The following is a 127,478-nucleotide window of genomic DNA, read 5'->3' as shown; positions in this document are numbered from 1 at the left end:
CATAATATATAATTTGTTCAAGAAATATGGTCAAAACAAGTTAAATGCAATACAGGACATCCTATTAACAGATTAGAATTGTTAAATGGGTTTAAACTTAGCCTTGTAACAAAAAATAAGCTTTTTGAAATTAGCTACTTTTTCACATTTCTGTTTCCAGTCACACACACATGGAGAAGTCACTTCTTGTCACAGTCACATGACCACCACACCAGGGTGTGAGTATGTGTCGCTTAGGGATTTAATGAGTTAATGTGAAGCATAAAGCTGAATATGGGAGATTCTAGAAGATTTAAAGTGTTTGTTACATGGGTTCTTATGGGCCAAACACACCGAAATAGCGCAGCATGCTGGAAAACAACAACTTTTACGGAGATAATTTGTTAGATCAATCTAATCTTTGTGTTTCTTGTACTTAAATTTACTTTTTTTATTGCATGATGTGAAATAAGTTGTAAGCTGTAATATATCTTTGTTGTTTGGTTGGATTGATGCTGTTAGTGTTTGAGTTTTACAGATTTCTTTCTTTTTTTTCATTTTGGAAATGTTTCTTTTTTGTAATGTCTGCTGATGTGCACACAACTTGGTTGTTTGGAAAAGGCAGGTTGATGACCAAAAAGCATATTTTAAAAAATTACAACCGAGAAACGCCTTTCAGAATTTGCATCATTGCTTTTTTGGGGCAGGGACGAGATTGTTTCCCAACATAAGTTATTAACATGACTAATCCAGTAGGATATTCCAGGTGAAACAGAAACAATATTACAATGAAAAAGAGCACAGATCTTACGGTTATTCTTACAGCTAGATGGGTTGAGCAGATTTTACCAACAGGTTTACAGTATTTCTCCCCTTTAATACTCTCCTGTGTCACAAACGTAATACCCCAAAGTGGCCAATAGGAGGCGCTGCATGACTGATGTAAAATACACTGTAAGACTTTGCTGTAAATTTACAGTCAAATTCTAACAGTAACTTGCTGTATTATGATTGTACAGTATATTGCTGTGAAAATAAATTAATTAAATTAATTAATTCAAATTTCTGCAAATATAAGCTTCTAATTAATATATATTGTTTTTTATTTATTATTTATATTTATTTTATATTTATTATATAATACAAATAAATAGTCTGATTTTAGTCAGCTGCCTTCTTTTATGATTTCACCTGATTAAAAATAGTAACATGTTATATAATCGTTACAATGTCTCTTCTGCTCAGGGGTCAAGATGTGCAGCAGAATGAAAAAAAAAAAGAAGAAGAAGAAAAGTTTCACATAAAAATACAAACAAGGAAAAAAACACCACAGGAAAAACCCCAAAACACATTAAAGTGGATTTACATTCACATTCCTAACTGGAGGCATTCCTCACGATCTGTGGAGCGACTAACTGAGTCGCTGTTACAGGTTTCATGTTAATCTGTGACAGAGACACAGACAGGTCCTGCTGCTGTCTGCCTCTTTAGGTTTTTTTTAGGTTTTAGGTTTTTATTTTATTTGCACAGTTAGAATGACATAAAATGACAAAGATATAACATATAGTGTAAAGTGCAGGGAGAGGCAGAAAACCCAGATGGGCTTATTTAAAGCCTCCACCTAAAAATGTCATAGTTATTAGAAAGTAATAAATTGATAATAGAAAAAACAAATGTATAACATCAACAAGTTATAATGACGATAACAAAAACAATTAAAAACAAAAATGAACATGTTAAAAAAGTGTACTTGTGTGTGAATTAGAATTTTAAAACAGTAGCTAAATGAGCTTTTAGACATCTTTTGAAGCATTTTACAGAGATGGAGTCCTTTGCCAGATGGGAAAAGGTATTTCATAATTTGGTCCCTAAATTGAACAATAAATTGACCTCTGCATGCTAGAAATCTTGGAGGATGAAGATCTAAAGATTGACGCGTTGAATAAGAGTGAATCTGAGAATTAAATTTAAAATAAGTCTTAATTTGAGTGAGAATGAACTAGAGTTGTATCATCTGCATCTCTTTAGGTGCACATTGCTCATAATGTATCATGTAACTCAGATTGTGTTGTGTAGTGGCTGATGTCAGTGCTACAGTGTGTAACACTGATTCCTTTAACTTGCAGTGGTATAATATATCTGAAGTACAAATTTTAAATGTATTTTTCTGTGAGAACTAAATCATTTTTTTAGCATTTTTTTTAGCATTTCAATGGGAAACTAACATGTATTCCTTTAAATATAATTTAATATAGTTTCTTAATATTTCAAATGTTAGACTTGTCAGGTGCAGCTAGTCAGGATAAATGTATTAACCCTGACAGAGCTTGGAAGAATCTTTGCTTGTTGCAAAACTAATTTTTCAGCCCACAAGTCCAGATGGAACTGCATGCTGCTGGAGGATGGAGAGTAGATTTGAACCAAATAGTTCGAATTTAATAATTGATCATTCACACACCTATAAACTCATTGTGGCTCTGTCAGTGTTGTTCACATGATCCTATTGTCAGCCTGATATGTCTTTACACATTAATGGGGGTGGCCCAATGCAATAATACAAATAATACCAATGAATAAATGATGTCCAGGTTGTCAAATAATATGGTTTTTAATCTCAAAATGTAGCACATTCAACGAGAACAGCGAGCTAGGGTTGATTTTCACATCGTTCCAAATGGTAAAATATATTTTTTTAAAAACCTATATTATATATATTTTAGTAAAAGTTTAATCTGGTTAATTTTTGGCTTCAAAAAACTGCAACTGCAATGTGCAGCAAACTATATATATAGTAGCCGGATGCAAAAACAACTAGCTAATTTGCTATTAACAGCTACACAAATCTCTTTGATAAACAATCCATTACCAAGACAGCATACCTTTATATTGGCATTTTTAAATAAAATAAAAAATATTGTTTTGTGGCCACGGGGGCCCTAAGCAGTCGCTTAGTTTGCTTATGCCTTGGGCCGGCTCTGCATCTTAGAGTCCAATATTTATATGCTTTTGCCCACTCATATCTCTTTTTTTGTTCTTTGGACGAAGTAGTGTGTTTTTTTTTTGTAGATACAACATTTATGAGTGATCAGGACAGAAAGAAGTGCCTTCATGGCCTGCTTATAGTTTCCTGTCTATCCAGGAGGAATTCTGTGTTTTTCCTCCCTGCGGTCATTAATCCACCACTTGTGTTGTCATATATGTTTATGTCCTGCTTCTGCTTCATCCATCTCCATTTCCTCTGTCGGCCTTCTGGCCTCATGCTTGGTTTGATTCCAGGGTTTATTGATGCTTATCTGTCACAGAATCTCCAGAATGTTTTTTCAAAAGCTGTTGCTCCAGACTCCGGGTTTACTGATGTCAGGTTGAGGCATGAGTGTTATCACCAGCTAGTAAACAGATGTTTCAACACATTTGGTCTGATTTTGGAGATGATGTCACAGTGTGTCAGAAAGAGGTCATGGAGGTCAGAATGATACCAACAAATCAAGATCAGTCAGAAGTAATGTGTTCACCAATTATCTTGTTAGATGTGGTGGAGGAACTTAGTTTATTATTGTTGTTATTTATCGATTATTAATGTGTTGATTATTCATCATTCATTATGGTAACCCTTTGGAGTTTTGGGGCTATTTTTTGTCGTTTTTTGACTCCTTTTCATTCTGCCTGTATATAAACCACTTAAAAATCTTTACCATGATGTGTTGATATCATTGTTTTCAGCACAACTTCACCTATATGACCTGATTATTATATTTTTAATTTTGACTTACTGGATCAACATTTTGAACACACACAAAAACACACAAAAATACAAAAAACACACAAACACATTAAAAACACACACACAATAAAACACATAGTAACACAAACACACACAAAAACACATCAAAAACATATATATATATATTTTTTTACAAAAACACACACAAAAACACACATAAAAACACACACAAAAACAGTAAACACAAAAGATTGCATTAAAAATGCTGAATGAACACTGAAAAAAAAGTAAAATCATGTTACTACACTTGGTGGTTTTATTATTTATTATTTATTTTATTCTTATTATTAATATTTTATTATATATTTTGACACCAAGATTGACCTTTTAAGTGGCTTGGAAGATATACTGGTTCTCATAGACTTTATATGGCTGCCATCTCCGATCTGCAATCTTGATGAAGTTGAAACCTGTAGTGATTGAGAGCATGTGGAAAAAATGTGGTGCTTTTGTCCGACGTGTCCCCTTTATTTAGCTCCGCCTCTTGACTATCTAGGCCTACTACTACTTCTACTTCATTAATACTCCCAATGAAGGACTTTTACTTGCAACAGAGTATCTTTACAGTGTGGTAGTTGTGCTTTTACTTTAAGTAAAGGATCTGAATACTACTGTAATGCAAGTCCAGTAATCACTGAGGCCTGCTTGCCTTTTAGCTCTGCTTTGGTCTCCACCATCCCTGAAGACATTTCTTTCATTGCTAGCTATATTTCTCTTTCCCCCAGCCAGTCATTAACTCTGGCTCTGAACCAGGTTAATGGGTTCATCAGAGCTTGTTTGCTAAAAACAGCGGCGAGACTGAACGTACAGTAAATGAGCCATAACTTCAAAACAAAGAGCAGAAAGACGCCAAGAATAGAGTCAATGACATTACACACAGTCATCTGAGCTGCTATTAAAATATTGAATTTTCATCGAAGATAATTTTGTAATAGGGCTGAAGTCATGCTTTATCATGTCTTATTTTATTTGTTTTTAATGCATTCACGGTTTATCTCATATCATCATATTAAATTATTATTATTATTATCATGATATTGTTTATACCCACATTATCCACATTAGCTTCGTAGACTAGATGTAAATGTTTTCATTGTTCACAGTTCATTTAATGTTCACTAGTTTCAAAGCACGTTCAAATATTGTCTTCAGTTCAGAGACGACGTGTTTTTTCACTCGACTTGGAATTCCTGGAAGCTCTTTGAAAGTCTAGACTTTAGACTGTCTAGACCAGGGGTCTCAAACTGGCGGCCCGCAGGCCAATTGTGGCCCTCGTGATGATATTTTGTGGCCCCCACCTTGATATGAAAGTTTAATGTGAGTTTTATATGAATGGCACTTTACCATGTTGTGTGTGGAAGGTCCCTTTAATTAATTTTTTTTTGTTAATTTTGTGTATTTTTTAAATAATTTAGTGTCTTTTTTAATAATTTAGTGTCTTTTTTTTTTTAGTAATTTTGTCTTTTTTTGGTAAATTTGTGTCTTTTAAAAATAATTTTGTTCCTTTTTTAGTAATTTTGTGTATTTTTTTGGTCATTTTGTGTCTTTTTAAAATAATTTTGTGTCTTTTTTTGGGTCATTTTGTGTCTTTTTAAAATAATTTTGGGTCTTTTGCTAATTCTGTGCATTTTTTGGTCATTTTGTGTCTTTTTAAAGTAATTTTGTGTTTTTTTTCAGTCATTTTGTGTCTTTTTTGGCCATTTTGTGTCTTTTATGATCATTTTGTGTCTTTTTTTGTAATTTTGTGTCCTCTTTTGGCCATTTTGTGTCTTTTTTAAGTAATTTAGTTTTTTTCTGTCATTTTGTGTCTTTTTTTTGTAATTTTGTGTCTTTTTTTGGTCATTTTGATACTGCCTCCAGTGATTTGAGTTTGAGACCCCTAGTGTAGACTGTGTAGCCTTCATTTCTGTGCCCATGTTTAAGAGTAACATTTAACTTTTCAAAAACAAGACACAAAAATTAGAACAAAACAAAGAGAGCGGTGCAGAAAATGGAGTTTAAACATTACTATTACCAACTTATGTTTGGTGTTTCAGATGTCATGTAGAGTCAGACATGTTCAGATACCTGATACTTTTTGGAAAGTTAGGGCTTATTGCCAAAACATCACCAGCAGAGGGACGTCTGTTGTCACATTAATCTGTTGCTGAGAGACATAATCTATCTGCACCGTCCAACCAGAGACTGATTTAATACGGCTTTATTCTGTAAATAAGTTTTAAAAGTCCTGTATGGTAAAAGTATTTTTAATATAATGCTTTGAAACTCATCTGTACACAGTATGTCTGATGGGAAGATTAATTTAATTCTCTTATTTTCCATATTTACTATTGAGTTAAAGGCTTTATATTCTACTTATAATATATAAGTATATCAGCAATATATCTGTATTTATTACATCATCTGCACTCTACACACTTTACTCCTCTGACACTTTTTTCTTTATTTTTATATTGTTATATTTATATTTATATTCATATTCATATTTATATAATATGTTGTTATTGTTATCTGTTTTGTTAATTGTTCTTCTTATATTATCCTATATTTTAGTTATTTTTGTAATTTTTTTTTGTAACTTGGAGCATTCTGGAACAAGAATTTCCTTCGGGACAAAAAAAAATCTATCTTATCTTATCTTTATTATTATATTTCATATTTATGTTTTAAAAACATCACAAATACATTGTAAATCTTCTGGCATGGGGTTTCATGGGATATTTGAGATATTTGGACAAATTGTTTCATATTCATAAAGATGTTTATATATACAAAAAAAACAACATGTAAACTTTGGGCTGTCATTATTAATTATGTTAAGCAGAATTTAAGCATAAATCAAATATGAGTTTTTTGCACTGATAATAAAAAAAATAATTATTTTACCTATTATTATTATTATGATTGTTATGCTTATGCTTATGCTTATGCTTATGATTATGATTATGATTATTATTATTATGTCTGGGTTCACTGCTGCATCTATGTTTTAGTGTCTTAAAAGTATGTTTGACAAAAATTCAAAAGAAATAAGTCACACACACACACACAAACACACACACACACACACACACACACACACACATACACATACACACACACACGCACGCACGCACGCACACACACACACACACACACACACACACCAAAAGAAAAAACCTATTATCTGAACATGTACAAACTTAGAGATTGCTGTCTTGTGGTTTTTTACCTTCAGTATAATTGAATTTTCCACTAGTTGAAATTTGTTCTCAAAACAATGTTTTATGTTTTTATCCATAACACAAAATATTGTTAAGGCTAACATCAGTGCGACATATCTAAGACGAGTTAGTGTGAGAGGGGATTGTCCCTCATACATGAGTGTATAATGCAAAACACTTGTTGTTTTACATATTTACAACCCAAAGCATGTCAGCATTTCCATGTTTTCCACTATGTGTGACAGCTTCTATTCCTGGAAATAAAAAACAGCAAAGACGAATAACAGTTCTACAGCTTTATCTCAAATTCAGTTTCAAAACATAACATATTTGACTTGATTTTCCCCTTAAAGGAGGATTTGAGAGGTATTTGATGGGCTTCTTGGCTCTTTGTAGTTTGAAATGCGTTCTGGTTCTGCTGTTTTGATCCCTGTCGTCTTTCCACTGGTTTTATTTTGTGCCAGCTCACGTCTTTGATGTAAAATTGTTCCAGGAAAAGTTGTTCCACATTCACCTTTTCCCTGAAATACCTCAAGCCACAACGTGACATTTAAATGTATGATATTTTATTATAAAACAATTCAGTATATCCTCTTTTGCCAATTAATTTACTTTTTTTTTTTTTTACAGCAGCAATAGTTATCAGATATTGTCTCTTTAATCAAGTAATTGTAGATTTATTGTCATTTTTGATAATGCTTTTTAAAATGAGTAACGTTTTTTTGTTTGTTTTTATCATCACTTCTAAGATTTATCAGCATTGTAGTCATGTTTTCCCATTTAGTCCCATTAAGTCTTTGAGTTTTTTCCTGACTTCGCTGTAATTGTAACTGCTTTTCAACAGTAAGGATAAAAAAAAAAGTGAAATAAAGATATACTGACGCCAGATATGGCTCTTCTTTATTGCTACTTTATAAAGTTTTGAGACTGTTTTGTCTCTTTATAGTTGCAAATCGGGATTTTGTGACATATCAGTATTGACAATAACTGTGATATATATGTATATATATATATATATATATATATATATACACAATTTCCTATAGATATCACAATAATATTGTTATTGTTATATTGCATCTTTGTATTGACACCTCTAGTTACAAAGAAGCTGTTGAGCCAGGTGCATCTCAATAAATTAGAATATCATAGAAATTATTATTTATGTCAGTAATTCAATTCAAAAAGTGGAAATAACACATTATATAGATCCATTAGACAAAGAATGAAACATTTCATGTCTTAATTTATTTAATTTATTCTAATTATAATGATTATGGCTTACATCTAATGAAGCCCTAAAACTCAGCGTCTCAAAAAATGTGAATATTACAAAACACCAATTTTAAAAAGTATGTTTAATATGTAAATAAAAAATAAATAATAATAATACATTATATAACAGCCCACTAATAAGTGTATAATTTATGGTGAGAAATTAATGATAGCTAATCCTGCCACGTTACCTCCAACAGATGGCGCTGTAGATCCAAAATACATAGACCTAAATCATAGATTAAATAAATAAACAATCTCATCAATAAAAAAAGGCACTGCAGTAATCCTGCAATACATAATAGATGAATTTTGGACAAATATCCCTGAGGAATTATGCAACTCTAGGGAAGTTTTATTTACATAATTTGGAATTCAAAAACAATTAATTAAACATAATTTTATTAGTGCCACATATAACTTGTATGTTTAATATGGTTTGAATGTTGGCCTCTGAAAAGTATGTCATCTATATGACTCAATACTTGGTTGGGGTTATTTGTTTTAAACTACTGGAAATGGACTTTTCCATGATATTCTAATGTATTGAGATGCACCTGTATATCTAAATATAGAACCAGTAATATCTAAAATAAAGATACAATAATGTTCCCCATCTTCTTACAGAACACTCACCTTGTTAACCCTTTGATGCACAACATGGGTCTAAAGTGACCCGACTAAGTCTTTATATTCTATATCTTTGCAATAAATCATTCAGTATTCCCGTTTTTCTCAATTAACTTGTTTTTTCATCATACGTCCTATTTTTTTATTTCATTTCTTACTTTTTTGAATAAAACCCCTTTTTGATCACTACGCTTCTAATGCACAATGTCATTTTTGACCCGTGTGTAAACTTGATGTAATAATACAATAACTATTTTTCTTCAAAAATGCTTTTGAATGCACTTATTGTAAGTTGCTTTGGACAAAAGCGTCTGCTAAATGACATGTAATGTAATGTAATGTAATGTATGAAAGGAAAAGTTGATATAATGATATGTTGTAATAAAAAAAGATATTCAATGAAATTATGAAAAAACTTCATAAATTATGTGGTTCACCCACTTCATTTTTGACCCATGTTGTGCATTAGAAGGTGTTTATATGTTGTGCATCAAAGGGTTACGATGTTATAAAACTACCGGAAGTACAAAAACTCGGAATGTAAACTGTAAGGTAGCATTTTTCGCCAGAACACCGGTGGAAGATAACGTAACTAACACGTATTATTGAAGTGCGCATGCGTCAACAGTTCAACTGCCACTAACTTGCGGTTTTCTAGAAACAAACTGCAAAAGCATTTAAAAAAAGTACCAAATGTAACTATTATTATTATTATTTTACTGTAAAACTGTCCGTAACGGCTCACGTTTTTATTTATTTTATTAATAATCTCTCTAAAAGGCGCTAAACTTGTGTTTTATCCGGCGAACGGATGAAAGTCCTGGTAGACGTTATTTAACCGTTTACTATAACGGTAGCTAGCTTACGTTGAAACATTATACGTCATCATACGTCATCATACGTAACAAAAATGTTACGTTTATAGCAATACGGTTTGACATTTTGCTCTTCAGTTAACGTTAGTAAATGAAGTTAAACTTAGCAACCTTCCTGAAGTTAAACTAACTAAGGTAGGTTACACATGGCACCACTAACAACACGTTAACAGTACTAACTAACTTATTTTCTTAAACAATGCTAACCTAAGTTAGCTACTATATTGCCGGAAGTGCCACTAATCTTGTGGAGAACAACACGTGGTTATACTGCCCTACAAAGTCTAACTGCAGTAACTACATTTTTGGTTGAAATGAGTTATAACTAAAAATGAACTCATTGATGTCTGTTTTATCTTGTGATAAAGTTTTAGATTTCAATTTTGCTTTATTTCAGAGAAATAATTATATAAAAATTGCAGTAACTTCAAAATACAACTCAAAACCAAAGCAGATATCTGATACAGTGTAGTCTTGTATTTCTTCATTGTGTTCAATAGTGAAGATAAGAATAATAGAAATTATTGTAAGTTTATTTGATAGGAAAATTATTATCTAGATCAGGGGTCTCAAACTTTAATTACCCGGGGGCTGCTGGAGGCAGTGTCAAAACGACCAAAAAGACACAAAATGACCAAAAAAAGGACACAAAATGACCAAAAAAGACACAAAATTATTTTAAAAAGACACAAAATGACCAAAAAAATACACAAAATGACTAAAAAAGACACAAAATTATTTTTAAAAGACACAAAATTACCAAATAAGACAAAATTACTAAAAAAGACACAAAATTATTTTTAAAAGACACAAAATTACCAAATAAGACAAAATTACTAAAAAAGACACAAAATTATTAAAAAAGACACAAAATTACCAAAAAAAGATGCAAAATTACCCAAAAAAGAGTAATTAAAGGAACCTTCCACACACAACACGGTAAAGTGCCATTCATATAAAACAGAAAAAAAAAATACTTTAAAAAAAAGACACAAAATGACCAAGAAAATACACAAAATTACAAAAAAAGGACACAAAATGACTGAAAAAACACTAAATTACTTTAAAAAATACACAAAATGACCCAAAAATACACATAATGACAAAAAAAAGACACAAAATTATTTTAAAAAGACACAAAATTACCACAAAAAAGACACAGAATTACCAAAAAAAAATTAAGAACATGGCTGGTTGTCTTATCACCTCACATTTGGGAGGGATAGAAACTTAATAACACAAAGCTAAGATCCAAGGTTGGATTCAATTTATTTAAAAGTTTGAACCTGAGAAACCCCATGCTATAATAGACAACACATTTCTTTCTTTATTTTTTTTTTTTTACATCTAAGAATAAACAGAACCACAAAAGCTTTATATAACTCTACAAATCCCATTATTAGAAAGTCTGAAAGCCTGGGGATAATTTGAGGCTTGGACTTGAAGAAATCCCCAAACCATGTGTAATCCTGTAAAGAAAACAAAAGGGGAGAGAAGGGACAAAAGTCTAAGGCTTTGCTTATGAGCAAAGTTTCAATATATCTAAATATATCATTGAGTTGTTTCTTTTAAAGATAAATAATCCTTGAAGCATTTATGATCTGATGGTGGGTTTAATAGTGAAAGTAAGATCATGATACAATCATTTTAGCCTTCAAATCATCACACAGCGTTGCTTTAAATACAAGTTGAGCAATCATCAAATTAAATTATTTTTATTTGATTGCTTTTGCATTTGTTAAATTTTAAATGATATAACTGCCCACTAATAGGTGTGTAATTTATGTTGAGAAGGTAATGATAGCTAATCCTGCCACGTTACCTCCAACAGATGGCGCTGTAGATCCAAAATACATAGACCTAAATCATAGATTAAATAAATAAATAATCCCATCAACAAAAAAAAGGCTCTGCAGTAATCCTGCAATACATTGTAGATAAATTCTGGACAAATATCCATGAGGAATAATGCAACTCTAGGGAAGTTTTAATTACATAATTTGGAATCCAAAAACAATATATCATTAATTAAACATAATTTTATTAGTGCCACAGATAACTTTATAAGCATTATATATGAAACATGTTTTCTTATTTTCACTGGTGCAACAGGAATATAAACACAACAATTTACACTATATTTATTTAATAAAACACAAATATTTAAAGAAACAGTATCAGTTTAAGTGTGAAGCATACATAGGGTAAAAAAAAAAGTCCAAACAATTTTTTACCCTATGTATGTTTCACACTGTAAATTTTTTTTGTAGAAATGACAGTAAAACACTGTCAAATTGCATCAGAAAAAGGGTGTAAAATTAAAAAATAGAATATCACCGTTGGAGATGCTTTTAATTACCATAAATCAAGGAATAGAACAAAAATTTTAAACTGTAGAAACTGTTTTTTTCATGTAAAATTAAAGGAGAAATACCATAATATCACAAGGACACAATTACCCTAAAACTCAGTCTAAATTGGAGTTTTTGCTGATTTTTACCATTGATTTTTACATTTAAATTTACAGTAGAAAACCCACTCATTGTACTTTTTACAGTGACGTTCTGGCAACCACAGCTGACGGTATTTTACCTTAAATTAAACTGATTTTTTTTTTTTTAACAGTGCAGTGTTATTTTATCTACCTGCATTTTTTTTAATTACTGATTTTAACTACAAAACTACAAATAGTTTCTCATGTTATTATTATTATTATTATTATTTTTTAAACGTATTATTATTATTATTTATTTTAATTTTAATTTTTTATTTTTCAAACGTATTATTATTATTATTATTATTATTATTAATATTATTATTATTAATATTTTTTAAAACGTATTATTCTTTTTTTATTCATTTATTTATTTTTTAAACGTATTATTATTATTATTTATTTTATTTATTTATTTATTTTATTTATTTATTTAATTTCTAAAACGTATTATTATTATTATTACTACCATCATATTATTATTATTATTATTATTATTATTATTATTATTATTATTATTAATAAACGTATTATTGTTATTTATTAATTTATTTTATTTTATATTTTAAACATTATTATTATTATTATTATTATTATTTTAAACGTATTGTTATTATTATTATTATTATTATTATTATTATTATTATTATTATTATTATTTTTTTTTTTTTTTCAATAACATCCACAGGTTCTCAACTCCATGCTAAAAAGTGTGTGTTAAAGCTTGGACCCTGGCTGTAATAGCAGCACAATGCCTTGGCTGAGTGTGTGTGGGGGCTGCCAGTGATGGTGGTGCAGCAGTGGAGCAGTCTGACCTCCCACCGGAGGAGTGGCGTTGACAGAAGGATGGTCCAGCAGATAGAGGCGGCAGCATGCTGAGCGCAGTCGCCGCACAATGCCACATACAAACTTCCCCGAGCTGTGGAAGTAGACTTCTTTACCTACATGCCAACGCAGAGGTGACAACAATAGCCAAACACACAGAGCCAAAGACAACTACAGCGGTAAGTCCTCCACTCTTCTTCTCCCTTGGATCAGCTGGTTCCTCTGGCCTTGTGTGCATGTGTGAAGAGGCGTCTCGACCGTAAATCTCCAAAAATATTCCTGTTAATCCCCCCACAGCGTGACACTGGTGCCTTCACAACTTAAGCGACTTTATCGAGCATTTATGTGACTTTTTAATGTAATGTTTCGTGTCGCCTTATCTGCGTCTTCTAAAGTTTTATTGAAGGGATTAATCACACGATTAACGCGTGGCTTGTGCGTAAATGCGCAGCGGGCGTGTGTTTTGTTTTGGTTAAGCGCTTCGTTGGTCCAGTTACCGTGATTAATGATAGTTTGAAACTTCTGCGCCGTTTACAATTATGAGCCAGAGCAACTGCATCGTATTCTAATGTTGAGTTCTAATAATTATTAATTAATAATTCTAATTCTAATACTGAAATTGATCAGGGGATTACTACACTTGTTCCAATGGTGCACAAAAAGACTGTGTTATTTTGTTGTATTCCCCATTTCTAAGTGTGCCTGTAACAATGCTGTGATCATATGTTTCTGTATTGAGTTTTTAAGTCAAATCAATCATTAATTTTTGCACCAACAGCAGATCCATAATAAGTCTTACTGTACAACGTGCTGTATAACACCCTCCAGATTTCTTCATGGTGCCATTGTAACTTAAACTTCTGAAGTCCAGAAGATTTTGGTTCAAATTTGACAACTTCCTCTGCATTAATTTCTGTCTCTGTTTAGCATCTTCCAGTCTGTCCTTACATCACATGCATGGCTCCTTTGTCTCCACACTAACTTGGCTATCAGTCAGATTTTTCATTTTATTTTAATTAACAAAGTATAAAGCTGCCAGGAACCCAAAATACAAACAAAAGATACAGGTGTCTATGGAAATGTACCATTTTTTTTTAACCATTTATACACACAAAAACAGCAGAAAAAACAATGAATAATAAAACTACAAAACAGTCTATTTGCATGTTAATTAAAAATAGTAATCGTTTTCATTGTAGAAAGAAAATTCACATTTTACAAATGGTCTGGAAACATAAATGTCACACTGTGAAAGCTCCTATGATTGAACTTTCAACTGGCTTTCTCAGCTTGTCTACATATCATATATAAATAAAGTTATTACTGTAAATAAAACGTGTATTTTCAATAAATAGATGGACTCCAGAGGGTTAAGACACTTTGCTTTCAGGCTCGCACTGCACTGTGGATGTAAAAGACTCTGTGAGTGTGCATTGAATCCACTGAAAGCAGAGAAATGACCTCCCTTATGTGTTACTTTGTCAGGTCAAGCATCAGCAGCCGCTCGGGTGATCCGCTCTGCTCAGCACATTCAATAAGGAGATTTATCACACGCAACCTGAAGAGATGAGCAGCGGCAAGAAGTAAGTGGCTTCATTAAGCTTTACAGGAGCGCTTTTCACTCTTTGCAGGGCTACTTGATCTCAAATAGATCGAATAAGGCACACCTGTGTGTAAAGGAGCCTATAAACAGCTACTGGTACTTAATATAAGGAGGAATAAATGCTTTGAGGTCAGGTGCACTTCAGGACAAGTGGACTGGTAATGAGGCTGACCAGCTACAATAAGAAGGTGAAATTTATGTTTTCAAATAGTGCTTTTGGAGAGGATGATCTGTAGCTGACGTTGCTTTATTTAAAGTTCATACAAATTAAATCATATTAGTTTTAAATGTAGTATCTGCCCAAGGAACCCCCCCTACACAAACCTGGTCTCACAGGAATCCGTGAAATAGCCACGGAATGACTCAAATTTCCGTGAAACTGACACGGATTCCGCTACAATGCAAGTTAAAGACAGTCATATCCCGTGGCCATCCCATTGATATTTTTTCCTATTGGTTTGTTCCAAGTCACGTGACTTTCAAGGTTCTGGCGGTCAGAACAAAAAACATGGCGGACAGTTCTCTCATTTTTAGTGAAAAAAATCATTATTTTGACTTAGTTTCTGCATAAAAATGGATTTTGATCACATTTCTAGCGAGAAATATATGTTTTATTTTCTAAATATTCACTCAGTGAATGTACATAATCACTTTGTGGTGAAGATCTCGCCAGAAAAATATGACTGTCATTAACTTGCATTGTAGCGAAATCCGTGTCAGTTTCACGGAAATTTGAGCGATTCCGTGGCTATTCCACGGATTTTGAGTTAAGCGAAATCCGTGGCTATTTCACGGATTTCTGTGAGACCATGTTGCCTACACAGGGCTGGACGCTAACAAACGCCTGAAAGGTCATTCAGAGTTTGAACATGTTAAAGTTTAAGCGTAAAGGCACGAAAAGCCTTGTAATTGCTTTGCAAGGATCCTAGCCCTGGAGGAAACATACCTCAGATATGACTGTGTGTAAAACCAGAGTGACCCAAAACAAACCAACTTTGTTTCCCTCTAATGCTGCACGATCAAGGCCGTTATTTAATATTTATAAATATTTGGTCTTTGAATAAAAAAGGCTTTATTGATTTTTTCCATGCATCTTTAAAAAAGGATTACTAAACCAAACTAGTCTGTAGATAACTTGAGGGCAGATTGTGGCCCAGGTGACTTGTGGCATCAGTGTGACTTTGTGTTTTTCTACAATCACCAAAAGTGCCCCTTTAATTTAAAAGACACACACCAGCAAGAGTTTGAATTGATTCTGTACAGTCTCTGCTTAGATTTCTGATTTTGTGTTACACAACCCGGCTCTTGTTGAAAATTCTATAAATCTTTTGTTACTCTAATAATGTTGATATCCTCAAGTAAAGTGCTGCAAAAAGAGGTCCAAACCACAGAAAAAGGGGGAAAAGGTAGGACGTTTTTTCCATAATAGCATTAACTGAGTGATTTACAGTATAGGCCAAAAGTTTGGACACACCTTCTCATTCAATGCGTTCCCTTTATTTTCATGACTATTTACATTGTAGATTCATCAAAACTATTAATGAACACATGTGGAATTATGTGCTTAACAAAAAAGTGTGAAATAACTGAAAACATGCCTTATATTCTAGTAAGCAAAGGGTGGTTACTTTGAGGAATCTAAAATACAAGACATGTTTTCAGTTATTTCACACTTTTTTTGTTAAGTACATAATTCCATATGTGTTCATTCATAGTTTTGATGCCTTCAGTGAGAATCTACAATGTCAATAGTCATGAAAATAAAGAAAAACGCATTGAATGAGAAGGTGTGTCCAAACTTTTGGCCTGTACTGTATATAAAAAAGGGGATTTATTTGACATGTGTTGTGATTTTGAAGATATTAAATCTGAGCTTTTTGTTTCCCACGTGACCCCCCCCCCATATATTTAGACAGGGCAGTGGGAACTTTTGGTGTGTGTTAGACAGTTACCAAGAAACAAAGCTTTAAATGTCTGTGTCATACACTGTTAAAAAAAAAAAACTGCTGTCAGACAAAAGCCTGATGTGGCTATCGTTTAACCCATTGAGGCCTAGAATGGCTGTAAAACCTCTGGGCGATTTTAAAATAAGCCCCTAAAACCTGAAGTTTTTCTGGAAATTCAACAGAAGTGTCAACGCTTCTACTAAATAATAGATTTTTCAGCCTCTGCAGATAGAAATGAAATTCAAAAAGTATTTGAGAGCTTATATAAATACTACAAAACGACGTATCCGCTTTCCAGGCTTCAATGGGTTAACAAAAACTCTCTGTATCTGTTTATTGTGTGGAAAAAGCCCCATTGAGGTCCAGGGAAATCTGATACCTGATGACATTTTGCCTTCATTGCATGAAGGATTGCCAACTTGATTGGAATACAATAGTAGATACATGACCCGGACACATTTATTCATATCTCATGCAGTGACTACAGCAGATAGTGTATACCATAACACAGTCCGGATGCCTGCAGGCTGTTTGATGTTTCCATGCTTTGGACACACAGTCAACAGTTGCATCAGCTCGGGTACAGAGAACACACTCACCTCTCCTTCCAGATAGTAAATGTAGGCTGAAGGCAGATTACTGTTAGGCCCAACAAGGACAGGGAGGCTGATACCTTATCTGTGTAGTGGAAGACAGATAACAGCTAATTTACTATCAAGAGTGCAAAGTAACAGCTTGTCAAGTTTTGATTGCTTGTAATAAGGTTGTTTAAAGGTTTAGCTATTGATAATCAATAAGTACATAGCATTGATTAAAGGAAATGTCTGCTTTGAAGTACTTTGACACCATTAGAAGCAGAGGTGTTGCTAGTGTCATTTGCATTCCTCGGTCCCTTTTAGTTTTTTTTCCTGGTAAATGAATAAGTGTCCTCTGAGTCTGCACACAGGGATTGTGAGCAGTGAGCTGAAACATAGAACTATACTGCTCTTACTGCACTATATCATGATTGATTGCTTTTTTTCTTCCTGTAAGTCGCTTTGGATAAAAGCGTCTGCTAAATGACTAAATGTAAATGTAAATGTAAGGCAGATGGGAGACAAAAAAAGTATTTTCTGCAGCAGAATAATCCACAATTAAACATCCAAACTTAAATTCAGTCAAGGTCGCTCACCAGACCAGAACCTGGCCATCGAATCCTGAAAAAGTAACATTGTAGAGTTGATTTTGTAGTCAATGTCAAATGAAACAAAATGCTTTTTAAATAAAAGAACATAAGAACATATATATATATTTTTTATAATTCAAAGTTTTTATTATATTTTTATTATTACAACAGACAAACAAACAAAGAAAAAAACAGACAGAATGGAGGTCATAAAAAATAATAATAGTAAATAAATAAATAAATAAATAAGAAATAAAATATATAAATAAGTGTGTCAGACATGAAAGAAGAGGATTGTGGTGGGTTTTTGGGTGGGGGGAGAAAATGTTATATATGTCTACATGTTTATATTTATATATATATATATCTATCTATATCTATATATATATATATATATATATATATATATATATATATATATATATATATATAATGTGTGCTTTTGTAACACATCTGTTTTTTCTGAAAATGAAAAAAATGAAATTTAAAATAAATAAATAAAATAAAACTAAAAATCTGAAAATAATTAACTAAAAATAATACAGACAGGTGAGTAGGCCAGGCAGGCAAATTAACACATCTGTCTACCAAAACTATCCCATTTTTCTTTTATCATATCATTTTCACAATTTAATCTCCCCAACATCTTCTCACATGCCACAGTCCTCATCATCTGTGTTCTCCACAGACTCAGTGTGGGATCTCGGGGTTAAGAACATCAAATTTAAAGTTACCTTGCACTGTGTCCTTTTGATTCAAGACAAATCAAAGATTTTAACAATCCTCTTTGTTTTTGCCTTTCCGGCTTGTGACAAAATATGTTTCTGAGTGGACAAACATTTAAAGATTCTGCACCATCACTGTTTGTAGTCCTGTTTGTTTACATACTTAAAGCCATTGCTTGCACACATGATGAACAACTTATTTGGTTCTTATGCATGCACACATTATAAAAACATTTGATAGAATAATCACAAAATTCTGTGAAAAGTTTGCTACATCCCTGTATCTGATATTCTCTTTAGTGATTACAATATAATCTTTAAAGCCAAAGTTTCATTGTGTTGGTAGAATCCCACAAAAAAAACCTCCGCCAAGTCATTTATTGAGTTTATTACTGTATTTAGGGTTTTTTAATTGTATTTGTATGCCTCAAACTAAAATTAATTGTTGGAATAAAAGAAGACTTCAGGAAGAGGAACACATAATCATTATGCAGGGAAACGTAACAATCTGCTAGTTGAAGCTACACTGTAAAAAAAAAAAAAAAACCCTGTTGTTTTTATGGTAAAAAAAACGGCAGCACGGTGCAACTTTTTCTAATATTTCGGTAAAATGATATTAGCACTGTTGATTTTACATTTAAGATTGCCATTTTATTCCATATTTTACCGTAAAAATAAAAAGTTTTTCTATCAAAAGAAACACTTTTCTGCCATATAATTGACAAGAAAATACTATTATATATATATATATATATATATATATATATATATATATACATACATACATACACAGAACAGAGAACAGAAGGAGAGGGGAAATCTCTCCTTCTGTACATACACAAACATACACACTTATAGAATGCCGCATAAATTAAAGATTTTACCATTAAATATTACAGTATAATTTTGTTAGAGATATGGTGCATTTAACAGTGAGAGAAAAAGTATTTTTACAAAAAATAAATGCAAAAATTACAGTGATGGCTTTTATATATATTACAGTATATTTTTGTTACACAGTGTATTTTACAGTGGAGTAATGTATTTATCAAAAAGAAAATGTAAAAAAATACTGTTTTGGCTGATTTATACATTTACGGTGTTTAATTGTTACTGAAACTGAATTAACTCATTTATCATTTTATGTATTTTACTGTCATGGTTTAACAGTTTTTCACCGTAAAATCTACAGACATTTTTTGCAGTGTAGTTGGTAATATGTGTTCTTGATTATCTGAAGCTATTATTTTGGGAAGGAAAGCATTATAGAAAATGTAGGAAATCAAATTCTCATGTAGAGACAGACAAAACAGTTCACTGTAAATTTAACAACAACAAACGAGCAACAGTGACTCATGTAATATCCTAATAATGTATTACTTCTGCTTAATGATAATTCCACTTAAACATTTCCCCTCTCCTTCTGTTCTCTGTAAGTTAATTGTAGAAGCAGAACTTGAGTGCAGCCTGTGGGCGGTGTGCTCAGGCTGAGTGGAGTTTGGCCTGTTATGTCCATGATTGTTCTATAGGTGGCAATGGAGCAAGTAGGAAAGCCACTATTAGTAGGAAAGCTGGTGAAGTCCAGAGATAAACATCTCAGCCTCACTGTGGCTCAAACATGGTGCTGCTTAAAAAACAAACAAACAAAAAAACTCTTTACAAGTTGACCCCAGCTGACAGAATTACCCTTCAAAGTTAAAGCTTGATTAGTTAGTTTCAATCAGCCTACACTGTAAAAAATAATCTGTTTAATTTACGGTAAAATACCAGCAGCTCCGGTTGCCAGAACTTCACCGTAATAAATAAAGTGAATGGTTTTCTGCTGTAAATTTAAATGTAAATATCAGCAAAACCTGTAATCTAGACTGAATATTCCTGCTATTTTTATGACAATTGTGTCATTCATAAACACATTATGGTATTTCTCTATTAACTTTACATGAAAATGTTATATTTTAACAGCAAAACGGTGTTTCTTCCAGTTTATGACAGAAAAAAGGAAAAAGTTTGGTGCTATTCTTTGATTAATAGTAATTAAAAGTGTCTAATACGGTGATATACAATTTTTCATTTTACACCCCATTTCTGATGTATTTGACAGTGTTTTACTGTTATTTCTACAAACATTTTTACAGTGTACTGTGTCTGAATTAAAGGTAATAACATTTAAAATCACCCAGATTCATGTTTCCGTCAGAATCAAAACTTTCTCCAAAATCTAAAGGTGGCATTTTTTCCCCCCAACAATATATTTATTGAGTTTTGTTTTACAAAATTGACACATAGGTCACAAGAAAAATACAAAACAAGCAAACATACAAGAACATGGCAGCCAAAGGTAGAATAGTTTAAGAACAAGAGTCCTTGAGGATCCATTCAAAAAAGAGTACATGAGTATAGAGCAAATGAACATAAGTATAAATATGCAGAGGGTAAAATGATTCTGCTCCAGGTTCGTTTATTAAATGAGCCAGATTATTGTTCTTAATATAATGTATAAAACGTCCCCATACTCTTTGAAACACCTCTTGTTTATTCTTAACCGTGTATGTAAACATAAAGATAATTCCTTAAACCACTGTGGTATGCTGGTTTACCAATGTTTTTACATGCTAAAGCAATCACTTGTTTTGCCTGTAACAAACACAAATTAAGAAAAACTTGTTCATGTTAATTTATGTTATGCCCCTCTGGGTATAGACCATGGGTCTCAAACTCGCGGCCCGCGGGCCAATTGTGGCCCTTGTGATGATATTTTGTGGCCCCCACCTTGATATGAAAGTTTAATGAGAGTTTTATATGAATGGCACTTTACCGTGTTGTGTGTGTCCCTTTAATTACCTTTTTTGGTAATTGTATGTCTTTTTAAAAATAATTTTGTGTCTTTTTTGGTTAATTTTGTGTCTTTTTTTAAATAATTTTGTGTCTAAGTAATGTTGTGTCTTTTTTGTCATTTTATGTCTTTGTTTTTAAAGTAATTTAGATTTTTTTCAGTCATTTTGGTGCCTTTTTTGTAATTTTGTGTCTTTTTTTGGTCATTTTGTGTCTTCTTTTTATTATTTTTGTGTCTTTTTGTAAGTAATTTAGCTTTTTCTGTCATTTTGTGTTTTTATTTTAGTAATTTTGTGTCTTTTTGATACTGCCTCCAGCGGCCCCCAGGTAATTTGAGTTTGAGACCCCTGGTATAGACCAAGTAAAAAAAGTCTGGGTTCCCGAACTAGTCTAATCGCTAGAATCTCTAATTTTACTAGTGTAATATAAACTCTCATTAAGCAATTAAACTGTAAAAGTTTTAGGCGTGTATTACCTGACTGGGTTTGGTAAAGGTGGCATTTTAATATAATTTTGTCTTTGTTACTTTTAATGAAACACTAAAAAGCAAGCACAGAAGGTCAGTTTAGGAAAAAAAAAAAATCTTTCAATCATAATAATAATAATATTAATAATGATAATAATAATAATAATAATAATAATAATAAAAAAACAACACTTCTACATACTGGGACTGTAAGTGTGACTGAAAAGGACAAATCACTTGAGCCGCTTTATAATAATAGCTTTAATAATTTTGGTGGTGAGTTCAGCGTTCCAGTGTTATTTTCTACTGCTCAAGTGTTGATTGCAAAGTTGTTTGTCCACACATCATCAGCAAGTGTTAAAACAACTCTGATTGCATAGGAATTATATTTATCTATTTATTTTTATTCATCGCTATAACGACAGGAATGATTTTGCAGTGGTAGGATTGTTGCAAACACACTTTTCTTCCTCTTCTGTTGTTAGAACTTTTCAAAACAAGGCACTGATGAGCTGAATCTGTTAGTATGTGAGATTATGCAGCCAGCAGAGAATGTCTCCACGACCACCTGGAAGAACACTGTACTGCAGCTGACCTTTGACCTCTGAGCTCTGTGTCCAGGGTATCCCCCTGGTATTTTACTTAACCCCTGCTGTCCAGTCCACTTTGACCTAGAATGGGCTAAGTTGAGTTGGAGAACATTACTTAGGTAGTTATAACTCAAAATGAACTCCTTGATGTCTGTTTATCTTGTGACAAAGTTTTAGATTTCAATTTTGCTTTATTTCAGAGAAATAATTATATAAAAACCACAAAATCCAAATAAAAACCAAGCAGTAATTGCATTTACCACCATCTGCTTTGGATATATATACTAATTTAAACATAAAAATAATAGAAGTTATAAGTTTATTTGAAAGGGAAATTATTATCTAGATAGTGATGAAGTAAAAAAGTGAGATAAAATGATATTAAGACTAAAATATAACATTTCTTTATAATATTAAGTCTAAAATACACAAATCTTTGAATAGAGTTGTTAAACACTTTTAAATACATTCATAACAAAGTCAATTTGAAAATGTTTATTCACTAAAAACAAAATATAAAAGCTGAAAGAAGACGACAACATTGTAGTTACTGCACTCTGTTTGCGCATCACTATTAGATCCTTTGACAGCAAAACCAGAGGGCAGTAACTACATTTTTGGGGTCAAAGGTCAAATAAATCGTCATGATTTTTTTAAAAATTACATCATCAATACATGTAGAAATAAGTGTCATATCACTTATCTACATATAACTAATTTGGCTGGCCAGTTAAAACACATTAAAAAACTTTAAAGCAGTTTTTCTCAGTTTTACCCTTTGTGTAGTTACTGCAGTTAGACTCTATAGGGCAGAATATATCTCTCTAATTTAAAGGACATGAATGGCAATAACTTCCTTATAAAACAAACATGATTATGTATATGAGTCGACAAACAACTCTCAAACCAACGCTTAACAATTCTTCTCTCCTACTACTATTAATAATAATAATTAGAGCTGCAACAATTATTCGATTAATCAAACAATAATCAATTATTAAATTAACCGTCAACTATTCTGATAATTGAATAATTGGTTTGAGCAGTTTTCTGAAGACAATAAGTCCAAATTCTCTGATTTCAGCTTCTTCAATGTGAATGTTTCTGGTTTCTTTGTTCCTTTATGACAATAAACTGAATATCTCTTTGGTTTGTGGACAAAACAAGAGATTTGAGGACGTCATCTTGTGGTTTTTGGGAAAGACTGATTAATATTTTTCAACATTTTATTGACCAAACAACTAATCGATTAATCATTTAAATAATTGACAGATTAATCGATAATGAAAATAATCGTTAATTGCAGCCCTAATAATAATTTATAATATTATTATCAAACAAGTTTTTTTTTTTTGGCCAAACCTGACTTAAAATCACTTATTATTATTATTATTATTACTATTATTATTATTTATTTATTTTTAATTTCAGGATAACAATGAAATAATTTAATTAAACTGTAACAAAACACTTAAAAGTGTTAATAATTTATAATATTATTATCAAACAAGCTTTGATTTTTTTCTGGCCAAACCTGACTTAAAAATCACTGTTGATTTTATTATGATTATTATTATTATTATTATTATTTATTTTTAATTTCAGGATAACAATGAAATCATTTTATGAAACTGTAACAAAACACTAAAAAGTGTTAATAATTTATAATATTATTATCAAACAAGTATTTTTTTTTGGCCAAACCTGACTTAAAATCACTGTTGATTTTATTATTATTATTATTATCATTATTATTATTACTGTTATTATTATTATTATTATTATTATTATTATTATTATTATTATTAATAATAATAATAATAATAATAATAATAATAATAATAATAATAATATTTATTTATTTTTAATTTCAGGATAACAATGAAATTCTTTAATTAAACTGTAACAAAACACTAAAAAGTGTTGTGATTGTTTTCCAATACAAACCAATGTGTAGTATTTGCTTGTGTTTGTGTGTGAATGAGACATTTTTAGACTTTGATTGACTAATTGGAAGTTTAATATGTAAATTTGCTGTGCTTAATTTTTGTTTACGTTTGTGTTTATGTTTATGTCAGCCACTCTCAGCATGCAAACAGCTGACATACTGAGACTTACTGTGTCACTCCACCACAAAAACAAACAACTTCTTTCCAGCTACAGCGAGTCTGAATGAAACATTTTGTTTTCATGTCAGTGTTTATTGGGCAACAGTTGCGTTTGTTTTGTGGTGAGAACGAGCGTGTGTAGAGTATGTTGGAGAGCAGCGGAGGCTCCGACACGCCGGCCTGTTGCAGCCTTCTGAGTGTGTTGTCACTTAAGTAAAGCCGGCGTAATCCTGTAAGGGCGGATGAGTAGACAGACATGTGATGCCCCACTTGTTTCTTAGGTGGAGGGTGGGGAAGAGGGGGGGCTGGCCGGCATTACCGAGCAGATGGAGAGGCTTTGTAGTGTGTGTGGGCGTGCGCCTGATTAGACACAACACTGACTGACACTTTTTCACAAATATTTCCACCTCTAGTAATAAAACACACCTTGATTCAGTGTCAAACAGGTGAAATGTGGAAAACGACAGAACCGAATCCCGACAGCTTCTAGTCTCAGTCAGTCGGGCGTTTTTTTTGCACCAGTCACTCAATTAGCAGAGACTTCCTGTCCTCTCCCTCACCCCCCTCCGCCAGATTAAATCCATTACTTCGTACCTATCGACTGCGCACTTTGCCCTCCTCAAGGACGACACACATCCACACTTGGGTGGTTGACTAACTAACAGAAAAGCAGATCTTTTAAGGTGCTATCTCAGCTCGCTTGTCAATGAGGCTTTAAATTAATTTAATGGGTGGAGATGAGCGCCACCAGCAGCACCAGACTGACACCCAGTCCCAACTTACTGCAGGTGAATGAGCCGAGGAGATATGGCTCCACTTTGTCTCTGGAGGAGAAGTGTGAGCAGTCTTTCTTCCTTTTTTACTACTACAGGATGGAGGATGAGGCGGTGCTGGACCGGGGGGCGTCCTTACTAAAGAAAATCTGTGACGAGGAGGAGGTAGAGGGTGAGTTCGCCTCTTTCTTTTCTCTTTACTTTCTCTCGATGCGATCAAAGAAGACTTATTTTACTTTCCATGTGATGTCGGCATAGGGGTGTGCCATATTGTATCGTTCACGATAATATCAGTATTTTTTTTTACGGTTAAAAAAGATGCATATCATGATATTGGCAACGTTCCTACTTCTTGATGTAGTGGCGTAAGGCTAACAATTAAAGTTGTTTTAATCACAAAAAGCTACTTACTCCCTGTCGCTAAACACATGCAGCTTTCAAAATAAGAGCATGGTGTGTTATCAGAATCCACCACAGAACTTACAAGAAGACTGTCAAAATAAAATGCCTTAAATAAAACATACAAGAACCTTTATTCTCCTTTACAAAATGTCATTAAAATATGCCCCCAGAACCCCTAAATGGTTGTTTTTATTATTTGCTCATACTCAAGAGTCAAGACTAAACGTCTTTGTATTTGGCAACTGTTGAGATTTATACTTCACACTACATGTTAGATTTTTTAATTATTTATACAGACTAAATGTAATTTTCTATATCTTTTTAAGTATTTCCTAATATCGTCAAGAATATCGCAAAAATAGCCTGAAATATCGTGATATTCTTTCAGGGCCATATCGCCCAGCCCTATGTCGGCACCCAAAAAATACACAAAAATGTCAGGAAATTTCAAACATGACGTGCAAAATGAATCATTAATATGAAAAACAATTCAGTGTTAATGTTAAAACTGTTTCCTATGACTAAACTATTTTTTTAGACATTTTCAAAATCCTACATTTCTATCTTGTCTTTCTTAAACAACTTAGTTCCTCTGACTTTACTTTTTCCAAAGCAAGATGACTCATTGAGAGAGAGATACAGGAAGGATCTCATTAAGTCTGTTAGAGACGAGAATTTCACGCACTTCCTGCACGTACACTGTGGTGCTAACCTGTTTAGTGTGCTGGCATGAGAGAGATGTAGAACACAAAGCATGTCGCCCTGTGTTTACCTCGCTAATCCCCTCAAAGACCTACAGCACAACAAGAGAAAGGCTGCTAGAAAAAGGTCCAATATACTGAAGTGCCTGCTGATAATTTGTTAGGAATGAAACTGATAAGATAATATTATAGCTGTATTCTATTGTACGGAAGCCCTGAACCGCAAGTGAAGAAAATTTTTTTTGAGATGTTATCTCGTTATTTCGAGATAACACACCTATGTAAAAAAAAAAATATATATATATTTTTTTTTACATAGGTGTGTTATCTCGAAATAACGAGATATTATCTCGAAATAACGAGATAACATCTCAAAAAAAATTTTCTTCACTTGCGGTTCAGGGAATGCGTTTCGAGATAATATCTCGAAATAACGAGATATTATCTCGTAATAATAATAATAATAATAATAATAATAATAATAATAATAATAATAATAAAATCAACGGTGATTTTAACTCAGGTTTGGCCAGAAAAAAATCAAAGCTTGTTTGATAATAATATTATAAATTATTAACACTTTTTAGTGTTTTGTTACAGTTTAATTAAATGACTTCATTGTTATCCTGAAATTAAAAATAAATAAATAATAATAATAACAGTAATAATAATAATAATCATCATCATAATAATCATAATTATGACATTAACACTGGGATATTATCTCGAAATAATGAGATAATATCTGAAGAAAAAAAAAATTTTGGAAGATTTTTTTTTTTTTAATTCTTTTTTTTTTTTTTACATATGTGTATTATCTCGAAATAATGAGATATTATCTTGAAATAACGAGATATGATCTCGAAATAACAAGATAACATCTCAAAAAAAAAATTCTTCACTTGCGGTTCAGGGCTTCCGTACTATTGGCATGAGGTTTATTTTATTTAATTTTTTTAATTTAAACTTTATTTAACCAGGAAGTCCCATTGAGATTCAGATTTTTTTTTAAGAGAGACCTGGCCAAAATAGCAGCCAAAACTCAACAAAAGTGTCAAAAAATTAACATTTACAATAAAACAAGTGCAATATAACACAATATTAAAACATAATGAGCCTTATTAAGAAAAACAAGCACATGTCTCTATCACCACAGTATTGATGGTAGCTTTAAATTCATTGATTGATATCAGACTTTCTAGTTTAAGCTGCTACTCAATAAAATTGAGGCAACAGATTGCACGCAATATTATTTAGTATCACCATAATCAATTACAGATAAAAAAAAGTGGCTTCAAGAAGTTTCTTCTTAGCGCTGTAAGTGAAGCAGGATTTGTTTCAGAAATAAAACCCAAACTTTAGTTTAAGCTTCTTGACTAAAGTGACTAACTCAGTGATGTGGATATTAACCCTCTGGAGTCCATCTATTTATTGAAAATACACGTTTTATTCACAGTAATAACTTTATTAATATATGATATGTAGACAAGCTGAGAAAGCCAGTTAAAGTTCAATCATAGGAGCTTTCACAGTGTGACATTTATGTTTCTAGACCATTTTTAAAATGTGAATTTTCTCTCTAAAATGAAAACTTCCATTATTTTTAATTTACATGCAAGTAGATTGTTTTGTAGTTTTATTATTTATTATTTTTTCTGCTGTTTTTGTGTGTATAAATGGTAAAAAAAAAAAAAAAAGGTAGATTTCCATAAACACCTGTGTCTTTTTTGGTATTTTCGGCAGCTTTATACTTTAATTAAAATAAAATGAAAAATCTGACTGATAGCCAAGTTTGTGTGGAGAAAAAGGAGCCATGCATGTGATGTAAGGACAGACTGAAAGATGCTAAACAGAGACAGAAACGAATGCAGAGGAAGTTGACAAATTTGCACCAAAATCTCCTGGACTTCAGAGGGTTAAAGGAGAGCTTGTCATCTGTCCACATCCACACATTTTTAACCTGATTAATGCCACCGGGGATATACAGTAGTTGCTCTCCAACTCTCCTCACCTGATCATGACGCCTCTTGTTGCCTAGAGGCCAGGTCAGGTTTACATGGCGAGGACATTATCGCGCAGCCAACATCACGGTTTTCTTGGTTCTAGTCCAGCAGATTAAATGGTCTGGCATAGATCCAGGTTAACCTGCAGGAACCTCATGGTTTGTTTGGGTTCTTTGGCGGAAGTAAGAATGGTTCCAGCCATTTTTTGACAAGGACAAAACCAAGACTCATTCTTACTTAATTACTCAGAACTATACTATAAATGTATTTCAAACTGAGTTTAAACTGATCGACACAAAAGTTGCATCCACCACACTGCTAAAAAGGTGTGTCTAAAAACCAGATAAAAACACTAAATCTGAGGGAAATGATCTTGCTGCATGGACAGATAATTTCACTTGATAAGATTTCTTAAATTAAGATTATTAAATCTAGAAATAAGCATGTTGAACGCTTAAAATAAGAAATTAACTCTTAAAACAAGATATATGATCTAACACTTATAAATCTAAAGTTTTTTATCTTGGTAAGAAATAATAAGTTGCAGTGCACTCTGCTCGGGCCAGTTCATCGCTGCTGGCAGCTTTAATTTATCTTGTCAGGCCAGTTTCAGTTTGATGATGATATACCAAGTAAAACTGGAGACAAGCTCAAATAGATTTAGTATAAAATGATAGAACTGGATGGAACCCTTTATATGTTAGATTTGACACCTTTGTTCACATTTGCAACATTTAAAATTCTTTATTGAGCATGATAGTGTTTTGAAAGTAAAAAAAGATTCAAAATCTCATTTTATGTTGAACTAAAGAACAAAAAATGACACAAAATGTCCCAAAAAAGACACAAAATGACAAAAAAAAGACTCAAAATGACCAAAAAAAACACAGAAGACACAAAATGACAAAAAAGACACAAAATGACCAAAAAAAAGACACAAAATAACTCAAAATGACACAACAACAGACACAAAATGACCAAAAAAAGACACAAAGAAGACACAAAAAGACACGAAAAGACATGAAAAGGATTCAAAAATGGAGTTTGGACAAAATGTCCAAAAAAAGACACAAAATGAGAAGACAGAATGACCAAAAAAAAAACCCCACAGAAGACACAAAATGACAAAAAAGACACAAAATGACCAAAAAAAGACACAAAATAACAAAAAATGACACAACAACAGACACAAAATGACCAAAAAAGACACAAAGAAGACACAACGAAGACACAAAAAGGCATTAAAAGGATTCAAAAATGGACAAAATAGCCCCAGACTCCATAGAGTTAAGTAATGATAGTAAACTATTGTAGTTTCATTACAATACATATAACAGAGACAACAGTGAAACTAGCACAGCAGGGTCCCTGATGGCCGTCAACATTTAGTCAGGTGTCACCTCAGCTTGAACTCTGCTTCAGCCTCTCTAACTTCCTGTGCGTAACCAGCGTCTCAGCTGTGTCTGCATGTGTCCTCGTCTGCTGGCTAAATCTCTTTTTTGGAGTCTGGTCTGAGCTCAGTCTGCTCCCCGCTGCTCGCTCCGAGCTGACAGCCAGACTCAAAGACTGATAAAAAGAACAAAAAGAGATGAGGTAGCGTGACATTTCTCAAACTGTGCAAGATAAAAGTCTGGAAGAGGAGCTTCGGGCCTTAACTTTCTTTATCTGAAGCTGATTAGTCTGTTGTTTTACTCAAGCAAAACATTTGGTATCGGAAGTCTGCGTCACAGAGTGTTAAAGCTCAAGATAGAAGAATCACTGACGCATGCACGTAAACATTCACATCTGGCGTGACCTTAACGCTCGAGGCCTCTTTAAAGGAACACTCCACCGTTTTTTCATATTAAAACATGTTATTCGGGTAAGTAAGACGAGTTGATACAGACCTCTTGCGTCTCAATGCGTGCACTCAATCGCCCTGGCGCGCGGAGCTACTTGGCTAGCACTTAGCTTAGCCCAGTTCATTCATTAGGATCCAAACAGATGGACAGTTAGAAGCGACCAAACTCCTCCACGTTTTCCCTATTTAAATACAGCTACACGAGTAGTTAAACGACCAAGTATGGCGACACAAAATAAAACTTGTAGTTCACTTCCGCTCCCTCTCACTTCCGTCAGGAGTGATGATATTACTGCGCCGAGTCGAAGTGCTCCCAAGTGCTATTCCGCCATACATTATAGTTATCCTTTTTATCCGCTTCGAAAAGCGCCACGTTTTATTTTGTGTCGCCATACTTGGTCGTTTAACTACTCGTGTAGCTGTATTTAAATAGGGAAAACGTGGAGGAGTTTGGTCTCTTCTAACTGTCCATCTGTTTGGATCCTAATGAATGAACTGGGCTAAGCTAAGTGCTAGCCAAGTGGCGCCGCGCGCCAGGGCGATTGAGTGCACGCATTAAGACGCAAGAGGTCTGTATCAACTCGTCTTACTTGACCGAATAACATGTTTTAATATGAAAAAACGGTGGAGTGTTCCTTTAACCCAGGGGTGTCAAACTCAAATACACAATGGGCCAAAATGTAAAACTTGAATAAAATCGCGGGCCAACATTGAACAAATAAACCTTTTAATATATACCAAACATGTTTTGTTTTGCTTTAACATTAAATATGGAACCAGCAACGCTTATAAACATACAATATATAACTAAATAGTGCAGACATGCAAAATCAAATTTCAAATAAAAAACACATCAATGTCATTAATTTATTAAATAAAAGTTAAATAAAAATCGTATGCCTCTTTCCTATTTGCATCCTTCTGATTTAAATATCAAAATAAAGTTTTTCAACAGGTTAATACATTTAAAAATAAAATAACAATAATAAATCTAGTATTAGCGGTACATGCGCCGTATAATACCGGCAGGTCAGCTTTTATTTGATATTGGCTCGCGGGCCAAATAAAATTACACTGCGGGCCAAATTTGGCCCGCGGGCCAGAGTTTGACACCCCTGCCTTAACCCTTAATAGGGCACTCATTGAAATACTTGCAAATTCGTAATTTCAACCCTAGAGAATATTGGAGGATATTACATACAGCCAGAATTTGGACTGCTGAATGTGTAAAAAAAAACATACAGACCCGGGGGAGGGGGGTAATGTTTTGAGAAAAAAAATTACGAGATTAAAGTGGCAAATCCACGAGAAAATTTTTTGCAGATTTATGAGATTTAAAGTGGTGAATCTGCAAGAAAAAAAGTTGCTTTTTCCCCATTTTTTTCGTAAATCTGCGACTTTTTCCGCACAAATTTGCCACTTTAAACCTTTTCTTGTAGATTTGCCACTTTAATCTAGTAAATTTGCAACTTTTTTCTTGAAATATCATTATATATTGGCCCTAGTCTTGGCCTGGTCTAAATGTTTCATTTTTACATTGGAGGTCCAGGTCAATAAAGTGAATATTATTATTATATTATTACCATACTGATTGGTCAGATGTCATGGTGTCACTGTCTGTGACGTAGCCTGATCTTTGCTGATTAGCTGGAAGAAATCCATGTGGTTCTAGGACCAAACAGAGAGACATGACATGTTTTATATCCACTGAAGTTACCAAATATAGTTCTTTGCCCAATAAAAGATCAAATGTTTCTATTCCTGTGGTATGAGTCAGAGATATTGCGTGTTTCGGCTGAGTCAGAAGTAAAGACAATGAGGAATAATTTATTCTGACGACAAAAAGTTGTCAACATCTCTTCCCCCTTCCTCCAGCAGTATATTTTTAAAGCTGTTGTATTAGCATGCTGTCAGTGGTGTGTGGCGTGTTGCCATCCTCCCCACTGGTGTGGGCAGGTCCTAGCGCCACCGCCGTTACTGGGGAAACTGGCGGTGGCGTTGCCTCTCCTCAGAAATCTAGCGAGCTAAACAAACCTCCCAGCAAACACAAGGATTTAATTTCATTCAGTGTGCTTACAGGCAGCTCCAAAAGAAGTTCTTCTTCCACAGAGGAAGTCGTTTCACAAAGCTGCTCTGGCACTGTGCAAATCTTCCTTTCCAGCGCCTTGACTCAACTATTTTATTTTTTTCATTCCTTCTCCTCCATCAATCTCTTCTCATTCTCTCACCTCCTTTCTTGTCGTCGTTCAGCCTGTGCGACTGTCTTCACGCTCTGCTTTATTGCTCATCTATCAGTCCTAATAGCAGCACGCTCTTTGCTTCTTTCACTGTCAATCTCTTTATTCTCTTTAATTGTTGCCATCTGCTTCTGGCTCTGCTTGTCAGGCCCATTTGCTGTATAGAAAGTCAGATTGCTTCTTTGTTTGACTTTAATGTAACTTAATAAACCAGCGTGAAGGCAAAAGGTACCACAGCTATCTTTACATCATAAGGTCCAACTTTCCATAAGTTCATAAGGTTAAGGAGTCATAGATCACACCGGCGTTATCAAATTTCATGAGTTTTTCATGTTGTCACAATATAAAAATGAAGCCCTGCCATCAATTTCCCTATAAAGTTCTGCCTTTAAACTCCATGCCAGTTTTTGTTTGATGATGATAGGCCGAGTAAAATCAGAGATAAAGTCGAATATATTTAGTATAAAATTATAGAACTAGATGTTATCCTCATTTTAAGTCTTATATGTTGTATTTACCACCATTTAAAATTTGTGTTTCCAGTAAGTTGAAGTGAAAAAAAGAATTATGGGGTCATATTGGTGACACAAAATAACAGAAAATGACACAACAGACACAAAAAGACACGAAAAGACATGAAAAGGATTCAAAAAAGGAGTTTGGACAAAATGTGCAAAAAAAGACACAAAATGAGAAGACAGAATGACCAAAAAAGAACCCCACAGAAGACACAAAATGACAAAAAAGACACAAAATGACCAAAAAAAAGACACAAAATAACTAAAAAAGACACAACAACAGACACAAAATGACCAAAAAAGACACAAAAAGAAACTAAAAGACATGGAAAGGATTAAAAAATAGACAAAATAGCCCAAGTCCATAGAGTTAAGTAATGTTCTATAATTTTATACTAAATATATGTTGTATTTACCACCATTTAAAATTTGTGTTTGCAGTTCAAAATGTTGACCCAGTAAGTTGAAGTGAAAAAAAGAATTATGGGGTCATATTGGTGAGATTGTGCTGAAAACAATTATACCAACACGGCATTGTAAACATTTTTAAGTTGTATATACAGGCAGGATGAAAAGGATTCAAAAGCAGACAAAATAGCCCAAAACTCCAAAGGGTTAAAATAATTGCTAAATAATTTTCAATGTACCAATGTGTTTTTTTAGTGTCACGCGATGGCGTAAAAAGTTTTAGAAGCTCTTTCTGTACCGTGAACACTGGCAAAATTACACATGATAAGATAAGATAAGATAAGATAAGATAAGATATTCCTTTATTGATCCCTATGGGGGAAATTCAGGTGTTGCAGAGTAAACAGATTAAGATTTAGCACGATATCATCAGTTATACAAGTACAATATTGTCAGTGTTAGGCCATATGTTCAGCGTGTTTACTAGAAAAGATGAATGCTGGTTATTTTTGTCTCGGCCTGTAATGCCGTCAAGGTTTTTTCTGCACGATTGATCTAGTGTTGTGATGTTATCCCATAAACAGAGGAATGGTACCATCTTTGTTGAACCAAAAGCCTGGTGGGCAGCAGCTTCTGTGGGTGATGTGGGTCTGTCTCCAACTGTTGTCTGTTTTCTACTGGAGAGTTCCTCCGTCTCTCCCTGACTGTCACTCATTCTGCGTCATGTGAGGGGAAAGTTACCAAAACAAACTGATGGAAAAATAATTCTATTGTTGTATATCTACAGTTATGGAAACAATTCTAAGACCACCATTTTTCTTCAGTTTGTTGTTCATTTTAATGCCTGGTACAACTAAAGGTAGATTTGTTTGGAAAAATATAATGATAACAACAAAAATAGCTCAATAGAGTTTAATTTAGGAGCTGATATCTGGACATTTTCCATTTATTTATTTCCTTTTTATTGATGATAACCAAAATCATTATCAAGAAAACCATTTAACATGGTTTTATTCATAATGATTTTGGTTATTATCAAGAATGTTTCTGTGACTGTAGATGTAAAAATGACTTAAAAAGACACAAATTGATCAAAAATAGATGCAAAAATGAACAAAAAAGACACAAAATGATAAATAAAGATGCCAAAATGAAGAAAAATGACACAGAAGTATCGAAATAGACACAAATTGTCCAAAAATATATGCAAAAATGAACAAAAAAGACACAAACTGATTAAAAAATGATATGCAAAAATGAACAAAATAGATGCAAAAATGACCAAAAACGACACAAAATTATCAAAATAGACACAAATTGTCCAAAAATATATGCAAAAATGAACAAAAAAGACACAAAATGATTAAAAAAATAGATGCAAAAATGACCAAAATATATGCAAAAATGACCAAAAACGACACAAAATTATCGAAATAAACACAAATTGTCCAAAAATAGATGTAAAAATGACAAAAAAAGACACAAAATGACAAGAAAAAAAAAAAATACAGTAATTGAAAAAATGATTAGGCCACCTTGTTTTCTTCCGTTTCTTGTTCCTTTTAATACCCGGTACAACTAAAGGTACATTTGTTTGGACAAATATATCAATGATAACAACAAAAATAGCTCAAAAGAGTTTAATTTAAGAGCTGATATTTAGACATTTCCCATGGTTTTCTATGGTTTTCACTTTGTGACTTTTTTGGGTAATTTTGTGTCTTTTTTTGGTCATTTTGATACTGCCTCCAGCGGCCCCCAGGTAATTTGAGTTTGAGACCCCTGTCTTAGATGTTAGATTTGGAACCAACATTAAAGTCTTCATACTCATTCATTCATTCTTCATGATTGTGTTCTGACAGTAACAAAAACTTGATATTCAAAATTTTACAATGTTTTTTTTGTGTGTGTTTCTTTTGGGTTCATAATGTTGATCCAGTAAGTCAAAGTGAACCAATAATGATCAGGTAATATAGGTGAAGTTATATCAGGTCATATAGGTGAAGTTATGCTGCAAAAACAAAAACACTAGCATAGCATGGTAAACATTTCTTTAGTGGTTTATACAGGCAGAATAAAAAGGAATCAGACAGGGATCAAATAGACCAAAACTCCAAAGGGTTATCAACAGGTCCATAGCCAGAGGAGCAGAAAGCTTCTGATTTATCTCTGATTTATCTCTGATGATCTCTTCATGTTTAAAATGAGACAGTTTTACCATCTCTCGCTTCTGATGCTGCGTGTTAGCTTGGTATGCTGAACTGTCGTGTCAGTGAATTTAGATGAACCCCTAAAAAAGAAAAAACAAGGCATTGTGGTACGAGTGAATAATGAACGCTGTTGTGCTCCAAGAGGGATCATTGTTTGTTGTGTTGCGGGTTTCGGCCACTTCCTGGTTGGGTCATGTGCAGTGCTTGGCTCAGCGTGACCCAACATGCTCCAAAAGGCGACTTTTGACACCGATCGCATAGAGCCCTTTGTTTCTGGACGACTTTTGATGTTTGCCCTGAAAGGTTGCTTTTTATAGCCTTCCTCTACTCAGGAGGCAGAAAACTGTGGTGTCAAAAATGCCGACGTTGTTGAAGGTTTCAATAAGGTTTAAAATTTTGAGGCAACTGGGAACACATATTCAACATTAATTAGTTGCTTATTAGCATGCAAATAAGTGACATATTGTCTCTTAATGAGTCATTATTAAGTAGTTATTAATGCCTTATTCTGCATGGCCTTATTATACAACCAGTAAGACATTAACTAAGAGTTTTCCCTCAATAACCTCAGAATTATTGCTTATTAGTAGTAAGTAAGGAAGTTGTTGTATATGAGTTACGATCTTAATATGCTTTACTTTGTATGGACTTTATAATCTCTACATAGCGGTGAACGTAACCATGGAAACGCCAAATAGCCACCTCCTCCAGACCTTTGATGTGACTGGTGGCTCCTTTTGGATGATTGGATGAGGATTGGTAGATTGTAATGTCAATCATTACTCTACAAAGCGGGTCACTGGTAGACTAACATTGGTGCAAAGTGACCCACTTTGTAGAGTAATGATTGACATACAAAATAAAGCATATTAAGATCTATGTTAAGAATATGTGTTCCCTAATCTAAAGTGTTACCGACAAAAGTATTCAGGTATTAGAAAGAAGGTGAAGAATTATTGAATATTATTTAGTTGAAATACGGTGTGACATTAATAAATCTAAAACCTATTATATAGTATAAAGTATTATAAAGTATTGACCACAGTGGCCAATTTAAACATTGACATATACAGTACAATATACAGTTCTATCAAGTGTTGCTCCCCCAAAAAACTGAATGTGTGTGAATGGGTGAATGAGCGTAATGTGTAGTGTAAAGCGCTTTGGATAAAAGTGCACCCCATTTACCATTTACCATTTAACACACCCGGACTGTACTTCTGTCCTTCACAATAAAATACATCCATTCATTCATTATCCTCCACTTATCCGCACTCGGGTCGCGAGTGTCGGCTGGAGCCAATCCCAGTTGACATTGAGAGAAAGTTGCCAATCCCAGTTGACCCTGGACTATCAGGCTGACACATAGAGACAGACACTCACGCTCTCATTCACACCTACGAACAATTTAGAGTCAAAGTTTTTGGCTGTGGGAGGAAGCCGGAGTACCCGGATAGAACTCCACACAGAAGAGCTGCAGGCTGGAGTCGAACTCTTGCTGTGAGGCAAGAGTGCTAACCACTAGACCACCATGTAGCCACAACAAAATACAGAACAGTAAAAATACAGATGGACTTTTAAGATCGTCGCCTGAGTGTCGCCCAGGGATTCTTACTGCTTTCTCTCATCAGAGTTACTTTCGTATTGTAATGAGACATGTAAATCTCCATGTACATACATTAAATTTCACACATAGATTGTTAAATATGTATAAATCAATTATACCTACACTGCTGGTGGCGATCTTTTTCTAAATGACCGTGAAAACACCTGAAAGTGCGGCATTGCAGATGTGTCTGATTTGGGATCCAGTCTCTATAGATCAGTCAATCAGGGAGTTTCAGTGGCGTTTAATATCTTCTATATTGCTTGAACAGAAAGCCTGTTTGCAATATGGTTCAATGCTTTGTGTAAACACACCAACACAATGTATCACCTCGGTATGTGGATTAAATTCCACCTGGAATTCCAGCAGTAGATAAAAGTAAAGATAGTGAGTTCAGAATAAATGCCTTGTAGGTGATACCTCACCTCCGCCAAATGACCAACACTTCCTAAAATAGATGTATAGCATGTTGGCATGAAATCCACGTCCACTGGAATGGCATGCTATTAGCAAACAGTCTGGTCTGCTTGTCATTATTTACCCTAAACCACTCAACTACATGTAAAACTGCACGTCTTCTTGGTGTTGTGCCAACATGAATAACAGGGATGTAGTCATGCGAGCAGTTATGGCGTCTTCACTGCTACTTTTTTTCAGTTCAAATGTTTGTTTTGACAGTGTAGTGCAACCTTTATAACCTACGCTGGCCGGAGAACGTGAGAATGTTCCCTCTTTAACTGTATGGAGAAGCAGCCAAGATCGGTTTAGGATCATGTTGTATTTTACTTGTTTTTCACAGCTAACATCCTGATTTTGTTAAATGTTGATGCATCTTGCATTTTGAATCTTTTTCTTGATAGGGATTTTTTTTCAACATATATTTATTGGTTTTTGTGTTAATATAACAACATCCAACAACCAAAACTTCACTGGCAGCAATGAAAACAATCATTAAAATATCAATAATACTGAAAAGGACCAAAACAAATGAATAATTAAATAAATAAATAAATATAGAAAACAAAAAATAAATAACAAAAACACATAAATAAAATGAAAAAATTAAACTGTGGTGAGTATTCTTACTGTAGGTTACATTCCCAACAACAAATTAGATATTTTTCATTATCTTATTGTCCTTATCTGCATTCCTCAACAGTTCCAGAAATATCTTCCAAATGTTATAAAATTCAGAAGCCCTCTTTCCAACAATTTAGGTCAGTTTTTCAAGAGCCAAACTCGATGTTAAGTTATTTAACCAGTGGTTAAAAGAGGAGCAACCAACATTCTTCCAACGTAATGCAATACAGCGTTTGGCCTGTAGTAAACAAAGGTCAACCATTTTTCTTTCATTACAAGATAAAGTACATATAGATCTGGATAAATACCTAAAATACATAACGTAGGGCAAAAAGGTACAGGGGAAGTTGTGATCTGAGAAATATACTTTAACACTGAGCTCCATATGTTCCAGTTGCCATAAGGTGGTTGGAAGCCAAATATACAAAGAATTTGATTGGAAGGTCAATATTCGGTTCTTCAGAACGCCACTAACAACTATTGATTCCAAGATCAATCCCAGCAACAAATGTTGGAGGAACTGTGGCGTGGTCGGCCACCATACTCATATATTTTGGGACCGCCCGAAAGTACAAACATTTTGGAAAAATGTCAAAGAAGAACTGGAAAAAAATTTGGCAGTGGAACTTCCAATGGAGTCTTTGTTATTTTTATTAGATGTGTTTCCTGACCACCTGTTTACCACAGAACAATGTTATATATTACACATTTTGTTAATAATTGCAAGAAAAATTATTACTATAAATTGGATGAAGACCCCCATGATCACTCAGTGGTTACAGAAAGTAAAACATGATGGAATATATGACTGCCCAATTACAGCTAAAAGTACCTGTTTTTATGAGAAGGTGCACCCCAGTTACCGACTATATCGTTTAAGACTCTTATACACTATTATTATCTAAAATATCCCTTTTTATTTTATTTTTTGGAATACAGAACCAGATGAAATATGTGCAATACCCTTTACAGTGCCATTTGTGTGACAGATGAGACCCAATCTCAAGATGTTTTGATTTGTTTTCCTTTGTGATGTTAATTGCCTGTTAATGTGCATAAAGGCAATAAAGGCAAAAAACAATGAGTTCCAATCTTGATAGGGATTTTAATTACAACTCGTCATTTTGCAGGAAGTCAGCTGTGAAGTTAACGAGTCTCTTTAGCATCATATCAAGCTGTATTTGTCAGGATGTTTGGTGCCAGAGAGTTCATCTGTTTTTTGTTTTTTTTTGCTTATTGCAGGTCATCACACCATTTACATCGGCGTGCATGTGCCCAAGAGCTACCGGCGTCGGAGGCGTCACCGCCGGAGAGCCGGACACAAGGACAGAAAGGAGAAGTTGACGGAGAACACCTCTGACAAGTCGGACACAGAAAACAACGATGAGGCCAGCAACAGCATCCTCAAACCTCTCAGTAAGTTCTGACGGACTCCATGTCCAGGCGGATTAGGCGTCCTGTCTGTCTTTGCTGAAGAGTGCTCTGTTTTCCAGAAAAAAAAAACCCTGTAACTCTCTGTGACCCCGAAGAAGTTGCTGAGTCCACTTAGTGGCCAGAAATAGCCGTGCATGTCCTGCTGACTGACGAGTGTGTTTGGACAGAGCAGAGTGAGTTTTCATTGAAGTAATGGCTCCTCAGACATGATTGTTCTGGTGCTGATATGAGTCTCCTGAGTACAGTGTGTAAGTGCATGCCTTCCTGGGCTTTTGTCCTTGGTTGTAGACATAAGTGTGTCGGTCTTTGTGTGCGTGGCGATGTGTCGGCATCTATATGTGTTAATGCTCGCGTTCTTGGTTGACTGGAGCTTCCTCTGTCCCATAAAGAGTGTAAAGGACGATATGCCCTCAGGCACAGCTGCTTTGATCTGTGGGTGCACGGACAAAGAGCTCCGGCCAGTTCGAAGGGAACTAGAGAAGGAAAGGGAGGAGGGAAAGGTTACATTGGGTGGCACTCAGTTAAAGTGTAAGCCCAACTCTTTCTTACTCAGCATTTTTTCTCCGCAATGCTCAAGTTAAAGTTTGAATCAGTATAAGACTGAAGTCCAAAATGCATTAATACAATCTGTAGTCAGCGCCCAGGGATTTATAATGTCACAGAGGTCATGAAAAAATGAAACTACTGTACAATTTATGACAATAGTTCTGAGGTCTGGAGGTCTGGATCTAAAGGGTGTCAAGGTGATGAACAACTGAGAAAAGCTAAAAAAAAAAAAAAAAGAAGAAGCATATTGCTTATTGAGACAATTGTGTTTCTCTCTGACGTTTTCATATCTTTTTTGGTGGAAGAGTTTTACTTAATTGAGGCTTCCAAAAAAGCTATCCACAGTATGAGAAGGGCTCATAGACATAGAAGGTCACTGGCCAAAAAGGTTGGGAACAACAGATTTGTCTGTGTTGTAATACAGACAGTAGTGGAGGGTAATTCTCTGTTTAAATGAAGTCCATAGGGCTGCACGATTATGGCCAAAATGATAATCACGATTATTAGCCTGCTGCCCCCGCGACCCGGCCCCGGATAAGTGGACGAGAATGGATGGATGAATGGATGTAATCACGATTATTAATCATGATTATTCATCATGTTAGGGAAAACATCTGTATTTTTATTGCACCACTTTTAAACAAACAATAGGAACAGTTTTTAGTGTCTGGTGCTTGTTGTAAACAAACAGAGATCGCTAAGTGAACACCTCCTGCAGCAGCAGCACATACACACTGTACTGCCACAGAGCTAACTGTTAGCCTGTAAGCAATTTGCAGACTGGATGCTAAGGGGTTAACATCCCCTCCGGCTCTGCAGCTGGGAGAGACTGCTGCAGGAGGACTGTGCTGTTACAAGTCTCCAATAACACCAGAAAAACTCGCTGGATTTGTTGCCAGTCACTTTTTTTGAAAAATATTCGCTAAGGGGGTCTGAAAAGTTGCTAAATATAGCAACAAAGTCGCTAAGTTGGCAACACCGATTCACCGGCTTTTACAAATGGCGTGTGTTGTTGTGGCATCACATCCTGCTTAGCGCTTGCTCGTTATTTATTTAGGCAGCGACATGAAACCTTAACTTTGCGACTACTGGTGTAGAAAGTGCTTGATTAGATATGCAGGAGAGCCGCATTTTAAAATGGAAATATCGCCGACGATCAGGTTAATTTAATCGTGGCGGCCAAAATCGTGATCACGATTAAAATTTGATTAATTGTGCAGCCCTAGGTCCATGCATACTGTAACAGTAGTCCTCTGTGAATGAGGCTTAAAATGCCCTTGCTTTCTGTCAAATCCATTAATGAGGAAGGCCACTGTCATGTCAACACAATGTCATTTTACACATGCCTGTGTGCACATGAAGTGACAGGAGGACCTAAATACACCAGAAGTGGATTTTACAATGTGTACACATCACTTGATGTTGGGGGATTTTCTTCAGGACATAAATCCAATCAGACAGTAGATTACAGCCCATCTGCTTGTTGCTACTGACTGTGGTGATGCATATTTTGTATAAATTGTGAGTTTTATAGATTTTTCAGTATATTCCTTGACCACAGTCTGAGGTATCAAGCTACTTTGTGGACACACAGGTCTGTAATAAAGTGACTGAAGAAGTGATTATTGAGGTTATGTTGGAGGTTCAGATATCTTGCTGCTAGCTGTTCTGAATTGGAAGGAGAAGAGCAGTGTAGCTTGAGCTTTTCTGTCTAAGATTCTAATGAACCTGTTTAAGGTTTAGTCTAAAATTCAGTGCTTGTGAACCTTTAAAGCCAAGCAACCCCATCATTGACCCACTGTGATCATGTCCATGTGCTTCAGGCAGTTCAACCTCAGTTATGTTCACTTCTCATAAAGCTGTTATAGTAGTTTTTAGAGGCTCAAAGGTGAAACTGATTTTTTTAAACAGAAATCATTCTTAATTACCATTGGTCTCACAACCCCAGAGATTCATCCTGCTTTAATGCAGGCTCTTGACTTCAAGATTGGGAACCCGTGAAGATAAATTACTGCAGTAACCTGCAACCTCTTCATCAACAACCTCTTTGTTCATAGAAATAATTGTAGTTTTCGTCTGAGTGACCCTGAAGACAATTCTTTGCAGCTTGTAGTTGGACGAGTGGTTGCCTGTCTCCATTTTTATATTTATTTTTATAAATGTGTTTATTGAAACACATCACATCATGTTACATGACCTTTACAAATAGATGCGTGATTTTTTCCCCCCCTCAAACAAACAAACAAGTAGAAAACATACAAAACATTATCCCACCCCCACTTTTCAAATAGAATATCTCATCAACCACCTTACATTTGTACATTCATATTGATGTCAGAGCACAGCTGGACAAAAAAAAAAACAGACAGTGTTGTTAACTCCTACACCATAGGAGTTGTAGCTACATTATTGAAATATGAGATAAGAGGCTGCCGTGTAGTATAGAATATCTCAGTTGACCCTCGGAGTGAAAATTTGATTATTTCTAATTAAAGGAATGACATTAGGTCAGTCTGCAGATTGTTCTGCTGGGGGTTTAGGCAACTTCCAGTGTAGAAGGATACGCCCAGGGCCGGTTCTAGGCAGCGTATATGAGGGGGCAGACAGAGATGTGAAGGGGGCATCATGTGGACACATCATGCTGCAGCACTTTTGTTTCTGTGCTTTTAGTAATGATGCTTTCTTCATTGAAAGGGCTCTATGTGTCCAACCCCAACCTGGAGAAGTGGATTCCACTTTGTCAGGCCTCTACCTTCAGACCTGAAGACTAAGCTCCTGCTGGTTTAGCTCTTAAGGTCACTGAGGCACGCAAACCCCCTGACCACAATAAGGTGGCAATCCCTCGGGGGGGGGAAACTGAAAAATAAAAATAAAATAAATGAATAAAATAAAACATCCTTCATCCAGATTTCAACCAACAATCGTGTATCGTTTGTCCCTTTTTCGGCTGATTTTTCTGCTACTGCTGATAATTTTGTCAAATTGTAATGTATATTAATGTTGTGAGTATATTAAAATGTGCTTTCTCAACTTCTAAAATTTTGATTTTAGGGGGCAAGGCATTTATTTTATTTACATCTATCTTGCCCAAGCATAGAGCCGGCCTCGGATACGCCTGCAGACAATCAGAGAGGCAAAAGCTAAAACATTTAATATCTGCTTACTGAATTCTGAATAATTTGAGGGAACTCCAAAAATAGCAATGAGCAGACAGGGAGTGATAGCTCCACCTAAAACCTCTGACATGATCTTGAAAAAGCTCTTCCAGAACCCTGTTGGCTTCAAACATGAAAACAGAAAGTTGTGGCTAAGTCAGCTGGGACAAAGGCCCATCTGTCTGTCTCCATTGACTGTAAATACAGACAGATGACACATCTCCACTTTTTATTACAGATTTTAGAACACCATGTTGTTTCTTTCCCTGTTGGAAGCCTAACCCTAAACCCAAGTGGTTACTGAACATTTAGATGACCTGGCAGTATTCTACTTGCTAACAATGGTGGATTGTGTCTGAAGTCTGCTTTAGGTTGGGGTAAATATTCCAACTTGTTGTGTGTAAACAGTGTTGCCGTTACTCTTCGGCCTTGCTGGTTCATTTGCTCACACATGGTTTAACAAAGTTAGTCTTTTTTGAAACCGCTGCCTGTATTTGCAGATAAGATGGATCACAGCCTGGACGACGTTGTGGAGAAGTGTTAGGGAGTTGTGTTTGTGGTCACCTGATGCAGAGTCCTCCCTCTCATTTATCAAATGCCTTTAGTAAGACTCACAGGTGATGCATTAAGGTGCGAGATTATCTAGTAAAAAACAGCGTGATTGTTTCTTCTCATAACTGAACATTCCATTAATTTTTACAGATGTGACAAACCAAAAAGGTTGAGGTAGAAAAAATATTTCCAAATCAGCCAAATATCTGTGATTAAGTATCCTGAAGAAAGTGACAAATAGATAGTCAAGTGATGAATAAGAAGACATTAAAAACACTGACTGTGTAGATGTGTATAGTGTCCTACAAAGTCTAATTGCAGTAACTATATTTTTGGTCAAAATTGAGGTATAACTAAAAACGAACTCCTTTATGTCTGTTTTATCTTGAGACAAAGTTTTAGATTTCAATTTTGCTTTTTTTCAGAGAAATAATGATATAAAAACCACAAAATCCAACTCAAAACAAAGCAGTAATTGCACTATATATACTAATTTAAACATAAAAATAATAGAAATTATAAGTTTATTTGATAGGGAGATTATTATCTAGATAGTGATGAAATAAAAAGGTGAGATAAAATGATATTAAGACTAAAATATAAAATTTCTTTATAATATTAAGTCTAAAATTTGCACATCTTTGAATAGAGTTGTTTAACACTTTTAAATACATTCATAACAAAATCAATTTGAAAATGTTTATTCACTGAAAACAAAATATAAAAGCTGAAAGAAGACAACAGCATTGTTGTTACTCCACTCTATCATTAATATTAGAACCTTTTACAGCAGTGCAGTAACTACGTTTTCGGGGTCAAAGGTCAAATAAATCGTCATGATTTTTGAGCATAAAAATTACATCATCAATACATGTAGAAATAAGTGTCATATCACTTATCTACATATAACCAATTTATCTGGCCAGTTAAAACACGTTAAAATACTTTAAAGCAGTTTTTGTCAGTTTTACCTTTTATGTAGTTACTGTAGTTAGTACTTTGTAGGGCGGTATAGTGGTGAAGGTATATATATTTTCAGGTACTCACCTTTTTATTTTATTTAATGGATGATTACCCTTCAAGACTATTCTATCCCAACTGCATTTAGTCCTTCAAAATACCCATTTATCTTCTTTTTTACCTGCTAAAACATTGCAAAAATACAAAAAAACATTTGTGTCAAAGGTGAAAAACCTGATTCTTGATTCCTAAAAGTCAGGCTGAGATGAGAAAACGTGAAACCCTACACATAGGGATTTGTTTACAGCAACACTGATGATTCTCCATTGATGGAAAATGCGACTATGTTGGTGTGATGTTGAGAACGTGAGCTTTGTTTGTTAACAGTCAACACTGTGATGCTCTGCTGGGCCATATGGGCGAGATGGGTGAATGCTGTTGTTGTTATGTAAAAATCTGTCATGGAATTAAAGTGTTAATGAAGCGCGCAGTGAGACATCATAACACAGACAGAGCGGTACAGTTGGTATTATTTTTATAGCCAGTGGTTCATTTACTTTATTGTATGTAAACAGACTTTTGTACCATTTATACTCCATTTAATGTGAAGTACGCTGTCGCCACGAGTGCCTTTTTAAAATGAATTACTGATTATTTAGTTTAACAGAATATAAGTGTTTTGTTCCTAATGGGTGATTGTCATGAAGCCAGTCTAAGTTCTGTCTGTGAAGATTATAAGGACATACTTTATTAAACTAAATATATTTCACTTTTATATGAATGAACAATATAACCATAATGAGGCACGATTTATTGTTTTGTGTTAAAATAATATTTTCTAGATTTTTAAACATATTTTTGATTCACAAATTCATTACTGTAATGCCTCCAGATAAAAATGTCATGGTTTTACCACACTTATGTACAATAAATATTTAATAAACTTTATAAAAATAAATATACATTTGTTTAAAAAAAGTATAATTTGACTGAATATAATCAAATATAATGTTTTTTGTTTTTTTTTGTCATTAACTTTTTTTTTTTTTTTTTAAATGAACAAACAAACAATCAACATGAAGGCCTATAGACAAATACAGAAAATATCAAGGGAAAAGTAAAAGCGTACAAAAGGGGATTGGAAAACACCCAAAAATAAAAAAAAAAATAAATAAAAAAAAAGGGGAAAGGTACAAAGAAATGAAAGTATTCTGATCTAATCTGAGATTACCTGAAATCTGGTTTTATGGTAGAGACATATGTAATCCATTTTTGCCAATTTTCAATAAATACCTCTTTTTGTGTTCTTAAAATATAATGGTTTTTAACAATGTATAAAGAACAAAATCTGAATGAAAATTGATGAGAAAAAATGGTTAAATGTCACGGTAATGACAGAATCATTTGCATTAAAATGTGTGTATATTTTAATAAAATACATTTTGGTAATACCAGCTACCCTTGAGCATATTTAAGTGTTTGCCAAAGATAAAAAAGAAGAAAAACTTTCGTTTTACGGTAATGAATGTTGCTCACAGTGTCTCGAAAAATGTCAGAAAATACCTTAAAATGTTTTAAATAGATTATAAATTCTTATCAAATCAAAAAAATAAAGAGATGCCACTGTGACACACGCAAACATCATATTAAAACACACCATCTGTGACTGTAAGATGAAAATCCTCATCAACGGGGATATATTCTGTCTTGCAAGTTGAATCCTTTTGATTATTTATTTTACAAAATTGGAAAAAATTGAATCTGTATGTACAGGATTTTTCCAAGTGCCCACAATATTGGAAGAAAATGTGGACTCCATATGCTAAACATACTGAATTATTTACATGTGAACAACCTCTCTTGTCCTCTTCCCTCTGCTCTGTGCAAACAGACTGCAGTTTAGTCGAAGATTCATTGAATTTTTGTCATGTGACTGTTAGTCTCAGCTGACTCACTTATGACTTCCAAGAATTGAATGTTTTTTTGCAGGATCTGGTTAGTGCAAACAGTTTTTACACGAGAGGTGTAGAATTAAGGTATTTTGATGATATATCACTATTTTAGGCTTAGATTTGGTTATTTTGTCCTGACAGTGCTTGATTTTCTAAAGCCTGATATCTAGTAATGGGGAAATCCAAAGCATGCTGTAGGACTTGTGGTTTGCAAAAGTATTCATACACCCTTCTGTTGATTTTACACAAATTGATATATCATTTTTTTAATTGGTCAATTTTAGTCAAACATATACAAACTTAGGCCTGATGTCAAGAGAGAGAAAAAAGTAATCAAACCTGAATATTTTTTTCAATAGTTATAGTGAAATAATAATTGCTTGATTGGAATGCACAGAGTAGGTTATGTCAACTTTTAGTGAAACTTGTGTTTTGAAAGCACTGTTCATTTTTGGATGTCAGCAAAAATAAAAAAAGAATAACACCCATGGTCCTCAGGGTTCAAAAAGGACCCCATGACATTAGACAGGTTTTAGGACATGTAGAAAAAATATTACCAACTTTTTTTTCACCTTTTAAATATATATATTTTTTTTTTCAAATTATTTTTAAAAGGCCAAATTACATTGAGCATGATTTCATGTGTAAAAGCAACAAAACGGTGAAACATCCAAGGGGGATGAATACTTTTGCAAACCACTGTAGCTACCTGGGGAAGCTAGTTAGCCACCTTACTGGCCTTCCAACATCCTGAATGTCATGAACAGTTGAAATAAAAGCCATTTATTATTGATTTATTTTCCAGTCAGTTCTCCAATTAACCAACTTTTGCTGGTAAAGTAACTCTAGAGCAGCTCTGCCTTTGAGAAATATTTGAACAACTAAAACTTGAATCTGCAGGCATGCAGAATCTGACAGGCATGCAGTATACCTAATGTCCTCCTGTTATCCATTGTGTTGTTCTCTCTGGGAAACATGGCCGCCCCCAGGGGGAAGGCCCTTGTCTGTTGTCTGGACTGAAATCCTCTTGTTTGGTCAGATGGACGCTGCAGGGACTGAGAGTACATCCTCCTGCTTACATGTGTGTCCACTGCAGGGCTGTTTGACCCCTGCTCATTCTGACCAACATGTATTTTCATAGCATTTCCCTCTTCCTCTTTGTAGGATCAAATGTAGATTACAAAGATTACTTGGTTCTTATGCAAATGGGTTTAATTTCCCAAAGTCGAACAAGCGAACACTGCAAAAAAAGGTGTGTCTAAAAACAAGATAAAAACTCTAAATCTGAGGGAAATGATCTTGCTGCATGGACAGATAATTTCACTTGACAAGATTTCTTAAATTAAGATTGTTAAATCTAGAAATAAGCATGTTGAACACTAATAATAAATTAAAATAATAGGAAATTAACTCTTAAAACAAGATAAATTAAAGCTTCAAGCAGCGATGAACTGGCCCGAGCAGAGCGACCTGACGATTATTTGTTTCTTACCAAGATAAAAAAACTTTAGATTTAAAAGTGTTAGATCATTGACCTTGTTTTAAGAGTTCATTTCTTATTTTAAGCGTTCAACATGCTTATTTCTAGATTTAACAATCTTAATTTAAGAAATCTTGTCAAGTGAAATTATCTGTCCATGCAGCAAGATCATTTCCCTCAGATTTAGTGTTTTTATCTTGTTTTAGAAACACCTTTTGAAGACTGCTGTGATGTATTCATGTTTTTGTGAATACATCTACAAGTGAATGTTTTTGCTGCATTGGAAGGAAACCTGCTTCTCTCAGGAATGGAAGTACAGTCGTGAGATTTATCAACATTGATTAAATAAATGCAAAGGTCGAGTTAAAAACCTGGCTATTTTTCATCTGGTTCCTGAAAATTTGACATTTTGGAGCAACCCAGCTTTCATATCGTAACAGTAATATGTGTTACAACATTTGCAGCTATTATTTTGAAGGTAAACTATAATATTTGAAAGCTCTTTCACAATGCTAGATATAATCTCCATATGGTGCCAAATATTTTCCCTGAGAGTAAGGAATCTTACTGAAGTTGCATCCCATAGTTTTTCATGAGAAATTAAAGTTAATATATTATAAAAGACTAATAGCCCTCTCCAGATGAATCTGCTGGTGTTTAAATGATTAACAACTACTTTTTCACATATCTCAAATAAGTGGGAGGTTCTGTAAAACCTTCTTCTGTGCTCACACATTGTAAACTGTGGAAATAGGTCTTGAGCTGTGAGACCAGATTGTCTACAGCAGGGGTGTCAAACTCAAATTACCTGGGGGCCGCTGGAGGCATTATTAAAATGACCAAAAAAAGACACAAAATGACTAAAAAAAGACACAAAATTACAAAAAAAAAGACACAAAATGACTGAAAAAACATTAAATTCTTTAAAAAAGACACAAAATGACCAAAAAAGACACAAAATGACAGAAAAAGACACAAAATAAATTTTTTTAAAAGACACAGAATTACCAAAAAAGACACAAAATGACTGAAAAAACATTAAATTCTTTAAAAACAGACACAAAATGACCGAAAAAGACACAAAATGACAGAAAAAGACACAAAATTATTATTTTTAAAGACACACAATTAGCAAAAAAGACACAAAATGACTGAAAAAACATTAAATTCTTTAAAAAAGACACAAAATGACCAAAAAAGACACAAAATGACAGAAAAAGACACAATTTTTTTTTTTAAAAAGACACAGAATTACCAAAAAAGACACAGAATTACCAAAAAAGACACAAAATTATTAAAAAAGACACAAAATTATAAAAAAAGACACAAAATTATAGTAATAAAGTGCCATTCATAAAAAACTCACATTAAACTTTCATATCAAGGTGGGGGCCACAAAATATCATCACGAGGGCCACAAAATATCATCACGAGGGCCACAATTGGCCCGCGGGCCGCGAGTTTGGGACCCATGTTCTACAGAGATATTCCTCAGTGTCGGAGGAAAAAATAAATGATATCAGTAGGAAAGGTCTGTGGATATTGATTGGATAAACGACATAAACCTTCGCAAGGCCATTACTTTGTTTGACTTTGTGTCTTTCTGGACGTGAGTTGTTGTTATGATGAGTTGATTTTTATTGATCGACTCTTAGATCAACAACGTCCCCCAACCACAAACATCCACAGCCTTTCTTTATCCCTTTATCCCTTTGTTCTTGTGTTCTGCACTTTATTTACTGCAGGAAACAACCAAGATGGAACATTTTAGGACTATAAGACAAAGCTGATATTATTTCTCAGTCTAGACAATCAAGTGTTCTTGCATTAAGATTTTAAGGCTACAGATCATCACATAATAGATTGTAGTAGATGTACAACTAGCTATACACTTCACTGTTTCTTTATATCTGCTTTCTGTTCACCTGTATCTCATTTACTTAATATTACATTTTCAGAATGGCCTAATTGGCTTAATTAGTCATTAGTAGGGCAGAATGATTTCAAAAATATCCAATAATGGTAACACTTTATATTAGGGAACACATATTCAACATTAATTAGTTGCTTATTACCATGCAAATAAGTAACATATTGATTCTTAATGAGTCATTATTAAGTAGTTATTAATGCCTTATTCTGCATGGCCTTATTATACAACCAGTAAGACATTAACTAAGAGTTTTGCCTCAATAACCTCAGAATTATTGCTAATTAGTAGTAAGTAAGGAGGTTGTTGTATATGAGTTATGATCTTAATATGCTTTACTTTGTATGGACTTTATAATCTCTACATAGCGGTGAATGAAACCATGGAAACGGCCACCTTGTCCAGACCTTTGAAGTGACTGGTGGCTCCTTTTGGATGATTGGATGAGGATTGGTAGATTGTAATGTCAATTATTACTCTACAAAGTGGCTCACTGGTAGACTAACAATGGTGCAATATTCAAAATATGTCGATTTTATTTGTAGTTTTTTTGTGAAGCTCTGTACCAAACAAAGATTTTTTTCATATTTCATCTTCATCAGATGTTGCACCTCCTTTGATTTGGACATTGCATTTGTCCTTATTGTGATTTGGATAAAATTATGATTAATTAATGAATTAAACATACGTTGAAGGTGGTTTAATGGTTTACATTGCACAACATGTGATTGTTGTCATTGGTAATTATAAGTATTGAAAGAAGGTCTTGCTGTTTGATGTTAACAACTGAAGCATTGTCTTCTGATAAAAGCTGAACCCCTTGGTCCTTGAACACTCTTTGAGCACCTCTTCTGTTAAATCTTCTCACCCCAGTGTCACAGTAAACAATCATTCATTTAACAGACTCACTCTATTTAGTTAGTGAATGCTTTCATTTTGTATCACTAAACACTTTCTCTGATTAGACCCAACACTTGCCCTGAAGATCTCTATTGATTCTGCCTCACAACAAGACATGCACTCAGATAAACAGTCCTTTAATCTAGTCTACATATCACAACGAAAGGCAATACAACTTTACTGCTAACATGAATGAAAATCAATCCTCTGTAAGAGAAAGCATCTCTTAGGACAAATGACCTGTGACATAGTTAATCTCATTCACTCCTCTGTCTTAAAAAGCTGCAACTCCCCAGTTGGTTGATTTTCTGATATCTTATTGTAGAATTTGAATGCTTAATTTTTGTACTCTTTAGCACAGCTGTTTATCTCTAGTAACTAGGGGTGTGACGAGATCTCGTGCCACGAGAGATTTATGAGCTATCCAAATTTCTAATTGTGACCTGTGGGGGCAGTAAAAGGAAAAGAAGAAGAGGACGTTTTTGGAAGTTTTTTGGGTTTGTTGCCCGTAGGCAAAATTGTGAAAAACAAAGTTTTTAAAATAACTTTTAACATAATTTATTTAATAAACACGTGTAAAAGATTCAGTAGCTTAAACAGGGAACAATACATAACATTTTAAATTTAAAAACATTATAAAAGGAACTTTTTAAACCGGTTTCCTGTCTGAATGTTGCCTGTAGGAAACATTGAACCATTGAACCAACGACCCATTGAAATTAATGTCTTCAACAGTCTAAGTGTATGAAACTATCATAAATGAAGGATTACTCACCTATCAGTAGGAATATATTTGTTCCAGATTAAAAAGGGCCAGAAAATGACATTTTGAGTGATTTTTTGTGGCGCAGAATGGCAAAGCTGTTTCCTTTGGGAAAAGTCTGCAAAATAGTGTTTCAATATGGCCTCCTGGAGGTCATGTGACAAATTAAAGCATTGCTATTGGTTCCCTATACTCTTCCCTCTTTTTTAAAGTATCGCATCACTCAAAAACATGCATTGTAGAAATCTGACAGGCCAAAAAAGGGGCAACACCGAACCATAGAGGGTTAAATGATTCACAAAAAATGCTGGTGATGCTGAGTGTTCCTGGACAGAGCCCTGCTTTAGGCCCTTTAGTAAACAAACTTAAACTTGCCCCTGCTGTGAGTCACATAGGGCTGTTTACAGTGAAAACACAAAGAAAACATTGCTGTACATTCACTATACCTGCAGACAGCCTAAAGGCCATTTAATTTCAGTGTGCGTCCCCCCAGCTGGTATTTGTTATGTTCTCATCAGAACTTGCCCACCTCAGCTATCACAACAAAATACCAGAGCTCGATGTTCTGAGTATAAATACTGTGCTTTCAATGAATCCCCCTCTGGGTGTTACTCTGCATTCAGCCCAATCCCTGTCCGCTCGCTGCCTGTGTGCTAGCTGCCCTGCATACTGAGCGTCAGACTTTGTGGCATGGAAAACATTTCCTGTACTCTCACTGATCCTTTGAATGAATGACGCGGAGTTGCATTATCACTGCATGTACAGTCACAAACAATGAATGTGCTATTAGATCCCATGTAGCCTCATACAGTGCAGAGTTTTTCAAAAAGGTCAGAGGAGATGGAAGGTATTTGTGTAGGATGCATGTCAAGAGTGGGACTGAACAGGCCTTTAGTGGCAGTCACACTAAGCTCTCTGCCGGGCAGCGGGCATTCTTCCTCCATCCCCTATCCCATGAGCCTCTGCTTCTGGGACAAAGTCCTCTTTGTATGCCCATGGCTCTTGGCTAGAGCACACAGAGCTTTGAAATTGCGTTTGAACGATGGGATTTTCATTTCCATCCCTCCTTTTCGTGCTTGCTCTCACCCCTCTTTGCTTTCACTCTGCAGCGAGCCTCACCCCCTAACCCTTCTCACCCTTCTCACCCTTCTCACCCTTCTCACCCACCCTCCCACCTCTCTCCCTCCTACCACCAGCACTCTGCTTGCTACCAGCTTGCGTTTTTGCTGGAAAGCATAAATGGAGAGGGTCAAGTTCTCAGAGGATGCATTTTTGACTTCTGATTTTATTCTTTGGAGGTTGGAATATGTAAATATTATTATTGTTATTGTTGCTTAAAACATTCTAAAAGTGGATTAACATTATTTAACAATAGTTTAATTAGTTTTCAAGATTTACAATAAAAGGCAAACAAACAAAAGTAAATGATAACATGCTTAAAGAATGCAGAGCAGAACCCAAATCTTCATACGCACACACACACACACACACACACATTCACACTAGGTAGATTTGCACGAAATTATATATGTATACATACACGCACACATACATAAACATGCATGCACACGCATGCATACCTAAACAACATGTACATACGTATATTCTTATAAACACACACACATAGACATACTTATATACACATAATAATAATAAAGATAATTTGAATTTCATGACCCTATTTTCCAGATGCTATAATTTTCACATATGGTTCCCATAATTGTACAAATTCCTTCAGCTTTCCTTTGGTAATGTAAGTCAGTCTTTCCAATCTGATGCACTCTCATAGTTCTTTTTTCCATTTTTGTTTTATAGAAGGAGCCTCCATGCTCTTCCAATTCAAGGCAATAGCTCTCCTGGCATGCAAAAGTCTGAAGTCCAACACTTTAGTCTGTTTCTTTGTATGTTTAAAATCTTTGGGATAAATTCCTAGTATACAAAGTTTTGCACAGAAGGGAATCCTGACTCTAAACACCTCAGACATACAATTGATAACCTCATTCCAGAATCTTAGTATCTTTGAACATTCCCACAGACAGTGAATAAGAGTACCTTATTATATTGGCATTTAGCACATGTATCAGGAATATGACTTGACATACGATTAAGTTCCTCAGAGGTTATATAAACCCTTGTTAACCATTTAAATTGTAGGAATTAACATTATTAACCCTCTGGGGTCTATGTGATGTTTAACAAAAAAAAAGAGGTCACATGGAGCGCTGCTGTCAAATTCACTCCAAAGTACAGACTTCAAACTTTCTCCCAATTTTTGTTTGACATTCCTAGCTCATGTAAAACCAAAGATATGATAGTTTTAATTTGATAGTACAGAAATATTTTTGCACATAGTTTGTTTTGAAGAGTTGCAGCTAACAAGGAAAAAAAGCCTGTAAATATACATGTTTTACAGGGACTTTTTTGTATATAGCTTTATTATATTTAAATTTGACCTTTTTATATGTTCATATTTGTATCTTATATTTACATTTTCAAGTTCCAAAACAGTTCATTGAGCATGTTTGTGTTTTTTATTGTAGTAAATAGTATAATTTTTCAACTCAGATTTCATGATTTTTGGACTCAATATGTTGATCAAGTAGGTTAAAGTGAGAAAATAACTGTCAGATCATATGTGAAGAAAAACGGGATACCATATATGGGCATAGTAAACATTTTTTATGTGGTTCATGAAAATCAAAAGTATTCAAAAACGCCCAAAATAGACTCAGACCCCAGAGGGTTAACAGAATGTGAAGAAGTTACAGTTTTGGCTTAATGTCACAGACTTTCACGTTGCAGATATATTTCCTAAAATGCTCAGAGCAGCCCTGCATAAACCTCCAGTGTCTCCCTCACCTGCCCGCTCTGTCATCACGGGCTACATGAGACTGAGGTTTACCAACCGCTGCCTTCTGCTGATAATAGAGACCTGGCCACAAGGAAACATCCCAGACTTACTGTTAGCTTAGCATTGTCATTGTGCAGACTCCACATTGCATTGGCCTGAGCTTCCTCTCTGCCAGGCTGCTGGTCTCCCTGCATTCTGAGTAGTCTCTGCTGGGATGGAGCCAGTCTCTCCAGGGACCTGCACTGCAAATGATTTGTTTTTACCAAGATAAAAAAACCCTTTAGATTTAGAAGTGTTACATCATTTATCTTGTTTTAAGAGTTAATGTCTTATTTTAAGCGTTCAACATGCTTATTTCAGGTTTAATAATCTTAATTTAAAAAATCTTGCCAAGTGAAATTATCTGTCCATGCAGCAAGATCATTTCCCTCAGATTTAGTGTTTTTATCTTGTTGTTAGACACACCTTTTTTTGCAGTGTGTCCATTGCAACAGACTCTGAAACACATGATATAAGTTTGGGTGTAAGATCTTAATTTCAGTTTTGAAAGCTCGCTAATCTTTTTTGAGGACATTGCAAGGTTTACTCAGTGTCTACCTGTAATGTTACACAATCTTAAAAAGTATAATTGCTGGAATTACAAAATCATGTAATTCTGGCACAAAGTGAAATTCTCCTCCTGAGCATGTTGCCAGTAATTACACGCTACCTCTTTGAGGGTTCAAAACTATTTCAAAGTTACACTTATTTTTGACAGCCTAGAATAGGAATTTTGCCATGAAAACGGTTTCCTATTTTCCTCCTTCCCTCCTTCCCTTTCTGCTCATTCCTTTATCATGAAAGTGTGTGTGAATGCTAAATTTCAATCTGTGATTATTAATAACTGGTAAAATAAAAATATAGAGGCTGTAGTTTGAGCATGCAGAAAGGTAATGAAAGTAGCAGATTGCATCTCTAACCACTGGATGTCTGGTAGCTTTTCCTGATTTTGTGCCAAAATAAGTTTCTTCTAAGACGTGATTTCTTCACCAGGATGTCTTTACCTTGATTTCATAGAGAAGACCGCACAAACTAGCATCTGTTTAGCTTGTTTTATAACAAATGATAATGGTTTATTTTAAATAAAATATTTCATGCTGCTCTCCAGAAAGAACACATGCTGCTGATGCTTCATCTGTCTACCTTTTCTTTTTATTTGACTCTATATTTAAGGAATACAACAGTGTGTGAACCTACATCCCTGTGTAGACTATGGGCCTCTCTTTGCACTGCTTGCTATTGTTTGCATGCAATTTGGCCCATATAGGTATTTAAAGCTTGTTTTAACTGTTTACTGTAATCAGCATAAATTGCTGTGGATACGAGTGTCAGCTAAATGTGTGAAACGCACATGTAAATTATTCCACACAGGGTGTTATTAAACAGGTTGCAGTGACTTAAGCTAGTTGCAGCTTGTGGATGTGTGTGTGTGTATGTGTGAGTATGTTTGTGTGAGTGTGCCAGCAGACAGTTTATCCCCCACCTAGTAATCTTACAGCTACTTGTCTGGCTCGTACCTGCTGTTGGTGTTATTGTGCTGAAGGAAACACAATAGGGGAACTCTGCAGGACTGCACCTCATTTACTGTTGAACCACTTAATGCTGACTGACTGACTGAATGAATGAATGAATGAATGGATGAATGTGGTGGTTGGTGTAATGTTTAGTGTAGTGTCTAAACTTCACCTGCAAGGGAAAGTCCAGTTGAAGACTACACTGGATTATTGTCCTTCCTCTGTGACATTTTAATACATTCTTCATTTAAGAGCAGGGTGGCACAGATCATTTCATTCATTTACTTTCTCCTGGTTTCTATGGTAACACTGCAAAAAAGGTACTAAATCTGAGGGAAATGATCTTGCTGCATGGACAGATAATTTCACTTGACAAGATTTCTTAAATCAAGATTATTAAATCTAGAAATAAGCATGTTGAACACTTTAAATAAGAAATTAACTCTTAAAACATAATAATAATAAGTTGTTTTATCTTGGTAAGAAACAAATAATTTCCAGGTCACTCTGCTCGGGCCAGTTCATCGCTGCTTGCAGCTTTAATTTATCTTGTTTTAAGAGTTAATTTCTTATTTTAAGTGTTCAACATGCTTATTTCTAGATTTAATAATGATCTTAATAATCTTAATTTAAGAAATCTTGTCAATTAAAATTATCTGTCCATGCGGCAAGATCATTTCCCTCAGATTTACTGTTTTTATCTGGTTTTTGGACACACTTTTTTGCAGTGAAGGTATATTTAAGTGTCAAAGGGAAAAGCTTAATAACTGCATTATGGCCAATAAAATGGTTACATTTAAATATGAACAATATTGATAGTCAACTATCTGGTGCCAAAGTATCAACACAGGGTTATGTAATCAGATCAGGCAGCTTTGTTATGATCACTCCCATACAGACACACATTGTGTTTGTGAGGGCCCTAAACTCTGACCTCATCTATCACAACTATATCCCAATGCCATTTAACTAAGCAGAGGCCTAATTATCAAGAAAACACTTTTTGTAGCAAATTGAAAGCCAAAAAAAAGCCATGCTGTACCGTGCTATGGCAACTCTGCACAAGTTAGGGCTGGGCGATATGGACCAAAAGTCATATCCTGATATATTAAGGCTGAATATTGATATACGATATATATCCCAAAGTGAGAGCAAATGTTCAGTCAAAGTGAAAGCCAAATATGACATGTTTAGCGTGAAGAGTATAAGATTATATGGAATACCTACACATATCTGCCCTGAAACTACAGCCTGATTTAGAAATTTGCTTGAAATTAGCTAGTTTAGATACTACATACTTATGAACTTATGAAGGACTTTACATTCAAACTTAGAAATGGATTCATGAATAACTGGTGGAGATGACCCTTCAGTCATTTATTTAGTAGCACCTGTTCTTCTTTGCTTGCTTGTTTGTTTGTTTGTTTTTCCACAGCTGATAACTCAAAATAATTTGCTGTAAAATGGCTTTTGGCCGAGGTTTGGCTCTGCAGTTTGGCTTCATTTTTCCCCCCTTGCTTGTCAGAGGAACATTAACTCAATTCAAAATGAAATTGGACAATATTGGTGGCAAAATACATGATTTTACACCAATCTCCTCATGCAGCATGTGCACAAGAGATGAACCATTTTCTTTTTTCTTTTTTTTCTTTTCTTTTTTTCTTTTCCTGATGTCTGTTTATCCTTGTTTTTGTCTTTTGTATGTAGGAATATTTGCAACAAAAGATACAGATATTTCAAGGGTGGAAACTTTATTTGGATCACAATTTAAAAGAAAAAGTGGGAATTTGAATGGACTTTGCTACTGAATCTTCCGATTTTTTGAAAAATGTCTTCATCCGTAGGCCAAGTGTTAGTAGGGCAAAACACAATGACGTTGGATGGGAACAAAGGTTATCATGTCTCTTGTTTTAAATCTTTGCTGGTTAAGTTAGTAAAAACCAAGTACAAACGTTGTGGATTTTGAAATCAGTCCAAGATGCTTAAAATCTGACCTGAACACTTTAACTTTTCTTTACCTCAATTCCTTTATTTTTATAATTTATTTAATTCTTTTTTTTTTAACCATTTTCTTTAACACAAGGAATCAGATTCCCTGAGCAGAGATGCCGTAGTTTAATGTATGTGACAACAAGCTGTGGCTCTAATGATCCTCATGCACTGATCTTGTGTGGTCGGTTGCTGATGACAATCATCTTAGTGTACAGTTTTCTATATGCACGGGCCTGCTTCCATGAAAGGGGGCAGTGCTTGTTTGTGGACTCTCCATTCAGAGTTCAAATATTGTTTCCACTCGTTGCAACAAGCTGTGATGGTGTCGACCATTGGCTACATGTTTGAATAGCACCGAAATGTACAATTCATATATCAATCCTGTTGAAATTCTGTTTGTGTTGCTCTCTAAATATTCAAATGAGGAGACAAGGGCAAGGAAAGCCAAGCCTCCGCCAGAGAATAGGCCAGTTTGTGAACCATTTCCTAATTGTTAATGAGGGGCTCCAGGGCAGCTTGCCAAGGCTGGAGGGCCAATGGTGGAGGCCTGTTTGAACAGTGAAGGGGGGGCAGAGAGGGAGAAGGGGCTAGCTGTGGGGACACTGTCACTGAGGGGACCCCTAAACCCCATCGGCCCCCTCCTACCTGCTCCACAAAGTGTTGGAGCAAGCAGCTGAGCGGCTGTCACTTCCACCCGAGACTTTAATGAGGGTCTAGCTGCAGCGTTGGGACTCTGGTGAGCTTGTGCTTGCCGCCTGCTATCTGAGGAGCAAACGCTGGATCAGCTGATTTGAAGAAGGGGGGGGTCGCTGAGTTTTAGAAGATGTCCAACAACAACAATAATCAGGAGGAGAATAAGGAAAAGGAAGAGGACACAGAGGAGAAAGGAGAGGAGGTGATGGTTAGAATCCCTCCACCTCCACCTCCCCCTGAGGTCCCTGGGAAGGGTCCGGCCGAGGAGGGGACGCCGCTCCCCAAGCCCTTGCCCAACGGCCACCATTGTCAGCCTATGAACCGCAGTATTTTCCCTCTCTCTGCAGTCTCGCCGGCAGCCGAGAGGATCCGCTTCATCCTGGGTGAGGAGGATGACGGCCCAGCGCCCCCGCAGCTCTTCACAGAGCTGGACGAGCTGCTGTCAGTGGACGGGCAGGAGATGGAGTGGAAGGAGACGGCCAGGTAAGACCTCAGTCTGAGACATGCACACTGCAAAAAAGTCTGTCTGAGACATGCACACTGCAAAAAAGTCTGTCTGAGACGTGCACACTGCAAAAAAGGTGTCTACAAACAAGATAAACACACTAAATCTGAGGGAAATGATCTTACTGCATGGCCAGATAATTTCACTTGACAAGACACTGAGTAAACCTTGCAATGTCCTCAAAACTAAAATTAAGATCTTACACCCAAACTTATATCCTGCGTTTCAGAGTCTGTTGCAATGGACACACTGCAAAAAGGTGTGTCTAAAAACAAGATAAACGCACTAAATCTGAGGGAAATTATCTTGCTGCATGGTCAGATAATTTCACTTGACAAGATTTCTTAAATTAAGATTATTAAATCTGGAAATAAACTTGTTGACCCCTTAAAATTAGAAATTAACACTTAAAACAAGATAAATGATCTAACACTTTGTTATGATCACATTGTGTTTGTGAGGGCCCTGAACTCTGACCTCATCCATCACAACTATATCCCAATGCCATTTAACTAAGCAGAGGCCTAATTATCAAGAAAACACTTTTTGTAGCAAATTGAAATCCGAAAAAAAAGAGCTAGTCCACCTTATTGGAGCCATGCTGTACCGTGCTATGGCAGCTCAAGTTACAAGTTAGGGCTGGGCGATATGGACCCAAAGTCATATCCCGATATATTTGGGCTGAATATCGACATAAGATATATATCCCGATATTTTTATCGCAAAGTGAGAGCAAATGTTAAGTAAGATATTGAAAACAGAAAAAAAAGAGCTAGTCTAGCTTATTAGAGCCATGCTGTACTGTGCTATGGCAACTCTACACAAGTGGAGTTTTACACCCCTTAAAAGAACCCTTAAAATTAGAAATTAACTCTTAAAACAAGATAAATGATCTAACACTTCTTAATCTAAGTTTTTTTTTATCTTGGTGAGAAACAAATAATTTGCAGTGCAGCTTCCTCTTAAAGTTCCTGAATGTGCACCTTTTTATTTTACAGTTATAATGAAGAACCTTCTTCATTGACGTCCACTAAATAATTCAAAACAAATAACACAGTTGATAGTGAAAATGTAAACAGCAACATCCTTGCTGTTACTTTTATTTTGAAGATGCAAAAATATGTTCACCTCAAAAACTTTAGTGTTTTAGCAACCCCAGAGCCAAATAACTGAACACGTTTGTAAACCTCAGCTACTTCTCAGTCTAAAATAAGTTCTTCTAACATGAGGGAGTTTGCTGTGTGCATTGAATTGAAAAGTGAGCCCACAGGGTTTCCCAGGTTGCTCCTGTGTGGCCCACTAGTGGGATGTGATGGGATTGAGATGGGCTGATGTTTATACGTCATTAGTGTGGTTCAGTGAAGCTCTCTCAGGGGGAAACTGGATCCCTGGGCTGCTGTTTAAGCCTCCAAATGAGTTGATCTGTTATCCTAACCTCTGACCAATTGTACCGCAGATAGAAGTTAGATTTTGTTTCACTGTTGGTTGAATTATTTGCAGAGGAACTCCACTGGAGAACATTGTTGTCAGTCTTTCAGTACACTTGAAAAAGGGCTTTTACTTTGACTCAGGAAAGACTTTCAAGGCCAAGTTCTGAAGATAAATTTGTCCAGCTTCTGCACACAGAGCATTCATTTGAGATTGGTGAACCAGAAATGAACTTTAACTGTTGAGCAGACTGCAATAATTGGACATGGCCTATTTTTATTTTTTTATTTTGACACTTTTATAGTCTTAGTATGTTAAAAACAACACAAGGAATGTATTTAAATTAGACATGTATTAAACAAATTTGCAGATTCTAAGAGTTGTTATAATATATCTAATAACTAATATGAATTTAAACATTAAAATATTGCTTTTTAAACTATGAAACCCTGATTAAAAAATAAATATATATAATGATAATTTATATAAATGAATCAGATTTTTTTTTCACTGATCCTGGCAGAGTGCCACAGGCCCCTGGATTACCCCGTACCCCACTTTAACAGTCACTACATTATGGTATTTGATCCTGTAGGCTTGGGAGTCACACTTATGATCAAGTCAACCAAATGCGAAAAAAAAAGATAAAAAAATGGACCAAATGTGTCTATTGATAAAATCAGTGTTTCAACAAAATAGGGTAAAAGTGATGGTGAAAAAAAGCACACTGCAGCAGTTTCTCTGCAGTCGATTTCAAATGAAGTAGCAACATAAACTATACAAATAAGAAATCAATAGAATGGGATCACTGGGGTTATAAAAGGTCAAAAGATGACTACAGTTCCAGACCCTTCAAAAAAAAAGTGTACTTCTTATTTAATGCTCACATATTGCTGACAAAAGGTGAAATAAATCAATCCTGCATCTTTAATGTCAAACTTATTATTCTGCAAATAACTGCAGAGATTAAGACCTGGTCCAATGTCTCACCAAGTGCACTCAGTGGACTCTAAATGAATAAAACATCTCACAAGTGCTGGGTAGTGCTGGCTGTCCGCCAAGTGCAATTTTGGCAGCCAAACTGGCGGAATAAAACCCCGGTATAGAAACAGCTTCTCAGCACCAGTTCAGTTTATCATCTCTCTGACTCTGAAGAAGGGGGCAGGGGGAGTGATTAAATGAATACACGAAGAAAATAAAAATCATAACACTGTTTCTGATGCAAATGTGCATTTCTATGCTGACGACACAGTTTTTTACTGCTGTGGATCAACTCTTGTTCAGGCTTTTGAATCTTTGCAGAAAGCTTTTGTAGCTGTGCAACACTCATTAATTCCCCTGAAACTGGTTCTCAATGCTGATAAAACAAAGTTTATGTTGTTTTCTAACAGTAAAAAATTGCCTCAAATGGTTCCCCCAGTGTCCACTCTTGAGGGCAGCGAAATAAAGGTGGTTCATATGTATAAATACTTAGGAGTCTTAATTGATGACTCACTCACCTTCAAGCCACATATAGACAATCTTGTGAAGAAGCTGAGGCTAAAATTAGGTTTTTATTTTCGAAATAAGTTGTGTTTTTCTTTTAATGTAAAAAAGCGTCTTGTCACTGCAACATTTTTATCTGTGTTGGATTACGGAGATCTTTTGTACTTTTTGTGTTTGCTGCCTTTTGGCCAGGGCTCCCTTGAAAAAGAGGTTCTTAATCTCAATGGGATATTTCCTGGTTAAATAAAGGTTAAATAAAAAATAAAAAGGAAAGTATTAAATTCCCAGTCATAGGCAGGTACCAGGTATGCATTAGACAACACGTAATGTGGCTTTAATGATAAACAACATGATTTTAATGACAAAGACACGTTTTTTTAGTGCTCATATTAAAGAAGTAGTAAAACTTTAATGTAGTTTTTCCATTGAAAATTGCCATTTAACCCTCCTGTTATGTTCACTTTTTCAGGAACAGCAATAACTTGAGGCATGTTTAATTATCCAAATGTGTCAGAAACTAAAAAAAACCCGATAAACATTGTTTATATTTCATTAATAACTCCATTACTAACCATCTCAATCAATATCTAGTGCAATGGTGTTCTTTACCGCTCACAGATCATGGTTCAATGAGGATAATTCACTCTTTTTTTCATAAAAAAAACAACTTTTTTATGTACATTGGAAAGGCCTACATATAAAATACAGTGGTTTTACATTTACATACATTTTTTTACATTTTGTTTTTACATTTTTTTTATTTTTTCTTACTTTTAACTATTTTTTTTTAGATTTATTAAACTTTTAAATGGGTCATTTTGACCGGCAACATAAGGGGAGGGTTAATTTGTACATATTGGACAATTTATCCCCCATTTCCTATAATTTAACCCTCTGGAGTTGCTGATCACACCAATCACATGACTTCTTCATGACGTCACAATGTAAAAATTAAGCTGTGTGGAATCCTGCTGTTAACTTACCAACCAACTAACTCCACGCCAGTTTCTGCTAGTAAAAAAACAGAGATAAGGTCAAATATATTTAATATTAAAATATAGAACTCAATGATATCCTCATTTTACCTCCTATATGTTGTATTTGCGATCTGTGTTCACATTCACACCATTTAAAATTATTTATTGAGCATTATTGTGTTATGGAAAGTAAAAAACTTAATTTTCAAAATCTGATTTTATGTTCTTTTGCATGTATTTTTGTGTTAAAATGTTGATGCAGAAATTGAAAAGTTAAAAAAGAAAATAATCGAGACATATAGGTGAGATTCTACTGAAAAAAAATGAATCCACACGTCATGGTTAAACATTTTAAGTGGAATTTACAGGCTGAATGATTCAAAAATGGACAAAATAAACCAAGACTCTGGTCCTTTTTCTTTCTTCCTCCAGGTGGATAAAGTTTGAGGAGAAGGTGGAGAAAGGAGGTGAACGCTGGAGTAAACCCCACGTGGCCACGCTGTCCTTACACAGCCTTTTTGAACTGCGGACGTGCATAGAAAAAGGCACCATCATGCTGGACTTGGAAGCTTCCACTCTACCTCAGGTTGTTGGTAAGTTGGGTGCAGGTCAATAGTTGAGTAATATCTATAACAAGATAAATTGTTTTGCATTAGCGAGTGTGCTTTGGGTGGAATCATAACACCCCTGAGATTATGTGAAAGTATGCAGTAAAAGGTTATTGGAATAATAAATTAATTTATTTTTTCCTTTTTAAAAAGAGTAGAACATTCCCAGACATAGCACCTCATGAAAAAAAATAAAGATGAAAGAGACTGATAGTCATTGGGTTTATGAAGCACAATACTAGAATTATTAAAAGAGTAAAATTTTACAATTGCTTGTCCAGAAAATTGGTGGACTTGAAACAGTCTGATTAAAAACAATAAAGCCCTGGATCCTACACTTATATATAATACAACTTAATATCAAAGTGCATTAGAGAAGCCCATAAATTGATATTTCCCATTTATTTTTCATTTTATTTCTTCATTTATGAATTTTTAATGTGTTAATTTATTTTCCACCTATTTATTTCCCCATAATGTATTTAGTTTTGTATTTTCTTTATACATTTCTTAAAACAGAAATATCAATTTCTGTCACATTGTGTCTACATATTTTATATTGATGCCTTCATTATTTGTGGTACTATTATTTATATATATATATATATATATATATATATATATATATTTACATTTACATTTAGTCATTTAGCAGACGCTTTTATCCAAAGCGACTTACAGGAAGAGTAAAAGCAAACAATCAAGGTATAGTGCAATATGAGCTATTAGTGCTAGTGACAATCAAACTTTGAGGAGTAGACTTATGTGGTCTAGGAGAGAAGATGCTCTCTGAAGAGCATATATATATATATATATATTAGTTTTCATTCCACCATATTAAGTGCTGAGAGTGGATATTTATTAAAACAATCAAAAACTACAGATAAATACATTAACAGAAAATACATTTAATCTTAACAATTTATTGTCTAATTGTGTAATTCTCAGAAAATATTTGTACTAATGGTATATAATCACCCAATTTTCAGACAATATTACAGTTATGCAGGAGTATTTTTTTTTAGTTTTGAATCTTTAAAACTTATTTTTTTGCTGTTATAAAAAAACATTGGTGAAGGTCAGCAGAGAATCCGTCTGCCAGTTTGGATCTGCTCTGTGATCACCAGTTCATGCAGAGCTGCTCTGTAGTGTTGCGTGCAGATTTATGGATTGATGCACGTTACACACAGGCTGCAGAGGTTTTCTTCCTTCCTCTTCTTTGCTTCAGAGTAGCAAGAGGTCGGTGCTACAAGTCAAGTCCAGCCTTTACTGTACTTTATACTAGAACTCTGAGGCTCTCAAATAGTAGTTTGTAAAGGGGAACACAAAAACTTCCTAATTTAAACCGCTTTCTTCTGCATGAGGGCGCAGGAGGAAGAGTTACCACTCGGAGTGATTAATGTGAAGTAATTGAGTGTGCTGCATGGCTGTACAGGCCGAGCGGAGCTGGGCCTCTTGCTTTGAGGCCAGCCGACCTGACTGATGGGCCATTAACAGCACTAACCCTCCACTAGGAGAGAAACTCCCCGAGGCTGCCTATCTGTCAGCATTCAGCCATCTGACCCTCTTTTTAAAAATAGGCAAGACCTTTTGATTGAGCCGTTTCATGATGCCACCAAGGCTTTCATACAGGAGCATTACAGTCTGGGTGGCACTAATTGAGTCCTTACAAGAGCGAAGAGACTTTTTATGTCGACTCAGTTATTTGCTCCGAGTTGTTACGCTGCAAAAAAGGGGTTTCTAAAAAAACCCAAGATAAAAACACTAAATCTGAGGGAAATGATCTTGCTGCATGGACAGATAATTTACCTTGACAAGATTTCTTAAATTAAGATTATTAAATCTAGAAATAAGCATGTTGAACGCTTAAAATACGAAATTAACTCTTAAAACAAGATAAATTAAAGCTGCAAGCAGCGATGAACTGGCCCGGGCAGAGTGCACTGACAATTATTTGTTTCTTACCAAGATAAAAAAAACTTTAGATTTAGAAGTGTTAGATCGTTTGTTTTGCTGTGCCACGAGGATAACAAGAGGGTAGTAAATGCACCAATAGAGTATAAAAGACATGATAGGGTTCATGACAATGGAATTCAAAAAATTTACTAAGAAGTAAAGTTCCTGCAAAAATTCATGCCTCAAGCTGTAACACAGCCAAAATGATCACACAAAATGTAATACATCTATTTGGTTGTGGTTGGATGTTTATAATACAGTTTATGTTGTAGGTTGAGTTAGGGCTGCACGATTATTGCCAAAATGATAATCACGATTATGTTGATCAATATTGTAGTCACGATTATTAATCAAGATTATTCATCATGTCAAGGAAAACATTTTATTGCACTACTTTTAGACAAACAATAGGAACAGTTTTTAGTGTCTGGTGCTTGTTGTAAACAAACAGAGATCGCTAAGTGAACACCTCCTGCAGCAGCAGCACATACACACTGTACTGCTACAGAGCTAACTGTTAGCCTGTTAGCACGTACACACTGTACTGCTACAGAGCTAACTGTTAGCCTGTTAGCACATACACACTGTACTGCTACCGAGCTAACTGTTAGCCTGTTAGCACATACACACTGTACTGCTACAGAGCTAACTGTTAGCCTGTTAGCACATACACACTGTACTGCTACAGAGCTAACTGTTAGCCTGTTAGCACGTACACACTGTACTGCTACAGCAATTTGCAGATGCTAAGGGGTTAACATCCCCTCTGGCTCTGCAGCTGGGAGAGACTGCTGCAGGAGGACTGTGCCACTTCAACTCCTTCTTACTCTTCTTATCGAGCCGCTGGCCCCTGCGGTTCGTTAAGAAGAGTTAGAACGAGTCTCCAAAAGTCTCCAATAACACCAGAAAAAGTCGCTGGATTTAGTCGCTAAATATAGCAACAAAGTTGCTAAGTTGGCAAAACTGCTTCGCCGGCTCTTACAAATGTCGCGTGTTGTTATGGCGTCTAGTACTACGTCACATCCTGCTTAGCGTTCTATCCAATCAGCAACCAGGCTTTTTTCAGGGGAGAAAAACGGCCCCGCCCCCTGGTGGTTGGTGGACTACTGGTGTAGAAAGTGCTTGATTAGATATACAGGAGAGACGCATTTTAAAATGGAAATATCGCCGACGATCAGGTTCATTTAATCGTGGCGGCCAAAATCGTGATCGCGATTAAAATTCAATTAATTGTGCAGCCTTATGTTCAGTGTTAAACTTTCTTAAACTCTCTTCCTCCCCTTCTCCCCCTTCTCACCCTCTGCACCTCCAGAGATGATCACTGACAACCAGATAGAGATCGGCCAGCTGAAACCGGAGCTGAAGGACAAAGTGATGTACACGTTGCTACGGAAACATCGTCACCAGACCAAGAAGTCCAACCTGCGCTCTCTGGCTGACATCGGCAAGACGGTGTCCAGTGCAAGTAGGCTGTTTTCCAACCAGGAGAACGGTAATACTGATGCCAGTTTGGTGCAGTCTTCTAAAACTATTTTGTTTATTTATAAGTTAAGCTGTACATACACAAATGACTAGGCTTCATTTAGATCTTTTTGACCTCAAGTTGGGATCTGAGGTGTGTAGTTAGTTGTGAGTGCAGTGAGGAACGCCACAGTGCCTGATAAAGGACACTGCTGCCCTCCTCTGCATGAACCCACCAATGTGGCACTTAGTAATCCTAAATAAGTGCCATCGTCTCCTTAATAGATGCTGAGGAACATTTTTGATCAGAAGTTTTGGCCCTTATATTACATTTTGAAGGAACCCTTTGTGATAGTGATGCTATAGTACTACTGCTCTCTCACTAAACAGTGTTTAACCCTTTGATGCACAACATATTGACCCCCTTCTAATGCACAACATGGGTCAAAAAAGACCCTCATTCATTCCCCATGTTATTTAATGCTGCTGTGTGTTTCTGTGCTCTATCTTTTGATATTAAATATCTTGTTTTTGATAACAACAGATCATTATTTCCATTTTGCTTCTCATACTTTATGAAAAAAAGTTTTTGTATTATTACATTGCTATTTATTTAACTAAATAGCTAGAAGTAGTTAGCTAAGTATTTAGCTTAGCAAGCTACTTAGCTAAATACTTAGCTAAGAAGTTAGCTAGGTAGTTAGCTTAGCAAGCTACTTAGCTAAATACTTAGCCAAGAAGTTAGCTAGGTAGTTAGCTTAGCAAGCTACTTAGCTAAAAAATGGATATGGGTAATTTTTGACCCATGTTGTGCATTAGAGTAGTGACACAAAAAGGAATATTATTAAAAAATGAATAAAGGAAAACATGAAAATTAGGATGTATGATGATCATAACAAACTAATTCAGGAAAACCTGGAATTCTGAATGATGAAAATAATTTATTGCAAAGATATAGAACATAAAAACTCTGTCGGGTCACTTTAGACCCATGTTGTGCATCAAAGGGTTAACTCAACTAGTGAAACAAAAGTTTGTAGATGTCTTTCTCTAATTCATCTCAAACATTAAGTGTTATCACTCTAACAACACGTTTAATACACTCACTGGATACTTTACTAACTGCATTCACAGATGCATAATTGATCAGCACATATATGAGGAGGTTGAGCTATTTTCAAATCGATATCAGTTGTAAATTTCGACACTGTAGAATTGATTTCGGTGTATGAATTTATGACACTGGGTGAGAAAGTCCAAGGCTGTGAGAGATCATAAATCTGACCCAGTACTTTGATGGGATATGATTAACTTGATTATAAGTTACAGCAATCAGAATCTCTGAAGTTGATGATAAATGCAAAATGATTTTCACTTCATTACTTTGAAATTTCGAAAAAAAGATAATAATCCAAGTTTTATTTACAGCTGAATGAAACACCTCTCTTCATCACACACTGTAAAGCTGAATGCGAGCTGTCACTTTGCTTCACCGAAAGCTTTCCCAGACAGATTATTACAAGGAGAACTGGATTCAAATCCAAACAAAAACTGGACAGAATAAGTTAAAGTAATAAAACAATAAAACTTAAACTTAATAAGCCCTTTTAATAGGCTTGTAGCTGCTGTATGAAATGGATTTAACATAAATCTGCTGCACAAAAGGCCCATTGAAATTCACTCTGTGACGAAATCCTTTTGGGTGATTCTCATGAAGCCAGTCTAAGTTCTGTCTGTGAAGATTATAAGGACATACTTTATTAAACTAAATATATTTCACTTTTATATGAATGAACAATATAGCCATAATGGGCACAATTCATTGTTTTGCGTTAAATTTTTTGTGTTAAACATATTTTTGATCCACAAATTAATTACTGTAATGCGTCCAGATAAAAAAATGTCATGGTTTCCCCACACTTATATACAATAAATATTTAATAAACTTTATAAAATAAAATATACATTTGTTTAAAAATCTATAATTTAACAGAATACTATCAAATATAATGGTTTTTAACAATGTATAAAAAACAAAATCTGAATGAAAACTGATGAGAAAAAATGGTTAGATGTTACGGTAATGATAGAATTGTTTGCATTAAAATGTGTATATTTTAATAAAATACATGTTGGTGATACCAGCTACCCTTGAGCATATTTAGATGCTTGCCAAAGAAAAAAACAACCACTTTTGTTGTTTTTTATTTCTATTTAAAAATGTGGTACGGTAATGAATTTAGCTTACAGTGTCTCTAAAAATGTCAGAAAATACCTTAATTTAAATAAAAATAGATTATAAATTCATATTAAGCAGTGACTTTTAGATTATACATGTTAGAAAAGGGTCAAAGAAAATATGTATTCAATGCTCTTGGATTTTTGCTATGAGCTGCACCATGTTCATGAGAATCACCCTTTTGTCAATGGATATTTTCTCAAGACAGAAGCACAGAGCTGCTAGTAAAAACCGTATTAATCAGCAGCAGAGAGAATATCCAGTCAGTCTCTGCAGCAGTGAGAATCAAAGTGACAGCCTCGACACACACTGATGTCTAACTGACGTTAATAATAATACGTGTAATATGTGTCAACGCTGATTGTAGCACATCGAGTAACTAGATGTTTCTCTGTGTTGACAATGTAATAATTAATCTGTTACCAGCCATGGGTCTTTGGAAAGTGAAGTTATTTATGACCTGCCATCAGACTTATGAAACCGCTTTATGACTATCAAAATAAAAGCTCCCTCTGTTCCTGATCTGCTTTGTGTTCAAATGGAAACACATCATATAAAAAGCCAGCGGCTCTTATCAACATCACAGTTCTGAGATAGCCAGCTTCACTGGTAGTCATTAATTGATAACAGCTTTATGAGGATAAAGTACATCCTCCTTTTTATTAAAATACAATTTGACTCCTGTCAAAGTCTTCCTCTCCAGTGACCCACGGTCTCCTGATTTAATGATGCCACTCCTCTTATCTTACTTCTCTGCACAGCTTGTAAAACAAACACTTCTAAATCCTGTTTTCTTTAACCACTTGAATTATTCTCCTAACAAATCTTGCTTTGGCTCTGTGGGCTTTTTCTATCATCTCTCCCTTCCACCTGTTTTTCCTCCTTCCCTGCTTCTCTGGATCTGGATTTGCTGCTCCTACTAAAAGCTCGTAGTCCTCTTGAGAACTCTGTGACTTGCCTGTCGGGTCGCATGTCAATGGAGGACTTGCAGACCCAAAGGAGTACCAGCATGGACTGGCTTAGTAAGTTCACTGGACCCAGTCTGTGTTCACACTGCAGACCAATCAGTTCTGAATCACCGCTCTTATTTTGAAACAAAGAAACAATCACCAAAGAGTTTTATGGAAGTAAATCTGTGTCATCAGAGTTTGAGATAAAAAAGACGCTGAATTTCTAGCACTGAATATTTATGCATTGAAATTATGTATCTGAATGTTGAATTTTTTTAGGTTGAATTTTTTGTGGTTGAATTTTTTGAGGTTGAATTTTTTTAGGTTGAATTTTTTGCGGTTTAAATTTTTTAGGTTGAATTTTCAACATTGAAAAACATTCAGATACATAATTTCAATGCATAAATATTCTGTGGTAGAAATTCAACGTCTTTTTTATTTCAAACTCCGATGACACAGATTTACTTCCATAGAGTTTATATTTGTTCCAGTGAGTTTTCTCTGAGGCATCTTTTAAAAATACCTCGTGTATTTGGCTTTTTTTTGGTTTCAATTATCACTGTCTTCCATACAAATAACACTCGCTCAGCCAATCTGCCATGAAACCAAAATTAAACTTCTCCCTCAGATGCCTCATTATCTCTCTTTGTAGCACATATCCAAATTATGCTTCTTTTTTTATTTGAAAACATCAGATTTGTTAAAAGAATAATAATAATAATAATAATAATAATAATAATAATTTCCAAGAATAATTACTTAATACCTCAAAATAATGAAAAACTTTCTTCAAATAATGAGTTACTAATAATAAAGTATCTTTTGAGAAAGCTCATTATTTTGAGATAATATGTCATTAATTTGAAATACTAAGTCACTATTTCAAGAAAGTCTCTCATTATAATGACTTACAGATATGTGTCAAAAAATTTGAATATGGTGAAAAAGTTCAATATTTTTTGTCAATTATTTCAGAAAGTGAAACTCACATATTATAAAGATTCATTACACATAGAGTGAAATATTTCAAGCCTGTATTTTCTAGTTTTGATGATTCTGGTTTAGAGATAATGAAAACACAAAACTCAGTGTCTCAGAAAATTAGAATATTACTTAAGATCAATTAATAAAAAAAGGATATTTTTAAAACAAATGTCAGGCTTCTGAAAAGTATCTTCATTTCTGTACATCAATACTTGGTTGGGCTCCTTTTGCATGAATTACTGCATTAATACATAAAGAAAAACAGGCTTGAAATATTTTCCTTTTCATGATATTCTAATTTTTTGAGATGTACCTGTACAGGATCTTTGGAAAATGGGTTTCTATAGATTTGTGTCACATGTGAGTGAAAAAATTCAGACCTGGAAAACTTTTAGCTGCAGTTTGAATGAAGTCATGGCCAAATTAGTGTAAAATATCACCTGTCCCATTGTGTAAAGTAGAATAGTACTCATCTGTTTGTGCTTTATGTAGTAGTGGCATTAACTAGTTTTTCCTCCCAAATTTTAGAGCTATATTTAGCTAATATTTTATATTTGATCCCTTATTTATTCCCCTTAAATTTAGTTGTTTTTCCCCTCTTTATTACTGTATCTAAGCAATATAAGTACTTCAATTCCATCCCTTATACTGGCTGCATCATACTGACAAGCATGTTATTACCCACAATCCTCAGGGGGCAGATGTGTGAAAAGACTACAGTGACATCAGAATTTGCTCTCGTTGAGGTTTTCCGCCGCGGTGGAAAGCGTCTGTTATCGCTGACAGCTCCACGACTGAAGTGAGGTCACGTTCTGCTGTCAGAGGTCTGACGCTGGAGTTGACGAGCTGAAACCAAAAAGTCAGCAGAGCATCAATCAGTCCGCTGTAGAGGGAAGCACTTAGACTCTGATGTTTGAAAGATTGACACTAAAATGATCAGAGATTCTCAGCGGTGAAGCTCTTGATTGTTTTTGCATGGATGCATAAAAAGTAAATCGTTTTTTCTGAAAAGTAAGCGCTGCGTTTGTCATTCGAGTTAATCCCAAACGGCTTGGGATAAATAAAGTATATCTATCTATCTATCTATCTATCTATCTATCTATCTATCTATCTATCTATCCATCTATCCATCTATCCATCTATCCATCTATCCATCCATCCATCCATCCATCCATCCATCCATCCATCCATCCATCCATCTATCTATCTATCTATCTATCTAATCCCAAACAAGACGAAGAAGCTCAAGGAAAGATGTTTGTTTAGGGATCATTTCATTGTTGTTGTAGAATAAAGTAGAAGAATCAAAAACTGATTGAAATTTGAAATTTGGAGTTGAAAAGTCAAGATCATGTTACAGAGTTTTGGTGCTATAGGGCATTAAATACTAGGGTTGTCACCATACTAAAATGTTCAACTCGATACCGATACTCAGGAAAATATTCGATACTCAACACCATTTTCCATACTACAAGGATAAAACAAAGACCCCAAAATTTAGCAGAAATATTTTTATTAAGAAGAAAAATGCAACATGTAAAAATGAACAGAACCACAGGTTAAATATTTATAACAAAAAAACAGTTGTGCAAAAAGAAACTGCAACTATGATAACAAGCTTCAGATACTCGATACTTTTTAGTATCGATACTTTTTTGAGTATTGATACTTTTGACAACCCTATTAAATACTGTATCACAAAACATTAGAGGTAAATAGTTGTTGTACTAAGAGTTTGTAGGGTTCTGTACCAGCAAATATGTTCCAGATGTTAAGAGAAGGCTGCAAAATATGTTGGGTTGACCTTAGAATGTAAAAACAAAAAAACGAAGAAAGTTTCAAGTCTGTAATTTGGAGTGAAGTCGACAGCAGCGCTCCACGTGACCTTGTTTTTTATTACGCCGCTTTGAAAAAAGCCACGTTATCATAGACCCCAGAGGATTAATGTTCCTTCCATTGAATGAATGTTCTCAGTTCGGCCTGGTCAGTGATTGCAAAGTAGTTGAGGATGTATCCTCTGCGTCGCTCCAGCTGCTATTAAGCAGATAAAAGTTAATGGAGGCTGAAATCTCTTGATGCTTCCGTTGCTGTTGTCTTGTTATTCTTTTCGGTGCTGCATGGGGAGCAAACTAACTGGTCCACTGTCTTTTCTTGGGCCTCTGCCATCCTTTTTCCTCCCCAATTCATTTGTTAGATGGTGAAGGTGAAGCTGCTCTAACCAAACAGAGTTGATGTGTTTTTAACAGACAGTCCCACCACGACTCACCGGAACCTGACGTCCAGCAGCCTCAACGACATTTCTGACAAACCGGAAAAAGACCAGGTGAGTCAACCTGATGACGAGTTTATATATAAAAAAATGATTATCTTGATTGACACTACAAGTCTTTTGCTGTAGTGTTTCTGCAGTGACCAGAGATTAATCAATCAAACTCTGTGGGCGGGGCCAGAGCATCTTTATTATTGATGTTGATGAAATCTATGCGATTCTGGTTTCTTTGTCGTTCTACTAGAAAATGTAAAATGGCCCACACAACAGAAAGCAAATCTTTTTTTTTCCTTTTCTGTTTTCTCTCTAAGACCAAAATCTGAAAAATCAAAGCCAGAATAATTTTTACAGTCAGACATATAATTTATAATCACAGAATTAACAAGATTATGACAGAAAATCTTCCTTGGCAACTGAACTTATTTAAAGTTAGAATAGAAGAGAATATTTTGTGTGAAAGTACAATACTCAGTGCAGGAGTATACAACACATAGTATAAAACATAATAAAAAAGATAAAAAGAAAACATGGAGAATTATGTATATGTATTATATGTATTATAATTATTATATATCCACGTCCACATACATACACCATTCCATGAATTATTTCATGTGATCAATTAAAGCTGTAATGGCCTTTGCATAAAAGCAGTTTTTTAGTCTGTTTGTATGTGCTTTCATTGTCCTGTACCACCTGCATGAGGGTAACAGTTTGAAAAAGGTGTCGCCAGGCTGGGATGAGTCATTGATATTTCAATTAAAGTTGTTTTTTGACGTATTATTTGTTTTATGTATTTAGGGGAAAAAATCTCTGCACACCTCAATATTTGAAAGGTGTGTAGGAGGAAGGTGCAGGCCTGAAAACCATGAGAAGAAGTCCTGCAAACTGTCTCACTTACTGCCAAATATTTATTTAATCACAATGTTCAGACAGACCAAAACATTGTGATTAAATAAGTATTTAAGCGGGACAGTGTGCAGCAGTTCATTATTTAGGAGAAATATATATTTCAGGCCTATCTGGAAAATGGTGCATTGGTTCAGTCACGTGCAGAAAAAGGTGTAGAATTGAAGAATTGTTAATCATTTATGTAATAGCCAACTTGAAATGGTGTTTGACCCAAGCAATGCCTTTCAAGTACGGCTCGACCACAGACTAAGCTAACGTGTTAGCCTAATGTAGCTTCATCCACTGCAGGTTTAGAGAAGAGATAATACTGTTTATAGTGTATTGTTCCAACCATGTCATCATCACTGAGCCGGCTGCAGCCAAGTCTGTAACAAAATACTCAAGTTTCTTGTGTAATATCTCCACTCAGCTGAGGAGTTTATAGAAAACCTGACTAAACTTTTCCTTTAATGGGCAGTGAGGAGGAAGCTAAGACCAAGAATCTTTGGTAAAATGAATAACACATCGATAATCAATCAGTGATTGTTTTACAGTGGAAAGTGCACACCCAAACATACATTTTTACTCTTCCAGTCCACTTCCACTACAACTTTACAATAGACTGTGTGGTAGATTATCTGTCACACCCAGAGGAGATATCTGAGACACTCTACACTGTGTTTATCAGAGAACTTCTGTCATTTGTGTAGCAAATGAAATACTGTAGCTCCTGTTATATTTTTGCGTTCTCGTCTATCTGAAAGAAAATGTAAACTGGATGAATCTATTATTATTATTATTATTATTTAAGTTCCCTCACTGCTGTTTCGATAAGCATTAATTGTATTTAACCAAACTAGTGCAGTGCCTGTAGGAAGTATGTATTCGTCTGCAACTCCATAAAACACTTACTTTTCATAAGGTACCACACCATCCAGCACATACACATTGAACATTGATATTCGCTGGAAACTATTTGAATATTATTGGAAAATTGAACCTTGTAGCCACTTTAAAACTCCTAAAGATAGGTAGGCTAAATAGACTGACAGATGAGATGAGTCAGGGTGGAAATCCAGAGTGAATTGTGTTACTGACCAGGTGTAGGCCTATCACACAATGGGGCGGAGCTCCCCTAAAAGGCGTCCGATCAGAAACAGTGCAATGCCACAACATGTCCTACGTAAATAATGATATTTTGAAAAATGAATTCAAAAATCTTCAAAATCGAGGATGCACACCTTCGTGCCATGCGCAAGACACATACGAGATCTGAGGTCAGTCTGACTAACGGACAGAGAGATATGAACTAGACACACACACACACACACACACACACACACACACACACACACACACACTCTTGTACTTCTATCTTTGTGAGGGCCCTCATTGGAACAGTGAATTCCCTTGCAAGGTTAAAATAGTTTTGTATTTTTCATTAGTTTTAGTTTTAATTTTGTTGTGAATTTTTGTTTTCAAATTCAGTTAGTTTTTATTGGTTTTTAGAGTGAGTTTGCTAGTTTTAGTTTAGTATTTATTTTTTGAAATGCTTAAGTTTTAGTTTTTATTAGTTTTAGTTTTTTATAATGGGGTATTTGTTGGGTGGGAGATTAAAAGAGGTCACAGTAAATTTTGCCTTTATTTCCTTTGTCTGATCCATCTTCATTATGTATGAAAAAAGTTGACAAAGACGAAAACGAAGGACATTTTCACTATAATTTTAGTTAGTTTTGTAACCACACAATACAGTTTCAGTTAATTATCATTATCATGTAACCTTTAACCCTTAAATCAAAGTCTGAAATCCAAAAAAAGCCTTTAATGAAGTGAGGACCGGCCGAAATGTCCTCACTCTGTTGGTTAAAAACGTGTTCCAGTCCTCATTATGTAGGAAGTACACACACACACACACACACACACACACACACACACTCTTGCTGTTACAGATAGATCATGTACTCCGTAGTGTTTCAGTTTGTGATGTTAAAGCAGACTGTAACTGGGTTAAATGCACACATTTGTAGCAGTGCTTGTGATTGGACCAACTCACCATTAAATTCCTTAATTCCCATTTCATCTACTGGTCTGAGTGGATTTATGTCTTTTTAAAATTGGATTAGCTGCAAAACAAATTAGTTTATAGCTCACGTTCTTTTACAGCAAGCTGCTGTGGTAGCGAGCCGTTTGTCACGGCGTCTTTCTGAATGATTACATCATAGTGATCAGCACAGATCACAGCAGCCATTTGTTAATATGGTCTCATCCCAGACCAGACCTCTGGGAGAAGAGAATTAGGTCAGACCGACCCGCTAAGTCTTCCTGTGGGACAGATAGAGGGGGAAAGAGACAACTGGACAGGATGCACATCTCCTAAACTCAAGCTCTTCCACACCCACTCCGTCTATAAATACCATTCAGACGTGATCATTATCACACTCGCCACTTAGGAGAGACGGATGGAAATCGAAACAAGTGGCAGATTCACATCCAGGAGTAGGATGAGGTGCTTAGCTGGATTATAAACACTGTAAAAGTTACAGAAGGCCAGCATTATGTTTCCTAGTTACAAAACGTCTGGATTTAATCGTTCCACGAAGTCTGTTCACCAAATAAGCCAGGCTAATTTTGGTTAGTCTGTCTCATTTTCAGTTTCATGAAGCAAATTTGACCTAATTTAGGCTCAGTTACTATTGCTGCTTACACTGGAAAACTAGTTGAGTTTGCTTTATGGAACTAAATCAACAGTAGATTAGTGGTCGACCGATACGGGTTTTTTAAGGCCGATGCTGATTATTTTGACATCAGTCTTAACCGATCTCCGATATGGGTGATTCTCATGAACATAGCAACAATCCAAGAGCATTGAATACATATTTTCTTTGACCCTTTATAACAAATACAATCTAAAGTCACTGTTTAATATGAATTTATAATCTATTTAAAACATTTTAAGGTCTTTTCTGACATTTTTAGAGACACTGTGAGCAAAATTCATTACCGTAACACATTTTTAAATAAAAACAAACAAACAAACAAACAAACAAAAAAAAACAAACAACGAAATGTTTTTTTTTTCTTTGGCAAGCACTTAAATATGCTCAAGGGTAGCTGGTATCACCAAAATGTATTTTATTAAAATATACACATATTTTAATGCAAACAATTCTATCATTACCGTAACATTTAACCACTTTTTCTCATCAATTTTCATTCAGATTTTGTTCTTTATACATTGTTAAAAACCATTATATTTGATTATTATTATTATTCTTGATAATGATTTTGGTTATTATCAAGACAACCATGGAAAATGTCTAGATATCAGCTCTTAAATTAAACTCTTATCAGCTATTTTTGTTGTTATCATTATATTTGTCCAAACAAATGTACCTTTAGTTGTACCAGGCATTAAAATTAACAAGAAATTGAAGAAAACAAGGTGGTCTAATATTTTTTATTTGTACTTTCCAAGTTGTTATTCCGTCTTTAGGAGGCGTTCATTTGAATTTTTCCTATTCGGGAACTATTTTATTTGAACAATTATTAAGACACCACATGAATGCAGCAGATATTTCTTGCAATATTAATAAAAGTGAAACATAATTAGTGATTCTGCTCCATTTTTCTGATCAGCTTGAAACTTTAACATGTTAATTTTTGGCCTTTGCTTCACCGTTCCACGAAATTTCTTTTTTTAATTTAAATTTTTTACATTTTGTCTTTATTTAGAATCACATTTCAATATCACATTGCAACAGTCATATCCATTTTGATAATTGACACTGTGATCCATATTTTCTGATTTTTATCTAGTTATAAACAAACAGAACTTGGGGGTGTTTCCATCTACAGCAAGTAGTAAAAACAGATTAAAAAAAGAAAGTTACACAATATTGAACAAAAAAAGGGCGTTTCGGGGAGATGTACAATCTCCACTTCTCCCCGATTTCCTCAAATTTGTCTTTCTGAATCCTCACAGAAAAAGTGATCCTTTCTTTACAAAAATGTCATAGATGATGTCATACCACTCGTCCATAGATGGGATGTCTGGCTTAGGCCATTTCCTTGTTATAGCTTTTTAAGCAGCTAAACTCAGTCTGCCAAAAAGGTATTTTGTGTTTTTATTTCGTTCCACAAAATTTCATGAAAATGAGGCCAGTAGTTTTCCTGTAATTGTGCAGACAAACAAACAGACAAACGGAACTAAAAACATGACCTCCTTGGCAGAAGAAATACTGTCCAATAATCCGAAGAAAAAACTACAACCGGTTTTCAATGGAAGTACTATTACCAAAGAAAAAGACCCTATAAAATATAAAAACTCTCGGCTTTGATGGAGGCAAAAATGGCAGATGTGTGCTCAAACTTTGTTTAACCCTTTATCAGGCGAAGAACCGTATTTTGTAACTTCAGCAGATATATATATACAGTATGATAATAATATAATAATGATAATAATATAATAATAATAACTTTATTGACCTCCAATGTAAAAATGAAAAAATTAGGAAAAAGATCTGCAAGAAACAGTCGTACAAACAGTTATTCTTCAGTGACTTGTACGAGGAGAACTTGACTATGACGGTGTATTAGGTTATATTAAGTGTGAATAAAAAGAAAAATACAAACCTGGGGGAAGGAGGGTAATATATATCGAGAAAAAAGCTACGAATTTACTAGATTAAAGTGGCAAACCTACAAGAAAAAAAATCGCAGATTTAAGAGATTTAAAGTGGCAAATCTGCGTGAAAAAAGTCACAGATTTACGAGAAAAAAGTGGGAAAAAAAGCTACTTTTTTCTCACAGATTCACCACTTTATATCTCATAAATCACATTCTGGCTGTATGTAATATCCTCCAATATTCTCTAAGGTTGAAATTAGGAATTTGCAAGTATTTCAATGAGTGCCCTATTTAGGGTTTTAAAAAAAAGAGGAAAGGTAATCAAAAAAGTTTTACAAGCAGATTTCATGTCTGACATAAGTGAATTTGTGCTCCATGCCAGTTGAAGTGTGACGGGAGCAGATGGGAGTGTGCGTAGTTTCTCTGGCTCTGCGCTGTGGATTAGCAGCGCTGGGCCTCGGGTCAGAGTGCAGCTACACGGGGTTAACCTCTCCACTCAATCATTTACAGACACAACTCCTGCCAACGCGGCTCAACAGCCTCTGTTTGGATCTCGCCATTGGAAGGTCACAAGTTTATGGGATTTCAGCCGTCAGAGGTTGATGGCAGCGGTCCTGCCAGAGCATGATCCGGGTTTAACGGGCACCATGACAAACGATAGACTGGCAGACTTTTTGTTCTTTTTGCCTCGAGTACACTGTCAATTCTTACTTTATGGGCTGAAATATGTGCCACCAGAAACGGAATTTTAATTATTTATATTTGAATTGCTTAAGTTGAATAATTGCATTGAAAAACAGAATTTGAATAACATAATTTTTTTTGTATTGTATTTGTATTGTTCTATTTGAATCATTGCATTTAAAAACTGAATCTGAATTGTAATTTGAAATTATTAGTTTGGAACTGAACATTCAGTTCTCACAATTCAAATTCAATTTTCTGCAACGAACATCCGGGTAGCTAGGGCAAAGTACAGAAAACGGAGGTGCTGATTGGCTGAAGAGGTGCTATGGTAACCGGGTGGCAACAAATGTTACAAAAAACAACAACGGCGGTGCTGATTGGCCGAAGAGGTGCTATGGTAACCGGATGGCAACAAATGTTACAAAAAAACCCCGGAGGTGCTGATTGGCCGAAGAGGTGCTATGGTAACCGGATGGCAACAAATATTACAAAAAACAACAACGGCGGTGCTGATTGGCCGAAGAGGTGCTATGGTAACCGGATGGCAACAAATATTATTTTTAAAAAAACAACAACGGCGGTGCTGATTGGCCGAAGAGGTGCTATGGTAACCGGATGGCAACAAATATTATTTTTTTAAAAATAACAACGGAGGTGCTGATTGGCTGAAGAGGTGCTATGGTAACTGGATGGCAACAAATGTTACAAAAAAACCCCGGAGGTGCTGATTGGCCGAAGAGGCGCTCTGTGTATCTGCGCTTGAATGCTCTGTCTCAACTACCCAGATGTTTGCTGCAGAAAATTGAATTTGAATTGTGAGAACTGAATGTTCAGTTCCAAACTAATAAATTAAATTTCAAATTACAATTCAGATTCAGTTTTTCAATGCAATGATACAAATTGAACAATACAAATTCAAATTGTGTGATTCAAATTCAGTTTTTTAATGCAATTATTCAAGTTAAGCAATTCAAATTCAAATATAAATAACTCAAATTCTGTTTCTGGTGGCACATATTTCAGCCCATACTACTTTATCTTATTTTATTCCCTGCATTTGTTTCAGACTGATGAAACTGCTCAGACTCAAATTTTTTAATCTATTAGTACGATTTGTCAGTTTTACTAGCAGCCTCACTGTGATTGGAGGAAACGTAAGCGTAGTTTGTGATTTAATCCGATTTAAAGCTTGGCACAGCTGATTTTCAGCCAAATTCAACAGCATCTGATACTCTGACTCACTTTGATATCTTGTTACCTTGTTGATACCATACCTGTTTTATGACCACAGAATAAAAGTACTAATAATATTTTCCTGAATGTGCCAGTGGAGCCTGTCAGGGTAGACAGTTAACTTTTTCAGATAGCTTTTTTCATTTGGATGACAACACGTTTATTACATTATCTGAGGGATTTCCCAATAGGTTGATTTAAACCATAAAGGTACATCTAATCCCTCCATAAAGTAGAAATGATACTTCAGCTGTTATTCTTATCAGGTCCTGGTGAGTTTGGTGAAAATCAGTTTAATTTAGCGAACAATAAGACTTTTTATTAACTTGTAGATGGTTGTTGATTCTTTTTTTGCTGTAGTTGTAGTTGGATGTACAGTACAGGCCAAAAGTTTGGACACACCTTCTCATTCAATGTTTTTCCTTTATTTTCATGACTATTGACATTGTAAATTCATCAAAACTATTAATGAACACATGTGGAATTATGTACTTAACAAAAAAGTGTGAAATAACTGAAAACATGTCTTATATTCTAGTAAGCAAAGGGTGGTTACTTTGAGGAATCTAAAATACAAGACATGTTTTCAGTTATTTCACACTTTTTTGTTAAGTACATAATTCCATATGTGTTCATTCATAGTTTTGATGCCTTCAGTGAGAATCTACAATGTAAATAGTCATGAAAATAAAGAAAAACACATTGAATGAGAAGGTGTGTCCAAACTTTTGGCCTGTACGGTATATTGAGGGGATAAATGGGTGAAAAACCTTTTCTAGTTTGGGATTAATTAATCAATTAATTAAAAAAACGTCAACTTAAAATGCTGAAGAATATGACGTATTCAGGATGACTCTAGTGTAAAACATAACTTAACTTGAGCATCCAGGCCACAGAGTTTCTCTGCGTCTTTAGTAAATGTTTCCTGTCGGCTTTCTGCTGTTTTAAGTTAATATATAACACAGAAGTTTTCCATGACAATCTTATCTAAATGTTTATGGTCTGTTGTCTTTGAAGTTTTATTTATTAATGATCTCAATCAGCTCATAAACAGTTTGTTTTATCATATGGAACATCTTATAATATATGATATATAATATAATAACAGCTCCTGTATTTAACAAAAGAGCCCGACAGATATATCAGTTGATTGTTATTATTGGAATTTTTTTTTAAAAAAAGCAGCCTTCTCAGTACCTATGCTAAATCACAAATCGGTGTAAAAATCTGTGCAAAATTGGCAAAGAAAAGGTCTATTTTCATACCAGTTCAGAAATTTCACTATATTGGTCATCATATCTGTTATCAATACATCTTTCCCTCTAAAATTGACATTTGCAACATTTAAAATTCTTTATTGAGCATGATAGTGTTTTGAAAGTAAAAAAGGACTAAAAAAGACACAAAATGACTGAAAAAAGACACAAAATGACTAAAAAAGGACCAAAAAATACACAAAAAGACCAAAAAAGACACAAAGTGACCAAAAAAGACACAAAATGAGAAGACAGAATGACCAAAACACCCCACAGAAGACACAAAATTACAAAAAAAGACACAACAACAGGCAATTATGGCCAAAAAACAACACAAAAAAGTCACGAAACAAAATAGCCCGAGACTCCATAGAGTTAAGGTGAAAATGTCCTTCGTTTTCGTCTTTGTCAACTTTTTTCATACGTAAACCTTTTTGCCTTTTTCCCTCTAAAATGCCACATCAGTCAGACACTAGTTAATAACATAGAAAATTAAATAGGCTTCGTTGTTTCACCCAAGCTGACGCGTATCACAGAGCATGTGAAAGGCTTTTTATTGCAAGATGTGAGAATCAATAGTTGAACATTAAAACATAATAAAACGTCAACTTGTTTACCAATAATGTGGGAAGTCAGTTCTCTCTGTGTGCTACGCTCAGCTTAGAATTCACTATAAACCTTTACGTTCAGTTTATTAATTGCTCAAGCTGTATGAGGAGAATATACTAATATACAATTAAAACAGATGCTGACATTATATGAAGAACAGTGAAGAAAAATAACTTTTTTTTTTTTACAATTAACACTTGAAATGATGAAGGCACTTGCAAATGACAAGGTAGTACAAAATGTAAACCGTATATATATATATATATATATATATATATATATATACATATATATATATATACTAGTGCTGGGTGATATATGGATATAAAAGATATATCAATATTTTTTTAAATTTGATATGGAATTAGACCATATCGCATATATCGATAAAGTTAAAATTTGCACTGTGGTCCTTTATTTAAGATATTTTTTTTATTTAAATAGACACTTTATGGAGCTTTACTATAGGGTAAAGGTTCTCCCAGTTTTTGCAGTGCAACTACTTGTGCACTGCAAAAACTGAAATCTAAGTAAGCTGAAATATCTTAGATCAAGGGGATATATGCTTATTTTTTGTTTGATAAGATATTTCTTCTTAGTCAGCAGTTTTTATTTCAGACTGTTTCACTTGTTTGATATAAAGATTCCACGGCTTTTGCCTTATTTCAAGAATTTTGAGAAAAATATTCTACATACAGATAAAAATCTTTGTAGCTGTATCAAGAAAAGTTGACTAGTTTTTAGTCTGACTTTGCTGGTTTCAAGAAATATAATGCCTATCATATCATTATGTCAAGATGATGCTCGAGCATTTACTTATTATTAATTCAAGAATATTTTTCAACATATTGAGAAAATAGGTCACGTGTATTTCATTAGAATCAAGGAAAATGCACTTGTTATTAGTTACACTAATACACTAATTCTAAGGTATTTGTGGGTTCATTGAGATTAAATATTTTTACTTGTTTTAGAAAAAGTCTTGACAAGCCAAATTTTCTTGTTCCATTGGCAGATAACTTTGCTATTTTTAAGCAAAATACACATATTTTGTACTTTTTTCTTTGTTTTTAAGAGCAGACTTTTTGCAGTGTGACATGTCATATTTGACTTTGACTTTGACTGAACATTTGCTCTCACTTTGCCATAAAAATATCAGGATATATATCGTATATATATCGATATTCAGCCTAAATATATCGGGATATGACTTTTGGTCCATATTGCCCAGCCCTAATATATACCATTATTTTAGCGTTTCTGTCCAATTTCTATTGCAAATACAAGTACAAAGAGATAATTTTGCACCACATCATCCTGATTTAGCAGCAAACAGCAAACTTAGTGACTTCTTTTTTTAGTGAGATCCTCCAACACGTCAAACAAAACCTTCACACAACCTTCCACAATCTTTTTTGTTATGAGCTCCGTTTATAGATGGATTACTCATCACTGCAAGATTTATTTACACCAAGAACAGAAGCTGACAGCTTTCAGAAATCTCTTGTGTGATCATGAAGTTGCAACTGCAAGACAACTTAGCAAAGACATAATTTAAGGACTTTAACCCTCTGGAGTCCATCTATTTATTGAAAATACACATTTTATTTACAGTAATAACTTTATTTATATATGATATGTAGACAAGCTGAGAAAGCCAGTTAAAGTTCAATCATAGGAGCTTTCACAGTGTGACATTTATGTTTCTAGACCATTTTTAAAATGTGAATTTCCTCTCTACAATGAAAACTATTACTATTTTTAATTTACATGCAAATAGACTGTTTTGACACAAAATGACAAAAAAGGACACAAAATTACTAAAAAAGACACAAATTTTTTTAAAAAAAGACCCAAAACGACCCAAAAAAGACACAAAATCTCCAGAAAAAGACACAAAATTACAAAAAAAAAAGACACAAATTATTTTAAAAAGACACAAAATGACTAAGTATTTACAGTAATAACTTTATTTATATATGATATGTAGACAAGCTGGGAAAGCCAGTTAAAGTTCAATCATAGGAGCTTTCACAGTGTGACATTTATGTTTCTAGACCATTTTTAAAATGTGAATTTCCTCTCTACAATGAAAACTGTTACTATTTTTAATTTACATGCAAATAGACTGTTTTGACACAAAATGACAAAAAAGGACACAAAATTACTAAAAAAGACACGAAATTATTTTAAAAAAGACACAAAATTATTTTAAAAAAGACCCAAAACGACCCAAATTAGACACAAAATCACCAGAAAAAGACACAAAATTACTAAAAAAAAAGACACAAATTATTTTAAAAAGACACAAAATTACACTAAGTATTTACAGTAATAACTTTATTTATATATGATATGTAGACAAGCTGAGAAAGCCAGTTAAAGTTCAATCATAGGAGTTTTCACAGTGTGCCATTTATGTTTCTAGACCATTTTTAAAATGTGAATTTCCTCTCTACAATGAAAACTATTACTATTTTTAATTTACATGCAAAGAGACTGTTTTGTAGTTGTATTATTTATTTATTTTTTTGTCTGTTTTTGTGTGTATAAATGGTAAAAACATTTTTTTTTTAAATGGTACATTTCCATAGACACCTGTGTCTTTTGTTTGTATTTTGGGTTCCTGGCAGCTTTAAACTTTGTTAATTAAAATAAAATGAAAAATCAGACTGATAGCAAAGTTTGTGTGGAGAAAAAGGAGCCATGCATGTGATGTAAGGACAGACTGAAAGATGCTGAACAGAGACAGAAATTAATGCAGAGGAAGTTGACAAATTTGAACCAAAATCTCCTGGACTTCAGAGGTTTAATGTCCTTTTGAAGATAAAATGTTGACCCTGTGGAGCTCAGCAGGTCTCACCATCACCATGACAGAAAGAAATACAGACCTGGTGTTATTACTTCTGGTTTGGTATTTAAGCTAAATGAGATTGTCCACTTTGATATAGGTTGTTTAATCGGCCGTGTTGGGCAGCTTGCTGGTGTGAACGTAACATTTAACGTCTCCCGTTCTCCTCTTTTGTTACTTTCCAGCTGAGGAACAAGTTCATGAAGAAGTTGCCGAGAGACGCCGAGGCCTCCAACGTGCTGGTGGGGGAGGTGGACTTCCTGGACGCGCCGTTTGTGGCGTTTGTTCGTCTGCAACAAGCTGTGATGCTGGGAGCCTTGACAGAGGTTCCCGTCCCCACGAGGTGAGATTCATGTCTGAACTCTGGGAATTCATAAACAGGAGCTAAAGTTTAACGGAGGAGGCATCAGTCTGGGACTTTACATGGAGACAGTTGTTGTCTAGGTGCAACTCAGAGTGCCTTACACATTTACTTTAAGGTTTCATCACACTGACAGAAATCTGGGGGGAAAGGACTTAATGTGATAGAAAAAAATAGACATAAAAAGCACAAACATACTGTATATAAACGTAGTACACACCAGGTTTATTATAGTTCACGAAAACTAACAAAAAAACTAGACTTGAAAAAACATTTTTCTTAACTGAATTAAAAAACATATGTACAACATCAACAACAAGTTATAATGGCAAAAACAAAAATAACAATATAAAAACAAAAATATGAACATATAAAAACAATTATATGAAGTCCATTCCCCAGCACAATTATGTCTCAGAAATTTCTGGGTTGATGCCATTTGTGACACAGATTTGGTGCTAAATTAAATTGTTTTTTTGAAACCATTTGTTACAGATTTGGTGCTAAATTTACTGTTGTTTTTTTTTAAAAACCATTTGTTATGCAGATTTGGTGCTAAATTTAACTTTTTTATAAAACCATTTGTTACACAGATTTGGTGCTAAATTTAACTTTTTAAAAAACCATTTGTTACACGGATTTGGTTGTAAATTTAACTTTTTTAAAAACCATTTGTTACACAGATTTGGTGCTAAATTTACTTGTTTTTTTAAACCATTTGTTGCACAGATTTGGTGCTAAATTTAAAACAAATTTAAAACCCATTTGTTATTGCTAAGGAAATTATTTTAAAAAATCTCTCCAAAACACCACATTAAGACACCAGGACCTTGAGGAGCAACATAGAAACATCTAAGCTATTACTTGGTGTCAAAAACATTTTTGGAGATTTCTGCATTTTTGGAAGGTAGATGGTGATCACTTCTTCTGCTGCTGAGAAACCTTCTCATTGTCATTATATGTAGGAAATCCTCTGAATGCTCTAGATCTCTAGTGTGTGGTTGTAAAGTTTCATGAGGCTGAGATTATCCCAGATTGATCCCTACTGTCTGACTGTCATAAAGCTTCAATCATCTAGTTTCTATACTGTTGCTGTAACCAAGTAGCCATAAAGCAGTTTTATTCTCTGTCATACTGTTGAAATATTAACGGTTGTATATAGATAACAACATCCTTTAGGGTTTCTCTGCTGTGGTGACGTACCTAATGCGTCACCATTATGGCCCTTCTATAGTAAACAGTAAGGTTTTATTGTTATACTATACTGTGCTACAAAGTCTAACTGCAGTAACTACATGTTTGGTCGAAATTGAGTTATAACTAAAAATGAACTCCTTTATGTTTATGTTTTATCTTGTGACAAAGTTTTAGATTTCAATGTTGCTTTATTTCAGAGAAACAATACTGTGATACAGTGTAGCCTTGTATTTCTTCATTGTGTTGAATAGTGAAGACAAGAATAATAGAAATTATACGTTTATTTGAAAGGGAAATTATTATCTAGATCAGGGGTCTCAAACTCAAATTACCTGGGGGCCACTGGAGGCAGTATCAAAATGACCAAAAAAAGACACAAAATGACCAATAAAAAGACACAAAATGACCAAAAAAGTCACAAAATTACATAAAAGACACAAAATTACTAAAAAAAAGACACAAAATGACCCAAAAAAGACACAAAATTATGAAAAAATACACAGAATTACCAAAAAAGACACTAAATTATTTTAAAAAGACACAAAATGACAAAAAAATACACAAAATGACCAAAAAAAGACACAAAATTACTAAAAAAAGACACAAAATAACCCAAAAAATACACAAAATGACCAAAAAAAAAGACACAAAATTACTAAAAAAAGACACAAAATACACAAAACCGCAAAACCAGAGTGCAGTAGCTACATTTTTGGGGACAAAGGTTAAATAAATCATCATGATTTTTTTGCATAAAAATGACATCATCAATAAATAAGTGTCGTATCACTTACCTACCTATAACCCATTTGGCTGGCCAGTTAAAAAACGTTAAGAACTTTAAAGCAGTTTTTTACCCTTTGCGTAGTTACTGCAGTTAGCTTGTAAAGTGTAAAGTGTAGCTTGTAAAGTACCTGAATGAATGTCTGCTTCATGCAGCAGCCTCCCTGCAGCCACTATGTCTTTGTGCTTGTGCTTGGGAATGTGTCCTTGGCTTAGAAAGCTGTGAATAACACAGGTAAAGCTGCTTTTAACCTGAACTCTCATTTAACATTAATAAAACCAGACATGTGTAAATACAAGAGTGCTAATAATAACAACTTAAACTGCTTTGACCTGGATTTATACTCCTCTTAGAACAGTACAAAGAAAACAACATTGCCAATACAAATGATTGTGTTCCTTTTGCAGATTTCTGTTCATCTTGTTGGGACCCAAAGGCAAAGCCAAGTCGTACCATGAGATCGGCAGAGCGATCGCCACCCTGATGTCAGATGAGGTCAGACATCAGACATCATCACACATCATCCCTGTTATAGTTTAATGCTGACAGTGAAACATCATTCACATAATGCAACACGTCATTTTCAATCACAATATTCAGGCCTTGACGTCCAGCGTAATACTCTCGTGTTTGTGAACATATTACTGTTTGATTTTTGCTGACACTGTTTCAACTCTATGGTAATTATTTGAGCCGCATTTAACCCTTTGATGCACAACATGGGTCTAAAGTGACCCGACAGAGTTTTTATGTTCTATATCTTTGCCATAAATTATTTTCATCATTCAGAATTCCAGGTTTTCCTTAATTAGTTTGTTATGATCATCATACATCCTAATTTTCATGTTTTCCTTTATTCATTTTTTAATAATATTCCTTTTTGTGTCATTACCCTTTTAATGCACAACATGGGTCAAAAATGACCCATATCCATTTTTTAGCTAAGTAGCTTGCTAAGCTAACTACCTAGCTAACTTCGTGGCTAAGTATTTAGCTAAGTAGCTTGCTAAGCTAACTACCTAGCTAAGTATTTAGCTAAGTAGCTTGCAAAGCTAAATATTTAGCTAACTGCTTGGTTAAGTATTTACCTAAGTAGCTTGCTAAGCTAAATACTTAACTAACTTCTTGGCTAAGTATTTACCTAAGTAGCTTGCTAAGCTAACTACCTAGCTAACTTCTTGGCCAAGTATTTAGCTAAGTAGCTTGCTAAGCTAAATACTTAGCTAACTTCTTGGCTAAAGAGCTAGCTACTTAGTCAAATAGTTAGCAATGTAATAATACAAAAACTTTTTTTTCATAAAGTATGAGAAGGAAAAAATGGAAATAATTATATGTTATCAAAAACAAGATATTTAAAGAATACTTGGAATATTCAATCATAAAATAAGTTGATATCAAAAGCACAGAAACACACAGCAGCATTAATAACATGGGAAATGAATGCGGGTCATTTTTGACCCATGTTGTGCATTAGAAGGGGCTATGTTGTGGATCAAAGGGTTAATGACGTTGTTGTATTCAATGTTGGCATATAAGCATGTCATGTAACGTTCAGTCATTGAAAAAAATTATTAGACCACCCTTGTTTTCTTCAATTTTATTGTTCATTTTAATACCTGGTACAACTTAAGGAACATTTGTTTGGACAAATATAATAATAACAACCAAAATAGCTCATAAGAGTTTAATTTAAGAGCTGATATCTAGACATTTTCCATGATTTTATTGATAAAGATTTTGGTAATTATCAAGAAAACCATGGAAAATGTCTAGATATCAGCTCTTAAATCAAAAAGTCAACTGTCAGTATTGTATTGTCAGTTCTGCTACATGTGTACACATAGAACTGAAAGTACTTTTCTCTCAGAACCCTCGTTTAAAACAAATATACTCATACACATATACATACACAAGCTATATACAGAATAAAAATAAAATAAGCTCAACAAATATGCAGACTAAGCATATAAAAGGCAAAATATACAGGCTGAATAGTGAAAATGGTTGTGAAGTGTCTTAGTGTCGGAGGTGCAGTTCAGTTATTAGTGTCCTATGACATATTTTTGTTGTTATCATTATATTTGTCCAAACAAATGTACCTTTAGTTGTACCAGGCATTAAAATGAACAAAAAAATTAAGAATAAAGGCTGGACTAAATGACTGTATGATGTACAGTATTTGTATGATCCATTTATTAATCCTCAGATCTGATATTACGGTTCGCTGCTTTACTTTAACCGGCCTTTTTTTTCACGCCTGAATGCCTCGTCCCTCTCTGTCTGTGTTCAGGTCTTCCATGACATTGCGTATAAGGCGAAGGACAGACAAGACCTGCTGGCTGGCATCGACGAGTTCCTGGACGAGGTGATCGTGCTTCCTCCTGGAGAGTGGGACCCTGCCATCAGGATAGAGCCCCCAAAGTCCCTCCCTTCCTCTGACAAAAGGTCTGTCAACAAGCCACTGCAGGGCAAACACTGGTGGATAGAGTTCACATACAGCACTTCATCTGTGTTTCCCCTCCAGCAGTGTCCTCATGGTGATTTTGTTCCAAAATGAGGAAATGATTTTACTTTCTTGGGATAGTCTTCTTATAACTGGAGCATTATAAAAAGTGACAGTAGCCCAACAGTAACCTCTTGAGAGGCTTACTCGTTGTGATGTAGTGTAATACAAGTGGGCTGCTTATTATTCTGCTGGTTCTTTATCAAACCCAGTAATGCAAAGAAACAGGAAAAAAAAATAACCTGCACTACTACATGCATGCTTTAGCTGACACAAATTTCTAATTTTTTTCCCTTCATTTTTATTAATTCTTCTTTTCAAACTGAAAAATACAACATAAACAACAACAACAATGTAGGCTAGATGCATATATACATACACATACTCAAATACACACCATTATACAGATGTACATATAAACATATAGACATTTACACACATACAGTATATATAACCCTATACATATACACACATACAGTATATATAACCCTATACATATACACACATACAGTATCTATAACCCTATACATATACACACATACAGTATATATAACCCTATACATATACACACATACAGTATCTATAACCCTATACATATACACACATACAGTATCTATAACCCTATACATATACACACATACAGTATCTATAACCCTATACATATACACACATACAGTATATATAACCCTATACATATAATCAATCAATCAATCAAATTTTTATTCAAGACTCAGGGTCCATAGGAGACAGATATTAAAAACAGGAACAATACAAATAAATAAATAAATAACACAGCAGACAAAAATATGACAGAAACCAAAAAGTACAAAAAGATGATCTTCAGACCGACCAAAATAAACTGTTACGCCAGTGTCTCCAATATACTGAGGAGAGCCGGGTGGAGCTAACCTGAGGATTAGTAATGCATCTGCCCCGTCTAAGTAATAAGATAAATATCAGAACCAGTCGTTTTAATATTCAATAGGTATTTCCTTATATTATTTTGGTCCGAAAAAATAAGCGAGTAGGCTGAAGTAAACATGCTGATCTAGGCCTAAACCCTGGTACTGCACACTTTCAAATAAATTAATTTCTTTATATAGCCACTTAAAATCATATATATATATATATATATATATATATATATATATATATATATATATATTTATTATTTATTTATTTATTTATTTTTTCCAGGAAACCATTGTATATCAAACTATTTATACGAATTTTACGAATATACGAATTTCTATTACTCCCTCAAAGAAAACAAACAAACCAACAAATACCAACACCAAAACAATCCTCATCCAGTTTGTAACCTATACTTATTTAACATATCATTTTTCATAAGCCTTTTGAACTTAACAATTGTTGTGCATGATTTCATTTCATCGCTGCTTTTATTCCATATTCTCCTTTATTTGTAATGCAATGATACTTAGAATTTGTCCTCATCAGAGGTGTTTTCAGCACACACATACCTTTCAGGGCATGTGTTCTTACTCTCACATTCTTTTACAGTAATTCCTCATTTACAGGTGTCATATTATAAACAAAAGTAGGAAATGTTAAGCTTTAGAAGCAACTTAAAAGAAACTTTATGAACAGACATTTGGTAAGCATGTTTAAGAACAACTTTGTGGTAAAAAGAAAATATAAAAACAGAGAAAGCGAGTCGGTGAGTACAAGACTTTCTTGCATTAAACATGTAAGAGTTCACAGATCTGCACCTGTTCTGAATGCTGTGTGTGCACTAACTGCATTATGTTATAGTTGCAAAATCACTGAAGTGCGTCCAGCTGTGCTGCACAGTGTTCAATAATGAAAGAGCAGCTGTGGGTTTTATTTAAAGCTGCAGTTTTAGTCAGTAAAGCAGGAACATTTGAGCTGATCTATTAGGCTATTTGATCACATTTCAACATTGACTGACAACACAAGAAAAACACGCTGACACTGATCATGGCAGCTTAAATGCAATAAAACTACAACATCAGTAGATGTTTAAGGTGTTCAAATAAACCTATAATTATGTCATAAATCTGTTCATGTTTGTGAAGTATATTATGCTTATGTTTCTGAGTTTTTTAAAATTGTTTTTTCCTCCTTTCCTCTCCTCACGTTGTGCTGTATTTCTTTCTTTTCATCTCCGTCTTCCTGTCCTGTTCACCTCTATCATATTGTTTGTGTGTTTCTATACGTTACAAATACAATACAAATTTAATCAAAATCCAGATTTTGGCCTAATGGTTGTTGATTTTCATCGATGTCTTTGGCCAATAGTTTAAGCGTAATGGCGGTGAGATTCAAATGAATATTTAAAAAAAGATATAGTCACATCAGGTTGGACATTGAAGTGTTAATTTGATGAATTTGAATTCACTATATTTCTAAATATGCTATTGCTACACTTAATGGCAAAAATTGCACTGGTCTGTTGGACTTGAACAAAAATAAACAATATTTTTGTTGCTTAAGCGTATGTATTCAGTCATTATTCAATGCTATACTAAAAATCCATGTGAAAAAAATTACTTCTCACTGTTCTCAGGTCAAATATTTATATGCGATTAAAATGTGTTCCTCCTTTCCTCTCCTCACGTTGTGCTGTATTTCTTTCTCTTCATCTCTGTCTTCCTGTTCTCTGTCATATTGTTTGTGTGTTTCTATATGTTTTGGACGGGTTGATTGGCAAATTTCGTTGCACTACCCTGTGCATTGACAATAAAGGATTCTGATTCTGAGACCTGCATCAGATAAATGTGGTGCATGTAAGTATTAACAAAAAAAACCAACCTGTGTATTTCAGGAAAAACATGTATGCAGGAGGGGATTCTCAGATGAACGGAGATATGCCTCATGATGGAGGTCACGGAGGAGGAGGACACGCTGTGGGGGACGAGCTGCAGAAGACTGGAAGGTATGAAATCATTAAAAAGAAATGTAAATATTCTTAAGTAATGGTTTTTATAAAGGAGTAGTGATAGAGATATATTTATTTGCGTACCAAACATAAAGTGGACACAGAGCTTTGCATGACGGCTTTTGAACAATGTGAAGATATCCAGAGAAAATAAAAATGTAAAAAAGACTTTGCCTGTGGTCGAATTTTCTGCTCTGAAAAGTTGAGATTTGCACTTTACACTACATTTTAGATTCATGATTGATTTATATTTTGTTGAACGTTTTTTATTTATTTATACAGACTAAAAAAATCATATTTTCTATATATTTTTCAGTATTTTGTAAGAGATAGATAGATAGATAGATAGATAGATAGATAGATAGATAGATAGATAGATAGATAGATAGATAGATAGATAGATAGATAGATAGATAGATAGATAGATAGATAGATAGATAGATAGATAGATTGATTGATTGATTGATTGATTGATTGATTGATTGATTGATTACTTTATTCATCCCCGAAGGGAAATTTGGTTGTCACAGCAGTCCGGTATTCAAGTACAATAAAATACAATAGAATAAAATATTAAGGTAGAATAAATAAAAACAACAATAGAAAAAAACACAGAATACAACAAGGACACTTAAGAAGATCAGTTGGTAGGTAATATCGTCAAGAATATCGTTATCGCAAAAATACCCTTAAATATCGTGATAACCTTTTAGGGCCGTATCGCCCAGCCCTACTGTTGATCTCAGTACTCCACATTGTGTAAAACACTCTGTTTTTTCTCTGTTTCCAGGTTTTGTGGGGGTCTCTTACTTGACATCAAAAGAAAATTGCCTTTCTTTGTCAGTGACTTCACCGATGCAATTCACATTCAGGCCTTGTCGGCTATTTTGTTTATTTACTTGGGAACTGTGACGAACGCCATCACCTTCGGCGGTCTGCTGGGCGACGCTACAGACAACATGCAGGTCAGAAGGAGACTCGAGCCTTTTTCAACAGTTGAAATGTAGCGTTAACGTTGTGAAATGTCCCCTGACTGCTCCTCCGTGTGTCCAGGGAGTGTTGGAGAGTTTTCTGGGCACGGCCATCACCGGCGGGGTTTTCTGTCTGCTGGCCGGTCAGCCGCTCACCATCCTCAGCAGCACCGGGCCCGTCCTCGTGTTTGAACGGCTGCTCTTCAACTTCAGCAGGTGAGTTCTTCAGTCTGTTGGCCACAAGGGTCGGCTGATCATGTGTCCTGTTTGTAAACCAAATCCAGATTTTGGCCTTATGGTTGTTGTTAAAAAAAGTATACATCAGAGAAATTTAATTTAGCCTGCATTTTTGTCATTATAAGTGTGTTATTCTGCGCTAAATACATTTTTGAGTTGTTCACACTAGCCATGGTAGCTTTTTCCTGAGTATCTTTTGTAAACTTCAGTGTTTCCCCTACCATTATATTAGCTGCCCACCCCACTTCTCTGTTGCAAAACTATTCCAGCATGATAGAGAGACGCCTGAATGCCTCCCTGTCTGTATCAGTCCCGCCCCCACATCATCTCTACTAAACTAAATACCATCCACCTTCTTTCAGTTCTTCAGTCTGTTGGCCACAAGGGTCGGCTGATCATGTGTCCCTTTTGTAAACCAAATCCAGATTTTGGCCTTATGGTTGATGATTTTCATCAACGTCTTTGGCCAATAGTTTTAGGGTTGTGGCGGTGAGATTCAAATTAGAGGTCGACCAAAACATCGGCCGGCCAATATATCAGGCCAATATTTGTGTCTTTTACTTGTATCTGCAACGGCGGATACGTGCATGTGTTTCCTTTTTTTTTTTTTTAAACATGTGTTTATTAGATTTTTGTTTGCAGATTACAGCTAGTCAAACAAGACATTATTACATGCAACAAAGCAAACTTTTTCTCCCTATTCTCCCTCCCATCCCCTCTTCCCCTCGCCAAATAAGTATAAGAAAAACACAGTAAACCTATAAAAAAAAAAAGATTTAAATAAAGCAAAAATTAAATACAAATAAATAAATAAATAAAAACAATAAATAAAAGTAAGTAAAAAAAAATACATACATAACAATAAAGAAAAAAAACCCACAAAACATATATATATATATATATATATATATATATATATATATATATATATATATATATATACACATTTATGTGTTTCCTTTTAATTTAATTTAATCCAAAACTTATTTAAACACAAAACACAGTTAAATATGAAGATTACTGTGAAAACTAACCTCATGCCTCTTCGGGGGCTAAAACATAAAACATTGAACTCCTTGACGTTATCTTTACAGTATAATGTCACGTGAGTTAGTTTTAAGATTGACAGGAAGTCTCTGTTCGTCCTTTCAAATAAAAGTGTTCGTTATCAAAACAGGCTTTTGCACAGTACTGAATGTTTAGCTTTTATTTTGCCCATGTATGCATGTTTTATACGTACTGGAGTATGTATTAAAACGTAGCGATTCATTGATTGTTAATGTTATAGATAATCGAGTTGGCAGGTTTCTTCCAAACGCCCATCCCTATTATGAACAAAATTTTTGATTGTCAGGGGCCACAAAAAGATGTTACAAGTTTTTGTATTCTTGAAATATGACTCCTTCTCTTAAAAACATTGGCTTTTTTTCCTCAAACAATTGCCCCTTTATTCCCATAGTATTACGGATTTTGCTTAAAATATAACAACTTTATTCTCAAAAGCTGTAGACTTATAGTCAGATATTCCTATTTCTGAATATTTGTTTGTGTGTTTTTCCTGCGTACAGAGATAATAGCTTCGACTACCTGGAGTTCCGCCTGTGGATCGGCCTGTGGTCGGCGTTCTTCTGCCTGGTGCTCGTGGCCACTGACGCCAGCTTCCTGGTTCAGTACTTCACGAGGTTCACGGAGGAGGGATTCTCCTGTCTCATCAGCTTCATCTTCATCTACGATGCCTTCAAGAAGATGCTCAAACTGGCTCACTCCTATCCCATCAACTCAGACTTCACCATGGAATATGTCACGCAGTACGACTGCCTCTGTATGGCCCCTGCTGTTCTAGGTGAGATATTGTTTGAACACACCCATAAAACCCCTTTTTTTTGGTTAAAACAAAAATACACCCTTTATCGTAGAAAGAAACTCTAAAAACAAGCATTATCGTCAGAATTTGAGCTTTCCGACAGTCTTTGAACGGATCATTGGTTATGAATGTTTCCGTTAGAAAAAGTAACAAAAATGAAGCTTAAAATTGGAATATTCCTTTCAAAATCACTTTATTCTACATGTCTGATTTAAAACATTGCTGAAAATAAACCATTTGGAACAACCAAATCCTGTTAAAAACATTCAATTCTGCTCCTCAGCGCAACTAGGAAGCTATGATTGGTTCTGCTGAGATGAACGGTCACGTGACAAATCTGTTTACACAGAGCTAAGAGGAGAGGACAGGAGAGGCTGTAAAAATGCTAATAATTCAATATGTAGAATATAATAATTTCCCCCCAATACTCTGGAGACTTTTGGGCACTTGGAAAAGTGTTGTATGTATAAATTCCATTTTATTCCAATTTTTAAAAAATTATTCACCGGAGAAATTGATTTTAACCTGCGTTTTTGTCATTGTGTCATTATAAGTGTGTTATTCTGCGCTAAATACATTTTTGAGTTGTTCACACTAGCCATGGTAGCTTTTTCCTGAGTAGCTTTTGTAAACTTCAGTGTTTCCCCTACCATTATATTAGCTGCCCACCCCACTTCTCCGTTGCAAAACTATTCCAGCATGATAGAGAGACGCCTGAATGCCTCCCTGTCTGAATCAGTCCCGCCCCCACATCATCTCTACTAAACTAAATACCATCCACCTGTCCGGGCCGGTCCCAGGTGATTCAAACCATCCAAACACACTGCTGCATACGCCGTTAGGTTAGCATTAGCTGACAATTAAAGTGGTTTTAATCACAAAAGGCTAAACGGTCTGAATGACTTCCTGTCGCTAAACACATGCTGCTTTCAAAATAAGAGCACAGTGTGTTAACAGAAAGTCCTTGAAAAGTGCTTGAATTTGACCACTGAAAAAGTGTACGAACCCTGTAAAAAGTAGCGAGGAACACTGAGTTTAATTTGAGTAGAGGAGTGAAAGAAAAAGTCAGTGTTGAAGAGGGGGAGGGAGGCGTTATTACAGCTTTATGGGCTGCTGAGTTTTACTCTCTGTCTTGTTGTGGCACAGACGACCAGATATTTCTATGGTGTGATGGTTACAAGATTTTTGGTCGTTGTTGTTGTTAAGAAGTAAACAAGTGCTGTTGATTAAATATGACACAGCATGCCTCCTTATTTTCTCTTTTCTGATGGAGGATGGAAAATGAAGAATCACTGGTAATCCCCTGCTGCTTTCAAAAATATCTCCCCCAAAAACACACACACACACACACACACACACACACACACACAAATATGCAGTTCCTCATGCCGCTCCACACAGAGAGCAGTGCATACCAGGAAAGGGGGAACAACAGATGCTTACTTTCGACGAGTGAGCAGCTGACACATCATCAAAACAGACTGTTAACACAGACAGTAAATCAGGGAAACTCCTGGCTGCTGATTTTGCTCCATGAATGGAAATATTGGTCAGGCTTTTTAACCCTTTGATGCACAACATGGGTCAGAAATGACCCGCATTCATTTCCCATGTTATTTAATGCTGCTGTGTGTTTGAACATCTTTTTTTAAATTATTACAACAGATCATTATATCCATTTTTCCTTTTATACTTTATGAAGAAAAATAGTTTTTGTATTATTACATCAAGTTTACACACATGGGTCAAAAATGACCTTGTGTATTAGAAGCGCTGTGATACAAAAAGTGATTCACTGAATTAACAATTTGAGTATATGTGTAACTATGTTTGTCTTATTTTGAAGGTTTAACTTTAAAAGAGTTGTTAGAACCACCAGATTACATTGGAAAATCACATATTTTAACATTTGAGACTTATTAGAGCCACCAAATAATAATTTCCATTGGAAAAATACCAATGTAACATATTTGTGACTTCTTTGTCAGGTTTTAAATTGATGACAACATATAAACACCTTCTAATGCACAACATGGGTCGAAAATGATCTTGTGCATTAGAAGCGTAGTGATAAAAAAAAGGGGTTTTATTCAAAAAGTAAGAAATGAAAACAAAAAATTAGGATGTATGATGATCAAAAACAAGTTATTTGAGGAAAACCTGCAATACTGAATGATGAAATTAATGTATTGCAAAGATATAGAATATAAAAACTTAGTCGGGTCACTTTAGACCATGTTGTGCATCAAAGGGTTAAGTAAAAAAAGCAAAAGTAGAGAGATGGCAGAAAGATGCAACAAAGGTCACCAGCAGGACTTGGACGTGTGGACATCGTGGTTCACAGTCTGTGTGTTCACTGATCCACAGCGTCGGCCCCACAGCGACCTCGCTTTTAATTGGATTGTTATGAAATTTGCTGCAGACACACTGAGATTACCTAACACGCTAAATGTGGGCATGACCTCATGATAGTTACACTTATGTTGGAAATACATGCTGAGTGAACATGTGAACATGCATGTTGTATTTAGATGTGTTTCGCCATTGACTATTTTAAATATACAGTTAAAAAATCCGCCTTTTTCACTTGTTTTTTTTCCAGTTTAAGGCTTTTTCTCAAGTCCCCTCTCTTAATTTTAACATCCTCTTTCTGCTTTTTAATACTATTTTTTTTTTTTTTTACTGTGACATTGATTTTAACATGTTAGTTGTTTCTTTACTTTAATTTTGTTTTTATAATATTGGTTGTTTGAGCCGTTCTCTCTCTATTGCTGTGTTGTATTTCATAATGTTTTGTTACCATTTATGCTTCTTTTACTTCTTTAATTAACTCTGGTGGTGTGTGTTCATGCCATTTTATTGACCAAAGTTTGAGCACAAACTGCTTCCATTCCAACAAAGAGTTTCATAGGGTCATTTTCCTAAAAAACTGGTAGTATGTAGTTTGTTCTGCGGATTATTGCATAGTCTTATTTCTGCCAAGCAGGTCATGTTTATAGCTCAGTTTATTTGTTTGTCTGCAGGATTACAGAAAAACTACTGGCCTGATTCTTATGAAACTTCAAAATTTGATGTGGCTATATTCATTATTTCTAATTTCGGGACATTGCGAGATTGGGCATTTGTGCTGGATTCATGTGGTGTCTGAATTAGCGAAAAAATTAGTTCCTGACTGGGAAACTTCTTGTGATTAAAAGTGCCACTGCTGCATCTGAAAGAAAAAAGTTGACAAAGAACACTAAGGGGTTAATCACTTCTACCTGTATTGTCTAGATGAATAGAAACCATTTTGGGTCAAATCGTTTTTTGTTTTTTAAAAAATTTGCTTTATATAAAATTATTATGACCTAAATTACATTTCACTAAACACATTGGCATTTAACTCAAAGCACGACTAAACGGGAATACAGTTGAGTATTCACTAAATGGTTTTAAGACAAAGGTTTGTTGCTTTGGAAACGTGTTTATTGTTATACATTACTAATTGAAACTTACTGATGCTTTGTTTTGTTGTATTTTGCAGAAAACAGTACAGACATCATTGGTGATCCTTTAGAGGGAACTTCAGTCTGGTACTGGAACAACACAGATCTGGTGAGTCTTTTTATTATCGTCCTCTGACGAACAAAAGGGATTTTTAATCATATTTGACACTTTTCTACTGATATTTGTCCTGAATGTCAGAAATAATTCTTATTGTTATGTGATTTGTCATCAGTGGTTGAAGAAGTACTTTTACTTCTCGGTATATAAAAAAACTCTGTTGAAAGTAAAAGATAATAATACTTAAGTAAAAATAGTATTAAAATGATAAAAGTTTGAGCATCAAAAATACTTAAAGTACTAAAAGTTAAAGTTCTCATTCTGCAGAATCGACTGTTTCATATACTGAAGATTGTATCACTGGATAATAATAGGTAACGCATTAACAGATCTGTTGCTTTTAATGTACCTTAATCTATAATAAAACAATAATAATGTATTCGATTATTGAGTGTCCTTGGAAAAAGCACATTCGGGCTTATTCTTATTTCGTTTCTTCCGTGTTTTTTTTTGGTCGACTACTCCTCCCACAGTTTTTGTCGCACATACACTAAAAAGGAATGAAATCGACCCGCTCGGCCATGACAAGTGTGTGATGACTTTCTCTAAGGGTTTCGGCAAACAGTTTTCAAATATATTCTGCAAAAACACGCTAAAAAAATCCTCCCAATGCTACCTTATGAAGAGGCTAGAGTGGGTGACATCATCGCTAGGCTGGAATGGGAGAGAAAAATTTGTGAGGAAAGCCAGTTTCTTCTGATCGCTCTAAAAAAAACAGCTTCTTAATTTTTCTTTCACAAAACACATATGTAGACGTTCAGGAAGAACTCAGGATGCTCAAAGTGAAGTCGGCTATATGATCGGAGCTACGGTTTGGACAAAAATGCTTTCTGTTCGAGGGAAACTTTATGCCGTTTTTGTCTCTATCTCAGTGGCATCAAATGTCACCAGAACAGCTGTGAACAGACAGACTTGTTGAAAGATTGATCTGTCACAAATCTCAGCAACAGTAGACTCTTGACTCTTCCAGCCCATAAAGAATTCAGAATAATGAATTCAAAAAAATTAAAATCATACAACTAAAACGATATTAAGCACAAACAAAACATTAAAAATAATCTCTGTGCATTCTGCTGCCCAAAAATAGGCAAAGCATTTAAGACAAACTTTCACACAAGGCACATTTCAAAACACGTGGCAGATGTAGCACCTTCTTGCACTTCTTTCTCTCCAGTTTAAAAAACGTGTAAACGTCTCGGCAGTGTCAATAATTAATGGGTGAGAGTCACGGGTCAGAGTCAAGCGTGTTTGACTCTGACCCGTGACTCTGACTTTAGAAATTTTCTAGTTTAAATTTTTGTTTCACTAATCTGATTCTGTAAAACAGCTAATGTTGTCAGAAAAATCTCTTGTTGTAAAAGTATAAAGTACAACTTTGAGGTACTTTGTATAATAATTAGGGCCGGGACTTGATTAAAAAAATTCATCTAATTAATTAGAGGCTTTGTAATTAATTAATCAAAATTAATCGCATTTTAATCGCATATAAATATTTGACCTGAGAACAGTGAGAAGGAATTTTTTTCTCATGGATTTTTAGTATACCATTGAATAATGACTGAATACATAAGCTTAAGCAACAAAAATATTGTTTATTTTTGTTCAAGTCTAACAGACCAGTGCAATTTTTGCCATTAAGTGTAGCAATAGCATATTTATAAATATAGTACATTTTATAAATCCAGGTAGCCTATAGGTAGGTAGACCTTCTGTAAACTAGAATACTTTGGTTTTTGAAGTAAAACACAACCCACGCTAGCTACCACGCTAGCCGCTAGCTGCTATATGTTTAGCATTGAGGTGATACTTGAGGCTGGATGTGCTGCTATGGTGATATGTGAATTCCTTGTTGCCTAGCAACACAACCATGCTCTTATGGACGCTTCCATCCGTTGGTTTTTAGTAACTAAATGTCCCATCATCCACGGGGCCAACCAAAGGTCTCATCAGCTTCTTCCTTCATGTTCACTGTGGTTTGTTGTTGTCTCAACTCATCAACGCTAGTTGGTGCTCCAGTATAATCGGTCCTCCTGAAACTCATCCAGTGAGAAACGTTCCGCGGTGCAAAAATAAGTGAGATTAAAATGCGTCAATTTTTTAAACGCATTTTTGTGTAATTAATTAATCTTAATGAACGCGTTAAAGTCCCGGCCCTAGTAATAATTGACTTAATAAATGTCCTTATAGTCTATCGTCCTGCTGTATTCTGTCCCTGAACTATCGCTCTGATATTCTGTCGTGTTTGTGTGTATAAATGTTCAAACTGAAGGTCTTTGGTCTGAATGCTGCTAAAAGTTCTTTGACAATCTTGAAAAGATTTATTGGAATTGGGTCACAAATCACATACCACAAACCACAGCTGGTGAGATAAAGAGAGAATTAAAGAAGACGGTTCCACAATGTGACAAGAGAGAATTAAACAGTCTGATAAGCACATTGTTTCCACTTCGAGGTTATTGTGACACGAACTCTGCTTGTTTTTACCTCCGATGAGCCTCAGACCTTCACTGGTTTTCAGTAAACAGTCGCCTCTTCTATCAGAATCTGTGACAGCTTCGGATGGACGCTCAGTAGGATTTTCTAATTAATAATTTCTTTATTTATTTTATTTTATCAGCTTTTCAAGAAACATAAGTGTTGCATTAATACATTAATATAAAAACATACCCAAGAGAACTAAAAAGAACTAAAAAATACAGTGCAAAGTTTAATTTAATGCAAAGTAAAAATGCATAAAAAATATAAATGTAATAAATTAATTAATAAAAAAAAGTAAAAATACATTAAAATTGTAAAAAAAAGTTATTAAAAAACAAAACCGTTTATCCTTTAGTTCTTTATTTATGTTATTAAAAGAATAGTTATTGTTAAAGTAAATACAAATAAAATACATTAGCAGGTAGGTAGAAAACCACTATGGGCTTGTCTAAAAACTTCACATAATTGAGCTGAAAAATATACAAATATGTACATATAAAAACTTAAATAATAATAATAACAATAATAATAATAAACAAATAACAAAGCAACACTTTTAGTAATAATAATAGTAATGGCAGCAACAGTATATGTATATAATTATAATAATAGTAGTAATAATAATCATAATAATCATAATAATACCAACATAGCAATGTGTCATATATTTAGCCTGTGCAGGGTATATTATATGTAAAACATGTATATTTATATACATACACATACACACAAGATATGATTAAATATGATACATTGTACCTGCATTATATATGCATTTAAATACTTGACTATACAATAGATAATATACTAAGAGTAAAATAATATGTAAATACGTATTAATATGATATATAATATAAATATGATTTATACACATATCACATAAGTATATGTTCCAGTATTTGGAGTGTTGAACAGCTGCACGGTGCAGAAAGTGACAGTAGATTTAGTTCAGTTTAGTTTCTCTATAATCTCGCTGCTCTTTGTTTCCTCGGTGCAGCCGATGAACGCCACGTGGTCGTCCCTCACCAAGACGGAGTGTTTGAAGTACAAAGGCGAGCTGGTGGGGAAGGCGTGCGACTTCGTCCCCGACATCACCCTCATGTCCTTCATCCTCTTCTTCGGCACCTACACCTGCTCCATGTGTCTGAAGAAGTTCAAGACCAGCCAGTTCTTCCCCACCACGGTGAGTCCGCCACGCTGAGATGATGATCCACCAGAGGAATAAAGTTACACAGAACAAAGGTGTTAACGAGTGTTTGTGTTCACTTTGTCCCAGGTGAGGAAACTCATCAGTGACTTCGCCATCATCCTGGCCATCCTCATCTTCTGTGGAGTCGATATCCTCGTCGGAGTTGATACTCCCAAACTTATTGTGCCAAGTGAATTCAAGGTGAGTCCCTCTCTCTCTCTCTGCCTCTCAATAGCTCATTAAAGGTTATAATAGTTTTGGATTTTTCATCAGTTTTAGTTTTAATTTCGTTGTGAATTTTTATTTTCAAATTCAGTTGGTTTTAGTTAGTTTTTAGAGTGAGTTTGCTAGTTTTAAATAGTTTTTATTTTTTGAAAATGCTTAGTTTTAGTTTAGTTTTTACTAGTTTTAGTTTTTTTGTAATGGGCTATGTGTTGGTTGTGAGATTCAAAGAGGTCATAATAAATTTTGCCTTCATTTCCTTTGGTTTATCCATTTTAGCCTCAACGAGGTTATTAACTCTTAAAGTTCCAGGTGTTTTGAATTTTGGTTTGAGTGTAGACTAGGGTTGTCAAAAGTATTGATACTCAAAAAAGTATTGTTACTAAAACGCTGTATCCGGACACAATACTAATTTTCAAAAGTATCGAGTATCTGAAGCTTGTTATCATAGTTGCAGTTTCTTTTTGCATAACTGATTTTTATTATAAATATTTAATCTGTGGTTCTGTTAATTTTTACATGTTGCATTTTTCTTGTTAATAAAAATATTTCTGTTAAATTTTGGGGTCTTTGTTTTTATCCTGGTGGTATCGAGTATCGAATATTTTCCTGAGTATCAGTATCGAGTTGGTAATTTTAGTATCGTCACAACCCTAGTGTAGACATCCCAGTCTCAATAAAATAGAGAGTCTCTTGAAATGAGGCCTAATTTTGTATATTTGACTAAAATTGACCAATAACAATGAAAAAAATATGAAAATTATATATTTTTTGGTCATGTTGCCTTAAAAGGTGAAAAAAAGTTGGTAATAATTTTTTTCTACATGTCCTAAAACCAGTCTAATGTCATGGGGTCCTTTTTGACTGTAAAAGATGCAACATTTTCTGTTTGTGTGTTTGGAACTAGGCTTGTCACGATACTAAGATTTTCAACACGATACCGATACCATTTTCGATACCACAAGGATAAAAACAAAGACCCCAAAATTTAACAGAAATATTTTTATTAACAAGAAAAATGCAACATGTAAACATTAACAGAACCACAGGTTAAATATTTATAATAAAAAACAGTTGTGCAAAAAGAAACTAACTATGATAACAAGCTTCAGGTCTGAGGTAGTGCACAAAATAAATAAATACAATAAACAATAACAATTAGAGCAATATTTTGTATGCTGTGCACAATATTAGGCAAGCTTGATAAGTCAACTTTTCTCTGCTTCATTCTGGGACTTCACAAGAGAAAATAACACTTTTCATTGATACTTTTAAAATGAGTATACAACGTTTTAGTATCGATACTTTTTTGAGTATCGATATAACTCTATTTGGAACAAACACCTCTCTGCTCCGTCTCGTTGACAACATGTTGAAGCTTCCGTCTTCCTGCGTTCACAGCCAACGAGTCCTAAACGCGGCTGGTTTGTGCCCCCGTTCGGAGGAAACCCCTGGTGGGTTTACCTGGCCTCGGCTCTCCCCGCCCTGCTGGTCACCATCCTGATCTTCATGGACCAACAGATTACCGCCGTCATCGTCAACAGGAAGGAGCACAAGCTGAAGGTAAACATCGAACCTTACAGACAAACATGTATTCTAAAGAAGAGGTCACTTGTGTTTTTGTACGACACATCTGGCTGTTTTCAGAACATGAACAGAACGTTTTCTCTGCAGTAAAAAGAGTATTTCTCGTCCTGTTTGTCTGGTTTGATTTATGTGAAGTGAGGTTTTATGCCTTTCCCACAACATAGTGCAGTTTGTACAGGACACTGGCTACATTCACACAGTAGTTAAATATTGTTGTCATTCTTCTCGTGGGAGTGAGAGATGTTTCATGCCAGTGACTGAACACAGTTTGGTTCAAAAAGCAACCGCTTGAAATGTTCTGAGAGTCACTGCTGCAGCTGAGTTCAGCGGTGTGACTCTAAAGATGGTGGTGAATCATTTCAGAGGACTTCTGGGGTCGGATTCACAAAAATGTTCTTAAGATGAATCCGGCCCCAGATCCTCTTCTGCTACTGTATTAATTAGCATATCATAATATCAAACTATAAAAGAGCTGTTTGACTGTCTGCAGCCAGCCGTGCTCTGATTATTCCTGAGGATGTACATAAATACAGCTGCATCTCAATACATTAGAATATGATGGAAAGTCCATTTCCAGTAGTTCAAGTCAAACAACCCCAACCAAGTATTGAGTCATATAGATGACATACTTTTCAGAGGCCAACATTTACATATTAAACATACTTTACATCATCTTCTCTTTTATTTATTTATTTGCTATTATTTATTAGTCTCTCTCTCTCTCTCTCTCTCTCTCTCTTTCTCTCTCTCTCTCTCTCTCTCTCTCTCTCTCTCTCTCTCTCTCTCTCTATATATATATATATATATATATATATATACAGTACAGGCCAAAAGTTTGGACACGCCTTCTCATTCAATGTTTTTCCTTTATTTTCATGATTATTGACATTGTGATTCATCAAAACTTTTAATGAACACATGTGGAATTATGTACTTAACAAAAAAGTGTGAAATAACTGAAAACATGTCTTATATTCTAGTAAGCAAAGGGTGGTTACTTTGAGGAATCTAAAATACAAGACATGTTTTCAGTTATTTCACACTTTTTTTGTTAAGTACATAATTCCATATGTGTTCATTCATAGTTTTGATGCCTTCAGTGAGAATCTACAATGTAAATAGTCATGAAAATAAAGAAAAACGCAGTAGGTGTGTGTCCAAACTTTTGGCCTGTACTGTATATATATATATATATATATATATATATATATATATATATATATTATATATTATTTATTTTTTATTATTTTCATCTTTTTTATCTAGCTTTATTACTTGTTATTATTATTATTTATGTTTTTATTTTTTTATTTTTTACCTTACTTTATTTTTATTTATTTTATCTACTTAATTTCTAACCTGCCTCCAGTGTTTTTTCACTGCTCTACGTTGAGATGGTGCTTCCTCAGCAGAGGCTGTTTGCTTGTTTTTATTATTATTAATTTATTTTCCCCCCCTTTTTTATGTGAAGCACTTTTTGTTACATTTCTTTCTATGACAAGTGCTATACAAATACTTCAATACTACAATCAACTTTTATTGATTGATAAAATTGATCTTTTGTGATATTAACATTTTTTTGAGACACTGGTCTTCATTAAATGTAATCCATAATCATTATAATTAGAATAAATTAAATAAATTCAGACATTAAATGTTTCATTCTATATGGAATGTAATGGATCTATATAATGTGTTATTTCCACTTTTTGAATTGAATTACTGACATAAATAAACGTTTCTCTGATATTCTAATGTATCGAGATGCACCTGTACATACTATGCTTGACCTTTGACCTTTTGACCTCCTGTTTGTTTTTGTGTCCCAGAAAGGAGCAGGTTACCATCTGGATCTGTTCTGGGTGGCCGTCCTGCTCATCGTCTGCTCCTTCATGGGTCTGCCGTGGTACGTGGCCGCCACCGTCATCTCCATCGCTCACATCGACAGTTTGAAGATGGAAACGGAGACATCGGCTCCTGGAGAGATGCCCAAGTTCCTGGGAGTCAGGTGAGAATCAGCCAACAGCTCTAATAGTTAAAGATATTAATTAGTGTTGTAGAAGTCACATTTATGACAACTGATTCATAGTCAATTTAATTTAGCTGCAGCACCTTCTGTCGGTGAGATGTCCACAGATATTATAGAAGTTTTGTCAACCTGACATCTACGTTTGGCTGCAGTTAATGCTTAATTTAGTTATTGTTTAATTTGGCAAAACTGAAAGCAGCAAATCCACAAGTGTGAAGTACGTCAGCTGCGACCACGTGCATCCACACATACAGTCATAGAAAAAATTATTAGACCACCTTTGTTTTCTTCAATTAATTATTTATTTGAATGCCTGGTTCAACTAAAGGTACGTTTGTTTCGACAAATATAATGAAAACAGCTCATAGAATTTAATAATAGGAGCTGATATCTAGACATTTTCCATGGTTTTCTTGATAATGATTTTGGGTGTTATCAAGAAAACCATGGAAAATGTCTAAATGCCAAAAAAGACACAAAATGACCAAAAATACAGTCATGGAAAAAAGTACTAAACCGCCCTTGTTTTCTTCAGGTTCTTGTTCATTTTAATGCCTGGTACAACTAAAGGTTCATTTGTTTGGACAAATATAATGATAACAACAAAAATAGCTGATAAGAGTTTAATTTAAGAGCTGATATCTAGACATTTAACATGGTTTTATTGATAATGATTTTGGTTATTATAAAGAAAAACATGGAAAATGTCTAGATATCAGTATTGTCCAAACAAATTTACCTGTAGTTGTACCAGGCATTAAAATGAACAAGAAATTTAAGAAAAAGCGTGGTCTAATATTTTTTTCTAAACATTTTTTTTAAACATTTTAGCCTTAAGTATTACCTGTAATTTACAGAAGAAGTTGGAAAAAAGAGACAAATTTGACCACAAACAACTTGACTGATAGCATTATAATTTAGTTCCAAATGTTCTATAGACATCCTGATTATATTGTTGTTGTTGATTCTCTGATATTGTGACTGCCCTAGTTAACTCTAGGAACACTTTGTGATTTTCGTCCTGTTTTTAGACTTTGTTTGTGTTTGTTTTGGTGACATCCTCCGGAGCCTCCCGATGTGTCAGCTGTGAGCTGAACCAACAAACTCTTCTCACATCTTCACCAACTTTGGACTTCCTACAAATATTGGGGTTTTCTTTGTTTTGGCTAAACTTGTCAAACTGACCCTATTATCCACGACTTTCTGGGATTTTATTATTGTAGGAAAAACGAAACAAGAAATTAGGGTTTTCTTGTGATTTGTGCTAACTGTGTTTTTCTCCCTTTCTTTCTTTATTTCTTTTTTTGCAGAGAGCAGAGGGTCACTGGTGTGTGTGTGTTCCTCCTGACAGGACTGTCTGTGTTCATGTCTCCTATTTTAAAGGTAATAATTAGTCTGGCAGATGTTGGAAACCATCACTAAAACATTTTACATGTTGGGAACATTTTCAATGATGTGTGCCACTTTTGCCTGCTCTTTTCGGAGTCGTGCGACATGTTTCACACTGCAAAAAAGTCTAAAAACAAGATAAAAACACTAAATCTGAGGGAAATGATCTTGCTGCATGGACAGATAATTTACCTTGACAAGATTTCTTAAATTAAGATTAAAGACATAAGCATGTTGAACACTTAAAATAAGAAATTAACTCACAACAAGATAAATTATCTATTTTTTTTTATCTTGTAAGAAACAAATCATTTGCAGTGCACTCTGCTCGGGCCAGTTCATCACTGCTTGCAGCTTTAATTTATCTTGAGTTTTCCAGTGGAACAAAACGTCTTAACATACAAAAAAATACCCCTGAATGACTTTAATCTTAATAAGTTTTAATCATTATCAACCACAAAAGCACAAATCAAAATTGACAGTATATCAAAATGCAATAACAGACAAAAACAGTTTATTTGACATAGTGTCTGTACATTACTGAGCACTTATATTATTATGAAGAGGAAATAAAAATATGGCAAAACAATGCAATAAAGACCTTCCTGTCCTCACAACTACTTTTTACACTTACTGTCTGAAATTTACAAGAGAAATACATTTTTATTTCTGTATCAGTCAGACAGAAACAGGTGGCTGCTTTACTGCCGTCCATGTGTGATGAGGTCAGAGGTCACAAGATCTGAGTATAGATTAACTTCCAGTGAGACTGTGTAAAACGTGATATTATCACAGTCATTAACCTTTTCAGTCAAAATGAACATCACAGGAAACACAATAGTGTTAACATGTTTTTATAATACTTATTTTTCCCCAATTAGTTTAAAAAAACATGCCCTTTCATCTCACTTAATCATATTATTGTACTTTGTTCAGGTTATTTTATAGGGTCATGATATCAGCTGTTAATGAATGTTCATTGATTTGTGTTTTGCACAACATATAAACACCTTCTAATGCACAACATGGGTCAAAAATGACCCGCATTAACTTCCCATGTTATTTCATGCTGGCTGTGTGTGAATATCTCTTTCTTTTTTATGAAAACAGATCATTATATCATTTTTCCTTTCATACTTTATGAATACATTTTGTTTTTGTGTTATTACATCAAGTGAAAATGGGTCAAAAATCACCTTGTGCATTAGAAGCGTAGTGATACAAAAAGGGTTTTTATTCAAAAAGTAAGAAATGAAAACCAAAAAAATGAGGATGTATGATGATCAAAAACAAGTTGAATTGAGGAAAACCTGTAATACTGAATGATGAAATTGATTTATTGCAAAGATATAGAATATAAAAACTTAATATTGTGCTTTTTTCCCCTGTTTGACCCAGTTTATCCCCATGCCTGTGCTGTATGGAGTCTTCCTGTACATGGGGGTCGCCTCTCTCAATGGTGTGCAGGTAAGTGTTGCTTCTTTTATTTCATAGTAAGAATGTATGTATTTATGTGAGCTTCTTCATGCACCAGGCTGCTGCTCCATATATTCATGTCACTGTGTCCGTCTGCAGTTCATGGATCGTCTGAAGCTGCTCCTGATGCCAGCCAAGCATCAGCCAGACCTGGTTTACCTCCGACACGTTCCCCTCAGGAAGGTCCACCTCTTCACCTTCATCCAGATCCTCTGCTTGGCTCTGCTCTGGATCCTCAAGTCCACTGTGGCCGCCATCATATTCCCAGTCATGGTGAGAGATGTGTATTAATATTTAAGATTCATACTGGTAGGCTGCAAATGACCAGTAAAGTATATCTCTTCAGATTTTTAACCACATATAGTATGGTTGTTTTTTTTCGACATCCGATAATTTGGTGTTTTTTCACTATTTTCGGACAAACTATACTACGACACGTATCAACAGGCTATAATTGGTCAATTTCTAGCATTTTGAGGCATTTTAATATTTGACCATTTTTGACAAAAATCGACATACTATATAGTATGACTTTTTTTGGAGCGGGTCATTTTTCGTGTTTTTTCACTATTTTTGGACAAACTATACTACGACGTGTATCAACAGGCTATAATTGACCCATTTTAAGCATTTTTAGGCATTTTAAAATTTGTCCATTTTTGACAAAAATCGACATACTAAAGTATGACTTTTTTTTGAGGCAATCATTTTTGGACATCCCATAACATGGTGTTTTTCTTTCATTCCTGGCAATTTTATGCTCTAATATGTATCAACAGACTATAATTGACTCATTTTAAGCATTTTTAGGCATTTTAAAATGTGACCATTTTTGACAAAAATCGACATGCTATAGTATGACTTTTTTTTTGAGCGGGTCATTTTTCGACATCCGATAATTTGGTGTTTTTTCACTATTTTTGGACAAACTATACTACGACGTGTATCAACAGGCTATAATTGACCCATTTTAAGCATTTTTAGGCATTTTAAAATTTGACCATTTTTGACAAAAATCGACATGCTATAGTATGACTTTTTTTTGAGCGGGTCATTTTTCGACATCCGATAATTTGGTGTTTTTTCACTATTTTTGGACAAACTATACTACGACGTGTATCAACAGGCTATAATTGACCCATTTTAAGCATTTTTAGGCATTTTAAAATTTGACCATTTTTGACAAAAATCGACATGCTATAGTATGACTTTTTTTTGAGCGGGTCATTTTTCGACATCCGATAATTTGGTGTTTTTTCACTATTTTTGGACAAAGTATACCACGACACGTATCAACAGGCTATAATTGGTCAATTTCTAGCACTTTGAAGCATTTTAAAATTTGGCAATTTTTGACAAAAATCGACATGCTATAGTATGACTTTTTTTTTGAGGCAATCATTTTTGGACATCCCATAATATGGTGTTTTTCTGTAATTCCTGGCAACATTATGCTCATATGTATCAACAGACTATAATTGACCCATTTTAAGCATTTTAAAATTTGACTATTTTTGACAAAAATCAACATGTATGACCTTTTTCTGGAGTGGGTCATTTTTGGACATTGTTGTTGTTTTTCGGTCATTTCTGACCATATCATGCTCTAATATGTATAAACAGGCTATAATTGTCCCATTTTAATCATTTTAAAATTTGACAATTTTTGACAAAAATCGACATACTATAGTGTGACTCTTTTTTTTTTAACGGCTCATTAACCAAACAGAAAAAGTTTTCATCACAGTTTTCCCAACTTCTTTTATCTTCTTATATCAGGCTGGTATAAAGTCTTGGGCTTGCTTGAAACAGTTTTGGAGCATTCAGCTACACAGGCGTTATATTTAAAATAATGCTTTCATGAAGTTGTGTATCAAAGTCTTTATGAACCTGAAACATCAGCACATTGAGAAACACTTCTGTATATTTACAGTAAAATGGACAATATACTGTACTGTTATTAAACTCTAGACTAGACTGATTATTAATCCTAAATGAGTGTAGAAGCCCCCGTCTGATCCTCTGGTCGTTCTGCCTGTAGATCCTGGCTCTGGTGGCTGTCAGGAAGGCCATGGACTACATGTTCTCCCAGCATGACCTGGGCTTCCTGGACGATGTCATCCCAGAGAAGGACAAGAAGAAGAAAGAGGACGACAAGAAGAAGAAGAAACGAGGCAGCATCGACAGCGACGCAGAAGACGTAGGGGTTTTTACTTTTCTAGTTTTATTCATCAGCTTGTACTCCCAGATCCTTATTTTTATGTTTCACATTCCAAAAGTCGTTCCCAACACCACAAACATCCTGCAACTCCCAGTTTCTCTTCCTTTGCAGCAGCATGAACCAGTTCACCGTCTGTTTCTCATGGTGTCAAGCTTCTTTCTCTCATTTCAGAGGAGAAGGTTTCAGGTTTCAGGCCACAGCCTTGGTGGGAAACATCTGACAGAGATATTTCAGATTATCATTGATATATTTATCATATGGACACAGTATACGCATATCATCAACATACTGTTCATACTCTGACATTTTTCATCAGATTTTTAAGTATGGACCGATTATGCAACACATAAGGCATTTTTTAAGAATTACATTTTTTGGCTTCTTTTCCACATACCAGAGTTTTCTTTTTTCTTATCTTCCCATAATATGGTGTTTTTCTGCTGTTGAGGGACAAACTATAGCAGACTATAATTGACCCATTTTAAGCATTTTTAAGCAATTTAAATTTGACCATTTTGACAAAAATCCCCCATGCTGTAGTCTGATTTTTTTTTTTAGCCGGTCACTTTTTTCTGTCATTCCTGGCAATATTATGCTCTAATATGTGTCAACAGACTATAATTGACCCATTTTAAGCATTTTTAGGCATTTAAAAATTTGACCATTTTTGACAAAAATCAACATACTATAGTATGACTTTTTTTTGAGCGGGTCATTTTTCAACATCCCATAATATGGTGTCTTTTCGCTAGTTTTGGACAAACTATACTACTACATGTATCAACAGAGTATAATTGACCCATTTTAAGCGTTTTTAAGCATTTTAAAATTTGACCATTTTTTAAAAAATCGACATACTATAGTATGACTTTTTTTTGAGGGGGTCAATTTTGGACATCACATAATATGGTGTTTTTCTGTCATTCTTGGCAATATTATGCTCTAATATGTGTCAACAGAGAATAATTGACCCATTTTAAGCATTTTTAGGCATTTTAGAATTTAACCATTTTGGACAAAAATCGACATACTATAGTATGACTGGATCATTTTTGGACATCCCATAATATGGTGTTTTTTTTGCTGTTTTGGGACAAACAATACTACTACATGTATCAACAGAGCATAATTGGGCCATTTTAAGCATTTTAGGCATTTTAAAATTTGACAATTTTTTACTTTTTTTTGAGCGGGTCATCCCATAAAATGGTGTTTTTTCGCTACTTTTGGACAAATTCAACTACCACATGCATCAACAGACTAAAATTGACCCATTTTAAGCACTTAATACTCTTTATGCCATACCATTCTATGACATTTTGTATCATTTCACAAGGCAACATATTCTAAGAGACAGGAGACGACACCCAGAAAAAAAGTATCAAATGGAATCAAGATGTTTTTTCTCATCAGTACTTTTTATTTTTCCTGAAATGAAAGTCATGACAGATTTAATAATCTGAGTATTTGTGTATTGATGCCAACTCACCGTCACCCACCTGCGGAGGTCCTGTCTCAGGATGTGTGTTTTCTCTCCAACAGTCCGACTATCCTTACAATGAGAAAGTTCCCAGCATTAAAATCCCCATGGACATGATGGAGCAGGAGCCTTTCTTAGGTGATAAGGCCTCTGACAGTGAGTAAAACCTGAACGCCTGCAGCAGCAGCAGCGGAGGAACAATACTTCTCGCTCTCCATCCTGACTGACTCTCTTCTGCTCTCTTTCCTGATTCAGTGTCTCTGAAGACTGCAAAGAGTTGATGTTGTTGCCTGTTTGTTTGTTTGTCACTAACTGCATGATATTAACTTTATTCCTTTACCTTTTTTCTTGCTTTAACCTTCACTGCAGCCCTGTCTTTCCTTCAAAAACATGCATGAAGTAACTCACTTTCTTCCCCTCTTTAACTTTTATTTTCTGGATTGTGATATTTTGATTTTATTTGTCTTTTCCCTTTGGTTTGACTCTTTTCTTATCTTCAGTTTACAATTTAACGCAACTAGTTTTAACACATTCATGGTTCATTTCATGGATTTTGTACCTGCCGCTTGTCTAAAACAGAAACAGCTTTATCTAAATAAGCCTCCATAATTTAATTTAACATTTAAAACAAAACCACTTACAACATAAAATCAACTCAGTGGCTTCTCCTGTATTATCACACACTAATAGTGTAAACATTACATGCTCACAGAGCAACTACAGAGAATGATCCACTACCAGTAAGTAATACCAACAGTATCTTTTGAGAAAAGGTTGAATTATTGTAATATAGTAGTTACAGCTCCTTTGATCTGTTTATAATTACATCTAGTTTGAAAGACACATAAAAAAAACTGCATACTGTGGGTTTTTACACTTCTTCATTCACTTTTAAACTAAATTTTGGTGATATTGTGAAAAACTAAACGCACTGATTTTTGGTTGATGATCTAATAGATTCTGTACATGAGCTCCTCTCAGGCTCAGTGAAATCCTCTGCCGTGTTGTCATGGAAAAAATTATTAGACCATTGTTTTCTATAATTTCTTGTTTATTTTAATGCCTGGTACAACTAAAGGTACATTTGTTTGGACAGATATGATTATAACAACAAAAATAGCTGATAAGAGTTTAATTTAAGAGCTGATATCTAGACATTTAACATGGTTTTCTTGATAATAACCAAAATCATGATCAATACATCAATTTAACCTAATATATAGTGAAAAGGGAACCAGATTCATTATTTAAGAGGCGTTGAAATATTTGCACAATATTATCATATTAAGGTTGTTAATACCGCTATATCACAACACCCCCTACTGCAATCTTAGGCATTTTAACACGGCCAATTATGCAACTTAAGTTATAATTATGGAGCCAGCAGTGGACAGCAGAGAGAGGTTTTCTTTAAAAAATATGGAGGATGAACACGAGATTATTTATTATTTTCCAAAATACAAGGCTAAAATGTGTAATGTAGTCATGGAAAAAAATATTAGACCACGCTTTTTCTTCAATTTCTTGTTCATTTTAATGCCTGGTACAACTAAAGGGACATTTGTTCTGACAAATATAATGATAACAACAAAAAATAGCTGATAAGAGTTTAATTTAAGAGCTGATATCTAGACATTTAACATGGTTTTCTTGATAATAACCAAAATCATGATCAAGTAAACCATGTTAAAGCTAGGACGCTGTGTAAAATGTAAATATAAACAGAACAAATGCAATTCAGAATTCAGTCATTTTTGCATCTATCTTTGGTCATTTTGTGTCTTTTTTTAGTCATTTTTGCATCTATTTTTTTTTAATCTTGTTTTTAGACACGCCTTTTTTGCAGGACAAAAGTGAATCAGTTTGAACGTAAAATCTGCTGTATTTGAACACCTCCTCACATTAATATCAGATTAATATCTGTTACTTTAGTGATGGGAATGAAGGCCAAAACTTAAAAAAATAAGACGATAATCATCTGCTAAATGAAATTAAATGAGAAAACAATGGTTGTTTAATACTTTTCTCCATGATTGTATGTAACCTAACATATTTAACATATTAGCTGGGCTACATGCTAATGCTAACGACCATTTTTTTTCTCTGCACAGGAGAGAAGTCCCCATCATTCCTTGAACGCCACACATCGTGCTGAGCAGCTTCGCTACTATCAGGCCAACTGCTTGTCCAGGTGAGAGGAAACAAAACTAAATATAACTGGTTTCCTTTTTAAATCCATTCTTTGATGACTGTGGCATTAAAAGTCACAAAAGGTCAGGTGGCGAGCTAACTAGCTTCCCTATAATGCTACTCTGAACTTTAAAGGTCAGTGAGGCTAATCACTTTACCTACGGCCTGATACTTCAAACATGCAATACCTGATATATTTTGTCCACATGGGGGCAGCATTAACAAGTTATGAGCACAACATTGACATCATCTTTCCTTAATTCCCCGTTTAAAACATCCAGCTCACGTTGCAGAAACATTATCATTAATTATCATTCATTTGGAGTCGTGTTTGTGTCTCTTTTCTCTGTTTTTGGTCCTTACCAACAATGTTCTGGCGCTCTAAATGCTCCACTTTGTTCACCAGCTAAACTCTTCTACAGGTACATCTAAAAAAAATTAGAATATCATGAAAAAGTTCAATATTTTGTGTCAATCATTCTAGAAAGTGAAACTCTTATATTATATAGATTCATTACACAGAGTGAAATATTTCAAGCCTGTATTTCTTGTAATTTTGATGATTCTGTCTTAGATATAATGAAAACACAAAACTTAGTGTTTCAGTATAAAATGAGAATATTGTGAAGAAGTTTGATTTTTTTTCTCTCGTAAATTTGTATTATTCTCATGAATTTTTGGATTTTATCATCAATTTGTATTTTTTTGTCTTAAGTTTTTCTTGTAAATTCATGAGTTTTTTCTCTTAAATTTGTGATTTTTTTTCTCATATAATTAGAGATTTTTTCCCTCATATATTTGTGATTTCTTTCTTTGTAAAATTTGTCATTTTCTCATAAAATTTAGATTTTTTTTTATCATAATTTTGTTTTTTCTCTTAAATTTGTCATTTTTTCCTTGTAAATTTGTCTTTTTCTTATACATTTTTGATAATTTTTTTAATCATGATTTTGTATTTTTTTCTCTTACATTTGTGATTTTTTTTCTTACAAATTTGAATTTTTTTGATCGTAAATTTGAGATTTTTTTTTCTCGTAAATGTGTTAGTTTTTTCTTGTAATGTTGATGATTCTGGCTTAGAGATAATGAAAACACAATATAAAAGTAAAATATTGGTGGTGAGTGTAATGTGCTGGTCCTGGGTCAGTGGTGGTTTGGGGCCATGTCCTCATTGTGTTTTCTGAGGTCCACAGTCAACATAGCAGCCATCTAGCAGGACATTTAGAGGAGGAGGAGGAGGAGGTCCATCTAGCAGGACATTTTAGAGGAGGAGGAGGAGGAGGAGGAGGAGGAGGTCCATCTAGCAGGACATTTTAGAGGAGGAGGAGGGAGGAGGAGGAGGAGGAGGAGGTCCATCTAGCAGGACATTTTAGAGGAGGAGGAGGAGGAGGAGGAGGAGGAGGAGGAGGAGGTCCATCTAGCAGGACATTTTAGAGGAGGAGGAGGAGGAGGAGGAGGAGGAGGAGGAGGAGGAGGAGGAGGAGGAGGAGGAGGTGGTCCATCTAGCAGGACATTTTAGAGTCTTCATGCTTCCACAAGCTCCCAGGAGATGCTGCTTTCATTTTCCAGCAGGACTTGGCACCTGCACACATCAAAATTACAAGAAAAACAGGCTTGAAATATTTCAAAAGAATTAAAGAAAAAAGTCACTAATTATGTGAGAAAAAAAATCACAAATTTAAGAGAAAAAACTCATGAATTTACAAGAAAAACTTAAGACAAAAAAATACAAATTGATGATAAAATCCAAAAATTCATGAGAAAAATACAAATTTACAAGAAAAAATAATCAAACTTCTTCACAATATTCTCATTTTCTGAGACAGACTTTTGTGTGTTTTCATTATCTCTAAGACAGAATCATCAAAATTACAAGAAATACAGGCTTGAAATATTTCACTCTATGTGTAATGAATCTACATAATATACGAGTTTCACTTTCTGAAATAACTGACAAAAAATATTGAACTTTTTCCACAATGTTCTAATGTATTGAGATGATCCTGTAGTGTTCAACTCATCTTAAAACGTATAATTCAGACTAAAAAAGAACTGTATTTTTAGGGAAGAAGACACATTCAGAGCAGTAATGAGGAGCCCAGTGTGCGTCAGCAGCGACCTCATCTCTGTCAGGATCAGGGAGCGTTTGTTGCGTGATAAACACAGTTTGTGATTTACTGATACGAGCTTTAGAGGAGACAATCAGTCTTAAAGAGGCAGAACAAGCCTTGTTTTATTTATTTATTTTCTCATGTTTAGAGCGATGATTATGATGCTAAAGAAGAGATTACAAACCTCTCACCATGACCAGGATCCTGTATTATCACATCACAGCAAAGGTCACACCAGAGCTGACCAAAGAGGATTAGGGTTTTTTTTTTTTTTTTTGGGACAATGTGTGAAAAAGCAGCTGTGATCTCAGCACATCTGTGATGCCAACAAACAACTTACAAGATTTGTTTTTTTGACTGACGGCGGCTTTTGTTCACATGGCTGGTGACTAAAGACAGAACTGTCTCTGTCTCTGGAACATTATTTTATTTAAGTCAAACATTTGTCTCATAATAATAAGTACTGAGGCTTTAATTGGCTGGGAAAAAAATAGCCTAAATCTAATTTAGTGACTGGAATTGCAGATAAACCGAAAGAAAAACTCAGATTAGATTTGTTTAGTTTGTTTACAACTTATGGGAACACTTGACTTGTATACAAACATTTTATTTAAAAAAAAAAAAAAAAAAAAAAATATATATATATATATATATATATATATATATTTTGTATATATACAAAATCCTCCTGTCTGCAAAAAAGGTGTCTAAAAACAAGATAAAAACACTAAATCTTTTTTTAGTCATTTTTGCATCTATTTTTGGTCATTTTGTGTCTTTTTAGTTCTTTTTACATCTATTTTTGGTCATTTTCTGTCTTTTTTAGTCATTTTTGCATCTATTTTTGGTCATTTTGTATCTTTTTTTTGTCATTTTCACATCTATTTTTGGTCATTTTCTGTCTTTTTTAGTCATTTTTGCATCTATTTTTGGTCATTTTGTATCTTTTTTTTGTCATTTTCACATCTATTTTTGGTCATTTTGTGTCTTTTTTAGTCATCTATTTTTTATTAATCTTGTTTTTAGACACCCCTTTTTTGCAGTGTGTTCTACCTTTTTTTTGACCAGCCTTGATGAATTTGTTTCTATCCATTTTAAACTGAGCTCAATGAAAAACGGGAGTCATATTCCTTGTATGTGCACACAGATACTAAGCCAATAAAGTCTGATGTGATGTTCCTGAGGAGACCTCTGGTGTTTCAGTGGTGTGAGCACGTGTCCATTAGAGTCAGTGACATGTCACAGTGATGACATTACGCTGCTGCTGCCCCCCTTTAAAACTAATCCTGTTCCCACTAAGACTCTAAAGCTAAATTGCTTTGAATCCGACGAGCTCAAGAACCATAAAACAATGAGCTCTGGCTGCGTTTCTGCCTTCAGAGACCAACACTGTAATGATCTGTCTCAATAATGCCTTTATACATACTTTTATCAGCATTATTTTATTAACTATGTTGAGATTTAACTTTTGTAGCGTCCTGAATCTAAACAACAGCACATGAATCAGGATTTAAAACACACCATCATATAGATAAAATATGCAAAAGGACTTCCTATAATATGGTGTTTTTCTGTCATTTATGGCCATATTATGCTCTAACATGTATCAACAGAGTATAATCAGGCCTTTTAAAGCATTTTTAAGGCATTTTAAAATTTGACCATTTTTGACATAAATCAACATGACTTTTTTTTTGAGAAGGTCATTTTTGGACATCCCATAATATGTGGGGTTTTTTTTTCAGTTTTTGGACAAACTATACTACCACATGTATTATCAGACTATAACTGGGCCATTTAAGCATTTTTAGGCATTTTAAAATTTGGCGATTTTTGACAAAAAACGACATGCTATAGTATGACTTTTTTTTTTGCTTTCAAATTTTTGACATCCCGTAAAATGATGATTTTCTGTTTTTAATTATGCTCTAATATGTAACAACAGACTAAAATCAATCCATTTTAAACATTTTTAGACATTTTCAAATCTGACCATTTTTGACAAAAATCAACATGGCTTTTTTTGAGGAGGTCTTTAAGTACAGAGAAAGAAAACTATTTAATCTCATATAGTAAGGAGGCATTAGAAGTCTTAATTAGATTTTTGTTTGACATTTTCAATTGGACACTTCACAAAGTAAAGTTTACAAAAGTCAAAAAAAAAAAAAAAAGATGTTTGTCCTGCTTGACATTGAGAAATTGCTGAAACTACTTTTAAAAACATCACCTCTCCAAAAAAAAGAGAGAAATGTTCAGTCAAGACAGTAGAAAGTTTGCATAAAACACTGATTTTAGCTGATGATTATCGTCTTATTTTTGAAGTTTTGGCCATCGCTCCCATCACTTAAATAAGAGATATTAACCTGATATTAATATAAGGAGGTGTACAAATACAAAAAGTGTCTCTAACGTTTCCTGTTTGTGTTTCAGCCCTGAGATGAGTCCGCTGAAGTCTGTGCCTCAGATTAGAATAGACATGGACCCAGACGATGAGAACACGTTCTACTGGAGCAGCAGAGGATCTGAAACGTCTCTGTAAAAAAAAAAAAACACCGCCGGGCCGATCCTGCAGCACCGCAACACCACTTTCACTTTCCATATTCTCCTTTTTTATTTTTAACTCCAGAATCCTCAACTCCAACACTTGATGATCTGAGTGTTTATGATAGAGAAAGAAAAAAAAAGGGAACGCACTAAGACACATTTTAGAAAACTCTTTTTCTAATAACGAAGCCATTTTAAAACCTTTCCTCACAATCTGCTCACAGTAAACCAATAAATATATGAAAAATAACGTCTTCTATGCAACTCTTCCCACATATGAACAGTAAACGCTGCAGCTCTGCATGAAATGCCCTCCCTGCTCTTTTTATATGAATATATATATAAATATCATCTGTCTGAATTTTTATATAAATCGATTTACTCTAATAACGTTTTCCTGTGGCAGGAAAATGCTGTTTTTTTTTATAGCTCTACCTCTTGTTTTAGATTAAAAGCTTATTATTATGAACACATGTTGATTTTTGACGCAGCATGGGGGGTTTTCATATTTTCTCTCTGTCCTCTTGTAGAGTTGAAATGATTCAAGAGATTCACTGTATTATAGCTCGTGAAGGAAACGTGTGCGAATAGATTATTTTAATTAACAGTTAATTAACAATGCATATTTGTATGTGCAGCTGAGGTAAATATTTTTATCATCACTTTTTGATGCCGTTTTGATTTTTCGCTTCACCTTCTCTTTCTAATTCTTCCTTTCACATGTTCACTTCAAAGCTTTTGTTACTCTTTTAAATTAAATCATTTCTTTTATCTTTTTCTCTTTTTTTATGATTATTTTGTGTGAATGTTGGTAACTTTTTCTTATGTCCTGTATTTTTTTTTGTTTTTGTTTTTCTCTTTGTGGGTAGAAAACAGTTCAGCGATACAAACAGTAATCATCCGATTTTTTTTTTCTCAGCCAAACTTAAACTCTAACTAGGAATGCATATCATATAATCGCTTGTGCTGCACAAACTACTTTACCTAAGTGGCTTATAAGAGATCGATCCAGACTGAAATTACTACGGTAACCATGGTGACGAGGGAATCAAACCGAGCAGCAGCTTCATTTCTTTTTGTCTCAGCTGCTGTTAGAATTATCTGATGTGAACATTTCTTTTTGTTTTATATTTTTAAAGGATGAGTTTGAACTAGGGCTGCACCATTATGGCCAAAATGATAATCACGATTATTCATAATTTTAGCGAAAACATCTGTATTTTTATTGCACTACTTTTAAACAAACAATAGGAACAGTTTTTAGTGTCTGGTGCTTGTTGTAAACAAACAGAGATCGCTAAGTGAACACCTCCTGCAGCAGCAGCACATACACACTGTACTGCTACAGAGCTAACTGTTAGCCTGTTAGCACATACACACTGTACTGCTACAGAGCTAACTGTTAGCCTGTTAGCACATACACACTGTACTGCTACAGAGCTAACTGTTAGCCTGTTAGCACATACACACTGTACTGCTACAGAGCTAACTGTTAGCCTGTTAGCACATACACACTGTACTCCTACAGAGCTAACTGTTAGCCTGTTAGCACATACACACTGTACTGCTACAGAGCTAACTGTTAGCCTATTAGCAATTTGCAGACTGGACGCTAAGGGGTTAAGATCCCCTCCGGCTTTGTGACAGCAGCTGGGAGAGACTGCTGCAGGAGGACTGTGCCACTTTGACTCCTTTTTACTCTTCTCAATGAGCCGCGACTCATTAAGAAGAGCATCCACCCCGGTGGATCTTTAAGAACAGCATCCGCCCCTGCGGCTCGTTAAGAAGAGCATCCGCCCCCGCGGCTCGTTAAGAAGAGTAAGAACGAGTCTCCAAAAGTCTCCAATAACACCAGAAAAAGTCGCTAGATTTGTCACCAGTCGCTTTTTTGTAAAATAGTTGCTAAGGGGGTCTGAAAAGTCGCTAATTATAGCAACAAAGTCGCTAAGTTGGCAACACTGCTTCACCGGCTTTTACGAATGTTGCGTGTTGTTGTGGCGTCGAGTACTACGTCACATCCTGCTTAGCGTTCTATCCAATCAGCAACCAGGCTTTTTTCAGGGGAGATAAACGGCCCTGCCCCCTGGTCGTTGGTGGACTACTGGTGTAGAAAGTGTTTGATTAGATATGCAGGAGAGACGCATTTTAAAATGGAAATATCGCCGACGATCAGGTTAATTTAATCGTGGCGGCCAAAATCGTGATCACAATTATAATTTGATTAATTGTGCAGCCCTAGTTTGAGGGGTTTTCTTTAGATCTGTCTTAATAAAATGCTCACATGCAGAACTACATGTACACTGAGAGAGTTATAATCACATTCTACCTGCACATGATCATTTATAGAGGAACTAAACTGAGAGTTACAGAGCTTCAAAAGAGCTAATATGAAGCTTCTGCAGGTACATAATGAACCCTTCCTCCAGTTAAACTTATTATCATTGCAGCTACATTGGTGCATGCAGAAGTAGTTTATCTGAAAGTGGGAATCTTCACATGGGGGCATTTGTTGTTGTTAGAACAAACTAACAGTAAACAAACAAAGAGGGAGTTTTATACTAAAAACAATCAGAATTTTTTTGGGGGAAACACTTTATTTTTCTCTAAAACCTCTTGAGTACATTTGTGCACAGGATTGTAAAATTTTTTCCCCCACACTGCAAAAAAGGGGAGTCTAAACAAAAGATAAAAACACTAAATCTGAGGGAAATGATCTTGCTGCATGGACAGATAAACAAGATAAATTAAAGCTGCACTGGCCCGAGCAGAGTGCACTGACAATTATTTCTTTCTTACCAAGATAAAAAAAACTTTAGATTTAGAAGTGTTAGATAATGTATCTTCTTTTAAGAGTTAATTTCTTATTTTAAGCGCACAACTTGCTTACTTCTAGATGTAACAATCTTAATTTACTTGTCAAGTGAATTATCTGTCAATACAGCAAGATAATTTCCCTCAGATTTACTTTTTTATCTTGTTTTTACACCTTTTTTGCCATGCATCTTTTCTCTCTCTCTTTCTGTGTACAGTTGACATGTGAGCATTATGTTAAAATAGAGTTATAAACATCCAAACTCATCCTTAAAATAAAGAAAGACAGTTGTTTTAAGGACTTAACCTGCTAAAATGAGGCAGAAGGTGTATAAACTCTTGGCCAGTAAAGAACAGTGAGATAGTTTCCACCCTGTCAGACTTTTATTGGCCAGTATTATTATTATTATTAATATTATTATTATCTTCTAAAGCACTGTTCGTCCTCACAGCGTCCTCACTTTATCTCTGCAGGGCACTGAAGCACTTTCTCACTTCAAGTGGAAGTCCTCTCTGTCTTCATCACCACTATAGAAAGAATAATATAAATAAACTTGTGTGATAAAGGAGCCGCGTCTGTAAATCCTGTACATAAAAGTCACGTCGGCTCAAACCAAAACCTTTGCACCATCACGCTTCTTTTCATCTGTTAACCACATCATTTATACTCCACCTCAGTGTTTATAGCCGGCAACAAACAGCAGCGAGTGGAAACAAGTGTGACTTAATGTCTGGAACATATTATTATTATTATTATTATTATGATTATCATCATGTGGGGAGTTGTTAGTGTTAAAGTGTGTCGTACTCTGTCAGCATGTCGGACAAAAATCTACAACTTCAAATGAAAAAAACTTTGTTAATGATGTTAATTTCTAGCGTACGGAATAAATACTGATACGTTTGTTTTTGATTAACTTTTTGTGACTTTTTAGAGACAGGTGAAATGGTTTATTTTAGAATTTATATTTTTCAAATGAAATGTATATTGAAAATAAACAGAGTTATCAAACAACTGACTGTGCTGCTTTCTGACTCTCACATTACATTACAGGAAATCATTTTCTCACAGGCCAATATAATCATATTTATGTTACTATATCAGCTATAGAAACTGCTAAATATTAGTTCCAGTATGATAAATTGATATGTCATATAGAGCTCAAAACAATTAGTCAGTGGACAGAAAATTAAGCTGCAACTCATTTATAACCATTAAAACGTGTCAAGCAAAAACACCCAAAAAAAACCTTTTTTGAGGATTTGTCCTTTTTTTCTTTGACTTAAAGTGAAAGTGAATATATTTTTGTGTTTTTGAACCTTTCAACTCATATCTGCAGACCTCAACTTGAGTTCTTGTGTGTGTTCTTCACTATTTTATGGACAAAACGGTTAAATAAAAATGAAAATAATCACTAGTTACAGCCCTAAAGTCAAAAAGTTTAACAAAAAAAATCTACAACTTCAAATGAAAAAAACTTTGTTAATGATGTTGATTTCTAGCGTACGGAATAAATACTGATACGTTTGTTTTTGATTAACTTTTTGTGACTTTTTAGAGAGTTTATTTTAGAATTTATAATTTTCAAATGAAATGTATCTTGAAAATAAACAGAGTTATCAAACAACTAACTGTGCTGCTTTCTGACTCTCACATTACAGGAAAAGAAATAATCTTCTCACATTATGTCGTAGGCCAATATATTATAATCTTTATGTTACTTTATCAGCTATAGAAACTGCTAAATATTTGTTCCAGTACGATAAATTGATATGTCATATAGAGCTAAAACACTGTTAGTCAATGGACAGAAAATTAAGCTGCAAAATTAGGCTGCAACTCATTTAGAACCATTAAAACTTGTCAAGCAAAAACACCCAAAAAATCTAGAGTTCCAACCTTTTAATTTTGAGGATCTGTACTTTTTTTTCTTTGACTTAATGTGAAAGTAAATATATTTTTCTGTTTTTTAACTTTTCATCTCATATTTGGAGACCTCAACTTGAGCTCTTGTGTGTGTTCTTCCCTATTTTAAGGACAAAACGGTAAATTAAAAATGAAAATAATGACTAGTTGCAGCCCTAATGTCATAAAGTTTAACAGCATTCCTACATTATGATAAAAATGATGATCTGCAAAAACACCATGTGATGATTATTTACATATTTTAAATAATGTAGACCTAACAATTAGTAGATAGTATGGAATCAGGAGCTCATTCTACACAGAAGTTTATTATCTATACATTAATCTTTTAGTATTATATGACTTTTATAATCTCCTCCCTGTCAGTTTTAGAATGATTTCTGGTTCAGTGGCTCCCTCTAGTGGCAGTCCAACTACATTACAACCTGCAGAAACATCAGAGTCATTAAACCTGAAGTTTGCTCATTTGCATTTTTACAGTTAAAGGGAGTTTTTTTTAACATTATGTATTTTCTTCAGGCTATTATGAAGCTTCTGCAGGTACATAATTAACCCTTCCTCCAATTCGGCACTTATTGTTATCATTGCAGCTACATTGGTGCATGCAGAAGTAGTTTATTTCCCAAGCTACAGTGCATCTTTCAAGCATTATTTGTCTGATTATGTATTTTCTTCAGGCTGCAGCACTGCTAATGTAGGTTATATACAGTATATGTATGTATGTGTATAAAGTTGCATTACATTTTAACAGGCGTTTTCAATTATTGAGCTGATTCAACCTCTTCATCATGCAAAACAATAAAAGAAGCTCTCAATCAATCAACTAGAGCATCATTTAATCTGCCGAAAAAACAAACAAACAAACAAACACCTGTGTGGAGCGACAGGTGCTTCAGGCTCGAATACTTCTCTGTAAATCTCTAAAAATACAGAATAAAACTCTTCTTCTTTCTTGTCAAACAGCTTAATTTAATTGTATAAATAACTATTTCTCAAAAAAATCTTCATTGTATGTTCCAATGTTCACAAAAAATAGATTTACGTTTTAAATGACAGCACTTCTGCTATAATATATATGAATAATCTCCTGGTTGAAGAAGTAGAAGTAAGTTCTTCTACTGACTTTTGTACAGTACTGTGTGTGTGTGTGTGTGTGTGTGTGTGTGTGTATGTATATATATATATATATCTGACTCAGTTAAAAGATAATAAAGAACTTTGTTTCAGGCAGTTTTAATTTCCTGCCAGTATAATTAATCCTATTATATTAAATAAAAGTAAGAGCTCTCTACAGCTGATATTATATCTCCAACAGTCGACAACTCACACT

General features: G+C 34.6%; 1 protein-coding gene and 1 long non-coding RNA gene across 4 annotated transcripts; both read left to right on the top strand.

Annotated features, from left to right (window-relative positions):
- Nucleotides 1–9,637: 9,637 nt before the first annotated feature.
- LOC131975464 (uncharacterized) lies at nucleotides 9,638–14,862 on the top strand. Its single transcript, XR_009394728.1, has 3 exons — nucleotides 9,638–9,878; nucleotides 12,926–13,241; nucleotides 14,548–14,862. It is a non-coding gene; the product is annotated as an uncharacterized LOC131975464 (long non-coding RNA).
- Nucleotides 14,863–25,354: 10,492 nt separating this feature from the next.
- slc4a4a (solute carrier family 4 member 4a) lies at nucleotides 25,355–125,159 on the top strand. Of its 3 annotated transcripts, XM_059338150.1 has the most exons (26): nucleotides 25,355–25,442; nucleotides 39,518–39,691; nucleotides 59,384–59,519; nucleotides 63,864–64,024; nucleotides 67,308–67,487; nucleotides 70,622–70,717; nucleotides 73,876–73,952; nucleotides 86,237–86,394; nucleotides 88,801–88,888; nucleotides 90,684–90,838; nucleotides 93,706–93,816; nucleotides 94,610–94,784; nucleotides 94,873–95,006; nucleotides 96,596–96,870; nucleotides 100,415–100,485; nucleotides 103,970–104,155; nucleotides 104,249–104,362; nucleotides 105,785–105,946; nucleotides 107,800–107,978; nucleotides 109,310–109,382; nucleotides 110,787–110,855; nucleotides 110,964–111,137; nucleotides 112,906–113,064; nucleotides 114,628–114,721; nucleotides 116,677–116,756; nucleotides 121,297–125,159. In XM_059338150.1, the coding sequence occupies exons 1-25, from the start codon at nucleotides 25,370–25,372 to the stop codon at nucleotides 116,718–116,720; spliced, it is 3,318 nt and encodes a 1,105-aa protein (XP_059194133.1). In that variant the 5' UTR covers nucleotides 25,355–25,369; the 3' UTR covers nucleotides 116,721–116,756; nucleotides 121,297–125,159. The 3 variants fall into 3 exon arrangements, with proteins under 3 accessions (XP_059194133.1, XP_059194135.1, XP_059194134.1); XM_059338152.1 differs by lacking the exon at nucleotides 70,622–70,717 and having other exon boundaries at nucleotides 67,308–67,460; XM_059338151.1 differs by lacking the exon at nucleotides 70,622–70,717.
- Nucleotides 125,160–127,478: the final 2,319 nt, after the last annotated feature.

Source organism: Centropristis striata, chromosome 7 (genome assembly GCF_030273125.1).
Source record: "Centropristis striata isolate RG_2023a ecotype Rhode Island chromosome 7, C.striata_1.0, whole genome shotgun sequence".
Classification (NCBI taxonomy): Eukaryota; Metazoa; Chordata; class Actinopteri; order Perciformes; family Serranidae; genus Centropristis; species Centropristis striata.
This window is presented reverse-complemented; position numbering and strand designations above follow the sequence as displayed.

Excerpts from the sequence above, each read along its gene's own strand:
- slc4a4a (XM_059338150.1), top strand. The coding sequence starts at position 25,370 with ATGGAGGATGAGGCGGTGCTGGACCGGGGGGCGTCCTTACTAAAGAAA. Across the intron at positions 39,692-59,383 it reads CAGCATCCTCAAACCTCTCA|TCTCGCCGGCAGCCGAGAGG; the intron begins GTAAGTTCTGAC and ends CTCTCTCTGCAG. Across the intron at positions 70,718-73,875 it reads TACCAGCATGGACTGGCTTA|ACAGTCCCACCACGACTCAC; the intron begins GTAAGTTCACTG and ends TGTTTTTAACAG.